The sequence below is a fragment of the Corythoichthys intestinalis genome, chromosome 4, assembly GCF_030265065.1.
Source record: "Corythoichthys intestinalis isolate RoL2023-P3 chromosome 4, ASM3026506v1, whole genome shotgun sequence".
Taxonomy (NCBI): Eukaryota; Metazoa; Chordata; class Actinopteri; order Syngnathiformes; family Syngnathidae; genus Corythoichthys; species Corythoichthys intestinalis.
In genome coordinates this window covers 57,155,706-57,277,601 of record NC_080398.1, presented here as the reverse complement: position 1 = coordinate 57,277,601, position 121,896 = coordinate 57,155,706, and the positions used below count along the sequence as shown (strand labels likewise).

At 39.6% G+C, this 121,896-nt stretch overlaps 3 protein-coding genes across 4 annotated transcripts; 1 reads left to right on the top strand and 2 right to left on the bottom strand.

Moving 5' to 3' along the window:
• Positions 1 to 3,176: 3,176 nt before the first annotated feature.
• dync2i2 (dynein 2 intermediate chain 2) lies at positions 3,177 to 36,367 on the bottom strand. 2 transcript variants are annotated; one of them, XM_057833209.1, is made up of 9 exons: positions 36,273 to 36,367; positions 28,759 to 29,019; positions 26,844 to 26,953; positions 26,529 to 26,686; positions 26,356 to 26,465; positions 13,845 to 14,012; positions 8,872 to 9,104; positions 8,630 to 8,787; positions 3,177 to 3,864 (listed from the first exon to the last, which is right to left on the bottom strand). In XM_057833209.1, the coding sequence occupies exons 1-9, from the start codon at positions 36,285 to 36,287 to the stop codon at positions 3,626 to 3,628; spliced, it is 1,452 nt and encodes a 483-aa protein (XP_057689192.1). In that variant the 5' UTR covers positions 36,288 to 36,367; the 3' UTR covers positions 3,177 to 3,625. The 2 variants fall into 2 exon arrangements, with proteins under 2 accessions (XP_057689192.1, XP_057689191.1); XM_057833208.1 differs by having other exon boundaries at positions 36,140 to 36,335.
• LOC130914218 (coxsackievirus and adenovirus receptor homolog) lies at positions 19,307 to 21,836 on the bottom strand. Its single transcript, XM_057833211.1, has 2 exons — positions 20,795 to 21,836; positions 19,307 to 20,306 (listed from the first exon to the last, which is right to left on the bottom strand). Exon 2 carries the CDS (start codon positions 20,296 to 20,298, stop codon positions 19,444 to 19,446), a length of 855 nt encoding a protein of 284 aa, XP_057689194.1. The 5' UTR covers positions 20,299 to 20,306; positions 20,795 to 21,836; the 3' UTR covers positions 19,307 to 19,443.
• A 2,707-nt stretch (positions 36,368 to 39,074) lies between the features above and the next one.
• Positions 39,075 to 82,491, top strand: cep76 (centrosomal protein 76). Its single transcript, XM_057835381.1, has 13 exons — positions 39,075 to 39,267; positions 41,180 to 41,335; positions 57,510 to 57,594; positions 57,674 to 57,898; positions 58,007 to 58,192; positions 62,543 to 62,640; positions 62,723 to 62,851; positions 62,949 to 63,137; positions 72,023 to 72,189; positions 73,914 to 74,073; positions 74,197 to 74,370; positions 74,586 to 74,803; positions 82,173 to 82,491. Exons 1-13 carry the CDS (start codon positions 39,205 to 39,207, stop codon positions 82,309 to 82,311), a joined length of 1,989 nt encoding a protein of 662 aa, XP_057691364.1. The 5' UTR covers positions 39,075 to 39,204; the 3' UTR covers positions 82,312 to 82,491.
• The last annotated feature ends 39,405 nt before the right edge of the window (positions 82,492 to 121,896 follow it).

Below are 121,896 nucleotides of genomic sequence, written 5' to 3'. Positions count from 1 at the left end.
GACACACGTATTTCAGTGAAGAAATAGTCCAATTTCCACCTACCCTTGAAGCGCTGGCCCTCACTGTCAACTTTCCTTTTTTAGTTTATTGTCACCATTTTAGAAAATTGGAGGGAAAACGTCACGCAGAGTGCTGCTGCCCTCTAGTAGGTAAATGAGGAACAGCATTTAATGTAACCTACTTCATATGCTGCTCAATTTATTAAGTCTATGTGCAGACCAGACGTTATGGGTTTTATGGCAGAGGCTGCAGACGGGATGAAAGTTGACCACAGGCCGCATTTGGCCCCCGGGCCAGAGTTTGGACATGTCTGATTTTGAGTGTTCAATTAGCCTACCATGCATGTTTTTGGGATGTGGGTGGAAACCCATGCAGGCACGGGGAGCAAACACCACACAGGAAGGCCGAAGCCCAGGATTGAACCCTTGATCTCGGAACTGTGAGGCGGACGTGCTAACCACTCAGCCACCGTGCCGCCGATAATTGTTATGAACCCCAGTAAATTACAAATAAATTATTTTTTTAAAAGTCATACATTGTGATTTCTATAAGGTTTTTTTTTCAGATTATGTCTCTTCTATTGGAACTGCATCTACGATTAAAATTTCAGACCTCTGCTCCTATTTTCTAAGTGGGTGAACTTGCAGAATCACAAGGGGTGCAAATACTCCTGCTCCTCACTGTATATTTTTTCTCAGCACAACTTCATCTATATGAGCTGTTATTATTATACTGTACAATAGCCTATTCCATCACCATATTATGGCTATAAAATGACACAAAAATCGTCAATGACCCATTACCCGTCCAAAGAGCATGTGTGCCCTCTAGTGGAGAAAAACATTGTTACCTCTGAATGGTATAACGGAGTCATGTGTTTATTGTTATGACATCTTATTGGTGAAACTGTTAGAGCTACTGTTGACATCTCTGGCAAAAATAAAGTCAACATGTAGAAATGAAGAGGAAAAATGTCATGGTAGCCCAAAGTAGCAGAGTAAGAGTAGTGTTTCTTCACAAATCTACTCAAGTGGAAAGTATTTTGTGGTAAAACTACTCCAATAAGTAAATTTTCCTTAAAAAGTTACTCAAATATAACGCGAGTAAATGTAGCGCGTTCCGACGCACCTCTAGTCAGTGGCACTGCTTGGGTCTGTTGGGCTCCATTCCACCTGTGCACGCCGCACAAAATTTGTTTTTTTGCACACATAAATGCAAAATGAATGAGTAAACAATGTTTAAGGCCCCATCAAAAGACAATATATTTGTTAGAAATTATAAAAGGAAAACAATCATAACGCCAAATTAGTTAAACTGATACTTAAGTTTGACTTTTCACAAAATACAAAGGGTCCATTGACAGTGCCCAGTGCAGGTTGTTACAGCAGATGGAGAAGAGTCCCAAAAGGAGGGTTTGCTGCTAAAGTTGAAGCTCTCTCCTGAATCCTGATGTTGGAATGAGCGGGACACAAAGTTTGAATAAAAAACGGTTTATTCCGTTCTTGACTAGACATGTGCCGATTACCGGTTTCAAGGTATAGGCCTACCGTGGTATGAAAACGTCAAGGTTTTAAAATGGGGAAAATTTTCTGTCATACCGTCCCTAAGGTATTAGCTATTTTTTATGTCCTAAAAATGCATGGAGAAATCCCTTGCTTGAAGCTGTAAGGCTCAACCCTCCCTCACCGGTTGTTTCTCAGTGTCAGTTTTACACGATGGCTGGAGGAGGTGAAACTCCTGAACTTTTTCCCCCATCGAAGAAAACTAAATCGCTGGTATGGGAATACTTCAGCTACAGAAAAGTTACAGATGGCCGCAGCTTATAGGAGGAGGGCCAACAGACTTTAAAACATGTTTGCGGAGGGTGGCTGCCGAGGAGGCAATATCTCCAATATGATTTCGCATTTATACAAAATTAAAGGTTCGTAAACACTGTCATGAACATTTCCCACCAGCTGCGAGAGTAAACTCCAGCGTGTTTAGTGTGTCTAGCGGTGGTAAAACGTGTGTTTTTTTCTCTGGCAATGGTCTGTGTTGAGAAAGACAGTGTGTGTATAATGTACACGATACGGGTCAAACACACATGCTTTTTATGGAAAATAATTCAATATTTTTGTTCTGATGGTAATAATGTTGAGCTGTGGGGACTGCATTTATTTAATTTTTTTTTTTTTTTACAATATTGTTATTTTTAAAATTTTAACATTACACGTTATGTTCCAATTTTCTAATATCTTTTGAAAAATAAAAATCCTGTTCAATGGAAAAGTTTTTTTTTTTTAGCCCAGATATCTCAAAGCAACACATTTTAGAACTTCGATACCTTGAAACTGTGATATTTTGGCTTAAGGTTATCATACCGTCAGAATTATGCCTACTCTTGACAACCCGTGAGAAGTGATTTTTCTGGCATTAATCGCACTGTCTGGGAATTTAACACCTACTGCAATTTTCCGTAAAGTTTAAGACAATTTAAGACCTTGATTATCCGGATTTTAAATTAGACTTTTTAAGGACCTGCGGGAACACTGGTTTATTCGTTGTTTTGTAGAATAACCTACAACAGTGGTTCTTAACCTTGCTAAAGGTATCAAACCCCACAAGTTTTACATGTGGATTCATTGAACCCTTTGGAATGAGATAATGAAGCCATTTGTTTTTTTCAAATTCAAAACCAATATATCTAAGCTAGCAAGATAATAATTTAACAAATTTCTGTTCAAAATTCTTCTAATTTTGACAGCATGTTTTATACACAGTTCAAAATTTGAGACCACACTGCCCATCGGTATGTTGTATTCGCTCATACCAAGTGTGAGTCAACGTTCCACTGAGCAAACCAGTTCCTCCTCCCATCAGACTGAGGAGTAGCAGTTTTAAAAAATGGATTAAGCCGCAAATTGGGAGCAAACAAGTCCAAAACCTGGTCCAAAAAGCCACTTTTGGGCTCTGCGTTTCTTTACCTTTGCCGAACCGCTTACTCACTGAACCCAGGTTAACAATTACTGTCCTAGAATGATTTCCTGACCCATGAAATTGTTGTATTGCGTATCGCATTGTGAGGTACATAGAGATACCCACTCTTAGTATACAGTACAACATGCATGACAATGGACCTGAAAATGTCACACATACAAATGAAAAGGCTGGAGCTACTAAACAAAAAATGGTCAGGGATTTTAATTTTGTGTTTATCTGTACAGTATTTAAAAAAAAAAAAAAAAAAAAAACTTAAACAAATTAGCAGTACATTCATATAAATTGAGATATTTGTAATGCCACTACCACAAATGAAAGCATAAACATTGAGATTGTCATACATCCCTGTGGAATCAACAATCATGAAATGTAAGCATCAGTATTTTTGTTGTATCATAAAAATTGAAGCAAATTTGTAAAAAATTCCCTATTAATATATTCATTCTGTTTTGTTGCAGTTTTTGCACATAATAGCGCAAGGTCCACAAGTTTCTCAAACTTGTGATGACAGTGAAACTGTTTTTGCAAGACCAAGCACAGAAATGACATTAGCATCATTATTCTCTCCTCATTGGAAGAAAAGGAACTCAGTAAAGTTCAAATTCAGATGACCGAGTCCAATGCAGCAGTCTCCATCCATCGGTGTCATTCTGTGACTTGATTGGTTATCTGCTCCAGGAGTTGGCTTTCTGTGGGGAACTGCTCTGTCAAGTCAGTGCTAAGCTTCCAAACACCAACTGTCCCATCGGTTTTCCCAACTGCAAGAAGGCCAGGGTTTTTACAGTTGAAGGCCAAACAGGTCGCAGCCTGGCCGACGCCTCCTGGGTCGATGGTGGCCGCTGGTCTCGGGGACCTGCGGCTCAGATCAAATATTTGCACCTCACCTGGTGAAAGAAAGAGTACTTTTGGAATGCTTAATATTAAGAGTGTAATTTGCCCCAGTGGGTCCTGGTCTTTGTTACAGATCCAGCACAGGCAGTTTAACCAATGAGATTTCTGCTAAAACAAGCAGCACCGGACTGCAATCAACTGATTACACTTGAAATCCAGCAACTGTGGCCCTTTGATGACCGGTTTTACACCCCTGATCTATAGGGTGGTAGAGGTAATGTTACTAAACCAAATACCGACATTATAAGGAAAAAGTAGGGATCTCCCAATCGGATCACGTGATTGGAAATGGGGCCGATCGCGCCATTTTTAAGAAGATCTGAATCGGGTGAAAAGGATCTGGTTTTCAATTTAAAAAATACAGTAGGGCAAATAAGTATTTAGTCAACCACCAATTGTGCAAGTTCTCCCACCTGAAAATATTAGAGAGGCCTGTAATTGTCAACATGGGTAAACCTCAACCGAGACAGAATGTGGAAAAAAAAAAACAGAAAATCACATTGTTTGATTTTTAAAGAATTGATTTGCAAATCATGGTGGAAAATAAGTATTTGGTCAATGCCAAAAGTTCATCTCATATTTTGTTATGTACCATTTGTTGGCAATAACGGAGGCCAAACGTTTTCTGTAACTCTTCACAAGCTTTTCACACACTGTTGCTGGTATTTTGGCCCATTCCTCCATGCAGATCGCCTCAAGAGCAGTGATGTTTTGGGTCTTTCGTTGGGCAACACGGACTTTCAACTCCCTCAACAGATTTTTTTATGGGGTTGAGATCTGGAGACTGGCTAGGCCACTTCAGGACCTTGAAATGCTTCTTACGAAGCCACTCCTTTGTTGCCCTGGCTGTGTGTTTGGGATCACTGTCATGCTGAAAGACCCAGCCACGTCTCATCTTCAATGCCCTTGCGGATGGAAGGAGATTTTCACTCAAAATCTCTCGATACATGGCCCCATTCATTATTTCCTTTATACAGATTAGTCGTCCTGGTCTCTTTGCAGAAAAACAGTCCCAAAGCATGATTTTTCCACCCCCATGCTTCACAGTGGGTATGGTGTTCTTCGGATGCAATTCAGTATTCTTTCTCCTCCAAACACGAGAACCTGTGTTTCAACCCAAAAAGTTCTATTTTGGTTTCATATGACCATAACACATTCTTCCAGTCCTCTTCTGGATCATTCAAATGCTCTCTAGTTAAGCGCAGACGGGCCTGGAGGTGTACTTTCTTCAGCACAGCCACACCTCTGGCAGTGCAGGATTCGAGTCCCTGGCGGCGCATTGTGTTAGTGATGGTAGCCTTTGTTACTGCGGTCCCAGCTCTCTGTAGGTCATTCACTAGGTCCCCCTGTGTGGTTCAAGGATTTTTGCTCACCGTTCTTGTTGTCAATTTGACGCCACGGGGTGAGATCTTGCATGGAGCCCCAGATCGAGGGAGATCATCAGTGGTCTTGTATGTCTTCCATTTTCTAATAATTGCTCCCACAGTATATTTCTTTTCACCAAGCGTTTTACCTATTGTAGATGCAGTCTTCCCAGCTTGGTGCAGGTCTACAATTTTGTCTCTGGTGTCCTTTGACAGCTCTTTGGTCTTGGCCATAGTGGAGTTTGGAGTGTGACTGACTGAGGTTATGGACAGGTGTCTTTAATACCGATAATGAGTTAAAACAGGTGCCATTAATACAGGTAACGAGTGGAGCCTCGTTAGAAGAAGTTAGACCTCTTTGACAGCCAAAAATCTTGCTTGTTTGTAGGCGACCAAATACTTATTTTCCACTCTAATTTGGAAATAAATTCTTTAAAAATCAAACAATGTGATTTTCTGTTTTTTTTTTTCCCACATTCTGTCTCTCATGGTTGAGGTTTACCCACATTGACAATTACAGGCCTCTCTAATCTTTTCAAATAGGAGAACTTGCACAATTGGTGGTTGACTAAATACTTATTTGCCCCACTGTGTGTGTCTGTATATATATATGTGTGTGTGTGTGTATATATATATATATATTAGGGCTGTCAAAAGTATCGCGTTAATGCGCGGTAATTAATTTTTTTAAATTAATCACGTTAAAATATTTGACGCAATTAACGCATATGTCCTGCTCAGAAAGTATTCTGCCTTTTGGTAAGTTTTACAGCAAGGCTTTTTGTGCTGTCCAACAGCGAACTCTTGTGGTCGCTTTGCGACATGGTTTATTGTTTTCAGTCCAGTTCAATATGGCTGCACGACGTCTCGGGCTGATAATGTTGTGCTTTTATGATCCTTGGACAAGATTTGTCCGTAAGTATGGTTGTTGTAAAGAATGTACATATTATGTTAGTAAGCGAAATGTTATATTTTTTGTATGAGACGCTTTTTGTTGAACCTGTATAGCGTGCTAAGCTAACGTTGTTGCTAATGCAATGCTTGTGTACTTTTTTTTGTAGTTTTACGACGGTCTAAAGAGGACAATTGTTTGAGGCCATTTTATTAATAAATCAGATGAAAAAGGAAGAAGTTTAATTATTAAGGCGTCGTTCACTAGCTGTCTAGCTTTGGAAAAAGTAGACTCTTCGGAGTGAGGACAGCATAGACAGATTTAAATGACAGTAGAGTGAAATGCCCACTACAGTCCTTATGTACCGTATGTTGAATGTATATATCCATCTTGTGTCTTATCTTTCCATTCCAAGAAATTATTTTACAGAATATATGTATATATATATATATATAATTTACAGAAAAATATGGCATATTTTATAGATGGTTTGAATTACGATTAATTGCGATTAATTACGATTAATTAATTTTTAAGCTGTAATTAACTCGATTAAAAATTTTAATCGTTTGACAGCCCTAATATATATATATATATATATATATATATATATATATATATTAGAAAGTACAACAGTAAAGAACGGCCGAAAATAGATTTTCAAACATTTTGAGAAACAGAACTGTTTTCATATGTCAATGCGAAAAAACCCAACGAAACAAACTAGGAAATACCACTTAGAACCTGGGAATGAAATATGTGTTGCAGTGCTGGCCAAAAGTATTGGCACCCCTGCAATTCTGTCAAATAATGCTCAATTTCTCCCAGAAAATGATTTCAATTACAAATGATTGTGTAGTAATTATTTATTTTGCTTGTAATAAAAAAAACACCAAAGAGATAAAAAAAAAAAAAAAAAAAAATCAGCATCATTTTACACAAAACTTCCAAAATGGGCCGGACAAAAGTATTGGCACTCTCAGCCTAATACTTGGTTGCACAACCTTCAGACAAAATAACTGAACAACCGCTGCCGTTATCCATCAATGAGTTTCTTACAATGCTCTGCTGGATTTTTAGACCATTCTCCTTTGGCCAACTGCTCCAAGTCTCTGAGATTCTCCAAACTGACATTTTCAGATCTCCACAGGTGTTCTATGGGATTCAGGTCTAGACTCATTGCTGGCCACTTTAGAAATCTCCAGTGCTTTCTCTAAAACCATTGTTCTAGTGCTTTTTGAAGTGTGTTTTGGGTCATTGTCCTGCTGGAAGACCCATGACCTCTGAGGGAGACCCAGCTCTCCCACACTTTATGCAGCAAAATTTGTTGGTAGTCTTCAGACTTCATAATGCCATGGCATGCACACGGTCAAGCAGTCCAGTGCCAGAGGCAGCAAAACAACCCCAAAACATCAGGGAACCGCCACCATGTTTGACTGTGGGGACTGTGTTCTTTTCTTTGAAGGCCTCACCCCCCCCCCGTAACCTCTGTGTTGATGCCTTTTCCCTTGTCTCATCTGACCAGAAAACATTCTTCCAAAACGTTTTTGGCTTTCTCGGGTAAGTTTTGGCAAACTCCAGCCTGGCTTTTTTATGTCTCTGGGTCAGAAGTGGGTATCCTGGGTATCCTACCATAGAGTCCCTTTTCATTCAGACGCCGACATATAGTACGGGTTGACACTGTTGTACCCTCAGACTGCCGGACAGCTTGAACTTGTTTGGATGTTAGTCGAGCTTCTTTACCCACCATCCGCACAATCTTTCATTGAAATCTCTCGTCAATTTTTCTTTTCCATCCACATCTAGGGAGGTTAGCCACTGTGCCATGGGCAATATACACTTATGGATGACACTGTGCACGGTAGACATAGGAACATTCAGGTCTTTGGAGATGGACTTGTAGCCTTGAGATTGCCCATGCTTCCTCACAATTTTGCTACTCAAGTCCTCAGACAGTTCTTTGGTCTTTTTTCTTTTCACCATGCTCAATGTGGTACACACAAGGACACAGGACAAAGATTCAACTTTAATCCATTTTAACTGGCTGCAAGTGTTATTTAGTTATTGCAACCATCTGTTATGTGCCACAGGTAAGTAAAAGGTGCTGTTAATTACACAATTCGAGAAGCATCACATGATTTTTCAAAGGGTGCCAATACTTTTGTCCGACCATTTTTGGAGTTTTGTGTAAAATGATAATGATTTAATTTTTTTCCCATTCTCTTTTGTGTTTTTTCATTGCAAGCAAAATAAATGAAGATATTACTACCAAAGCATTTGTAATTGCAATCAATTTCTGGGAGAAATTGAGCATTATCTGACAGAATTGCAGGGGTGGCTATACTTTTGGCCGGCAGTGTATGTCAATGCGACGAAACAAACTAAGAAATACCATTTAGATCCTGGAAACAAAACATGAGTTACATAGTGATTTATCTCTTATCTCTCTTTAAAAAAGTTATCCATATTAAGAGTGAGTTTTCTCTACTTTGGATACAGTACCTTGTCCTGTGGCTGTGGCAAAAAGCAATGGCCTGGTTGGAGACCATTGCACTTTAAAAACGTAAGTTTCCGACACTCGAAGGGAGCGCAGTGGGTTGGTCTGCAGCAAAGAATGGAGGTGAGCCAAGCCATCGGTTCCCGCACTCAAAAACAGGTTCCTATAAATAACATATCAGTCATTTATGAGTCATCAGTTATACTTAGACCTTGATTTACTCACTGATACGATTTTGAACGCGTACCTGTGAAAAGGTGAGCAATGTATGGAGTGGACAGGGCCCCCACTAGGCCTAAAAGCAAAGACGGCCGGCGCTCGCAGTGGCACACTCAGACATTCAGACGGGACCGCAGCTAGTGTATGTGAGGAGAGAGAGCATCTAAGCAGAAGACCGCCCTCGGAGCCCACTAAAAACGTGTCTGGGTCCCATGGAGACAGATCCAAGGAGGTGACACCCACAGTGCTGCTGCCTTCACCCTAAAATAAAAAATACAATAAAACTAACTATCACGACACATTCTATAGTGGTATGAAAAACTATCTGAAACTTTTGGAATTTCTCACATTTCGGCATAAAATCATCAAATGTGATCTTATCTTTGTCAAAATCACACAGATGAAAAAAACTCTGCTTTAACTAGAACCACCCAAACATTTATAGGTTTTCATATTTTAATGAGGATAGTATGCAAACAATGACAGAAATGGGGAAATAAGTAAGTGAACAATTACATTTAGTATTTTGTGGACCCCCTCTTTGGCAGCAGTAACTTCTACCAGACACTTCCTGTAGCTGCAGATCAGTCTGGCACACCGATCAGGACTAATCTTGGCCCATTCTTTTCTACAAAACTGCTGTAGTTCAGTCAGATTCCTGGGATGTCTGGCATGAATGGCTGTCTTTAGGTCATGCCACAGCATCTCAATGAGGTTCAAATCTGGACTTTCACTTGGCCACTCTAGAACGTGTATTTTGTTCTTCTGAAACCATTCTGAAGTTGATTTACTTCTGTTTTGTATCACTGTCTTGTCGCAGCATCTATCCTCTTTTTAGCTTCAACCGTCTGACAAACGGCCTCAGGTTTTCCTGCAAAACATCCTGATGAACCTTTGAATTCAATCTTCCATTAATGATTGCAAGTTGTCCAGGCCCTGAGGCAGCTAAACAGCCCCATATCATGATGCTCCCTCCACCACACTTCACGGTGGGGATGAAGTGTTGATGTTGGTGAGTTGTTCCATTTTTCCTCCACACATGACGTGGTGTGTTACTCCCAAACAATTCAACTTTGGTTCAGCAGTCCAGAAAATATTTTGCCAAAACATCTGTGGAGTGTACAAGTGCCTTTTTGCGAACATTAAACTAGCAACACTGTTTTTTTTTTTTTTTTAGAAAGCAGTGGCTTCCTCCGTGGAGTCCTCCCATGAACACCATTCTTGGCCATGGTTTTACTTATAGCTGATATGTGCACATAGATATTAGACTGTGCCGGTGATTTCTTGAAGTCTATAGCAGACACTCTAGGTTTTTTTTTTTTTTACCCCCCTGAGTATTCTGCGCTGAACTCTTGGCGTCATCTTTGGTGGACAGCCACTCCTTGGGAGAGAAGCAACAATGCCAAACTCTCTCCATTTGTAGACAACTTCTCTGACTGTCGATTGATGAACACCCAGACTTTTAGAGATGGTTTTGTATCCTTTCCCAGCTTTATACAAATTAACAATCCTTGATCGCAGGTCAAAGTCAAAGTTCAACTTTATTGTCAAGTATGCATGTATGTAGAACATACAGCACAGATGAAATTGCTTTCTCCTCTCCCCACGTGCAAACATGCAGTATCAAAACACAGAGCATAAAAAATAAAAATAGATAAAGATAATAATAGATAAAAGTAAAATAGCAAGTGGACTATGTACAAACAAAAATCAATATAAAAATGTATTATGGTGCAAAAGATATGTACAAAAGTGACGAAGTGAGGTAGGGCATTTTTAAGAGAGAAAGAAAAAGCAGCTGAGTATAACAGTCCTGAGTGAATATTAAAGTGGTGTAGTGCATTGGACTGCAGGGGTTCATGGAAGGGGGGTTGCCTTATTTGGTAAAATGTAGAGGGGTGGGAAGGGGTAGTGCCAGAAAAGAGTTCAGAGCCCTGCCTGGTGGAAGAAGCTGTCCTTGAGCCTGCTGGTTCTGGCCCGGAGACTCCGCAGTATTCTCCCCGACGGCAGCAAGCTGAGGAGGCTGTGGGATGGGTGGGTGGGGTCACCCACGATCCTGGTGGCTTTGTGGATGAGGCGGGAGTTGTAAATGTCCAGGAGGGGCGTGAGGGGGGCACCGATGACCTTCTCAGCTGCTCTCACAACGAGCTGCAGGGTCTAGCGGCAGGCCACGGTAGAGGCGCCGTACCACACGGTGATGCAGCTGGTCATGATGCTCACGATGGTGCCCCTGTAGAATGAGAGCATGATGGGGGCCGGGGCTCTTGCTCTCCTGAGTTTCCAGAGAAAGTACAGGCGCTGATGGACTTCTTTGGCCAGTGATGCGATGTTCTGACTCCAGGAGAGGTCCTCACTGATGTGCACGCCTAGGAACTTGGTGCTGCTCACCATCTCCACTGCAGCACCGTTGATCGTAAGAGGGACGTGCTGGGTGTAGTCGACAACAATCTCCTTGGTCTTCTCCACGTTCAGGTGGAGATTGTTGTCCTTGCACTACAAGGCCAGCCTGCTCACCTCACTCCTGTAGGCTGTCTCATCGCCGTTATTGATGAGACCCACCACAGTTGTGTTGTCCGCAAACTTTATGAAGAGGTTGGAGCTGGATGACGGGGTGCAGTTGTGGGTTGGCAGAGAGGAGAGGAGGGGACTCAGCACACATTCTTGGGGGACCCCCGTGTTCATTGTGATGGGGCTGGAGGTGTTACTGCCAACCCGGACTGCCTGTGGTCTCTCTGTCAGGAAGTCTAACAGCCAGTTACACAGGGAGGTGTTGAGGCCTATCTGGTCTAGTTTGTGGATGAGCTGCTGGGGGATTATTGTGTTAAATGCTATATGCTATATAAACAGCATTCTGACGTGGGGGTCTTTGGTCTCTAGATGGGTGAGGGCTGAGTGGAGGGCAATTGAGATGGCGTCGTCGGTTGAGCGATATGCAAACTGGAAGGGGTCCAGGGCGGGGGGGGAGGGCGGATTTGATGTGCCTCATGACTAGCCGATCAAAGCACTTCATGATGAGTGGAAAGAGTGCCACCGGGCGGTAGTCATTGTAGCTGGAGGGAGACGACTTCTTCGGAACTGGGATGATGGCGGTGGCTTTGAGGCATGAGGGGACAATGGCCTGGCTCATAGAGGTGTTGAAGATGTCGGTGAAAACATTTGTGAGCTCCACAGCACAGCCTCTCAGGACACGACCAGGGATGTTATCGGGACCTGAGGCTTTCCGGACATTGGTCCCTCTGAGGGATTGCCTCACGCTCTCTGGGGGTAATGTCAACACCTGGTCGTCGGGAGACAACAATACTGTTATTGTAAGTAGCTGCTTGTCTGAATACACTCCAGTCAGTGGTGGAAAAGCAGTCCTGGAGTGCCTCTGATGACCCCTCTGGCCACACCTGTACCTGCTTAGTAGATGGCTTGGAGACTTTAACCACTGGCCTGTATGCTGGCATTAGCATGACAGTGGTGTGGTCCGAGGCCCCAAGGTGGGGGAGAGGGAAGGCTTTACAGGCTCCTCTGTGAGCAGTGTAAACATTGTCCAGTGTGTTGGAGCCTCTTGTGGGGAAGTTAACTCACTCCTGATGTTGGTGGAGCCAGGGGAGATGTACACTGCCACCAGCAGTAGGGCACTAAATTCTCTCGGCAGATAGAAAGGCCGGCATTTAATAACTATGAGCTCCACTAGCGGTAAGCAGTGTTTAGAAACCACCACGGCGTCACGGTACCAGGCATCGCGGATGTAAACGCACAGTCCCCCGCAGTGGGTCTTCCCCCCCTCGACGAGTGCTCTGTCGGCCATGTAGCACGTTAGCCCTGCTAGCTGGATAGCACAGTCCGGGACGTTGTCGTTCAGCCAGGTTTCCACAAAAACAAGGATACAGCACTCACTTGTAGTCTTTGAGGTTGTGCGGAGTAGGCGGATGTAGTCCAGTTTATTATCCAGCGATCGTACGTTGGCTAGGATGATGGTCGGGATAGCCTGCCTGTGGGGGCTAGCCGCTAGCCTAGCCCGGATACCTCCGCGCTTCCCCCTCTTCTGCTTCCTCATGTTCCGTCTGTGGTGCCTCCACTGTGGGCTGGCTGCAGGAGTGGGGGGCGGTGACGGAGCAGGCCTTCGGAGCAGAACGCAGCCGCATAGCTCTTCCGCGAACGCTGGATTAAAGTCCGTAAATATGTGGCTGCCGGTGGCAATCAGGAACTCACGGAAGTATGTGCGCCTTGGGCTTTCTAGACGCGATGAGGACGGACAAATGCACGTAAGTGCACGACACAAAAAAAAACCAAAACCGCAGGAATGCAGGGAGAAAGAGGAGCCGCTGCGTGTGTACGCTCCACCATATTATATCATTAGCATAAGCAGGTCTTCAGACAGCTATTTTGACCGAGCCATGATTTACTGTTTTATAGTGGGCAGGGCAGCTTTAAACCACTCAACAGTGATTGTGCACACACCTGACTTAAGATGTTTGGTAAAAATTGGTTTCAGTTGCTCTTTAAGTCTCCTTAGGCAGGGGTTTCACTTACTTATTTCCCCCCTTCTGTAATTGTTTCCACGCTATCCTCATTAAAATATGAAAACCTTTAAATGTTTGGGTGGTTTGAGTTAAAGCAGACACTGTATTTTCATCTGTGTGATTTTGACAAAGACCAGATCACATTTGATGGTGACTTTATGCAGAAATGTGACAAATTCCAAAGAGTTCAGATACTTTTTCATACCACTGTATGTGGTCTGAGCTGGTAGTGAATGAGTTAAGCTAATGATAACTAACTGAATAGATGCCTACTGTAGTGAACCCTTTCCTTAAAATATTGTAATATTTAAAATTATGCTCTATACTATATAATTTACTTATTGTTCTACAATTGCAATGTCAATCAGAATGACATGTTTTGGCCTGAACCAGCACACACAATGGATGAAAAAAAAAAGTGATCAGTTCCCCTCTAAAGACAAAATAATAACTCCAAAGTTTTCTCAGTCTTGGCACTCTGAGCCCCTACCTTGAAGCTGATGCTACTGGAAAGAAGTTGCTGTTGCACGAGTGCAAAGGCAGCTTTCAGGGAAATTTTTCCTTGGTCCACACTAACGGTCCACAGTAGAATCCTTCCTCCAGAACATGCACTTAACACATCATACTCTCCTTTATTCTGCAGGGGTACCCAGGTAACCTATGTTCACACAAAAAAGTATTATTCTTTATTCAGCAAAAACAATTAAAAGACACTTTTTGAGGTTCAGATGGAACTCTCGTGTAGCCCTACTTTAACTTAATGTCTCTCAGAGGTGGGTAGTAATGTGTTACATTTACTCCGTGACATTTACTTGAGTAACTTTTTTAGAAAAATGTACTTGTAAGAGTAGTTTTACGAAGCCTTACTTTTTAGTTGAGTAGATTTGTGAAGAAGAAACGCTACTCTTACTCCGCTACTTTGGGCTAAACCAGTCTTTACATTTTTTATCTTTGTTCTACATAGTACATTTTACGTTTTTTTTTTTTTTTTTGCCAGAGATGCCAAGAGTGGTGCTACCAGTTTCACCAACGAGACCTCGCAACAATAACCACATGACTCCATTACCAATCAGACTCAAGCTTGCCGTTCTATGATCACTCCGGCCTGTTCAATCACGTAGCGTCTTTAAAGCACTGTAAAAAAAATTAAGTACCATATTTTGTGCAATAAAAGGCACACCTTATAGGCTATAGATAAGATAGACAATATTGGCTAATCCTGGCATGATATTCCTAACAGCTCATTCTACTAAATGCATAAGGGAACCCAAACCACTACTACTACTGCCCCTTAATAATGCGGCGCACCCTTTACACTGCTGGCCAAAAGTATTGGCACCCCTGCAATTCTGTCAGATCATGATTAAGTTCTCCCAGAAAATGATTGGAATTACAAATGCTTTGGTAGTAATAGCTTCAAAATATCTTGCAATGAAAAAACATAAAAGACAATGGGGAAAAAAATGAAATTATGATCATTTTACACAAAACACCAAAAATGGGCCAGACAAAATTATTGGCACCCTCAGCCTAATACTTGGTAGCACAACCTTTCGACAAAATAACTGAAAACAACCACTTCCGATATCCATCAATGAGTTTTTTACAATGCTCTGGTGGAATTTTAGACCATTCTTCTTTGGCCAACTGCTCCAAGTCTCTGAGATTTGAAGGGTGCCTTCTCCAAACTCCCATTTTCAGATCGCTCCACAGGTGTTCTATGGGATTCAGATCTGGACTCATTGCTGGCCACTTTAGAAGTCTCCAGTGCTTTCCCTCAAACCACTTTTTCTTTTGTAACTCACATCTATGGAGGTTAGCCACAGTGCCATGGGCTTTACACCTATTGATGACACTGCACACAGTAGACACAGGAACATTCAGGTCTTTGGAGATGGACCTGCCTTGAGATTGGCTATGCTTCCTCACAATTTTGCTTCTCAAGTCCTAAGACAGTTCTTTGCTCTTCTTTCTTTTCTCCATGCTCAATGTGGTACACCAAAGCACACAGAACAGAGGTTGAGTCAACTTTAATCCATTTTAACTGGCTGCAAGTGTGATTTAGTAATTGCCACTACCTGTGCCACAGGTAAGTAATAGGTGCTGTTAATTACACAAATTAGAGAAGCATCTCATTAATCTTCAACGGGGCCAATACTTTTGTCCGGCCCATTTTTGGATTTTGTGTAAAATGATAACGATTTAAAAATAAAAATTCCATTCTCTTTTGTTTTTTGATTGCTAGCAAAATAGATGAAGATATTACTACCAAAGCATTTGTAATTGCAATCATTTTCTGGGGGAAATTGAGCATTATCTGACAAAATTGCAGGGGTGCCAATACTTTTGGCCAGTAGTGTATATAAAAACCGTTTTAAAATAGGCCATTCATTGAAGGTGCGCCTTCTAGTGTGGAAAATAGGGTACTTGACATTAGAGGTGTGCAAAATTTCCGATCCTTAGATTATTCGCGATTCGGCCGTGGAAGATTCGAGAACGATTCACAAACATCCAAATTCCGATTATTGAAATATGCCAAGTAAAGCAGAAGTACAACACACTCAGCGCGCCGCGCGGTCTTCGGGGCGCAATGAGGAAGAACGCAGCGAGAGTAGCTAAACATCATGCTTCTCATTACCCGGCCCCTCGGGTAATGCTCACCAACTCACGGCTCCAGCTCAACTCATGCCACGAGATAAAAAAACACAACAACATACCTGAATGCTACCGAAAAGCTGCTACAAAGTACGTCATCCACATAATGTTACGGTAGATATCATTTATATAGGACTAGATGCACCACAGATATGGTAGCGTTAGCAGCATATCTAGAAAAAGCTAGATGCCGTCGTTAGTAAACGGCCGCCATCTTAAAGCAGTACACTTCCCTGCAAGGCGTTTGTAGCGAACCTTCCAAGCAAACCTAATTAACTTTTTATCTAAAATACTCCTAAATCGGTAAAATATTGGCTTGAATCTATCTTTAAAATAGTTTTGAAACTTTCACATGTCGAAAGTAGACAAAAGGGAAATTATGGAATAACGGGAGCAATTTTAACAACTTAAACGATTGATTCACAACATTAAATTAATTGAATGTAGTTTAAAGCTGCTGTTACAGAATGGGGACTGGAGTTTTTTATTTACTGTTGTTTTTGTATATTTGTTTACTGCTATATGTTAACTTGATAGTGAAATAGTAGTTTGGTTTAGCTTGAGAGTATTTTTGAACAATTTTGGAACTAATGTACAAAACATTTAATTAAAAAAAAAAAAAAAAAAAAAAGGGGGGGGGTGCATCAATAATCGTTTTATAATCGAATCGGAGCCTCTGAATCGTAATCGTAATCGAATCATTAGGTGCCCAAAGATTCCCAGCTCTACTTGACATAGAGCGCTGCCCTTAACATGACTCAAAAGCGCGGATCTCAACACTGCTCCTCGTCTTTATTTGGCACCGAATGACCAGGAAAATCGGCGATATGATCCTTTTGGTTTCATCCATCCACCCATCCATCCATCATCTGCCGCTTAATCCGTGGTCGTGTCGCAGGGGCAGTACCTTTAGCAAAGAAGCCCAGACTTCCCTCTCCCAGCCACTTCAACCAGCTCCTCCAGAGGGATCCCAAGGCGTTCCCAGGCCAGTCAAGAGACATGGTCTCTCCAGCGTGTCCTGGGTCGTCGGGGCCTCCCGTCGGTGGGAAATGCCCGGAACACCTCTCCAGGGACACAACCGAACCAGATGCCCGGGCCACCTCAAGTGGCTCCTCTCAACGCGGAGGAGTAGCTGCTCAACACAGAGTCGCTCCCGGATGACCGAGCTTCTCACCCTATCTCTAAGGGATAGCCCGGACACCCTGCGAAGGAGACCCACAGCTCATAACCATAGGTGAGGGTGGGAACGTAGATTGACTGGTAAATCGAAAGCTTCGCCTTTCGGCTCAGCTCCTTCACCACTATGAACCAGTGCACAGTCCGCATCACTGCAGACGCTGCTCTGATCCGCCTGTCGATCTCCTGCTCTCTCCTACCCTCACTTGTGAACAAGACCCCAAGATACCCGAATTCCTCCACTTGGGGCAGGATCTCATCCCAGACCTAGAGAAGGCACGCCACCCTATTCTGGCTGAGGACCACGGTCTTAGATTTGGAGGTGCTAATGTTCATTCCAACCGCTTCATTGTGTCATAAATTATTGCAATATGCGATATTATTGCCCGATTTTTTTAACCTATTCAACCACGAATATAGTGACAATACATCCTAATAAATCACCTATTGAAATGCAAAAAATTGTTTTTCTTAAATAAACCAGAAACTATATTAAAAGTTATAAAAACAATGCATTAGGAGTCATTTTAAAGCTAGTTAGGTGCAACCCTCTGTCATTTTTGTTGTCTGCCAGTTAGAGCCCATTAAAAGTGTTAATATGATCAAAATAACTGTCATCTTGTCCTGCAAAGTGTGCATGCAAAATTTGAAGCCAAATTATTATCATTTATTACATCATATTATCATTGCCAATCACATTTTTCATAATGGGTGTCATTTTAAATTTATTCTTAGTATAGAGTCTGAAGTATATACGATTGCCTCCAGAAATCTGAACATGACATGCTTTTATTTTGAAATGTTTACCGGAAGTATGTTTGCTAAACCACTAACTGTAGGCTTTACACTCAGTAAAAACAAAAACAAAATGTACTTCTCTTTCGTCATGCATGTTGTATCAGTAATAATTTTTTTTTTCTTTAGTTCGCATCGCTTGCAAATTCTTTAATCCAGCGAGTTTTCATGTTTGATGTTTCACCTTTTAACCGCAATTTTGCATTGTGGAGAAGACTGTCAATGTTTTATAGCATACTAAAGTGGTTAAAACATTGTCTTTTTTCAAGAGCCTCAATGTAGCAATGCTAACGTTTTACAATGTTTACTATAGAAGTATTTCCTTATTTTGTATGTCTGGACTTTAATTCCACGGCGTGTTGATGGCCAATAAACATCTTCGAAAGCTACTGGAGTCTCATACAGTATGTAATCAACAGGCACTTGTGCGAGTGCACGCAGCACACACACGCACATATGTATGCACGCACGCGATAAATCGCAGGCAGGAAAATTACTGCCCTCGTTTTTAATTTGCCGTGTGATAATTTGACTTATTGCATATAGTGACAGGCTTATTAACTAGCGCACGTTGTTGTTATGCATAGAAAAGAAGGCAAAAATAAAAACTGTCCCTCTGTCCAATGACACTGTCATTTTTGTTCTATTAATTTTTGTTTTTTCGGTCAAATTGTTTGGCATATTGTCCTAATGAGTTAATGTTGCTAATTGATTTGAATTTATTTTTATTCATTGATTTTATTAAATCTTATTTTCAGTATCATATGGTCAAAAATGTACCTTGAGTGTATTTTTACAGTTTGGATTTCACTTATTTTTTATTCAGGAAAATTTAAGCAATTTAAGTCTTTTCTGTTACAAACAACAACGTTAATAAAGTTGTACTTTATTTTAAATAATATTACTTTATGATTATTATTTAATGATGCGATTATTTAAGTTGATCGATATAACCTTTTTTTCTTTAATATTAAAAAAGACGCAACCTTTTGCAGAGGTGTGCTTATAATAATAACCATTTAATAAACAAATGATACTGTTTAGTATCACCTGTCTGTCTTGTTTGTTGACTTTGTCACTTTGTAAATATTCTTTATTCGAAGGTGAACCCCTTCATAAATTCTGCTGCTAGCGAGTTTATTTTTTTAATGTATTTATTTTACAGTAACTCAAGATCAAGATCAGTTTTCTGTTAGGTGTTAAAATGAAATTGATGTTTTACTTTACAAAATGTGCTTTTTTCCCCCAAGTGTAACCTTTCAGTTTTCTGTCAATTTCAACATTTACATGTGTATAAAAAAGACAACCGACATACTAGAAATTACATAGAACTTGTTTAATAGATTCAACACACGAGTAAAGTGAGATTAAAATCAAAATGCCTTTGTGGTAAAAGACTTAACATAACAAACAATGTCAACAATTGTGTTATCACTTATCGAACATAAATTAACAAAAACTAATTATTTTTGTATTTCAATTTCCTGGGATTGATCTTTTTGTTTGCGGTAGCGGAAAACGGCAAGGACAACTGTGACAATGAAGAGTATGGTGATAGTGACGACGATGGCAGCGACTGCAGTGGTTGTCCGTAATCGTGGACTGCTCACATTGGTGTCCTGGGGGAGTGAACAGTCCAGGTGAAGGTCACAGTGTTTGCTACCCACCAAACTTTCCACTGTGCAGCGATAGCTTCCACACTCCCGCTCGGTGATGTTGAAATGCAAGGTGGCTCCTGTGGGGTCCACAATGGCCTGTGTAGGCAAGACCTTATTTCCACTGGTCTTGGACCAGATGTAATGCAAAGGTGGGGTGCCATACAGAGATCTGCATTTGAGCGTCATCCTGTTGTCTTCTTTATCCACACTGCACAGAGGCTGACTTGGTGGCTCCATGACTGTCAGCTCTAACATCTTCTGGTCCAGCTCTGGTAACTTCCTCACCTTACAGCGGTACTTCTCCATGTCTGACAGACGTACATCTTTGATGCTGATAGATGCGTCTCCATTTTGGGGATCCGCTGATATGAATTGGACCCTCCCCTCCATTGGTTTGTACAAATCGGAATACAAGCGGCCGCCTGTAAACCAAATGATGGGCTGCTCGTCTCGGTCTGCAGACACGATACTCCACAAGACCTCCGTGTACTGCTGAGAGTCCACAGTGTGAGTGTACGCACAGGGTAGCTGGACACTTGAACCCCGGGCGACGTAGTAGTGGTTCCTTTGCTTCTGGATTTCCAGAGGGCATGTTGGGCAAATGTTGAAAAACATTCCCAGGAGGACAGAAGGCCAAAGGAGGTGCCACATCATCACCATGTACACACCTGCAAGTAAACACCAAAAACATACTGGAATTAATAAAATGTATTTTATGTTTTTTTTTCTTTCTATCACTATAAAGCATGGACTTGACATCAGTAATTATTTTGTCATTACAAGTGTAAAAAACAATGGAAACAGAATAACACCGACATCAGTTAGATGTATTTTGCTTCATTACAAGTTTAAATGCTTTCATTCAGTAATGTTTCCACTTTAAATAAAAAATATACAATTAATGACAGCATTTTTTTTCATTACAAGTGTAAAAAAAGATTATGTAAAAAAGAAAAACACTGCCATCAATAAGCATAAGCATTATTACAAGTGCAAAAGTTATCAGTCAGCAATGCTTAGAGACTATCAAATGAAATTAAAAGAAAACAACAACAACAAAAAAGATAACACTGCACTATTTAGCTCATGTGGAAACATGATCAATACACAACACCACAATTCTAATGTTTCTCAAAAAAAAGTTAGGATTTCTTACCTGCTTATCTTTAGGAAGGAATATGCACACCAACGACAGCAACACTTGTCTGCTTCTTTGGCATTTGGTGTAAAAATTCATAACGGAAAAACAACTTATATAGGAACGAAAAGATCAAAGCATCAAAGGGCTACTCTTGACGTCACGCTCTTTATTGACACGCCTCCGCCGCCATGTTAGACGGTTTCGTGTACCACTTCCGCTTTATTTCCGCACTTTGGCTCGCGACTTCCTTTTTACATGTTCGCTAACGACTAACTCATCTCACCATCAAGATGATTCTGAACAAGTTTCTAAGACCGTTGATCCACCTAAAATACCACAAGGCATGGAAACAACACGCAAGGAACCTACCTAAGTAGCAGAGACAGTTGGTTTTAAGTTTGATTTGCAATTTTGAAAAGTACAACTGTTAAGAAAAGAAGATTTATGACTACATTTTTCGAAACAAACAAACAAACAAAAATAATGACATATCTTCGTAGGAAGGAGAGGTTATGTATGTACCTGTTATTCAGTATTATACCACTAGGTGGTGTAAGTTGTACGTGTTCCTTATGCTGACAATACCAAGTCCAAAAGAAATAATAAATGGAAGTGAACCAGCCAAGTGTCTGCGCAGTTCTGTGTCAAGTTTAAAAGTGTTTACATTTCGACATAAAAGGGAGCAACATAACGAAAGTAAAAAATATATGGCAGAAAGATGTAAGGATAGATGAAAGAGGAGGAGGTCATCACCCATCTATCAGCCATGGTGGGCCAGAATACTGCAGAGGTGCCAGTATGACACATGGACACACTCAGGGATGCTGGCTGTCATGCTACTTCTCTGTATCCTACAGTGTAACGCACAGGCAAATGGGACTCAACGCTGGGATGCCATTGGGTCACAACCAGTGAAACACTATCTGAGTGTAGGGCCTTATTTTGACAAAGGATAGATGGTTACACATAAAGGGCGCACAGACAGCTGCAGGGGGACAAAGGGAGCACTACAGTAGAACAGCACAAACCTAATTCATACTTTATTAGGCAGCGCATATGCAGGGGTTAGGAAAGGTAAGGAAGACTACCTGGTATGAGGGGCTGGGGGGTAGGCCTGCCGCTATAACAATTTTTAGTGTGCGATAATTTATCTCATGAATTATTGCGATATGCAACATTATTGCGCCCCCCCCAATTTAAAAAAAAAATTCAAACCAATTTACAATTACACAGTGAGAATACAGTATATACAGGGGTGCACATATTTTTTTTGCCCAGGTTCTCAGAGGAGGACCTGGAGATGTGACTTGGTCCTCATTGAGCTTGAGAGACGACCCGCCTGATGCGATAAAATTATGACAAGCTTTACTTAGAGCCAATTACCTTTAATTAATTATATTAACAATTAATGCTTGATTATCAACTGGCACAACAAAATTGCCATTACTTCGAAGCTAAATGTAAAGAAATAAACAGGGGTGCGTGTATTTTTTTTGCCTCCCACATTAACTCCAAGCCTTTGTAAAAGTGGGATGTCCTCCTCATAAGAGCTCATTGAACGTGCATGTTTAGCTTTGTGAAATGCGAGCAAAAACACGATTTGTTAGTGCATGGCGCTGTTCTTCGTTAACTTTATTCCGCCACTTGTCCACAGGGCGAGTGGGGTCCTGTCTGACATCGATAGTTTGCTTAATTGCCACATGCTCTCTGTTTTTTTCGTGCTTTTCAAAGTTTGGATGGCTGAAATTCTTTGACCCTACATAAAATGCGCTGCTCTTATCAGCGACATTGGGATTCTCACGTACCACATTTCCGTGCGAGCATCATTTGCTTCTAGCCATGGTACCTCCTGCAGCCACTTTTCAACAAAAGTCCTTTTTTTCGGTAGCTCCGGTGACGTCTCTGTCGTCTGTCTGTCTTTTGACGGGGGTGGGGGAACACGGAAATAATTACTCAGGGGGCCTGCCTCTTTGACATTTCGAAAAGTGATTTTCTCGAGTCCCCCGCAAATACAGCGGTCAGCCATCGGTACGCAAAAGCGTATGGAAGCCGTTGAGGGCCAGCGCGTTTGTCTACGTCCAGTACGCATGCGCGCATGCGGACCACTTATGTGCACCCCTGAGTATATATTAATAGAGAGACACACAGCCTGCCGACTGCCAAGAGCCACAGGTTGAGGAAGTGTTCTTGGCGCCATGTGTTCATAAAAAAAAAAAAAACAAAGTTGTCAGCACATCGTGTGTTTGATATCATTGCCATTAAAACACGTAATAGGACACCATACAGCTTCCTTTTTAATGTTGCCCTTATAATGATGATCTGCTGCATCATCAATCACTTTGTGACTTTCCACCTCCATGATGGAGCGTTCTTCATCCATGTTCGCTGGTTAAACCGTGAATAAGCAACTGGGCTGTTCCCTCCAGGCCCGGCTCCGCCCATTTTGACGGATGCGTCTCCGGCAAAAATAAAAAATAGCCTAAACCCTAAACCATCCGGCGGGCTCCGGAACGGTGAAGTTGGTCCGCAGTCAATCTGGAGCACTGACGCAGCCGGTATACGTTGAACAATAGGATATAATGGGAACGGATTGGCTCCGGTGTTATGCCGAAAAATATCCGCCCCGCGTGAAAATATCCACTCTGCGTGAAATGTCCCTCCTAACAGGAGCGCCCACATGTAACTCGTACAAACAGCTTTTTCTTACCAATCGATGGACACGGAAATGACTTTCTTGTGTCTTGTGTGAATATGTATTATTTTACTCTGCTTGAACTAACAAGTCTTGTACTTTGAATATGTATTATTTTACTCTGCTTGAACTAATAAATTTCACAAAAAAAAAAAAAAACCTCAAGAAAACCTGTAGACTAATACATTTCTGTTCCAAGATGGTTATGTGGCCCAGTCCACGATTTGTTACTAAAATACAGTACTAGTATTTTGTGTAATTTATTTTTAAAACTTAAACTTAAAACTGTTTTCACTTCAATAAAGCGTTATAAATAAGCGCTCCCTTCAGGGGAGACAGTTCCTGCGGGGAGTGGGGGGCGCATATTTTTCGGCACAACACCGGCGCTATTTTTTGCCGGACCCAGAACGAAGATGCATTTTGCGTGGTTGGTAACAAGGAAGCCGAACTTTGAACAGCACGTCTGCCGCACGCGCACACAAGGCGATAAATCGCAGCGGAAAAATTACCGCCCTAATTTTTATTTACCGTGCAATAAATGGAAGTATTGCATGTTGCGACAGGCTTACTGCTCCTCCTGAATCCGAGATTCGACTTCCCGATGGGGAAGGCTGAGGAGTGTGATCCCTCTATAATTGGAACACACCCTTTTAGTTTCATAATAGGAACTATGCTTTCTCCACTAGAGAGCACTCATGCTGTTTGGACTAATGATGCTTCATTTCGGTATCTTTTTTTTCTCTCGCCGGAAGACAATGATTTTTTTTTTTTTTGTATTTCTTTGGCTTAATGTAATTATGTAGTAGGTTATAGTCTTCTTCTTCAAAGTACAATAATAACAGTTCCACAGACTTCATAATGTATTGACGGGACACGGGCTCAGGGCCGATTCACAGAGGGCCTATCTCCGTCAAAGCTGACCGAGTGGAAACAGACATTTTCCGTAGAAAATTCTTGTAAATAAATGCTTAAATCCCTGACTTCTTTATAGATATGGACGAAAAACAGTCTCGATTCTTGGTTAAAAGCAAAAAAAAAGTGCAGGTAGCATTTATTTTATGTAAATATTGCGAACTATGAGGCGAGTCAGTAAGGAAATTAACGGCCGCCATATGGAAACAAAGCTTTTTCCTTTGAAAATTCATGTGAAAAATGCTTAAATCCCTGAATTCTTTATAGATATGCACGTAAAACAGTCTTGATTCTTGGTTAAAAGCTAAAAAAAACGTGCAAGTGGCATTTATTTTGTGTAAATATTGCAAACTGTGAGGCTAGTCAGTAAGGAAATTAGCGGCCGCCATATGTAAACAAAGAGCTTTTTGCGTTGAAATGTCTTGTGAATAAATGCTTAAATCCCTGAATTCTTTATAGATATGGACATAAAACAGTCCCGATTCTTGGTTAAAAGCAAAAAAAAAAAAAAAAAACAGAAAAAAAACCCCTGCAGTTAGCATTTATTTTACGTTAATATTACAAACTGTGAGGCTAGTCAGTAAGGAAATTATCGTCCGCCATATGTAAACAAACAGATTTTTACACTGAAAATTCTTGTGAATCAATACTTAAATACATGAATTTTTTATAGATATGGACATAAAACAGCCTCAATTCTTGGTTAAAAGCAAAACACCAATGCATTTAGCAGTTATTTTACGTAAATATAGCGAAGTATAATGCCAATGCTGCAGCGTCTAATTTCTCCATTGATTTAAAAAAAAAAAAAACGTTTCAAAATGCATGCATGGTACGAAAAATATATTAATTACCTTGAATCCTTGAACAAATCACTCCTGAGATAATCCTTCCTGTTTGTATGTGGTACAGCTTTCGTACTTTTTCAACCTAAATCCGGTGTTGGCTCCCTGCATGTGTTGACTAACTGCGACCGACTGCGAATAACTGAAGCGGACTGTAGGACAGCCCCCTACTTGAAGGCGTTGCGCAGTGGCTGACGGATGTGACATGAAGTCTATGACAGTTCATATAAATTACTAGAGGTGTGCGAAATTCGCGATTCGGCCGTGGAAGTTTCGGGAACGATTCACAAACATTCAAATTCCGAAGACTGAAATGTGTCAAGTAAAGCGGAACTAAAACACAGTCAGCGCGTTCTTTGGGACGCAATGAGGAACGGACTGAGAGTAAACATCATGCTTGTCATTACCCTGGTAAAGACAATTGCAATTCAAACCATGATTCACAACATTAAATTAATTGAATGCAGTTTAAAGCTGCTTATACAGAATGGGGACTTGAGTATTTTATTTACTGTTTTGAACTGTTAACTTGATACTGAAATAGTCGTTTATTTAAGCCTGAGAGGATTTTTGTACAATTTTTGTAACTAATGTATGAAACATTAAAAGCAACTAATAGCTTGGGGGGTTGGTGGGTGTCATTAATAATCGATTTATAATCGAATCGGAGCCTCTGAATCGTAATCGAATTGTTAGGTGCCCAAAGATTCCTACCTCTGCAAATAACTGTGTTGAGAAAAAAAATACCACTGTTAAAAATAAATGAAACATCATAAGCAGTTACTCACAATGTTACTCATTACGTGAGTATTCTTTTCACTTAATACTTTTTTACTTGTACTTGAGTACATTTTTTGGATGATTACTTTTACTTCAGTAATATTATTTTAAGTAACGCTACTCTTATTGAGTACATTATTTGGCTACTCCACCCACCTCTGATGTCTCTTGATGAATTTTCCTTTACCACCATCACACTTGAGTAGCTACAGTACGTTAGTGTTTTTGTTAATAAATTGGCAGAAACTAAAATGTTCAGGAATGTATGATTAAAATGTTTTTTGAAAATGTACCCTTTACATCTTTTTACACTAGGTAACATTCTTGTTCATTTTTTTCTCACTCACCTGACATACAAGTTCTCTATGGCTGTCCGCAGACATGCCAGTTTGTGCCAGTACTGGATCTGTAGACTGTCTGGTGTCCCAAATCACCACTTCACCGGTGAACAAACCACCTGCAGCCATGGAATCACATTGTTCACACGTCGATCAACTTACTGTATGACAGCGTAACATACCTGCCATGAGAGCGGGGTGCTTCGGGTGACAACATAGAGATGTTACTGCAGTTGGAACGTCAATTACTAGATCAGCTTGTTTGGGCTTCAGACCGCTATGGTCTAGGTTCCACGTGCACACGTATGATTTGTCATTGCTCCAATCACCTTCTGCCATCCTGCCAACCACACAGACATAATTGCTTTCCTAGCCAAATGAATTATACAGCCTTGACAGCCTTTTAAAAAGGTTTGTGTTTTCAGAGTATAAAGGTAGTGATTAGTGAATGCCAAGCTTTTAAATCATTTCTAATCATGTCATTGGAAGAAACATACCGGCCGTATGCACAGGCTATTACGGCACCAGTACAACTCCAAGAAACGCTTGTTACATGAAGATCTCGCTCGAGGGCCCTGGGATGTTGAAGTTGGTGAAGGCACAAAACCTAATAAAATAAAAAATAATATAATAAATATATTATAATAAAAATAATAAAATAGCAGAAATGGAAATGAACACTAGTTATTATATTGACATGGCTAATACAGTGTATCACAAAAGTAAGTACACCCCTCGCATTTCTGCAGACATTTAAGTATATCTTTTCATGGGAAAACACTGACAAAATGACACTTTGACACAATGAAAAGTAGTCTGTGTGCAGCTTATATAATAGAATTAATTTATTTTTCCCTCAAAATAACTCGAAATATAGCCATTAAAATCTAAACCCCTGGCAACAAAAGTGAGTACACTGCATGGGAACTACTTATATCCCTAAATGTCCAAATTGAGTACTGCTTGTCATTTTCCGTCCAAAATGTCATGTGACTCGTTACAGGAGTGCTGTCAGCATTGCCGCAGACATTGAAGAGGTGTGTGTGTGTGTGTGTGTGGGGGGGGGGGGGGTCATTCCCACGGCCATGCTTGACTGTAAGCATGACACACTTATCTTTGTACTCCTCACCTGGTCGCCATCACACGAGACCATCGGAACCAAACAAATAAATCTTTGTCTCATGAGACCATAGGATTCCAGTAATCCATGTGCTTTGTTGACATGTCTTCAGTAAACTGTTTGCAGGCTTTCTTGTCTACCGTCTTCAGAAGAGACTTCCTCCTGGGGTGACAGCCATGCAAACCAATTTGATGTAGAGTACAGCGTATGTTCTAAGCACTAACAGGCTGACCCCCCACCTCTTCAATCTCTGTAGCAATGCTGACAGCACTCCTGTAACGAGTCACATGACATTTTGGAGGGAAAATGACAAGCAGTACTCAATTTGGACATTTGGGGATGTACGTAGTTCCCATGCGGTGTACAGGGTGACCCCAAAAAAAGTTTACACTGCCATAATACAACTTAAATGCCATGTTTATTCATCTTAGAATTAGAATTGAATCACAAATTATACATTATTGTAAAGAACATGTACCGTACACTTTATTTTTCAATGTGTCCTCCCTTAAGTGTCACAACAGCCTCCAGGCGCCTGCGGAACGCTTGACAGGTCTTCTTTATGTAGGATGCTGTCATCTTTTCCCAAGATCTAACAATGGACCTCTCCAAGGCTGCCACAGAAGTTTGTGGCTTCTTACAGGCACTGTCCTCCACAGTTGCCCATATGCTATAATCCGGGGGATTGAGATCTGGACTCTGGGGTGGCCACATATCACCTTGTCAATCAACTTTTTGGTCCGCACAGATCTTCACTTCCAGACCCAGGTTTTCGTGAGGCTGTTCCAGTATCTTTCAGCTTCTTTTTAACTTTGTAGACTGCACATCTGGATATTCTCAGATTTGCTGCAATCTCAGTAGGTGTCAGACCGGCACGCAGCAATTCAGGTACAGCTAAAGTTTTCAGCAGAAGCACAGGAATTGTAGAGACGAGAGATTACCAGCGGCATTGTGTGACCTTAATGTATCACTTAACCATGACAACCTATTTAGATATGTTTCAATGGCTTTTAAACAAGCAGTCAACTGAGTGTAAACTTTTTTTTGGGTCACCCTGTACTCACTTTTTTTGCCAGGAGTTTGATATTAATGCTAAATTTTGAGTTATTTTGTGGAGAAAATAAATTAAATCTATTATATAAGCTGCACACGGACTACTTTTCATTGTGTCAAAGTGTCATTTTGTCAGTGTTGTCCCATGAAAAGATATACTTAAATATCTGCAGAAATGCGAGGGGTGTACTATCTTTTGTGATACACTGTATTTTATGACTGATAGAGTACCTGCTTACCTTCTGATTGTGTTCTTCCCAGTTCACATGAAAGCCATCAAAAGCATGACTTTTGGAGTTTCTGACCAACTCACGGATGACTGGGCCTTCAACCTTCTGTAGGAACTCCCGCAAGCGAGGACAATTGAGCGCATTTTGGGGGTTTTGAAGGTATTCTGTTGTCACATGATCTTGGGGCTCTGTCTGAGTACTGCTGATGACACTAGAACGAGTCTGTACACCTGCTTCAGCACTTTGAATGGATCTGGTTTGGCAGCCTCTCTGTCGAAAGAAGGACAAAAATTCTTCATGCAAAATCAAATTCAACAAACTTCCTTTCGCTTATGCTCTCATGGTGACTTATAAGTGTTTTGTTGCAGTAATGTTTTCGTCAACAAAGACGACAGTCCGTTGATAAAACAATTTTTTCATGATGATGACGTCACGATGTCGATGACGTGCTAAAAATATGGCTTGGGGGACAAGAACATAACTAGACGAATGCCAGTTTGGTTCTGACGAGACGAAAATGCAACATCGTTTGTGTCTCATGTTCACAATGCGTGACATTTTCATATTGTACGTGGAGTACGTCAGCTTGCATCGTGGCAGTGTTTGGGTCGTGTCAACAGGGGTGAAAGTGGGACGGAACGAGCCGGATCGGCATTCCACCATGAACTACGGAGGCGGAAATCAAAATCTGTTGCCCTCTGCCCGAAAAGCTGAAGATGGGTCGTCACTGGGTCTTTCAGCAAGACAATGACCCTAAACATATGGCCAAATCTACACAGAAATGGTTCACCAGACACAAAATCAAGCTCCTCCCATGGCCATCTCAGTCCCCAGACCTTGTTTTGTTGGCAAAAGGGGGTTGTAAAAAGTATTAACACCAGGGGTGCTAATAATTGTGACACACATTATTTGATGTCAAATTTTTTTTTTTTTATGTGGGATTTTTTCCCCACTGAATGAATGCACTTGTATCGAAGGTTGGATTTTTCTCTTTTTTTCCATTAAGGTCCCATATTATTTGAATTAAAAAAAATATATATATATTAGAAGCTAAAAAACACATCTTTTTCAGGGGTGCCTTACAGGTAGACTTCACTTTGATGGTTAATGCAATTATTGTTGTTTTATCACAATAGATTGGTTTATTTAACTTTCAAAAACCAGAAGCCATTCATTTACGAATGTGATTGCACTCTAGTTTACATATTTAAATGTTCAGATATTAAGATTTGAATGTAGGCAAAATAACATGCTTTTTCTCTCAAATATATAGTTATAATCATTTGTTTCGGATGTACTGTAATTATTTTCTGTATAAAAATTAATTTGGTGTTCAAAAGGTCTTTTTTCAAACTTGAGTCTTGAAAAAGAGGGGGTCGTCTTATAATCAGGGCCGTCTTATATTTGGGCCAATACAGTATTTACAGCCACTACTTTTTTTCATTGTGCGTTTCTTTTTTTTTTATTCTATATGCTGCATTGTTAAAAAAAAAAAAAAAAAAAAAAAAAAAAAAAAAAAAAAAAAAAGCTAGCATTTTATAGCATTTAGGCTAGCGGACTTTTGCTGTGCAGGTTAGCCAATTGTTCTTTTGTTGTTCTTTGATCCTCATTTATTATTTTTTTTATACGTTTTGAGGCTAAACTCAAGTGTTTTAATGTATTTTTCAATGCATTTATTGTTCTTGTGAAATGAAAGAGCAAATCTGCATAGTTTGATAAAACACTCAGGAATTTTATTTTGGATTTGTATTTATTTATTGCTCTTTGAAAGTGCTTAGCAAGCCTTTGTTTTACATCTACTAAAAATTTATTTAGCTATGAATTAAACGATCCTAATCCGATTACTCAATTATTAACTAATTGATAAATCCATTACTTAAATAATTGATAGCTGAAGCCCTACTTTTAACCAATACAGGATCCCAAGTGACTGAAACTAATGAATTGGATGAAATGTATTTTAATCATTTTAATTACAGTGGTACCTCTACTTAAGAACATCTCTACTTACAGAATTTTCAGGTTAAGACATGCCTCAACGGGAAAATATTGCCTCTTCTAAATCTGAAAGGTGGAAGGGGCGATCTGGGACAGAAGAGCATCTTCTTAAGTGTGAGGAACAGTTTATCATACTGTACTAAGTACTGGCACTGGTCAACATGAAGGATTTGGAGATGAAATGCCGAGAAGACAGACGGATTCAATAAACTGAGGTCTCTTATGAAGTTACAAGCAGACTCCAAGCCTTCTAGCCTCTCCACATGTAGCCATGTGGTTACTTGTGCAGATCAGGTGATCGGTGAATTTATCAGTAAACACGCATTGGAAATAGAGCGGACGCGTAAGTGGAATAGACATATGCTGATTACCAGTTTCAAGGTATACTATGGTATGAAAATGTCAAGGTTTCAAAACCGCGAAAATTTTCCGTCATACCCTCCCTAAGGTATTAGCTATTTTTTATGTCCCAAAAATGGATGGAGAAATCCTTCACTTGCAACTGTAAGGCTCAAGCCTTCCCCACCGGTTGTTTCTCAGTGTCAGTTTTACACGATGGCTGGAGAAACTCTTGAACTTTTTCCCTGGAGAAGCCCAAATCACTGGTATGGGAATACTTCGGTTAAAGAAAAGTTACAGACGGCCACAGCTTAGAGGAGGAGGGCCAACCGACATGCAGAGGATGGCTGCCGAGGAGGCAATACCTCCAATATGATTTCGGATTTATACAAAATTAAACGTTAGTAAATAGTACAGGGAATCTTTGGGCACCTAACGATTCGATTATGATTCAGAGGCTACGATTCGATTATAAATCATGTATTGATGACACCAACCCCAAGTTATTAGCTGCTTTTAATGTTTCATACATTAGTTACAAAAATTGTACAAAAAAGCCTCTCAGGCTTATAGTGGGGTAAATAAGTATTTAGTCAACCACTAATTGTGCAAGTTCTCCCACTTGAAAATATTAGAGAGACCTGTAATAGTCAACATAGGTAAACCTCAACCATGAGAGACAGAATGTGGAAAAAAAACCCAGAAAATCACATTGTTTGATTTTTAAAGAATTTATTTGCAAATCATGGTGGAAAATAAGTATTTGGTCAATACCAAAAGTTCATCTTAATAGTTGCTTAACATTGTAGTTACATCTTGTTATGTACCCTTTGTTGGCAATAACGGAGGCCAAACGTTTTCTGTAACTCTTCACAAGCTTTTCACACTCTGTTGCTGGTATTTTGGCCAATTCCTCTATGCAGATCTCCTCTAGAGCAGTGATGTTTTGGGGCTGTCGTTGGGCAACACGGACTTTCAACTCCTTCCGCAGATTTTTTATGGGGTTGAGACCTGGAGACTGGCTAGGCCACTCTAGGACCTTGAAATGCTTCTTACGAAGCCACTCCTTTGTTGCCCTGGCTGTGTGTTTGGGATCATTGCCATGTTGAAAGACCCAGCAACGTCTCACCTTCAATGCCCTTGCTGATGGAAGGAGATTTTCACTCAAAATCTCTCAATGCATGGCCCCATTCATGCTTTCCTTCACACAGATCAGTCGTCCTGGTCCCTTTGCAGAAAAACAGCCCCAAAGCATGATGTTTCCACCCCTATGCTTCACAGTGGGTATGGTGCAATTCAGTATTCTTTTTCCTCCAAACAAGAGAACCTGTGTTTCAACCCAAAAAGTTCTATTTTGGTTTTATCTGACTGTAACACATTCTCCCAGTCCTCTTCTGGATCATCCAAATGCTCCCTAGCGAACCTCAGACGGGCCTGGACGTGTACTTTCTTCAGCAGGGGGACACGTCTGGCAGTGCAGGATTTGAGTCCCTGGCGGCGTGTTGTGTTACTGTGTTACTGTGGTCCCAGCTCTCTGTTGGTTATTCACTAGGTCCCCCCGTGTGGTTCTGGGATTTTTGCTCCCCGTTCTTGTTATCATTTTGACACCACGGGGTGGGGAGGGAGTGGAAAGTCCGTGTTGCCCAACGACTAGGGATGGGAATCGAAATCCGATTCCAATTCGGAACCGGTTCCGAGTGTTTCGAGGCCTCGACATCACAATGAAAAAGCCTTAACGATCCCTTTAACGATTCCTAAAGACGCGTATTGCGTCGTGACGTTTCTTGTTGTCCAGACGCATCAAACTAGCATGGCGCCAAGAACCACTCGCTCCAAAGTTTGACTACACTTCACCAGGAAAGAGTGTGAAAATGAAAGGTTACGACAGGTAAGCACGAGCATTGCAGCCATAAACATAACAATGACAGCATGTAGGTTCAAACGCTCGAAAGTGTGTCTTCACTTCACGAGGAAAAATCACAACAAAGTGACTTGCAGTCATTGCAAGGTGGAGGTAACTGCATCGGGAGGGAATACGACTGCGCTGTCCTCACAGAGAGGCTAAAGCTCAGTTCTGGCTCTACAGCTAGCTAAACTCCCAAATGACGATGTAGAAGACGTTGGTATAATTTGCTGACTTTATTCAACCATCACTTGAAGAGTGAAACTAAGAATAGAAATGAAACAAATCAATTTCGTCCCCAATAACAAACAGGTTTGCATCAACGTAAATCAGTGATGATTAGCTGCTAATAACAGTATGGTTAGCATTCGTTCGCTAGCATTAGCACATCGTTCAAACAACTACACAACTGGATTTAAGTGTCCGATCGCAAGTGGAAACACAACAACAACAACACAAAAGATGATACATACAGGCGTTGCCTCTGTAGATATTAACATTAACAAAGAACGTAGGCTCGTAGAAGTGTTTCCCTCTCTCACTTCGCTCGCTCACTCGCTTGGATGCGGCATTTCTTCGGGTGCCCAAACTGCGGCCCGCGGCCCAAATACGGCCCGCCTCCACATTTGGTCCGGCCATTTTGAATTTTATTTTTTTTTCTCAATCGTGTTATTTCCTGGCCTTTTTCCTTGAAGAATTCAGAGAGGGTTATTTGGTTATTATCTATTTAATTAATAGTGTTTTTATTATTAATTATTATTATTATATTTTTATTTTTATTTTATTTACTTTCATTCCGTGAAGAATCCAGAAAGGGTTATTTGATTGTGGCTTTCTGAAAAACAATAATTTTTTACATTTATGCACTTCTGCAATCGTCACACTTTTTCTGTTACAAACTGACCCCGGCCCCTCATCAGAGAAGGGAAAAGTTATGTGGCTCTCACAGGAAAAAGTTTGGGGACCCCTGCTTTAACACATATTGCCAAAGGCAGAACAACAACCTATCTGCCAATATATACCAATATTTTTTATTTCTATTAGATAAATGTTTCAGTAAAATGTTACACATTCTTGTGTATTTGCCACTTATTGCCACAGTTAACATTGAGGCTTTGGGCCTCTTTTGATTTCGTTGTGAGTTTGTAAGGTTGTGACTTCTGATTAAACAAACTCGATGCCAATCAAAACGTTTGTTCTTTTTCCCCAAATTAGAATAGATAAGAGAATTGATAAAGAATCGAATCGTTAAGCAATATCGATAATGGAATCGGAATCGTAAAAATCCTATCAATTCCCATCCCTACCAACGACAACCCCAAAACATCACTGCTCTAGAGGAGATCTGCATGGAGGAATGGGCCAAACTACAAGCAACAGTGTGTGAAAAGCTTGTGAAGTGTTACAGAAAACGTTTAGCCTCTGTTATTGCCATTTACCCGTGTTGACAATTACAAGCCTCTCTAATATTTTCAAGTGGGAGAACTTGAACAATTTGTGGTTGACTAAATACTTACTAGCCCCACTGTATAAACGACTATTTCAGTATCAAGTTAACAGTTCAAAACAGTAAATAAAATACTCAAGTCCCCATTCTGTATCAGCAGCTTTAAACTACATTCAACTAATTTAACGTTGTGAATCAACTGTTAAAGTTGTTAAAATTGCTCCCGTTATTCCATAATTTCCCTTCTGTCTACTTTCGACAAGTGAAAGTAAAAGATAGATTAAAGTCAAGATTTTGCAGAATTTGTAGTATTTTAGATAAAAACTTAATTAGGTTCGCTTCACTTGGAAGGTTTGCTACAACAGCCTTCTAGGGAAGTCTACTGCTTTAAGATGGCGGCTGTTTACTAACGCCAGCAAGTCTGTCATTTCGCATCTAGTTCCACGTACATATGATATCTATTATCTACCGTAGCATTATGTGGACGTAGTTTGTGGCGGCTGTCGGCAGCAGTAAAGTATTATTGTTTTTTTGTTTTTTTTATCAAGCGGCATTAGTTGAGCCAAAGCCGTGAGTTGAGCATTGCCATTACCCGGGTAATGACAAGCATGAGGTTTACTCTCAGTCCGTTCCTTATTGCGTCCCGAAGACCGCGCTGACTGTGTTTTTAGTCCTACTTTACTTGACATATTTCAATAATCAGAATTTGTATGTCGGTGAATCGTTCCCGAATCTTCCACGGGCGAATCACGAATAATCAAAGAATCGGAAATTTCGCACACCTCTTGTAAACACTGTCATGAACATTTCCCACCAGATGCGAGAGTTAACTCCAGCGTGTTCAGTGTGTCTAGTGGTGGTAAAACCTGTTTTTTTTTTCCTCTGGCAAGTCTGTATTGAGAGAGTGTGTGTACAATGTAAACATGATACGAGTCCTACACACATGCTTTTAATTGAAAATAATTCAATTATTTTTGTTCTGATGGTAATAATGTTGAGCTGTGGGTTTAGGCCAGGGGTGGGCAAACCGGTCCTCGAGGGCCGCAGTGGGTCCTGGTCTTTGTTCCAACTGAGCCAACACAGATAGTTTAACCAATGAGGTTTCAGCAGAAATGAGAAGCACCTGACTGCAATCGACTGATTGCACTTGTAAAACAGCAGATTGGTGAAAAGGTGTCAACAAAAACCCGCACCCACTGTGGCCCTTTGTGGAATAGTTTGCCCACCCCTGGTTTAGGCTCACCTAAAGGACTGCATTTATTTTAATTTTATTTAGAATATTTTGTTATTTTTCTAAACCTATTCTAACTTAACATTATACTTATGATCCAATTTGCTAATAAAAATCATGTTCAATGGAAAAAGATTTTTTTTTCTTCTTTTCTTTAAACTTAGTTATCTCAAAGTAACACATTTTAGAGCTGTAATTGCAATACCGTGATACCGTGACATTTTGACTTAAGGTTATCATATATCAGATCATATATATCATATATCATAATATTATACCGGCACATGCCTAGAGTGGAGCAGAATGATGGAGATGTTTCATGGTTATGATGAGGAAATCATGCGCTCTGCTTATATTTGCAGACTAAGGATATACAGTAACACTGTGCTTTGTTTTAAATGCCTGCGTTTCCCAATAATTGATGTTTTTACATCTAAATGAAAACTGCATCATCTATTCACTTCTAACGTACCGACTCTTGCGCCGCCTGCTGAGATTTTCTCCAGGATGACGGGATATTCACTGACACTTGGGCTTCGTCCGTAAACATATCAATAAAAATGATAATGAAATGATGAAATAGAATACTACTGTCGATTACTAACCATACAATTCAACATCCGTCAACAAAAGCCAATTTCTTCTTCGTCGCCAGTGTGATCCTTCTTCCAGTCAAATTCGCGCTCGGCAAGCATTAATTTGAGGCATTACCGCCATCCTCTGGTCATTCATTCGGCAGTTCACCGAGCTGGCTTTCAATTTGCCACTGAGTGAGTACAGTCCTCGAGCTGCAGTTCTGGGGTGGTTTACGTTCCCAAACCACTTTGTAATATTGAAGAAAGAAAACTCGCAAGAACTTACTCAACTGTACACCCCACATGAATGAGTCAAATTAAAATAGAAATTATCCAAAAAGTAAAAAGTTCAATGGATGTAAGAATTGAAAAGCTGCTATCAAATAAGGGATCCTATGTGAAAATGTAACTTGACCTATTAAGATGTTTTGGACTGAAATAGCTTTCAGGAAATATGACCTCTTAATTCTGATGTACAGAATACATATATTTTTTAATTTATATATTTTATATCTCTTATCATTGCGGGGTATGTTGAATAACACTCAATTTATACTCTGATGACTAATGACTTTTGAAGTGAATGGTACCTTTTCTCATATTTACTGTTTGACTTTTTGTATTAGTCTAATTCACCCAATATAAAATGAATAGCATTTATATCACAGTTTAAGAAAAATAAGCAGAACATAATTGATATTATGGACTTAGAATGATTGGAAATTGCAGTGCCAAGACAACAGGCAGATAAGGGCATAAGAGGTACAGGACACCTTCTGACCACGGAAGCCCAACGCGTGCGTCATGCAGATGATTGGGCGAGATTGACGCTGACAATCAGGTGATAGCCATGACATCTACAAGCCCATGTCTTCAACACCAAATCCCGCAATCAGCTCTTCAGGACAGTCCAGAACAAATGGCGGGACCTCCCACTCCTCTTGCCTTAGTAACGGGGACTCAGCAACTGTGACGCGAAATCTATACAGCCCAACCTGCAATAGATGATTACCCTAAACAACACCCGAATACACTCTTCTCACTGCTCACAGCCCGCCCTGTGAGAGCCTTCAAAAAGACTGAATGTTTAACTAATCGTGGTCATTTTTCTCGGGAATCTTTTGTTGAATGATGATATGATATGGTGACCCTGGATCCAATTTGCCTCCTGGCCTGGGTCTCTCTGTGTGTATGCTTGCTGTCGACTCGGAATAAATTGTTAACTTGTGTTTCGAAGCCTTTTTGTAGCTTTTAAAATGGAGTCAATACAAGGGGTTAAGACTAAGGTGAAGGCGCAGAGTTTGGCCTTTTGGCTGGGTTGTCGGGTTTCTGCTGGCTCGGGTTGTTGGAATTGCGCTAGTGAGGTTTCGACGGTTCGGCTGGCGTTTTTGGGCAATCTGGCTAAAAGATCAGATTCCTTCAATTTGGTGACCCAGCGTGTTTTTTTTGGCTTGTTTGATGGGACCCAGACAAGGGCGATGTGGACAAGCAACGGCAGATGAGTCAACTGGATACTGATTGACATTTGCATCGACTGTTAGAAAAACATAGATAAATGTCATTTGCATAGCATTGGATGAATGCGTTACTCATTTGCTATACAGTAGAGCTTTGATTCCTCCTTAATTTACGGAGGAGGAGGAATTTTAATTCCGCAAGAAATTAATGTAATAAATCAGCCCTAAGACTAAATAAATAAATAAATAAAAATGACAGATCTGGCCCCAAGTGTATACATGCCTGACATATAGAATGGAAAAGAATAGATAGAATAGAATAGAAAGACTTTGTCATTTTACAGAATACAACAAGATTTAATGCTTTGCCAAAATGTGTGCCACATAAAACAAAAGCAAAAGTATGATAATGTTTATATAAAAATACAGTATACAGATTGGGAATAAAGTGAATAAGTGACTTGCAGCAAGTGGTGAGGTAGTAGTTATATAACAGTGCTTATATGACAATTTACAGTACTCAGACTAGGAGGTAGATGGCTGTCTTGATATGAGTATGATATGATGATATGAATGCAAATGACAGTTTGTGATAGATATTGATGGAGCAGTGCAAAAACGCTATAATGTAACAGTGCAAATACTGCATGTTCAGCACCCAGATTATGCGGTATCCAGATTGAGCCGAATATCTAAAAACGTATTACTTAGTGAGATGCATGTGACAATGCTATGGCATTAGCAGTGCAATGACAGTGACATTTCACTGCAAACGTGAGTTGAGTATTATGACAGCTCTTGGAAAGGAAGTTCCTCTCAGTCTGTTTCGGCTGTTATGGCGCCTGCCAGAGGACAGCAGGTTGAAGAGGTGGAAGATGGGTGTGTATAGTCTTTTATGATGCTCCTTGCCCTTTCCAGGCAAGGTACCATACCTACCAAATTCCATTCTGATACGTGCGCGAATAACCGAGGGGCAGCAATTTAATAGTGTCCTCGCCAAGAAGAACAGAAAAGAAATGAACATAGTATCAAGCGACAATGAATGGTCTACAACGACTACTCTACCACATTCAAGATGGCGATAACATAACCGTACACTTATGTGCTAAAGATGGCGTCCACTCTCTTTTCTATAATTTGGACTGACGCTGAAGGGTCTTTTTAAAATTTGCGTCGCAGATTATGACGTACCGAACAACGTTCTATTTTCCCTTTTGGAATTTAACAAATAAATTTGCAAAAAAGATGTATTGGTCGATATTGTATTTACATTTGTGCGTCGTGTCGTTAAAATTGGAGTTATGTGTTATTAAAATGATTCAATTTATAATGTGGTGTCATCAGGCATATGCAAAGACACTTTCCCGCCTGCTTACCGCTACAGTCAGAGCACTTGTTGTGAGTGTTGTTTACATTGATCCTAAATGTGGTCAAGCTGAAATAGACTTAACAACTTGACCTCAACGTGGATCGCTGTCAAAGCTTCTCGGAGTCCAATTGTTGTAATGGCTCTTCGTCCAGAGCAGGCTGCTGAGATGAAGCAAAAAATTCAAGACCATCTGAATAAGGTGAAGACTCTGAAAGTGTGATTGTCAATGAACGCATGGGTTGAGTGGTGAACGTGTGTGTTTTATCACATGCATATGGGTTTTAGCTAACGTTGACACAAACTGTCGCCAGGGTTCCCAAGTTACGAAAATTGTTTAAAGTGAGACTGCGCGTGCGTGCGTATACAGTGTTTCCTCTATGATTTTTTTTTCCCAGCAACGGCGGCATATACATCTTATCAAACAAAACTGATGAGATCACGTATTACTCAAGTCCGGAAAACGTCTACTTGAACATCTCCATAATACTACAAACTGCTGGGTCTTTGCTGTGTGGAGATACAGATCTTAGCCCCACCCAGGGCTATCAATAGAATGGACAAACATGCCTGTCAATGGCATTAAATAAAGTAATTGCCATTAGAAATAAATGGGAAATTTGAACGTCCGCGGGCGTCAATGGCAGCACCCTCCATAAGCGCCAATGGAATCGGGGAAGTTTGGGGGACACGTCCTATTGATATCTGGTCATTTCCTGTTGATTTGGGGACATTGTATACTGGTCTCTCACTTTTAGGGTTGACAACTCCCTTGAAAAGAAAAAAAAAATGGTACACCTGATTGGTAAAGCCGGCCTGCCCAATAACTTCACCCTTTAATTATTTGTTTGTATGTGAAAAGTGATTAAAAAAAAAGAATTATAATAATTTTACTCATAACTGAATTAATTAGGTTCATATCTGCGTATAAGCGCATGAAAAACAATGATTATCAGAAATATATTTTTAACACAAAAATACTAGAATAAAATTAGCATATGTCATGCTAAATGTAAAACTATAATTTAACCCTTCTTTAACCCTAAACCCTTTCACAAATGATAACTCCAAATATAATGTGGAAATACAAACAAAATTGACAGAGCACAGTAATATAATACAAATAGTGAAAATAAAATACACAGAGAAGAACAAGAAAACAAATTATAATTTTGAAAATGCTTTTTACTTGCGCTTCACTCAAACCTCTTCTCTCCCACACTCTTATGCTTAGGAGTGGCTAAAGTTAACCAGTTATCACCCTCCTTACAACTTTCAGCTTGTCCCATAAGTACAGTAGCTGAGAAGGTTCAGGCGAGATGCAAAATCCAACAAATGCAATTGCCCCAATTCAAACACCAATTACAAACAAAAAACAAAAAACGCACGAATGTAAACTACCACAACATGATTCCCAATTGCCAAAGCACAACTGCAAATTGGTAAAAGCACAAACCCCAATTGCCACAACACGAATGCAAAATGGCTCACAATACGACCGCAAGAGGCCACAGCACAGATGCAATAGGACGACCCAGTAGTACTTTCACGGAAATTGACATGAGGACTACAACTCCTGCTGCAGAGCTTGAAAATGGAAGTTACAGAAAGCAGGGCGGGCGTTGTAGTCTTCATGTCTATTTCCGTGGAATTTACTCTACCTCTGGGTCATCCTTTTGCATTCATACTGAGGCTTTTTTGCAGTTCTGTTGCGATCGTGTTGCGGCAATTGGGGTTTGTGTCGTGGCTATTAGCATTTGTGCTGTGACTATTTGCAATCATGCTTTGGCCACTTTGCGTTTGTGCTTTTTTTCTTTTGCTAAGTATTTCCAATTGGCATTTGTGTTGTGGCAATTTGCAATAATGCTCTTTTTCTTTTTGCAGAGTGTATGGACTTTGCATTTCGCCTGACACTTCTCGGCCACCGTACATAATGGCACAACCAAACATAATCAACCAGAAATTCTTCATTATCCTTATATAGGAATGACTTCCAGTCTTTTAGACTTTAATTTATAGACTCAAAAGTGAAAAAGATGCATTTCATTTATTCATTTTATTTCTCTAGGCTAGGATAATCTTCATTCCCATTTTTCCCGTTGTCTCTGTATTAGATGGATATTCGCGGGAGAATCCGGGAGGTGTTGTCTGAGACTTTGAGGGATGATCAAGGTGCAGCACGTCAAGTGTTATCTGAGGCAGACTTCCTCCATGCTCTTCAGCGTAGAGGCATCATCGACGACGTGATGAAGGACCTCTACTTTTCTCAGGTTTTTTTTGTACTAAATGAAGAATTTTATTATTATACTAATATATATATTAGGGCTGTCAAACGATTAAAAATTTTCATCGAGTTAATTACAGCTTAAAAATTAATTAATCGTAATTAATCGCAATTCAAACCATCTCTAAAATATGCCATATTTTTCTGTAAATTATTGTTGGAATGGAAAGATAAGACACAAGATGGATATATACATTCAAAATACAGTACATAAGGACTATTTGTTTATTATAACAATAAATCAACAAGATGGCATTAACAATATTAACATTCTGTTAAAGCGATCCATGGATAGAAAGACTTGTAGTTCTTAAAAGAAAAATGTTAGTACAAGTTATAGAAATGTTATATTAAAACCCCTCTTAATGTTTTCGTTTTAATAAAATTTGTAAAATTTTCAATCAAAAAATAAACTAGTAGCCCGCCATTGTTGATGTCAATAATTACTTACACAATGCTCATGGGTGCTGAAACCTATAAAATCAGTCGCACCCAAGCGCCAGCAGAGGGCGGCAAAACTCCATAAAACACAATTAACAAGCAGTTCACTGTACTGTCATTTAAATCTATCTGAGCGGGGGGAGTGTGTTAACCCTTTAACACCTAAGCCTATTTTGGCCGAATTTGCATACATTTGATGTTGCCTCTATATTTCAAAGAAAAAATTGTTTACAATGGCCAAGTTGGGTCCCGTTTTTCAGGACACCTTGAACTTCATGTCCAAGCTGTTGTTTTCTTCACTGACCAATTATAATCCACATTTTGGACCCAAAAAGACAAAATAATCCCAAAATCTTTTTTCAAAATTTGTAATGTTGACGTCCCACTGACAACTAAACATGCTCGACCAACCGTTTTGAAGCTTGACCATATTTATTCAACTTGTTAGGATAAACATTCAATAGAAAAAAATAAGATTGAATAGTTTTATGTTTGACAATTCAACACAAACATCAGGTATGGTCATAGGCGTTTTTGGCCTTTACACATACTATGGTCAAAACAGGTTATATACAGTGCAAAATAGTGAGGGAAAAAAAATTATATATATCATCTAACACAAAAAGGGTTTGGAGGATATCTCTTTGTGAAGTTAGGTGTTGTACCCATCACCTTATCAAAAGTATATACTTACATGCAATCAAGCTTCTCGAACACACATCTACATGAAAATTGAAAAGATTATAGTAATGAAAAAAATATATATAACATTGAAAAAAAGTATTTTAAAAAATATTGACAAGTAGTTCAGTTCAATTCAAAATTTTCAGGCATGCGACCCAATAAAGTTTTTTTTTTTTTTTTTTTTGCGCACTCAATAAAGCTGCTTCTTGAACAGATCACGGAGCTGCGTCAAACACAACGTCACACAGCTTACTCTTTCGCCGTTTGCGCACTGCTGTCACTTCTATTCGCCGAGACGCCGACTCATGCAAAGAAAACAACGACAAATACGGCTCATCTTCTTCCTTGAGTTAATGAAATAATGCATTAGCTTGCGCTAAATGTAGTTTTATATTTATTCTGCATGTTTCAAAGTCGCTCGCTCAAACCAACCGGTCGTTGCTTGCGTCGCATGCCTCCCTTTCATTACTTGGCGCCTCGTTCTGAAATTTATTAAAAATGATCACATTCGGTTCGTCCTTCTTGACATCACAACGGCTCTTGGGATACGTAATCTTTTGTGCTGCTTTCGGTTTTGAAAAAGGACAAGAAATGATGGAAATATGGAGATAGATAGATGGTCCATGCAGCGTTTTAATGCATATTTATGAGTGCAATAAAACTATAAAACTCAAATGACATTATCTCCCGTTTTTCTTGGTCAATTGACTTCAAATAAAAACTGGTGTGGACATCAACTTCTGCACTTTCAAATGAGACCAACCAGCGGCACTTGGGTGACGTAATTACAGCGTGACGAAGCTTCAAAGACGATATGCGTAACGCGTCGCTGCCGACACGTTCGGTGTTAAAGGGTTAATTGCGTCAGATATTTGAACGTGATTAATTAAAAAAATTAATTAACGCCTGTTTACGCGATAATTTTGACAGCCTTAAAAAAAAAATTAAAAAAAAAAAAAAAAAAAATATATATATATATATATATATATATATATATATACAGTGGGGAGAACAAGTATTTGATACACTGCCAATGGGTTTGTGGTTCGGTTTCGGTTTGCTTTTTGCATTTTTTTTTTAAACTGCCTTTATTTTGCTTTTAAGAAAATGAAATAAACACTTAAAATTAGTGATGCACGATAATACATTTTTCGACCGATACTGATAACCGATAATTTCCTCCTCATTCCAACCGATAACCGATAATGTCAAGCTGATAATTCTATTAAAAGATTTATGTAAAATTTTATAGTCTTCACAAAAGAAAATATTACTGTGCAAAAATATAATTTATTGCTCTTTTTTTCAACATAAAATATGAACAAATATTCAATTCCAACATCTAAATAACGACAGATTGTCTGACATTGTGTAATGGTAAACTTTAAGGTGAATACCTAAGTTGCACAAAAATGCCTTTAAAAGTAAGCCATTCCTGACATATATAACATTAATACACTGCAAAACACACCTCCTTAAAACTAGTCAGTTTTAAGTGTAAATCTATTGGAAATAAGTGAAATTATCTGCCAGCGCTTCAAGTGTATTTCTCTCAGATTTCTTGGAAGAAAAATAGCGAGCTGAAAATAATCTTAACAGCCCTATTTTAAGCAATACATTACTATACTTAATCCTAAAAAAAACTTGGACGAAGGAAAGATTTTGAATAATATTTGTGGCTACAGAATAATATTGTTATTTCATTACAACAGGAATGTACATATTCAAATTGATAAGTGTTAATAAGTGCCAATAAGTTTTGATTATCTACTGTGACTGTAATTGAGAAGACAAATAAGTTAAATTAATTTGAAAAGTGATTGCTAATGTTATATGCTTTGTTGCACACTGGGAAAATGATAAACTCAAAAGACCGAGATGTCATGTACCCATTCTGCAGCGCTTTGTTTACATTTGCGGCACTCGCGACATTTGCTTTACAGCAGCTGAACTGACACACATACTCGAACACAGGGCCTTACAAAGAAATATTAACTTTCTCAAACAATGAAACCAAATTGAGAGCTTTTTGCTGCTTGATCAATTTCAGAGATCTATACCATATATGAAACTCATTCATCCAATGTTTAAAACAAGGTCTTGTTTTAAAATACCTGCATTTGTGAATGAAGAATTTTCCAACTAATAAAATCACATTAACAACAAAAACCAAATCCTTATTTTTGCCAGACACACCAAACTTAATGGACTCTACCGTCCACGTTGAAAGATCAATTTGTTTGGACTGAAGCCAGCGCCGCATATCCTTCCAGAACAATTGCACTAGGTCACAATGAAAAAACAAACAAACAACAAAACAAAAAAACATAGTAACCTTTGCTATGTTTGGAAGGTCATTTAATGTTCTGAATCAACCATTAAAGTTGATAAAATTGCTCCCGTTTTTGCATTAGTTCCCTTCTGTCTACTTTTGACATGTAAAAATTTTAAAACTGTTTCATCATTTCAAGATAGATTCAAGTCAAGATTTTGCCGATTTAGGAGTATTTTAGATAAAAAGTTACTTAGGTTCACTAGGAAGGTTCACTACAAGAGCCTTTCTGAGAAGTTTACTGCTCTAAAATGGCGGCTGTTTACTAACGCGACCGAGTCTTTGATTTCTCATGTACTTCTATATGCATGAGATATCTAGGCGTAGGTTGTAGGCTGTCGGCTACAGTCAGGAAATATTGGAGCCACCTAGCCTAGCATCGCGTTTGCTACAGCGTCACAACAAACACTCTTCCCTCTCCGTGCCTCTGACTTTTCTCGCGTCATTCAACCAACGTATTAACGAACGGAGGGAAAAAAAACAAATGCACGAAAAATGTACAGAATTTGAACGTAACCTACGACGTACACATTTAAAAATCAGTGCTCACTTGTACAAATTACGCCAAGACTGTACAACTTGACAGGTATGAATTATAGTGGACCGTCACAGTTAGGTAGTAGCACTCTGTAGCACGGGTCGTCCAACTATCAGTGGTCACGGCGAAACTATTTGCATTAGCGAAGTCATTTTCGATGGCTTTGCGTGCCATTTCATAAATGTCGGGGAATACGTTGTTGGAGAAATATGTCCTGGAGGGAACAATGTAACGCAGGTCAAGCGTTGCAAATAAATTAACGAAGCCCACCGTGTGTATTCACTGGTGTCATCTCCGGGGTTGTCCTGCTCTAAGATAGTGATATCTGTGGGTAGAGCTGGGAATCTTTGGGTACCTAACGATTCGATTACGATTACGATTCAGATATCATTATAAAACGATTATTGGTGCAACCCCCTCCTTTTTAAAAATTTTTTAAAATTTTTTAAATTTATTTATTTATTTATTTTATCCTTTGTACATTAGTTCCAAAATTAATGTTGTGAATCAACTGTTAAAGTTGTTAAAATTGCTCCCGTTATTCCATAATTTCCCTTTTGTCTACTTTCGACATGTGAAAGTTTGAAAACTATTTTAAAGATAGATTCAAGTCAATATTTTACCGATTTAGGAGTATTTTAGATAAAAAGTTAATTAGGTTTGCTTGGAAGGTTCGCTACAACAGCCTTGCAGGGAAGTGTACTGCTTTAAGATGGCGGCCGTTTACTACGATCGCATCCAGCTTTTTGTAGATGTGCTGCTAACACTTCGGAATCTATAATGCATCTAGCCCTATATTAATGATATCTACTGTAACATTATGTGGATGTACTTTGTAGCAGCTTTTCGGCAGCAGTCAGGTATGTTGTTGTGTTTTTTTATCTCGTGGCATGAGTTGAGCTAGAGCCGTGAGTTGAGCATTGGCATTACCTAAGGGGCCGGGTAATGAGAAGCATGATGTTTAGCTACTCTCGCTCCGTTCCTCATTGTCCCGAAGACCGCGCGGCGCGCTGAGTGTGTTGTACTTCCGCTTCACTTGGGATATTTCAATAATCGGAATTTGGATGTTTGTGAATCGTTCTCGAATCTTTCACGGCCGAATCGCGAATAATCTAAGAATCGGAAATTTTGCACACCTCTATTTGTGGGTGATACCGACTGAGGTGCCGGAGTCATGTTATAAGTGTTGCCATTAGCATAGGGAACAAGCGATGAGCAATGCTTGCAAATGTTTTTTTTTTCCTCCAATATTTTCTCTCCCTCCTATTTTCTCTCCCACCGCATTGTAGTCCACGGGGAAACCGAAATGTTGCCACACCGCAGATTTGAAAGAAGCCATTGCTTCCTCAAAATTCGGTCTCTCCACTCCTCCGCTCGCCATAGCTTTGTGTTTTCTTTCTTGTTTCACTTTCACTTCGCTCGTAAGCGAGAGAGGGCGTTACTCGGCTTCTATTACACAGGTGCTTGACAGCAATCGGACATTTACTTGCGGCGGGACGGGAATTTCTCCACAGCTGTCCTTCACGTCGCACACAGAGCTCGACAAATTCATTCCACAAGCGTTCGGAATAAATTAATTGCAAAACCGAAAAGGCGCGGTTCATAAAGGCGTATTGAACTGTACAGGGCGAACCGTATGGTTCGGCTTTGAAACGCAAACCGTTGCACTCCTAATATATATGGCAGAAAACACTCAGGTGAGTTGAAGTTCCGCTCTGAGACCCCCAATTTGGCCAACTTTCAAAATTGTCCGATATGCATGTGTGATATATCATTGAAAAGCTTAAAATCTCAATTTTCTGTGGGAAGAAAAATTTTGACCAGGAGGGCATTTTTAAACAAACAAAAAAAATTAAACAGCGAAACCTATCTGGAGGTGAGAGCATGAAAGAGCAGAATTAAAGACGCCATGACTTTAACGAGATATTATCGCGTACTTAACTTGTTTCGATCCAAAAACTTATACTATATCAAATACTATAGCATGTATCACTGAGTGTCAAGGCACAGCTGTGAATGGCCACAGCTGGATTTTTTGGGGGATTTTATGGGTGAAACATGGTAATATAACAAGGGTCGCGATGCAGAAATCGCAGACATCAAGGAATGGTCGAGATTTTCTTTTCATATATTTATCCTTTTAAATGTTTTTTTTTTTTTTTTTCAGTTTTTCTTTGTTTGGATTGATTATTCATCATCTAACATATCAGAGAAAATGCGACAGTAACAAAAAAAGTACAATAAAGCGATGTTTATGAGGAAGATATCCGTGACTATTTTGCAGACGCCATTTTTTTCATTGTGACGAAATTTGTTTATAAGTTTAGAATATGCAAGTGAATAATTGTATAAAGTCTGTTTTTTTAAACCAAATTTTAGACATCAATTAATGATTCTAAGCTAAAAATGACAAACATTTTGAATAATAAATATAATTAATTATTTTTGTTTTATGCCTGGGTTGAAACAAAAGCAGTTGCGTGACGTCTGTAAGCGGGGGTTTCCAGGGTAAAACGAACAAATTAAAAATAATTCGGGGGCTTAATGCGCAGTGAATCTGCTATGGCAGCATATAGACATATTGTTCTAGCAAACACAACAGTTCTTTTGGCTTAAAATACAGCAGTTACTTTTAAAGAGGAGTGCAAGAGCAGAAACTGCTTTTTCAGTCTTGTCTGTGTACCCCCAATTTGGCCAAATTTCAAAATTGTTCTATATGCATGTGTGAATCATTATTGGAAAGCTCTCTTTGAACATTTTGAACAGGAGGCCATTATTTGACACCTTGAAAGTAGGCTAAATCAGGTGAGGGAAAAATAGAAATGTTCGAGACCTTTGAAATTTTCTTTAAGTTTCTCATTCAGTCTCTCACCCATCCTGGTACATAATAAATAACGAACACTTCAACATGATCCCCCTTTGTCTACTCAAGTCTTTGACAATCAATATGCGTGCACAAAGACATGTGGGTGGATGTTCAAAAATAAATAAAACTGGTGTGTGAGTAAATGTAGATTTAATTTAACCCTGTGTTTTATTTTGTAAATAAAGATGGCTAAACAGGGAGTTGATAACTTTACTGCATACAGTTTTTGATTTGGCTTGATTTTAATCTGTGCAAAGAAAAAAAATTCCAGGGTAATTTTAGGGGTTAAATTGCATTACCATAATATTTTAATTTTTGCTGTGGGCTTTTAAAGTATTTTTTTCAATTCACATTAAAGAATAGGAATGCATGACTGCTTTGACTGACAATAAAAGGCTCCATATGCTTAAAGGGAACATATAAATGTGAGTTTATAACATTATCTATTTATTATATTTAGCCTTGAAGCCTAGGACTTATGCTTTATGATTTAAAAATCCAATGAAAAAACACTCGGGAATTTTATTTTGTATTCGAATTTAATAATCTTTTGAAAGTGCAATCTCAGCAACCGTTTATTTACATCTTGCAATGCATTAAATATTCCTAATTCGATTACTCAAATTTTGGAACTACTGGTAAGTTATTGATGGATTAATCAATTACTTAAATAATCGATAGCTGCAGCCCTACACTCATATAAAATGTTTTTTGACCACGTTTTCGATCATTTTTAGTTTTACATCGCGAAAGAAACACATGTTGGCAGCCTGAGTAGAACACCAATGACAGCATGCTGACGGGCAACAAACCAAAATGTCTGGCATGTTTTTTTTTGCTCTATGATAACAAAAGCACATGAACAGGAGTACACGACACACTCATAATTACCATCTAGCAAGTGGTAAGGATACTGTAATTTTCCCCGAGCCCGAGAAACCAGCATTACTGCTGTGTCTGACATTATCATGTTGAAAAACTCAAGGTCTTCTCTGAAAGAGACAATGGTTGGATGGGAGCATATGTTGTTCTACAACCTGAATCTACAGTTTTTCACAAAAGTGAGTACACCCCTCGCATTTCTGCAGATATTTAAGTACTGTATTGGCCCAACGGCCCTGATTATAAGACGACCCCCTCTTTTTCAAGACTCAAGTTTGAAAAAAGACTTTTTGAACACCAAATTAATTTTTATACAGAAAATAATTACAGTACATCTGAAACAAATGATTATAACAATATATTTGAGAGAAAAAGCATGTTATTTTGCCTCATTCAAATCTTAGTATCTGAACATTTAAATATGTCAACTAAAGAGCAAACACATTCGTAAATAAATGGCTTCTGGTTTTTGAAATGTAAATAAACCAGTCTATTGTAATAAAACAACAAAATTGCAATAAATGCATTAAACATCAAAGTGAGGTCTAACTGTAACTGTAGTCTTGAAACAAATCTGAATAAGGAAAAACATTGCAATAAAATAATGCAAACTGGCTAAACTTGAGAGTAGCTGAGATCTGTCATGACAGACCATTACTCCTCAAGTTCAGCATTCGCTTCAGTGATATTTGGCGCCATCTATCGTCGTGAATGGGTATAATTTCTAGACCCCGAATATAAGACGACTCCCACTTTTTCATTCATTCATTCATTCATTTTCCATGCCGCTTATTCCTCACGAGGGTCGCGGAGGTGCTGGAGCCTATCCCAGCTAACTTCGGGCAGTAGGCAGGGGACACCCTGAATTGGTTGCCAGCCAATCGCAGGGCACAAGGAGACACACAACCATTCACGCACACACTCACACCTATGGACAATTTAGAGTGTTCAATCAGCCTACCATGCATGTTTTTGGGATGTGGGAGGAAACCGGAGTTCCCGGAGGAAACCCACGCAGGCACGGGGAGAACATGCAAACTCCACACAGGAAGGCCGAAGCCCGGGATTGAACCCTTGATCTCAGAACTGTGAGGCAGACGTGCTAACCACTCAGCCACCGTGCCGCCCCCACTTTTTCAGTCTTATTTCAATGCAACAAACACCTTCTTATATTCGGGCCAATACGGTATATCTTTTCATGGGACAACACTGACAAAATGACACTGTAACGCAATGAAAAGTAGTCTGTGTGCAGCTTATATAAAAGAGTTAATTTATTTTTCCCTCAAAATAACTCAAAATATAGCCATTAATATCAAAACTCCTGGCAACAAAAGTGAGTACACCACATGGGAATTACGTATAGTACATCCCTAAATGTCCAAATTGAGTACTGCTTGTCATTTTCCCTCCAAAATGTCATGTGACTCGTTACAGGAGTGCTGTCAGCAATGCTGCAGAGATTGAAGAGGTAGGGGGTTAGCCTGTTAGTGCTCAGACCATACGCCGTACTCTACATCAAATTGGTGTACATGGCTGTCACCCCAGGAGGAAGCCTCTTCTGAAGACGGTACTCTATTACAGTGTTTTTCAACCGCTGTACACTAGTGTGCCGTGAGAGATCGTTAGGTGTGCCGCGAGAAATTATCTAATGTTGCATTTATTTATATATATATATATATATATATATATATTAAGGGTGTCAACAATAATCGATGCAGCGATGCATCCCGATGAGGGGCAGGGACGATTCAATTCGATGCGGGCAACACGCTGAATCGATTCAGCGCATTTTAAAATATATAAGTACGTTCAAAAATCTTCCCTGCGCAATTACGGTGATGCAATGGATTTGGTTTCCCCATTTGTATTGTTATTCTCATGTTTACCTGTAGAGAGAGCTACTTTACATTCACAGCAAGCCCATAGAGGTTAGATCTGGCCTAAAAAATTCCAGCCCAACCCGACACGGCCCGCTGGTATTGAAGCCCAACCGGCCAGATCAATTAACTATAGATTTGCATGCCCGAGCAGAGTGATGCGGAAAAAAAAAACGCAGCAGCAGCAGCAATTTATTTTCATTTCTTCAAGTTTTCTTACTGTTTAAATAGTCTACATATTTTTATAAGAGTTATAAAAGCCTTTACACAACGAAATAACGCTGGGAAAGTTTAATTATCAAAAAACACGGTTTTGCAGACACACAGAGGAGAAGATTCGAAAGGATCACATTTGCCTTTGTGTGCATAAATAAAAGTGTCTTTCCTAACAAATTCTCAGTTGGCAGACAAAAAAACGCAAGTTCACTCAATATTTAAATAATCTACATATTTTTAAGAGATTTATAAAAGCATTTACTCAACGAAATAACGCTGGGAAAGTTTAATGTTTAAAAAAAAACACAGTTTTACAGACACACAGAGGAGAAGATTCGAAAGGATCACATTTGCCTTTGTGTGCATAAATAAAAGTGTCTTTCGTAACGAATTCTCAGTTGGCAGAAAAAAAACGCAAGTTTACTCAATATTTAAATAGTCTACATATTTTTAAGAGATTTATAAAAGCATTTACTCAACAAAATAACGCAGGGAAAGTTTAATTAAAAAAAAAAAAAAAACGGTTTTACAGACACACAGAGGAGAAGATTCAAAAGGATCACATTTGCCTTTGTGTGCATAAATAAAAGTGTCTTTCGTAACGAATTCTCAGTTGGCAGGAAAAAAAACGCAAGTTTACTCAATATTTAAATAGTCTACATATTTTTATGAGAATTATAAAAGCATTCACACAATGAAATAACGGGAGGAGAAGAAGAAAAAGAGGGCTGCGCCACAGCCCTCTGCGCATTTTTTTTTTAATTTAAAAAAAATAATTTATTAGTCCGGCGCGGCGGCCGGACCCGACCCACCGAAACGTGAATGCTTAACATTTCGGGTCGGGTCGGGTTCGGGCACAAGATCTAACCTCTATGCAGGGGGGACGAGGAACCCAAATCCGCTTCCTTACCGGAGTAACGTCACAGACAAGCGCAGTTGTAATCGAGAGAACAGAGAGATAGGACATAACATAACAATGGCTGAAACGGAGAAAGAGGGAGCAAGAAATATTATAGATATAAGATAGGCTAGGCCTACATTTTACTTTTGTTCTCCATTGCAATTTAGTTGATGTTTTGTTTGCAAGTGAACTGATCCCTGGATTGATATTGCGATAAAGATGCTGCTGCACTACAATATTTTCTTTGTCGTTTTCTTTAATATTTACTTGAATATTTTTATTGATGGGTCGTTGTGACTAAAATACAGTGACTGTTATTACTGATTTTGCACAGGAGTTCAGGTGTTGCACTGTGTGAAAGGCTGCTACTGTTTGTAAAAAAAAAAAAGAGAAAGCCCTGGTCTCATTCAAAGCACTAATTAAATGCTGTGATCTGATTTTTTTTTAAAAAGATATATATGAAAGTATACTATTTTCATTTGACTTCAACCAGGAGTGACACAAGAGCCAATAAAAAGTTGTTTAATGTCTGTCCGCTTGTGTTGGCTCATGATTCACGAAAAATATGCTTTGCTTTAGAATTTTAATGCATCCCAGGCTTTAATGCATCGCAATGCTTTGCCGAATCGAACCAAATCGAATCGTGACCCTCTGAATCGAATCGAATCGAATCGTGGCCTTCCGAATCGTAATCGAATCGAATCGTGAGGGCAGTGTCGATGCACACCTCTAATATATATATATATATATATATATATATATATACACACACACACACACACAGGGGTGCACATAAGTGGTCCGCATGCGTACTCGTACCGATGGCTGACCACTGTATTTGCGGAGGACACGAGAAAATAACTTCTCAAAATGTCGAAGAGGCAGGTCACACTGAGTAATTACTTCCGTGTTCCCCCACCCCCGTCAAAAGACAGACAGACGACAGAGACGTCACCGGAGCTACCGAAAAAAAGGACTTTTGCTGGCAAGAAGCAAATGATGCTCGCACGGAAATGCGGTACAAAATGTGCCATGAGAATCCCAATGTCGCCGATAAGAGCAGCGCATTTTATGTAGGGTCAAAGAATTTCAGCCATCCAAACTTTGAAAACCCACGGAAAAAACAGAGAGCATGTGGCAATTAAGCAAACTATCGATGTCAAACAGGACCCCACTCGCCCTATGGACAAGTGGCGGAATAAAGGTAATGAACAACGACATGCACTGACAAACGTGTTTTTGCTCGCATTTTACAAAGCTAAACATGCACGTTCAATGAGGTCTTATGAGGAGGACATCCCACTTTTAAAAAGGCTTGGAGTTAATGTGGGAGCCGCATAATGCCCTTTATTTTGAATTGGTGCTTTTTATTTCTTTACATTTCACTTCAAAATAATGGCAATTTTGTTGTGCCATTTGATGTTAATCAAGCATTAATTGTTAATATAATTAATTAAAGTTAATTGGCTCTAAGTAAAGCTTGTCATAAATTTATCGCATCAGGCGGGTTGGCTCTCAAGCTCAATGAGGACCAAGTCACATCTCCAGGTCCTCCTCTGAGGACCTGGGCAAAAAAATTATGTGCACCCCTGTGTATATATATATATATATATATATATATGTATATATATATATATGTATATATATTGTAATGTCCGTAACTGTGCAGGCCCTTGAAGGGGCCATCAGACTGCAGAGTGATGACGTAGCCAAGCAAGGAAGGAGGGAGAACTGCGTGAGAGCAAGTTAGCGGTCGCATGTTGCGGATGCCGCTGTTATTTTGTATATTATTTTCCATTGTTGCCACAATAAAGTGTGAAAATCATCACCGACTCCTCTCCTTTCTATTTCCCCATTTGGGGCTATTACAATATTTTTTAACGTCGTAGGGCGGAGTTGCAGTAGGAACGAAGGAAGGAGTAGGTAGAAAGTTCTCGGTCGTGTGCAGATGAGCGAAGTTTTCTCGTGTTGCGTTAAAAAACTGCTCGGATTTCTAGCCATCAATGACCTTGCTGTCCGTGACAATGTGGACCCCAACACATTTACTGCACATTTATCCATATGTGACGACCGTCAATCCTCCCCCTGTGTTATATTACAACACATTGTTGAGAACAGCAAGGTGGCTAATGGCTAAAAATCCGAGCAGTTCTTGAATGTGACATGAGCAGCACAGCGCCATGGTGCCAAGCAAGTTTAAACGTCATCTCCAAACGAAACGCCCGTTGCTTCAAAACAATTTGATGGACTATTTTGTTCGTCTTTGTGAAAACACAGAGAAACAGGCAACTTTTTTTTGCAATATAAAAACTACGAAGAACAATGAGAAAGCCCTAAAAGCTAGTTACCTTGTTGGTAAATCCAAAAAGTCCGACACCGTGACAGAGACATTAATACTACCTGCCTACAAAGCCATTGTCTGCGAGATGCTCGGCCCTGATGTGGTTAAAGACATTGCTCAAGTCCCCCTGTCTGATAATTCTGAGCTTTTTCCAGCTTAACTGCTATTAAAAAAATAAAAAAATAAATAAAAACAAAAAACTTTGTGTTCATCTAAACAGGCTCAAGTTTCACACTGAGTATACACACTGAGAATTTATTTTATAATTGAATATACTGTACAGAAAATAATTTTGGAACATTTTTGGTTTGTGGTGTGCCGCGAGATTTTTTCCCATGTAAAAACGTTCAGTGAGTCAAAAAAGGTTGAAAAAAACTGCTCTATTAGATAAGCTGCGCACAGACTACGTTTCATTGTGTCAATATGTCATTTTGTCAGTGTTGGCCCATGAAAAGATATACTGTACTTAAATATCAGCAGAAATGCGAGGGGTGTACTCACTTTTGTGATACACTGTACCTGTCTGAATTGATGGCATCTTTCCAAATGTGCAAACTGCCCATGCTGCATTGCAACCTTTCCAAATGTGCAAACTGCCCATGCTGCATTGCAACACCATATCACAGATGCAGGCTTCTGAACTTAGTGCTGATAACAACTTTGGTTGTCCTTAGTATCTCAGTTTTCCATAAAGAACATAACATTTTAAATCTTCATATTTGTATGAATATTGATCTATTAATTCATGTTTGTGGACTAGTGGCGTGCCATCTAATGCACCCCACAATTCGATTAGATTACGATTTAGGGTGCTACGATTGGATTATTGAATGATGATCAAGGTATTGAAGAGGATCACGATTGTCGATGCATCATACATTATTAATTAATAAAGTCGCCAAACAAATTTTTGTCCATTATTTATTTAAAATATCCTAATGATTCAACAGGAATGATGGAAACATGCCCATACGTTTTTTTTTTTTTTTTGGAACAAGAGTGCAAAAACATTAACCATTTTAAAGGCAGTACTTATTTCTCAACATGCCTATACAACACACAGCTGACCTTGAGATGCTCTTATTCTCAAGAAGGTGTAAAAAAAAAATTAGCTGTTTCAAAGGCAGTACTTACTTCTCTCAACAATACAATAAAATTCACACTGGTTTCACATTTTCTGGAAACAAACAAAGTGTCTTTAGAAATAAGACTTCCTTTAACAGATATACTTTTCACAGATTTCTGTACTATTTCGCATGTTTGTAGTGTTACCTCTGAACTTAATCCCGGTTTTACATGTTCTGCATCTGGAGTATCTTTTGTACACCACCAAACAACGCACAAATGGACATGGAAATACACGTTAGCGGATTCGCTTATTAGCATAGTGTTCGGTGCTAACTAGTAACATCTCAAAACAACAACAATAAAGGCTAAACAGTACAAGAGGGTTCGTTTACTCACCTCTTATAGACGCACATGGGACTTGGCAACACACTAGGGACATTTTCCAATTAACACGACTTGAACCTACTGCTGGACACCTGAAAGGCAAGGAGCAACTGACTATCTCTATTCCCCTCTCGCTTTAAAAAATAACTTGCGCACAGAAGAGGACCCAAAGCGTGACCGCCGGGTCCCTGCCTGTCTCATACACTTATTTATTTTCGAATCTTTTGAACAGGAGTAGGCATGTGCCGGTTACCGGTTTCACGGTTTACCGTGGTGTGAAAACGTCGCGGTTTCAAAACCACTAAAATTTTCTGCCAGACCGTAGTACGGTATTCGCTATTTTTCATGTGTCAAAAATGCAGCCAGAAGTGGCTTGGCGCGGCAGCGCTCACCCCCTCCCGTTTGTTGCTGTGTGTGAAAGTGACACTATTGGCTAAACAGCCAGTGAACCCAAAAACAAATACTCCAAACATAAGGCGTACTTTTCTTCAATTTATTGAGCTCTCAAATCGTGGTAAGTGGAATATACAAAATGAATACATTTAAAACGTTGTACAATTGCATTTTTCCATGTGTGAGTAGCTTCAACAGATTAGCACCATGAAAAAGTTCGCCAAAAACAAAAACACACATTTTCCTTTCAAATTCAATATACAAACTAACTAAAAGCTTACAAAGACGAATGTTAGCCTAGGTTTAGCTGGGAGAGCAACTTCGTTGAGTGTTACAGCCGCAGAGTGAGAAAACAAGCTTGATTCGCTTGAATGAAGGGGAAAAGGGATAGCATCAAAGATCGCTAATTGCGAAAGATGCTCTTGCCCTAAGCACAAATTCATGTTCGCTGGAATAAGGAGCGATCTCACTCCCAATGTTTTTTTTTGTTTGTTTGTTTGTTTAGATGAAACCTTTCCACTACAATATTTACACTTTAAACTAACTTATACATTTTTAACTAACCTATTAACTTATGAATTCTTTGTTTTTTAACACATAGGCATGACATCATGTAGACAAGAGCTGACACAGTGGGTGAAAATGGCGAAACTTCACTTGAGCTTTTCCACCCTCAAAAAAAAGTCATGCAGTAGAATTAAAAAAAAAAAAATCCAGAAGTGTTTTTACTTTTTTATAGAAATTATTTTGTTCTTGCTCTGATCTTGAGCAACTTGAGCTGTGACTGTGGGTATAGTCTATAAGTTGTATTTATTTTAATTTTATTTAAAATATTAGTTTTTTAAAATTGATAATTTGTTTTAACAATATATTCATGTTTAAATTTGCAACTATATTCTGAAAAAAAAGAAAAAAAATCCTGTTCAATGGAAAAAAAAATTTTTTTTCAACCCATACATCTCAAAATAACACATTTTGGAGCTATAATTGCAATACCGGTATTTTTGCCCACGGTTATCGTACCGTCAAAATCTCATACCGGCACATGCCTAAACAGGAGTAAATCTATGGCCCATTAACTTCAGCTGCAGCCATCACAACCTTTCTGAATTTCTGAAAGTATTCCTTAGCCCATTTAGTGACACCCCCCCCCCCCCCCCCCCCCCGAATATTGTTTGTAGCATATGAATTGAGAAAAAGTCGAATTGACTTTGTTTACATTTTTCTTTCTTAGGTAATACCCACATGTATGGAAGAAAGCGCTCCGCCAAAATCCGCCCGTCGTTTGATTGAAGAAGAAAATGTTCGGCTAACAAAACGTATAGAATATTATTAACAAATTGGTTAAACAACTGAGAGCTTACTATTAAATACTTTGTCTGTTTTTTGACATTGCAGCCCATATTAACCCATACAGACGTCACCTTTATTTGCAAGTGCTTGGTGGTAAGGCCTTTTTGGAGCACCTTCAGGAGCCAGAACCTCTACCTGGTCAGGTTTGCTCCACGTTTAAGTTATTTCTGCATTTCCGAAATCAAAGGTTTCATTCGAAACCGGTGCCCTGTGCCTGTGACCCTGACCTGCAGGAGGGCTTCCTCTTCGAGATCCATACAGATAGCACAGGTGAAAGAAAATAATAATGACTTCAATTGTCCATGTCGAAGTCTGCTCTTTTCCAACGTACGACTTTACATCCTACAATTAATCCTGTATATTTTTTTGGTTCTGCAGGAGAGGGAAGTAAGATAGTAGATGCTACCACTATGCTGTCCATTTGTGATCCAGTTCACTTGGTGTTGATCAAGACTGACACCTCCAGTGAGACGACTTTGGTGTCATCCCATTTCCTAGACTGGAGGCCAGTCCTCAGTTCACCCAGTGGGAAGACATGCTTGGCTCTAGAACTTATGGGAGTAGGTGAGATAACAATTAATCTGGGCTTTTTTGCTTTTAAAAATCTGTAGAGAATAACTACAACACCTGGCAAAAATCATGGCATCATCAGTCTCAGAGAGCGTTCACTCAGTTGTTTAATTGTGTCGGGAAAAAAAAGCAGATGATTGTCCAGTGGCAACTTTGTCTTTGTAAAAACTAAGATAAATCTAGGTAGGAGCTGGGGGGAATAACTAATAACTAATTTTCAGACCAAGCAGAGGGAAACAATATTAATATTAAACAGTATTAAGTAAGGGTGCAACAATACTCGATTTTATATTGAACCGTTCAATACGGCCTATTCGATTCATTACGCAAAAACATTCGATCCAATTGAAAAAGCTCCCAAAATGTATTTTCCGAACATTTTTTGTGGTTTCTTTTGCTTCAATGTCTGGCGCATCTTTGCCTTGTGTAAAAAAAAAAAAAAAAAAAAAAAAAAAAGGCTATGAGAAGGCTCCTCCCCGCTAGCAGCCCCCCCCTCCACTCCTCCCCCAAACTACCTGAAGTGCGGGAGCTGTGGCGCATGAGGATCATTGCTCGTGAGGAAAGACAGAAGCTTAAGGAGGCGGCTTGCTGGCTTCAACGTCGTACAAAGCCGTTGTATAGCAGCATTTTGGGTTTACGCTATATCCACTCGTACATGTTTAACAAAGACTGTCTTTACGGATATGTACAGCAATGCCCGCAAATATATTGTTGCCGATTTGGTCGCTATGAATAACCTCGCTTTGACAACAGACAGGTTAGGACCGTGGGTCACAGAGACCTAACTCACAATGATGAACAATGAGTGGCAAATTAAGAGCGCTCTACTTCAAACTCGTCCTGTTTATGAAAGTTGGTTGTCATGTGCTGCTGTTGTGCAGTAATGAGCAGATGTGACTTTTGTTAACTTTTTTAATACCCCACAACACTCGCGCACACACTAGATATCATCAAATAGCAACCTAGTTGTGCTACGTTAGATCCCATGCCATTGGCTGCGTGAGCCCAGAGTGATCATATACTACATCTATGAATTAAAAACTGTCATGACTGAATGGAAGTTAAGCAGGCCAAATCAGTCCGTACTAGTGACTATTGATAATGCTGCAAATATTGTTAATTCAGTACGTAACAGAGATGGCCTCGGACCACAAATAGACCCTACCCATGTGACGTCACAACTCCTTCCTCCTGACTGGTGCCGCCCAATTGTCCGTCAACACATCATGTTTCCCTGATACGGCTACGTACATTCCTCCTATTTACGACGTGTTTTTCTGCTCGTTAACATTAATAATCAAAATGGTGAAGGCGTGTGTGGCGGTCGGTTGCAATAACAGAGAAGATAGACGGAGAAGACGGCGAGACTTGAAGTTCTACCGGATTCCGAGAGACCCGGAGAGAAGAGAGCGAGATGGGCTGCTGCAATTCGACAAGAAAACCGGGCTCCAAACGATTACCACAGATTATGTAGTAGTCATTTTATATCTGGTGAGATGCATTTAATATATATTTAGAGGGTTTTGGGCTGACAACCACAATTAAGATCATTGCTAGGCTAATCGCCGACAACATACACGTATGTATGTAGTGAGAGTGCTATCGCTAAACCATATAAACATTAAAAGCCCTAACTCCATTGACAAACGACATGAAATACATTAGACTTGACAGTGGATGTTAGCAATAACAAAAGATTTTGAATTGAAAATTTCGTAACTCACCTTTCCAAGCACAAGATAGATTCCTGCGGAATTTTCGTGGACGAGGACCTGTTTCACCCAACCAGCAGCGAAGTATTTATAAGCCTCCAAGCTCTTAAAGTTTTTCAAACCTTCGTGAGAATAGGCTGATTTTGTGTGGACAAGATAGTTGTACATATCAGGGTAGCTAGCAGATGTCAGGCAAATACGGCGGAGACAGCGGGTCGATTTTAGGCATCAAATATGGATCTGGCGAATGGATAAACTGAAGCTTTTCCACATACCACCTTTTATGCAACGCATCAAGTGAGTTTACAGCATCCGAAAGCACCGGGTCTTCCATGAAATGCATTATAAATTGCTCGATCAATTGAGACCATTGATAATACAGACACAAAATGACGGACAAGGGGGCGGAACCATACAGCGAGCACGTGATTTTGTGACGTCGGTGGGTAGGGTCTATAGGATGTTTTGCTCATGTGGTAAACTTAGCTGCTAAGAGAGCTGTAGCAATCAACAGTGTCACTCAGGTTCGCCTCACTTTACAAACAGTAAAGATTGTTCTTAGCACTTTTATACAAAATTTCTTCAGATCAGTAAGTAGTAGGCACACAAATATCATGCACTAAAATGTATGTTTATATGATGGCTCTGTTATTTTTGCCTGTTAGCAAAATAAAAAAAAATTAAATTAAAAAAACACTTTTATTTTTTGTTTCGGAGCATTAAATGTATTGAATCGAATCGATAATCGTGTCCCACTATCGCAAATCTTACTGAACCGTGACTTAACTGTATCGTTGCATCCCTAGTATTAAGGAAAAAATTTAGGAATTACCCAGTAAAATTGATTCCCCAAACTAATGCATGCATCATGTCTGATCAGCTCATTAGTCTACATTTAAAAATGACTTTGTGTGTTGAGAGAGGGTTGGTGTGTGTGTGTGTATATATGTGTATAATGTGTAATTAACGATATGAGTCATACACACGCGCTCTGTCTCTTGCGCTCGCTCTCCATCAATATTCAACTAATAAATATTAATAGTAGTTAGAGGTGTGCAAAATTTCCGATTCTTAGATTATCCGCGATTCGGCCGTGGAAGATTCGAGAACGATTCACAAACATTCAAATTCCGATTATTGAAATATGCCAAGTAAAGCAGAAGTACGACACACTCAGCGCGCCGCGCGGTCTTTGGTACGCAATTAGGGACGGAGCGAGAGTAGCTAAACATCATGCTTCTCATTACCCGGCCCCTCGGGTAACGCCAATGCTCAACTCACGGCTCTAGCTCAACTCATGCCACGAGATATAAAAAAAGACAAAAACATACCTGACTGCTGCCGAAAAGCTGCTACAAGCCACATTATGTTACGGTAGATATCATTTATATAGGACTAGATGCATTATAGCTTCGGTATCGTTACCAGCACATCTACAAAAAACTAGATGCGGGCGTTAGTAACGGCCGCCATCTTAAAGCAGTACACTTCCCTGCAAGGCTGTTGTAGCGAACCTTCCAAGCAAACCTAATTAACTTTTTATCTAAAATACTCCTAAATCGGTAAAATATTGACTTGAATCTATCTTTAAAATAGTTTTAAAACTTTTACATGTTGAAAGTAGACAAAAGAGAAATTATGGAATAACAGGAGCAATTTTAACAACTTTAACGGTTGATTCACAACATTAAATTAATTGAAAGTAGTTTAAAGCTGCTGATATAGAATGGGGACTGGAGCTTTTTATTTACTGTTATTTTTGTATATTTGTTTACTGCTATATGTTAACTTGATACCGAAATAGTAGTTTGGTTTAGCCTGAGAGGATTTTTGAACAATTTTGGAACTAATGTACAAAACAAATTAAAAAAAAAAAAAAAAAAAAAAAAAAAAGGAGTGGGGTGCATCAATAATCGTTTTATAATCGAATCGGAGCCTCTGAATCGTAATCGTAATCGAATCGTTAGGTGCCCAAAGATTCCCAGCTCTAATAGTAGTAGTGGTATGTGTTTTACATAAAATCAATTTGATCATATCTTGTTTAAGTCAAGTTCTTGTTCTAATGTTGAGCAACGTGAGCTGTAGCTGTGGGTACAGTCTATACGTTCTAGTTATTTCAATTTTATTTAAAATATTTCAGGTATTTTTCGTTATTTTATGTATTTATTTTAACATTACACTTGTGTTGATGTTCCAATTTGCAAATATGTTGTAAAAAATAAGAAAAATCCTGTCCAATGGAAATTTTATTTTATTTTATGAACCCATACATCTCAAAACAACACATTTTTAGAGCTATAATTGCAACACCGTGAAACTGTGATATTTTTGCTTAAGGTTATCATACTGTCAAAATCTCATACCAGCACATGCCTAGTTGGCACTACGTTAAAACGAGGTTATCAATACATTAAAATGAGATGTTAATACGTTCATACGAGGTTATCAATAGGTTGAAACGACTTTTCAATAGGTTTGAACGAGTTGTCAATGCATTCAAATGAGCTGGCAGTGCATTAAAACAAGACAGCCTTGGTAGAAATGTTTCACCAACACTGGTGGCTCGGTGCTTCCGTAAAATGTATACTTTATGGTTTTCAATGAACTTACAGTGTTACTGTTGTGTTACCAGGAAGTGAATGCAAGTTGTCCGCTGGTGTTTTGACAGTCAGTCTTGAGCTCTATCCGCCACTTACAGAGACGCTAAATGCTGACATCATCAGTACACAGGTAAAATATACCTGCACTCATGTTGACATTCTTAGAATGAGTATACCTAAGCATTTAACCACATTTTATATTTATTATTCAGCAATCTCTAGAAAGGCAGAGGAAAGCAGAGAGGGAGCGAATCTTTTTGGTTTATGCCAAGCAGTGGTGGAGGGAGTTTCTTGAAATCCGCTCATCGAACCAGTCCAAAATGGTCAAAATATTTGCGCAGGTTTGTATATGCTCACACTTTAATAATGTTTTATTTTAGTAACATTTGTGGGGAGATTCTATTTCACTGCTTTGCTAGGTTTCTGTCTAATCCGCAGGATGAAAATGGTATCAACAGGCCGGTGTGTTCCTATGTGCATATCCTCCGTGCTGGCCGACTCCTAGAGAGTCCTCGACGGGCGGCTCGCTTTGTCAGCCTTCTGGCGCATGAAAAGGCTCCGGTAGTGGGAGGAGGAGAGAAACATGAGCAGTGGTGCACATTGTTGGCTTTCCTGTGTAGAGGAAAGGTAAGAATGATGTCTCATTTGTTAGAAGTGAATTAGAGCCACTGCAACACATCAACCTTAATATTTATTAAATTTTAACCTGGTGATATTTGATGCAAAAGCTTTGAAAAACAAACCGTAAGATTTTCTTTTTCAATAAGATAATTTGAGAAGGAATTATATGTTTTTACATGAATATATGATTTATTTCTAGACTGATCAAAAAATATTTTTTTGGCTCATGTTTAAATCCTTTTATTTAATATTATTTTACATTTTGGCTATTAATGTGCATTGAAACCTGAAGCTATTCCCTCAGAAAAGTTTGAACAATAAATGCACACTACCATTCAAATGTTTGGGGTCATCTACGCAATTTTACTTCCATAAAAAGTCAAATAAGTTGCAAAATGAATTAAAAATATAGTCAAGATTAGAAATGATTTTTGTTCGAATTTTTTTTTTTTTTCCTTCCAACTTTGCATTTGTCAAACAATGCTCCTTTCGCAGCTGTCAAACAATGCTCCTTTCGCAGCAATTACAGCATTGCAGACCTTTGTCATTCCAGTATTTAATTTGTAGAGGTAATCTGGAGAGATTTCACCCCATGCTTCCAGAAGTCACTTTTTAAAGCAAAAGCAGATACAGTGGTACCTCTACATACAAATTTATTTGTTCCAGGACCTGATTTGTAAGTCGAAATGGTCGTATGTGGAGCGGGATTTTCCCTTACGAATACATTATATACGAATACATTATAATTTGATTAATTTGTTCGACAACCCAAAAACCTACGTTAAATCCTTAATACTGCTGATATAATTATAAATAGCAATTACCGTAATTTTCTCACTATAAGGCGCACCTGACTATAAGCCGCCACCCACCAAATTTGACACGAAAACTATATTTGTTCATAGATAAGCCGCACAGGACTATAAACCGCAGCTGTCCTCACTGTATTATGGGATATTTACACCAAAAGATATTAACCGCAAGTATTTTATTTGACAACGGCATCATACGACTGTCATAAGACAAAATGAACCACCATGAAGCTTTGAGCCAATTGGCTGCAAAACTTTATTGCTTCAAGAAGCTTCATTTAGCCATCACTGCTCCCTTGACAGTCAACCTCTGTTGTCAACACTGTTGCCGTCCAACATGTCGCCTAGCATGCATTGCAGCGCTACAGATGTAAATAACAATCAAAATTCATCTTCTGTGCTGATTATTCAGTTACTATTCCAGTTGTTTCATTAATTGCTATTTATGGTGTTTGGTAACACTTTATTTGACAGTGGCGCCATAAGACAAGATAATTATAGCATGGCACGGTCATGAGCATTCATGAACAGATGTAATTTAGTGTTATCTGGCAAATGATCTCACTTATGAATGGATGTAAAAGATATATATACATAGCAAAACAAATAAATTATAAATATAGATCAGAATAATATGATGATAATTATTATGTAAGGTTCTAATTTGGCAGTTGTGTTTTGCATGCTGTTCCTGAATGCACCATGTGACTGACGACAATGTGGGAGAGGTGCAGAAGAGTTTTTACTTTTTTTCATGTTGTTGGCTACAGCGAACAGTAGCCGTGTTGTGTTGCACAAGTGCTGTAATAAATGATCAACTCTTTATTTGTATTTTCTTTCTTTTTTCTCTCTTCTTCTCTTTCTCTTTTCTTTTTCTAAATGATTGAAAACCTGATGAAGCTGGCAATTTCCTTGCTTATGTTACAACAATAATAATTGTCACATTAAAGCAACACTAGGTAACTTTTTACTCTGTATAAACTATTTTCATAACGTGATTATATATTGACTGGCAACTAGTTGAATGACACCTCTTTTCTATGTTGAGGGGGTCAATATCGCTTTCACCGGCACTGATTAGCTTTGAGGAGGAGAGTGGCAGGAACCTTGCCTGATGAAAAAAAAAATTACAATGTGCTGACTGCATTACGGCATGCGTCACTTCCCACTCTACTCTCAATGCGAACGCTTTTGCGTGAACTCAACAAAGATGGCAGACCAGCAAAAGAGACAAGAATTTGTGTCCGAGGAGACAAAAAAGGGAGGCTACTAGGATAAAAGGACACTCAAGGATAAATATGGCTGGCTTCCATTCACTGGCGTAACCCTGTCCACCTCAGGAGGAGTGTTGGGGGTCATAGGGCTGGTGGGGAAATACGGTACAAAATCAAATGTTTCTTAGCTGCGACATCGTCATATGCTATTGGTAAGCCACAACTGGATTCATTACCTAATTGCTATTTATCCTTCACACAGCCGCTGGAAACAGAAATGTCGTTCAATCCATCTGCAGGCGACTGGTTGATCAATATTTTACGACACTGTTCACTGGCCCTCATGGGAAAAGCAATCTTCCTCATGGGCAAAACACTACCGCTTTTGTCCACCTGCGTCGCCAAAATCGTTCAAAACTGAAAAGTTAACGAGTGTCGCTTTAAGAGATCATAGAAATTTTCCGGCTGTATTGTCGAGCCAGTTCACTGACGTGCACACAACGCTCATATTTTTGTATCATTTCTATCTTGATTTCAATGCTAAGCGTCACCTTTCTCCATTTTTCACCACCTGGACTAACCGTCTTGTGACACAGTAGATTTCTCTCACAATAAAATCCGCTGTGTGTTCGTCTTGCGGGAAAACAATGAAATTGCAACGCTGTCATAAGATATCAAGACAAATGACCCCCTGAGTCCCCCTGGTCTGTCTCCGGCCCTGTTTGCCTTTCCCGACCGCGGCGGCTGCCGCTGCCCTCCTATCGGCGGGTTCGTTGGCAGGGCCTCTCGGGGCCCATGGGGCCTTGGATGGGGCTTGTTGTCCCCTGCCGGTGGGGTGGATATCCCCTGGTCTCCGGCACTTGGCGTAGCGCCTGCTGGGGGTGCGGGGTGAGTGCTCAGGCGGCAGGGGGAGGAGTGGGCGGATGGGAGGGGGTGCCGGGGGTGATGTGGGCGGGGGTTGATCCAAGCCCTGGCGCTTCCCCCGCCCTGCGGTCGGTGGTTCTGGCGGATGGGGCCTTGCCTGCTGGAGCCTGCCTCTTGATTCACTCACTCCTCACTTTGCACTGGCACCTACATACTCATTCATTCCTCCGGGAAGAGTCGGGACGGGGCCATACAGTCCCGGCCCGGCTCCCTCTTGATTTTAATGCATCGCACACCAAGGTTGTGGTATGGATGGGACCCATGGGGGGGTTACATCATGGTTGCCTCCTCATGGTAGGCCCCGCCATTCCTGCGCCTTTTTTAACGCACCACACACATCATACTCCACAGGGGAGCTTCAGCAAAGGGCGGTAGGACAGGCGGCTGGGTAGAAATTTCATGCTACCCTCCCATTTCCCCCAAGTTGAGCTGTCCTATTTTAATGCATACATTGCACTACCCTCCCCACAAAATCCCATCATGGTGCTGGGTAATGGCTGCCAGCCGGGGACCCGGCAGCCACAGTAATAGGGTGGTAGGTGGGTCCCACACTTTTTCTGTATAGCGTGGCTCCCGGGGCGTGACCTCTTCTCTGCCTGGGCTGCCAGCCGCGGGAGTATGGGGAGGTCGAGGCTCCGATCTCGTGTCCCCCCACGACGGCTCCTTGGGATTCCCCTGCTTCCGCCTTCCCCTTTCTTCTCTGCCTGTTTTTTCCCCCTGTGCCCCGTCATGGGTCGCTGGCTGGACGCCGGTGTGTCACCCACCATGCCCTACCATGGGCTTGATGGGCTGTTGGGGGTCCCGTAGCATGCCGTGTCGGTTGGGGGGGCTGCGGCTCGTGGGCCGGGTGGGCAGACGGGGGTGGCTGTGGACGGGAGTTTGGGGATGCGTCCCCTCTTCCCATCCCTGAAGGCCGGTAGATGGGGCCGGTAGATGGGGGGGAACCCTGGGGGGGTGACGATGGCTTCTTGTGTTTCTTTTCTTTTCTTCTGTTCCGCCATAACCCCTTTTTGTTCGCTGCTTTGTCTTAATAAACGAGGTATGTTGAATGATCACAATGGGAGTATGTCATACACCAAAGTAAAACATTAAAACTGTTCAGACCAACCGGACATTGAGACTTCCTTTATCCGTGTCAAACAGCTGAACAGGATCAGGTTTAAAAAAAAACTAACAAAAACACACAAAAAAAAAAAAAAAAAACAAACAAAAAAAACAAATGATGAGTCAGATTTTTCATTGGATGTTGAAAGAATCGTTTACCGAGGTACCACTATATTTGTAAATACAGTATCTTATTTTGAATAACTACAGTATATATGTGTAATTATACCATCAGTGTGCTTCCATCGAAGACGACAAATTTGAAAATGTTTTCTGTTAAGAGGCGTGAAGAAGAGGATTTGAGCAAGTGTTAATAGCAATATTTGATGGAATTTTGGAGCGGGACGTTGTTGTGCAGTTACGCATCTTCTTGTATTTCCCAGACCACCACAGGATAAATGTTCCCCGTTGCTCTGCTGTTTGTGCCTGGCAAGACAGACCCAACACAGCTCTCACAAAGTGGCGCTTGTCAGCCATGATTTATGAGTTTCATTCCAAGGAAAATTAATTTAGCCCCGTCTGTCCCCAGCCTGTTCAGATGTTGCTGTTCACATTAGCACTACTGGAGAACATCTATCATTCTGAGTTGTCCTGAGCTCAAGCCAGCATATTGTAGCAGCAGTCACACCTCTTTACTGGAAAATATGTTGCAGGATTAAGAGAGTTGCTTGCTAGCGCCGTCACAAAGCATATTGAACACACTAAAATGCAGCAGCTGCATATTTAATACTGTAATAGTGAAAAACAAATGTGAGCCCCCACATTTTTAAATTCATTTAGTCCTGGAAACAACTTGGAGTCATGTTGAACTGAGTTGAGGAGTTACATTTGTACAAAATGATTGCTTTACCATGATTTTAGGCAATTACGATCATATTAGGTGTAATCATAGTTACGCAAAGCCTTTCAATACTCAAACAAGGCTCAGACCCTCTTGCTACAACAACAAAACGAATTTTGAACACAAATCATTCCTACCTCCCTTGAAATATTTTCCACACAATTTTGTTTTGTATCAAATGGTATTAAAATTAGGGCTGGGCAATGATTACAAATTCTAATCGGGATTAATAGCATAAAATCCTTGCGATTAACTGTGATTAATCACATTGTCATACACACAAACCAATAGTAAATTTAAAAGTAGTACAGTGATCCATCGTTTTTCGTGATTAATGGAGCCCAGAACGCGCCGCGATAAGTGTAAAAAGTAGCGCACCCCCCCCCCCCCTTTTTTTTTTTTTGTGTGTACAATGTATTTATTCAGATTTAGCACTGGAAAGAGATGCACGTATAAGATACATATACATGCACATATAAGACATGTTTTTTTCACTTTTTTCAAAAGTAGTATTTTAAAATTATATTTATTTATATATACTGTCTTGTAATAAATGTTTTTTTGTATACACACGCACATTCATTCCAGTGCCCACCCCACCCCATCCCCCCAGAATGCGCACACAGAGCCTCGCACCAAATCCTCTCACATACACACTGTTACCTCCCTTGATGTGACTTGAGATCACAAACTGCTCTCGATCGCTGTGTACCTTGTGGACAATCACGCCGGGCCAGCTGCCTCTAACCCCGCCATGCACACACATTACAGCGCGCGCTTCCCTATCTCTCACCACCCGCGTATGCACACAGAGATCAAACTTGTTAACATTTATTGGCAGTTAAACGATGATTGACATGTGCGGCGCAATCATCTGTCACCATCGTTAACTTCAATAAGCAACTCCAATGCACGCAGTCTTGCCTGGGGAATCAGAGAGCAAAGAGAGAGGGAGGGCCTGACAGTGACACGGATCCGCGATAGACTGAGGGCGCGAAGTTTGAAGTGCGAAGTAGCGAGGGATCACTGTATACCTTAGGGCTAGGCAATATAGACCATAAATGATAGCCTGATATATTTAGGCTGAATTTCGATATACGATATACAGTATACTTACAAACGTCGCTACATACATAATTTACAGGTTAAGACAAACATCAACGGGAAAATATTGCCTCTTGATGCGAAAGAAATGGAAAGAACTCAGTTGGCTAAGAGGGACCTCTACTGTATGTGTGTATCCCAGCGTCCTCTTCATTTGCCCCTCGTGTTCCGACAGCTTTACATGAGTGTACTAACTTTTATTCTTTATTCTTGTTTTTTTTTCCCATTATGCACAACTGTGATTTTATGTTTATTGTGCAATAATCTAATTGTAACATGTATCATGCTTTGATACATTTATATGCATTCTAAAATATTTATGTCTGAATTTTGAGGGGCTTGGAACAGATTAGGGCATTTACATGGAAAACGCGTCTTTGCCTACAGAATTGACAAGTTACAAAACTACTTCCAGAACCAATTTCCTAAGTAGAAGTACCACTGTATATACTGTATATCCTGATGTTTTCCTTCCAAAGTGAGAAATATAACAAATATGACGTCACAAGTAATTTTATTGAAACCGGTTATTTCGGTGAACAGTGGCATTTTCTGCTTCATTTTTTTCACCTGTTTCATGAATGCTCAGTTATGGAAATATATTAACATAAATACTACATAACAACAGGTGTACCTTATTTGAAATTTAAGCTTTGTAAGGTGCACACTTGAATCATATTGATATATGCAATATAGTCTAATTCCATATCACATTAAGAAATATATCAATAGTAGTTTTTAGATCGATATATTGCCCAGCCCAATGCTGATTATTAGTAGTTAGAGGGGCCGATAACCAATTTCAGAAGCCGATATTCATTTGCAGTAAGTGTAAAAATTGGTGTAAACAAAATTGAATAATACAAAACTTCATTGAATTGCCTAAAGCATGTTTATAAGCATGTAAATCACACATTATGCTAATTATCTTTAGCATGTAGAATAATAGCTCCAGAAGTGCCTGAATTTCCTAGACTAAGAATCAATAACTTACAGAAATGCCTTTCTTTATTAAATGCTTCATTGAATGAGTCCACTTAAATCCACTCATTGCTGAGAACTGCCACGCGTGCACACACACTCAATGAGTTGCCACAGCACACAACTGTTTAACAAGCTAAACGATAATTGACAAATTTGGTGTCTTTGAAAGTAGCACTGCTAAGCTTCTCTGGCAAGATCAAAGTTTCAACGCCAGTCAATCATCGTTAACTTTAACAAGCAAAACTTGCAGTGCACTGCTGACCACGAACGCAGCGGGAGGGAGCGGGAGGCTGTACGAGCATGAAGCAGACAAACAAATATATTTTTAAAAATTTAAAAACCCAATCCTTTTCACCCGATTCTGATCCTGTGAAAATGGCGCAATCCCTAGTCCCTATCTCTAGTTTTAAATGGACTGGATATCCGCCGGTCGGATTATTTGAGGGAAAAAAAAAAAGGCCATACCGTTATAGAGTTCGTCAAATTTTCAAATATTGGCCAATATATCATTCTATCTCTATAATAAGCTTACCTCGACATGCGATCCTTTGACATCCGATGTAAAATTTGACTCATCATTTGTCTCGACATATGACGACATGCTCGAAATACAACGATTTCTAACAGCGTCGCAATTTCATTGTTTTCCCGCAAGACGGGCGTACGGTGAATTTTCTTGTGCGAGAAATCAACACAAGTCCCAAGAAGGTTAGTGCAGGTGGTGAAAAAAAGCAAAAAGGTGACGTTGTGGAGACGTTCGAGACAGAAAATAAACTCCAGAAGTGATTATGAGGATTTTGTAATATCTACATGTCACTCCAAGAGTTACAGCCTTGTTAGGTAAACAGAAGCATTTAATAAAGCCAAGCATGTTTCTACTACAGTACTATATTCTTCTTTAAAAATGATTCGGTGGGACAGTTATGTTTAAAGCTGATCACAATTATTACATTTGAAGTGCCTAAATTTATATATATATATATATATATATATATATATATATATATATATATATATATATATATATATATATATATATATATATATATATGGTATGCTCGTCAGTGAACTGGCGAACTGGCTTGACAGTACGGCCGGAATATGTCTATGATCTTGACGATCCTTCGACGACCTCGTTCGCCAGACTTTATAAGTTAAGATGACAATTCTTATTATTATTGTAACATCGACAAAGAAGTCGCCAGCTTCATCAGGTTTTTAATAAGTTATTTCAGAACTTGTGCAACACAACATGGCTACTCTCCGCCATAGCCGACGCCAACAACAATATGAAAAGAAAAATATTCCGCATCTCTGTCATCAGTCACATGGTGCGTCCAGGAACAGCATGCAAAACATAACCACCACATAAGAACCCAATTCTTTACATTATTATTATCATAATTCACATTTGTATTTATAATTTATTTGTTTTAGTATGTGTGATTGCTATTTGTAATTGTACCAGCAGTATTTATCAAGAGGTTAGCGTAGTTTTCTGGGCTGTGGAACGAATTAATCGAATTATAATGTATTCTCATGGAAAAGTCCAATTCGACATACGACCATTTCGTCGTACAAACCAAGTCCTGGAACGGATTAAATTTGTATGTAGAGGTCCCACTGTATTGTAGTATATACAGTGGTTGTATACACCACACTCTGAATGAGCCCACAGGTTTGTCCACAACTCTAATGGACAGTTCTCAATACAGACACACATGAAGCAGACAACATTTTCTCTGTTGGTTCTGATGGTAATATACGATTAAAAATTTGTGAGTTACCTAGTTAACGTAATTAATTAAAATGTATACTTAGTTGGGATAGCAATACTGTCAAGAGACTACCACAATGTTCGTACACATTTATCATTGATCATTTTAACCTCACTGGTGTTATCCACAGGGGGACTGTGAAGATCATTCGACCCTGTTGTGCAGCCTCCTCTTGGGCTTCGGCCTTGACGCCTATGTTTGTGTGGGCACCAAAGCCAAGGGCATACCTCATACCTGGGTCCTGACCCGAGGAACTGATGGAAGTATCACTTTCTGGGAAAGCCTGACCGCACACAGGTTTGTTTCTGCTTGTCTGCTTCCCACTCGTGTCCGAGTATTTGTCTCATTCGTTTATCAGCCTATCTTCGTGGGAGGTGTTTATGTCTCATATGACTTGAAAGGCCTAGTCTATGGTGGAATAATCGCTAGCATGGTCCACAAGAGAGGGTAGGTGGAGGACGGGGTTGTTTTTGTCTCACTTGTCTTCTCCTCTGTTTTGCCTCTTCGTTTTCCATTCGTTTTTCTTCAAAACTCCCAATGCTTTGCCGAATAGTTCTCCTCCATGTTTCACAGTCCATGGCCGCTTGCTCCAATGAGTAGGGGTCGATGTTGGTTAGTGCCAGAGTGCGCTTAAGCTGGTCTTTGTTGCTCATCGTTGGGGCCCATCGTAGTCTAGTGCCGTTTGTGAGCTCGCCGTAGAGCATTATTTTGTGGTGCCGGGATGGATCCATTCTCTGGACTTGGCCTGCCCTCCAGAGACTGTGGTAAATAAGGCTGCAACAACTAATGGATTAAATCGATGAATAAATTAGTTGCCAATTTGATAATTGATTTTTGCCGGCAGCTATGAGCCGTTTGGGTCTTTGTTTGTGTGTAATGTGAGGCTGTGCACGCGCCAGTGATTAGATGGTAAAGAGAGTTCACTGCTACACTAAGGATCGGTTGTTGAATCAAAAATATTGGTGTCGAAAGTTAGATTGTCTTTTGTGTTGTTAGCTCCAGTGTGCCTCTGTTAGAGGTGCGTAAATGAAGCCAGTTGTATTGTTTGTTGATGAGACGTTACTACTTAACACAGGGCGCTAAGCTAGATAGCGATTATGCTAATCAGTGTCTTAAGTGTCTTTTTTTATTGTTTATTGGAGAAGCATATGAGCACTTCAGTTATTGTTGGATAATAAAATTGTCTCATTTTTTTATGGTGGTGTGGCTCTACCACCATATTTTTAAAATGTCTCAGCCTGTAATGCTGGAAGTACTCTAGGCCTTTAGTGTCACTCCGGTAGATGGTCCACAGTTCCCATTTATACAAAAGTGTGGGAGTAGAAGTAAGAATGCTCCTTATGTAGGTATGGAAATTGGTCCACTTCCTCTAGGAGATGTCCATTAATTGTAGTGTTCGTGTTTGGGATTGCCCGACCAGGTGGATGTTGAATCATTGTAACTTGCTTGCCAAAACGTTTGTAAAAATTTGTTTCCGCTCACATACTAGCAAAATGCCTCATGGCTCCTGTTAAGTGCTGTAAAAAAATGACTGGGCCTGGTAAAAATGAAGGTCGCGAGAGCCGGTTGTAGAAAAAAAGACATTTATTACAAACAAAAATCAAAATGTGCAAAATTACTTGATTACATAAAAAATGGTAACATAGATAGTAGAGGTGGGAATCTTTGGGCACCTAACGATTTGATTACGATTCAGAGGCTACGATTCGATTATAAATCAAGTGATCAGCTTTCAGCAGGTAGGACCCACTGGTCATCATCAGGCTGGCTGGTCTTTTATACTAGTCTGATGATGATTAGGCTCAGCTGGGCAATCTGGGAGGAGAAAATGAGTGAATGAATTAATGAAAACAAAAATAAAAAAACTACGGCCTTGTGCCGTAACAGTCCCGCTTCCACTTCCCGCCAGAGGTGGACATTGTGTAGTGATCATTTTGTCTTGTACCAGTAATTTGTGGTGTCCAAAAAAATCTTCTTTATTACATTGTAACCAAAATGAGCATGCTTTTCGCTTTGCTCAGGTACCTTCATCAAGCCATAGACCCAGATGCCCCACCTCTGGCCCCCCAACCAAAACCCTCATACCCCTACCGCACTGTGGGCTGCATTTTCAACCACCAGAGCTTCTTTGCAAACTGTCAGCCTTCTGACGCTGTGGAGCTTTGTGTCTTTGATCTCCAGGTAAAAACAATTGTTTAAATGTATTTTATTATGTAATACAAATTATCGGCTTGGCTAAAAAAAACTAAACATATGGAAACCGCTGTTTGACGTGAAAGAATTGTACCATTACCCTCATTTTAGAATCAATCTCGTTGGAAAGCAATGAGTGAAGAGGCTCTGAAGTCAGTGTGTGTCTCTGGTGCCACCAGCTCTCTGCCCCCTCTCCCTCCACTCAGCTCATCATCTCTTGATGCGGCTGCTGTCAGCAATCAGCTGGAGCTTGAGATGAGGCACTTGATCTTTGAGCACAGGAAGGTATGATGTAAATCTGCAGTGGACAGAGTCCACTTCCATTCAAGTTCGGACTCATTTTTCTCAGTTCTGTTTTCTGCACTGAAGTGCAAGTTAAACTCAAGCCGCACAACCTTCATTGGAGATCATTTACAAACATTTAACGTTATTTACGCATCCAAGTTAATATTAGCTGATCACAAACAAGCCTAATGTCTACTATTTCATCTCTCTTTCAGGACATGAGCTTGACAACAATCTGGGATGACCATTTGTCCTACCTGCTGTCCTCAGCCTTGTCAGCCTATGAGATGGAGCGCTGCACTGGTGTCTCATGTGGAAATGAGGAATTTCAGGATGCAGTAAGGAGGGCTGTCCCGGACGGGCACACATTTAAAGGCTTCCCCATCCACTTCCTTCACCGCAATGCCCGTAGAGCTTTTTCCACATGCCTCAAGTAAGCTCGGAACTCCTTTTAATACAGCCGTCTTGTTTCTTTTACATTTATGGCACGGCCATTTTTTTTTTTTTCTAGGGCTGCAGTTATCGATTATTTAAGTAATCGATTACTCTGAACTAGTTAGTTCCAATAATTGATTAATTGGATTAGAAACATTTAATGCTTTACAGAATAAATGTTAGATGTAAAACAAAGGGTTGCTAAGATTGCACGCTCAATAGGGCAAAAATAAAATAACAAAATAAAATTCCTGACTGGCAAACTAACAAACTAGCAGAATTGCACTTTAAATTCACAAGAGCAATAAATTTATTTAAAGTTAAAGTACCTGATCTTAGCCTCAAATGGTATAAAAAAATGAATAAATGAGAATCTAAGTAAACAAAAAAACAATTGGCTAACTTGCATAGCAAAAGTCTAGCTTAAATGCTATAAAATAGTAACTTTTTTTTTATACAAAGCTCTTAACAAATCATTCAAACACTTATTCTCACAAAAGAAAAACCGCAAAATATACTTCTAAACTAAATAATGAATGCATAAACAAAATTATTAGCTCAAACAAAAACATACTTAATGTTGGTCTAAACAGGGAGCGGCTGGATTCAGCCATGTTAGATGAGTTATGGCATATTCACTGTTTATACTAGAGGGCAGTGTATCCACGCAAATCAATAAAACTAAATGCAACACTTTCAAAACAAACCATTACGCCACTCTAATTTAACAAATCCTTGAAGCAGCAAAATTTCATTTGGAAGCTTTTTTCTATTCAAATTATTCGAGTCAATCGATTAATCGTTGCTGCTCTATATTTTTATTGTAATATTTACTGTATTACTACTGTGGTAAGTTTATGTTAGTAATAGATTTACAGTGGGGCAAATAAGTATTTAGTCTACCACTAATTGTGCAAGTTCTCCCACTTGAAAATATTAGAGAGGGCTGTAATTGTCAACATGAGTAAACCTCAACCATGAGAGACAGAATGGGAACCCCCCCCCAGAAAATCACATTGTTTGATTTTTAAAGAATATATGTGCAAATCATGGTGGAAAATAAGTATTTGGTCAATACCAAAAGTTCATCTCAATACTTTGTTATGTGCCCTTTGTTGGCAATGACGGAGGCCAAATGTTTTCTTTAACTTTTCACAAGCTTTTCACACACTATTGCTGGTGTTTTGGCCCATTCCTCCATGCAGATCTCCTCTAGAGCAGTGATGTTTTGGGGCTGTCAGTGGGCAACACGGACTTTCAACTCCCTCCACAGATTTTCTATGGGGTTGAGATCTGGAGATCTCATTCTTTCCTTTACACAGATCAGTCGTCCTGATCCCTTTGCAGAAAAACAGCCCCAAAGCATGAGGTTTCCACCCCCATGCTTCACAGTGGGTATGGTGTTCTTCGGATGCAATTCAGTTTTCTTTCTCTTCCAAACACGAGAACCTGTGTTTCTACCAAAAAGTTGTATTTTGGTTTCATCTGACCATAACACATTTTTCCAGTCCTCTTCTGGATCATCCAAATGCTCTCTAGCGAACCGCAGACGGGCCTGGACGTGTACTTTCTTCAGCAGGGGGACACGTCTGGCAGTGCAGGATTTGAGTCCCTGGCGGCGCATTGTGTTACTAACAGTAGCCTTTGTTACTGTGGTCCCAGCTCTCTGTAGGTCATTCACTAGGTCCCCCCGTGTGGCTCTGGGATTTTTGCTCACCGTTCTTGTTATCATTTTGACTCCACGGGGTGAGATCTTGCATGGAGCCCCAGATCAAGGGAGATTATCAGTGGTCTTGTATGTCTTCCATTTTCTAATAATTGCTCCCACAGTTGACTTCCTTACACCAAGCATTTTACCTATTGCAGATTCAGTCTTCCCAGCCTGGTGCAGGTCTACAATTTTGTCTCTGGTGTCCTTCGACAGTTCTTTTGTCTTGGCCATAGTGGAGTCGGAGTGTGACTGACTTACAGTGCCTTGCAAAAGTATTCGGCCCCCTTGAATCTTGCAACCTTTCGCCACATTTCAGGCTTCAAACATAAAGATATGAAATTAAATTTTTTGTCAAGAATCAACAACAAGTGGGACACAATCGTGAAGTGGAACAACATTTATTGGATAATTTAAACTTTTTTAACAAATAAAAAACTGAAAAGTGGGGCGTGTAATATTATTCGGCCCCTTTACTTTCAGTGCAGCAAACTCACTCCAGAAGTTCAGTGAGGATCTCTGATTGATCCAATGTTGTCCTAAATGACCAATGATGATAAATAGAATCCACCTGTGTGTAATCAAGTCTCCGTATAAATGCACCTGCTCTGTGATAGTCTCAGGGTTCTGGTTAAAGTGCAGAGAGCATTATGAAAACCAAGGAACACACCAGGCAGGTCCGAGATACTGTTGTGGAGAAGTTTAAAGCCGGATTTGGATACAAAAAGATTTCCCAAGCTTTAAACATATCAAGGAGCACTGTGCAAGCCATCATATTGAAATGGAAGGAGCATCAGACCACTGCAAATCTACCAAGACCCGGCCGTCCTTCCAAACTTTCTTCTCAAACAAGGAGAAAACTGATCAGAGATGCAGCCAAGAGGCCCATGATCACTCTGGATGAACTGCAGAGATCTACAGCTGAGGTGGGAGAGTCTGTCCATAGGACAACAATCAGTCGTACACTGCACAAATCTGGCCTTTATGGAAGAGTGGCAAGAAGAAAGCCATTTCTCAAAGATATCCATAAAAAGTCTCGTTTAAAGTTTGCCACAAGCCACCTGGGAGACACGCCAAACATGTGGAAGAAGGTGCTCTGGTCAGATGAAACCAAAATTGAACTTTTTGGCCACAATGCAAAACGATATGTTTGGTGTAAAAGCAACACAGCTCATCACCCTGAACACACCATCCCCACTGTCAAACATGGTGGTGGCAGCATCATGGTTTGGGCCTGCTTTTCTTCAGCAGGGACAGGGAAGATGGTTAAAATTGACGGGAAGATGGATGCAGCCAAATACAGGAACATTCTGGAAGAAAACCTGTTGGTATCTGCACAAGACCTGAGACTGGGACGGAGATTTATCTTCCAACAGGACAATGATCCAAAACATAAAGCCAAATCTACAATGGAATGGTTAAAAAATAAACGTATCCAGGTGTTAGAATGGCCAAGTCAAAGTCCAGACCTGAATCCAATGGAGAATCTGTGGAAAGAGCTGAAGACTGCTGTTCACAAACACGCTCCATCCAACCTCACTGAGCTCGAGTGTTTTGCAAGGAAGAATGGGCAAGAATGTCAGTCTCTCGATGTGCAAAACTGATAGAAACATACCCCAAGCGACTTGCAGCTGTAATTGGAGCAAAAGGTGGCGCTACAAATTATTAACGCAAGGGGGCCGAATAATATTGCACGCCTCACTTTTCAGTTTTTTATTTGTTAAAAAAGTTTAAATTATCCAATAAATTTTGTTCCACTTCACGGTTGTGTCCCACTTGTTGTTGATTCTTGCCAAAAAATTAAAATTTTATATCTTTATGTTTGAAGCCTGAAATGTGGCGAAAGGTTGCAAGGTTCAAGGGGGCCGAATACTTTTGCAAGGCACTGTAGGTTCTGGACAGGTGTCTTTTATACCGATAATGAGTTAATACAGGTGCCATTAATACAGGTAACGAGTGGAGCCTCGTTAGACCTTTTTAAAAGAAGTTAAACCTCTTTGACAGCCAGAAATCTTGCTTGTTTGTGGGTGACCAAATACTTATTTTCCACTCTAATTTGGAAAAAAAATCTTTAAAAATCAAACAATGTGATTTTCATTTTTTTTTTTTTTTCACATTCTGTTTCTCATGGTTGAGGTTTACCCATGTTGACAATTACAGGCCTCTCTCATCTTTTTAAGTAGGAGAATTTGCACAATTGGTGGTTGACTAAATACTTATCTGCCCCACTGTATTTACAAATCTGTAGGATCGGAACTGAACTCGACTGTAATTAAAGAGGCTAAGTTTACTCTATTCCAAATAGCCACTGCAACTACAGTATGCAAACGACTGGGATGGGCAAATATTATAAAATGTGACGGACATGGATTAGTGCTATACGATTATGACCAAAATGATAACCATGATTACTTTGATCAATACTGTAATCACGATTATTTTACATTGTACAGATAACATATGAATTGTATTCTACTTTTTGACTTATAATATGGAAGCAGTTTTTCGTGTAAAATGAATCTTTAAAGTGCCTGTGACACCATAAAAAAAATCTTAAATAGCATTATTATGTTAATTAAAATAATTTTGAGACGATTCAACTATATACAACAATTTGGCAAAGCGCAGATGATGAGAAATGAGGCTTTCAATCTGCCGATTAGCTACTCCTGTCATTATAGTGCTCTGGCGCCGCCATCTGGGTGATGATGTCGACAGAGTAATGATTTCAGCTGATTTAGAATTCAGCCCAATGGAGAAGGAGGAAAATGCGACAGAGAGCAGCAAATGGTTGTTATTGTTTTTATCTTTCTATTCCAATATTTTTACAGGTTATTCTTTTTATCTAAGCCTTTTTTCCCCAATTGCTAAATAAATTGTATGGTCATGACAAATAACAGTGTTGTGCTAAATGGAATATGAAATATTAAAATGCATTTATTCACCTCCCGAACTGTATTTTATGCCACCGGAGTTAGTCTGGCTTTTGTCATTTCCCTGCCCCGGCTTTGGAGTGGAGAGTGTAAACAAAACAGGAGGTGTGGAAGCTAGGCGACATGCTAACCCGAACCGAGCGGCTGTTCCAAGCCTCTTCCTCGCCTTTCGAAAATGAAAAAGAACACAAAACTGCCCCGACTCATGTCACACATGGCGGCGGGGGTGATTGTCTTCACCGATCAGCCAGTTCCCGGCGGTGAGCAAGTTTCAGCTCGTCGTTCTGCTGCGGCCCCAGCAGTCAGGCAGTGCTCGTCGTCGGGGACGCAGAGGGGGATGAACGCCGAAAATGGCGCATTCCCGGTGGACAAACCGGCCGAAGTCGGAGCGCGTGGCTGCCCGAGCCCAAGCTGAGTATAGCGCTCTCTAAGCGGGCACGAGAAGAGGGCGCAAAGGGTGGTGGAAGTCTCGACAATCGAAAACTGGAGACGAGAGCGGGGGGCTCCCCGGGCCCAAGCTGAGGATAACGCTCTTTAGGCGGGCACGCCTTTATTGGCCGGCAACCATGGCATGCGACAAGCGGACAGTCGTTGGCTGAGTGGCCTTCTCGGTGGACAGGGAGCATTGTCACCCACAAAATGCAAGCCAACTCCTTATTAAAACGTTTGACATGATCCCAGTATTTAACATAACATAAAACGCGTAGCTTACTCACTTTGTCATCCGTCTAATGGTCTCTAGATGGTCGGACTTGTTTTGCCCATTCTTCGCGGTGAACATGATCTTTTGGAAATCCAAAAAGCCTTACACCACTCTCCCTGGTGTAGCAACAGAAACCTGCAGCACATTGGGCTGGCGTGATGCGAAAAATAAATTAATCCGCAAAATACTGTAATCACGATTATTTTACATTATACAGATAATCAGCTGAATCCCCAGTCCTTCTGCATACTATATTAAAGGCTGTATTGTGAAGCTGATTAGTCCGCTGACGTCACATTCGCCTTCTTCCTCAATCCAGTCTCTAGCCGGAAGTCACTCATTTTCATGGCGCGGGATTCGAATTATAATATCGATCACTAGGACTGCAGCTATCGAATATTTTAGTAATCGAGTAATCGACTGAAAATTCTATCGATTAATCGAGTAATCGGATAAAAGATATATATTTTTAGGTCAAGAGCAATTATACATGAAAAAACAAGACATTTCATCTAATATTGAACCATTTCCAGTGAATCAATGGCTTTATTTTCGATGTACATTGTTGAAAACAGCCGAGAATTGCATCTTAGATGTAAGTATAATAAAAAAAAGACTAATTCACTGCTTTCACTCACTCAAAAAACTTTTAGATCTTAAAAAATATATATATTTCTTACCTAAAAATGCCATTACACGTATTAACACACATCTCTTAAACGTTAGGTTGTTTCCCACGTGTTTCAATTGAATTTCTATTTGTGTCAAGCTATTTTTTAAGTTCTAGTTACATTTTAAGTCTAAACTGTACGTCCTGATAGGATTTTGAGTTTTTGCACTGTTCAAAATAAATGTATGATACCTGCTGTATTGGAGCACATTAGGGATCAGTGCTACAGTACTTGGTGTTTTATCCAACAATGACTACTGAGCTAAAATTAACAGTTAGCATTATTAAGTTTTTATTTTACACCCTCATCACTCTACAGCGCTATGTTTTCACAGATTAAATAAAGCCTGTATGTAAGACACGTTAGCCACGCATCGACAGTGGTCATAATTAATAGAAACCTAGCCCTATGTAGGGCTAACGTTACGTGAGCGATTGATACTAACGTGAATCTTATGTATTAGCGCTTAGAAGTCTACTGCTTTAAGATGGTTGCTGTTTACTAACGCCGCTGACTCTGTCATTTCGCATCTAGTTCAACATACATGTGATCTCTAAGAGACACATCAGACGCTAACTGCTACCACCGTAGCATCATGCGGGGCTAATTTTTAGCAACGTCGGTGTCGTTTATAGCGGTTGTTGGCTGCAGTTTTTTTTTTTTTTTTTTTTTTTTTTTTTTTTTGTAATTGCTTCTTCCTCTATGCACATGACATCAGTGCGTTGTCCCGCATTAAAAGTAGTCCGGGCAAAACGTAATGCTTAGAGCTGTCAAAATTAAACGATTACTCGAGGTGAATAAAATTACTCGGATCAGTTTTTGAACTCGACTTGCTCGAGTATTCGTTTCAGCTCTACATCCACACACTTCCAAGCGGTCAATTTCATTCAGGAGCATAAAATATTGCATGTCATATGAAATAAACATGCTTTTTTGTTTCACAGGCACTTTATTAAAGCTAATGAATTATCATTCAGGAGCAAATCATTAAAAAAAAAAAACAAATACATTAATTTACCCAAGAATTTAAGCTTCTGTAATGGCTAACTGAATATATATGCCATTACGTTGTTTAACATCACTTCCCAGTCATCTGAAACAAGTCTGAATGTTGATCCCTTTCAAGCCACCCATTTGATGATTTGTTTAGGTCAAAATCCTGCAGCCCATCAATGCTTAGCCAAATAATAACATTTAAAGAATGAAACTTTCCCCAAATTTTTGAAATAGCCAACATTTTTAAAGGAGCGTAGCCATTTTCTGTCTATTTGGGCTTCTTTAATGTCGACTCATACCATACATAATGCAGTATCAGTTATACATAATCATTTCTGTTTTATATTGCTGTGCAGGTCGCGATTCTGCGAGGAGATAGTGTGTTGCCGTGGTGACCATGTGAGGATGGCCCTGCGTGTTCGAGTCTTTATTTATCCAGAAAATGTTTGTGCCGTGTGGTTCATGTTTGCGTGTAAATATCGCTCTGTGCTCTGACATGTTTAGGTGGATGTCTGTCTAGAGATACTATATTATGAGCAAAAAAGTCACAGGTACATTAGTGACTGTGTGATCATCATGCTTTTGTTGCATTAAAGTCTCTGAAACTTGCACATTTTTACCGTATTCACAGTATATAATTTTGTTGACTTGTAAATAAAACTTTTTAAACGTTAATGTACTTGTGTGAATTTTTAAAAAAAATTTACGATGACTTACCACAATAAACATACAATGTGTTGTATTTTATATTTGTGAAAGATATTCACGCACATAATTGATGTTTTGCAGATAAAATGCCTATCTTGTTAATGCTTGGTTCGCAAATTGAGTAGTATATTAAAATATTTACTGAATGTAAAAATGCAAAGGCTCGCAGCAATGGCACATATGTATACTGCTGCATTGCTATATTTTGAAATTAATACTAGACAGATGATTAATAACCTGTTATTGATTTATTGAGGAAAATAATGTGCATCAGTTAAAGTGATTTTGTCTTCCGTCTGCCTTTTATAAACCTACCCACCAAACCACACTTGTGAATTTTGCACAGAGCTAGCTATGTGTAAAGGTTTCATTGAGAGTTTTGGTGTGTCTATTTGTAACACATAACTCATGCGCTAGATGGCGTGTTAGGACAAACTTGATTTTGTCTATAAACGATGTGACACTGCAGAGAGATACTGAGCGTTGGGGCTCAAATTTTCCTGTAAAAGGTTGACCGCAACCCATTCAAATATTGTCATCTTCCTGAAATATTGCCTTAAAACTACATAGTTTTAATTTACCACATTTCCCCCCCTAAATTGTACTATACTTATTTCACCCCCTACTGATAGTGGCCACTTCGGGTAAAATCTTCCACGTTCTCATACAGATCATGCAAGTCTACATACACAGTATGTGCACCATTTGTTTTTTTTTTTTTTTTTTTTTTTTTTTTCTGAAAAATAAAGACTATAAATAGAGACCTGGACCATTTTTTTATTTTTTTTGCAAGTGGGTCAGAATTATAATTTGTGTTGACTTTTATTACGTTCATATTCAGTAATGAAATTAAATCTTTAAAAGTAAAAAAAAAAAAAAAAAAAACTAAGAAAATTGGGTGAATGGGTAAATTGACTCACAAACATTTAACATTTCATTAATAATTATTATTATCATTGTACTGAGCACAGTGCGTTATGCTTGCATACATTTTCACTACACGCAGGGGTGCTGGAGCCTATATGCAATTAGAAATACAGCTGGCTACAAGTTATATATGGCGGGAAACAGACAAGGCTGAAAAAGCAATTTAAGCTCTTGCACCCCTCTTTAAAATAAACGGATTTATTTTAATCCAAAAGAAGTGTTGTATATGATAGAACAATATGTCTATATGCTGCTATAGCAGATTTATGGCGCAATAAGCCCTCGAACTATTTTTAATTTGTCCGTTTTACCCTGGAAACCCCCATTTACAGACGTCACGCAACTACTTTTGTTTTAACCCAGCCATAAAAAGAAGGTAAGTAATTATATTTATTGTTCAAAATGTCATTTTTAGCTTTGAATCATTAATTGATGTCTAATATTTATTTTTTTATCTTTAAAAACGACTTAAATATTCACTCGCATATTTTAAACTTTTAAACAAATTACGTCGCAATGAAGGAAATGATGTCTGTAAATAAGTCACGGATATCTACCTCATAACTATCGCTTAATTGTATTTATTTTGTTACTCTTGCATTTTCCCCAATATTTTAGTTGATAAATAATTGATCCAAATGGAGAAGAAGAAAAAAAAACGTTTAAAAGGGTAAATATATGAAAAAGAAAATCTCGACCACTCCTTGATGTCTGTGATTTCTGCATCGCGACCCTTGTTATATTACCATGTTTCACACATAAAATCCCCCCCCAAAAATGCCTCTGGCCATTCACAGCTGTGTCTTGACACTCGGTTTTTGGATCGAAAATAGGTAAGTAGGCGATAATATCTCGTTAAAATTGTGGCGTCTATAATTCTGCTCTCTCCTGCTTTCACCTCCAGTTAGGGTTTTGCTGTTAAAAAAAAAAAAAAAAAAAAGAATGCCATCCTGTTCAAAAATTTTCATCCCCCAGAAAATTGAGATTTATAGCTTTCCAATGATGTATCACACATGCATATAGGACTATTTTGAAATTTGGCCAAATTGGGGGTCTCAGAGCGGAACTTCAAGTCACCTGAGTGTTTTCTGCCATATAGCTGTTATAGAGCTATAAGTGCACTGTGCATATTGTAAGTACAGTATACTGTGATCTCCTGGTCAGTGGATCGAAGGCTCATTGATTCCCGTGGACCCACGCACGTAAACCTAGGAATGTATTATTAGTCCAAGTCAAAGCTTATGTGCATTTTGATTGGTTTGTGTCTCGTCATATCCTGCATAGTGCCTATTACACAAGACTTCACTTGGGTGTGGCAACACAGCCTCTCCCATGGCCCATGTGGCCCTCCTTTAAAAGACTAAATATGTTGCAGCCCAATAGATGGCACTCGCGGGCTAAAAATCACGGAGCGCTGTACACTCCACATTTGTACCGTTTTAATAAGGTTATTTTTCTTAAATCTAGTCAAATAATTTACTTCGCCTTGTTTTGAGTGTTAACGACTAGTTAACAGATTAATGTGTAAGATTATTCCACTTACTCTAAGTAAATATTATGCTATTCTTATTAAGCTCATACTGTCGATCTGTAAATTGGTAATTTCCCCACCAAAATCAAGAAAAAAATGCTTTTCAAATAAATGTTTTGAGTCATATCTGTTCATTCTTAAATCAAGAATATTTCTGACACATTTACTCAACCCCTTAAAATTAGAAACTCCATTATAATTCGAAAAAAAATCACTTATTGACTGTCCCAAATTTCTGAACAGAATATGATTTAAAAAAAATGTTACAATAAATAATAAATGAGACATTATATTCTCAGAAAACCAGTGTTTCAAGTTTATTTCACAATATAACTGAACTGTTCTGTTGCTTAAAATGGGTTTAATTTCCTCCTGGACTTGTTGCTGAGAATTTTTTTTTTTTGGCGTGTTGATGCTATTTTTTTTCTTCTTTTTTTTTTTTTCTTTAAAGATTGACTATAGTGAATTGTTGCTTCATATATGTCATTTAAAATAAGTGATTATTGCTTAGCATACACAAAATGTTACTTAAAATGGGTGGTTAAAGCTTTTTTTTTTTTTTTTTTTTTTTTTTTTTTTTTTCCCCAAAAGCTTAAATCTACGAATTTATTGTTTGAAATAAGTCTGTTAAGCTTATTTTCAGTTCAATGAAAGCCTAGCTATTTTTCTTCTATTTCAAGAAATCTAAGTGAGTAAAATTTACTTGAAGTACTGGCAGATAATTTCACTTATTTCTAGCAGACTTTCACTGAAAACAAGGGAATTTAACTAGTTTTAAGGAGGTTTTCTGCAGTGTACGTACCGGTACTTATGATATTATAGTAGCTACTTTTACCAATCCAGACCACTTTGTCACATTATCCGAGCATGGCATACAGCAAAATTGTATCATATAGACAAATATCTAATATGCTGGCATTCTGTCCTGTGCTATTCCCACCTTCCACCACTCTTTAACTGAATGAACAGAGTATATTTATTATCCTCCTTCATTTATTTACTTCATTTTTAAGTTTTTATTTTAAATGGTATTTTCTTTTAAAATTTCCAAATGAATGTCAATATTATTCCTATTTGAATTATTATTGATTAATAAATCGTGTCAAAGCTAGTGGTGGAATGTAATGAAGTAAAAGGACTTCGTTACTGTACTTAAGTACATTTTTGTGTATCTTTACTTTCCCTGAGAGCAAATATGAAGTGGTACTTTTACTTCACTACATTTTACTAGGGCTGACAAAATCATTAACTTAATTAATTAATTAAAAACGTTAACGGGCGGTAATTAATTTTTAAAATTAATCACGTTAAAATATTTGACGCAATTAATGCACATGCCCCGCTCAGATTAAAATGACAGCAGTGTAATGTCCGCTTGTTACTTGTTACTTGTTTTTTGTTATTTGGCGCCCTCTGCTGGCGCTTGGGTCCAAATGATTTTATGGGTTTGGGGAGTGAGCATGGTGTAATGACATCAACAATGGCGAGCTACTAGTTCATTTTTTTGATTGAAAATTTTACAAATTTTAATAAAACAAAAACATTAAGAGGTTTTTAATATAAAATTTCTATAACTTGTACTAACATTTATCTTTTAAAAACTACACGTTTTTCTATCCATGGCTCGCATTAAGAGAATGTTAATAATGTTAATGCCATCTTGTTGATTTATTGTTATAATAAACAAATACAGTACTAATGTACCGTATGTTGAATGTATATATCCGTCTTGTGTCTTATCTTCTCATTCCAACAATAATTTACAGAAAAATATGGCATATTTTATAGATGGTTTGAATTGTGATTAATTACGATTAATTAATTTTTAAGCTGTAATTAACTCGATTAAAAATTTTAATCGTTTCACAGCCCTACATTTTACATCAGGTATCTACTTTTTACCTCAGTACTTTTCAAACTTTCGCCTAGGTTACACTTTACTTTTGTTTGTTTCCTTTTTTTCTCATTGTGTAGTGATAGTTTCGTTTCCATTCCTCCGGCCTCAGCCCTTTGCAGCTATGCCGTAATTGAGTACCAGAGGCAGCAACATGAGTACAATCAAGATTAAGCAGGTGAACAAGATATTGACCAATAAAAACACCACATTCTTGTACAGTAGGTGGCAGTATGCACCTGATAGTTGCTTGAAATCCGCCATTAAACTATGTTTTGGAGTTTTGAGATTCTGAAACTGTTAAACTTCTGTTTAGAGTGCAGTCATTTTTATTGCTTGTTTTTTTTTTTTTTTTTTTTTTTTTTTTTTTTAATTCTGCACAGTTTAAAAAAAAAAAAAAAAATTATATATATATGGCGGAAAACACAGACGACTGAAAAAGCAGTTTCTGCTCTTGCAACCCTCTATAAAATAAACTGCTTTATTTTAAGCCAAAAGAACTGTTGTGTTTGATTGAACAGTATGTCATTATGCTGCCATAGCAGATTCATGGCCCATTAAGTCCCCGAACTATTTTAAATTTGTCCCTTTTACACTGGAAACCTCCGTTTACAGACGTCGCGCAACCGCTTTTGTTTCAACCCAGCCATAAAAAGAAGTTAAGTAATTATATTTATTATTAAAAAATCTGTCATTTTTAGCTTAGAATCCTTAGTCGATGTCCAATATTTCGTTTAAAAAAATGACTTTAAAAAATTATTCACTCGCATATTTTAAACTTTTAAACAACTTTCGACAGAATGAAAAAATCTGTGTCTGTAAAAAAGTCACGGATATCGGCCTCATAACTATCGCTTAATTTCATTTATTTTTGTTATTTTTGCATTTTCGCCAATATGTTAAATGATAAATACTTGATCCAAAAAAAAAAAAAAAACGTTTAAATGGGTAAATATATGAAAAACAACATCTCGGCCACTCCTTGATGTCTGCAATTTCTGCATCGCGACCATTGTTATATTACCACGTTTCACCCGTAAAATTAAAAAAAAAAATCCAGCTGTGGCCATTCACAGCTGTGTCTTGACACTCATTGATACATGGTGTTTTTGGATCGAAACAAGGTAAGTACGCAATAATAATTCATTAAAGTCATGGCGTCTGTAATTCTGCTCTTGCGTGCTCTCACCTCCAGATAGGGTTTTGCTGTTTAAAAAACATAAAAAAAAAAAAAAAAAAGCCCTCCTGTACAAAATTTTTCTTCCCCCAGAAAATTGAGATTTTAAGCTTTCCAATGATGTATCACACGTGCATATCGGACAATTTTGAAATCTCGCCAAAATTTGGCGTCTCAGAGCGGAACTTCAAGTCACCTGAGTGTTTTCCGCTATATGTACAGTATATTTATAAAATTGTTCTTGAATAAACTTGAGATTTTTTTCTTGAAAATAATATATAGCAAGAAAAAAACATGCACATTATTGTAGTAAGAATTTGGTAGTAAATGAAGTCTGGCCTTCAACTAAGTACTTTATGTTCTGGCATTCAATTATAAAGAAAGAGATTATGTTGTTGCTGGTTTGCTGCATGCGTGGTTTCCTATTCTTTTATGGTGCTGTTCTGTTTGATGTTCAGGGGGAGTTCCTGGCAAGGTGGCTAATTATTTTCCAATTTCTATTTTCAAATTTGCAAATCTGCCTTTGCCCCTGAGTTGTTTAAGCACATGCATCAGTTGGGAGAGAGAAAAACAGAGCTAATTAATAATTTGACTTCTCCTGAATTAGTCACGAACACACCTTCCACAGGAAGAATATATAGCTCCGGAAGTGTTTGATGCTGGGACCGCAGATTTGTTTTCAGCTTGTATAAATCAGCCGTGCTGAGGTGTAATTGACTAATGGGACCTGTGGGATAGCAGCTAAAACGGGAAGTAGGGGGAACGCAGGTTCCTGTCATATCCATCACTCACACCTTGCATCCCAACAGCGCTACTGGCATGCAATGCTGGCATTCCTGTGAGACGACTTCGTGTTAGAACCACCTTTAGTACCGATGCACATTAGTTATGATTCCATTTTCCTGGGACAGTTGATTAAAACTTTAGAAGGTACAATTTCTCAAGTTGAGTGGCGGAACATCCTAATGTATGTACAGCCTCCATTGTAATTTGTTTATAGACTAGTTTCCTGAGCGAAACATGGGCGGCGCCATCTTGAAAAATTTCTGCTTCGAACTTCCGGTTTAGAAAAAACCTCATGAGTTGCGGTCAAAGTTAGCAGTGTGTTCACGAAGTTAAAATTTCAAAATCAAACCAGAGGACCCCACCCCAGATAGCAGACCGACGTTGAAAAGATGTTGGATCAACATTTGTTTCAACGTTGAAATCCTTACAAAACCTAAACGTCATTTCAATTAATAATAATATTGGAACAACGCTTAATCAATGTTATGTTTTCGACCAAAACGCCTGCTCATCTAGAATTCAATGACTTTTCGATCATATTTCCCGGTCAATCATAAATCAACTATTTGTCAACATTAGTTCATCAACTATAAACCTCCTAAAACTACTGAAATGCAAAGAAAACTGTTTTGGCACAGTTATTTCTATAACACATACAAAAAATGATTTTCATTCAAGATTGTATTTTTCACTGATTTGCAAAAAAAAAAAAAGGTTAACAAAAACAACAATAACCCCAACCTCCATTTCCTAATTTTTATTTTCCCTCATTTTCTCACATACTAAATGACAAATCTCAATTTTAACTACTTAAGAACATAGGATGTACAGTATATTAAAATTGAAGTTAATGTAAACATTTACTTTTTGTTTTTTTAATAAGATATAACATACATTCAGAAAAATAAGTACAAATGACATATATTATGCAGAGTGAAATGGAATATATTTTGAAGATCGCGCAAACATTGACTTTTTAAAATCATAAGGACATGAATAAGTAGCCTAACATAAATGAATAACATAAATGAACAAATATAAGTCCAAAGAGCACATTGGCAGCTAAGATGTTATGAACCTTCCCATCAGAGCAAATAAAACTAAATATGATAGATAAACCTCCTCAACTCTTTCCTTGCTTTTAAAGATTTCATCCATTTTATGTTGCATTGCCCTTTTTCTGTCGCATTAATTCAACAACCATTTTTTTTTGGCTGTTCCAGAAAACATCCACATCTGAACCAATCAGAGCTAACTATCTCCGCTGATCACGTGTCAGTATGTCAGCAAATTGAACAGATAAATGAGTCCAGTCGTTTTGCTTTGCTGCGTGCATTCGCACATTGACGTGACTCATCATCGTCAGACTCAGATAACTGCAGCAGCTGGGGAAACCTCCATGCCGTCCGTGGAACAAAATAAATATTGGTGGAAACGGATTACGCTACACAAGCACCTTATTATGCTTGTTGTTAACACTTGTGTATGTAAATCTGATGTTGGTAGATTGTTTTCTTCTTTGAGATGAAATGCATGTGTGGCAGCTTAGCATTATTATTTTTTTTAACATGGCGTTTTGACAGTTGCCGTCATGTTTTCGGAATCAAAGCACTGTGTATCGGAACAGCATTCCGGCCCTGAATCTTATACCGGAACTGCGTTCCTGACCGTTCTGGCCCACTTTCACCCCTGCATATAAAAAAAAAAATAGTATGTCATTATCTCTTGCAGATATTAATCGCAATAAAACATTTGGACAACATGATTCCATTTCTTGTTTTATTTAAAACAATTGGTGCATGTGCAAAACAGGTCAATAAATCACAAATTAATAAAATTATGAGAAAAATAGCATTCGACAATGTGATATCAGACAGTACAGCTCCTGAGGCTCGCCAAACTTTCACCAGACATTACGAAGACCATCGGCGACCTCCTGACGGGTTTTCTCCTGCTGTCCTTGGTAATTCCAGCTCCAATAGCGTCTCTTAAAGTTGCTACAGTTAACTCATTCATTCCCAGCCATTTTCACCGGAGCAACCCCTTCGCTCTTGGCCGTTATACTGGATTTTGACTCATTTTGCAAGGCACACAGAAAATTCTGTTCTATTGCTATATAAACATGGAACCCACCAAAAGAAAGATTAGACTCTCTTCTTTCAGCAGGAAAAAAAGTTAATTCATATCTTTTTCCATTCTTTAGAAATCAGCATTAGAAAATAGCTTAGTTTGAGCAATTTTACAATTTCTGATTAAAAAACAGAGAAATTGAGCTTTTTGTAAAAGGATACATTTCAAAGATAACTATGACTTTAACACAGCTATTTTTTGCTTTTGTGACATCCCAAACATCTGAATAATGTTTTCCTTCTACAAAATAACATAAACAACAAGACAAATAGAGCTTTTGATAGCAAAGTAACAATTTATTTACACATAACTAAACTATTGAACTGAGAGATGACGCTGTTGTGCGCGTTTCCGGCTGAGTCACGAGACACTAGAGAGTCACGAGAGACACAAGCGGCCGAACACAGCAAAGCGAATTCTACTCAACGAGCAACACAGACTCAACAACATCATCCGCTACACTGGTGATCCCGATCATTCTGCTTGGTCGTCCACCGCCTGGCATCCCAGATGTCCTCCCGATTGTTCTGCTCGGTCGTCCGCCGCCTGGCGTCCTGGACGTCCTCCTGGTCGTCCTGCTAGGACATCTCACACCTGGCATCCCTGACGTCCTCCTGGTTGTTCGTTTGGTCGTCTTCCACCAGCGCCCCCGACTGTTCGTTCCGTTAAATCGGGTTGCGCCTGGTGTCCTGTGTAGGTGGATTCTGGCGGGGACCTGTGTGGTGACCGCTGCCTCATGGCAGAGTTCTCCTGGGGAGCTTATTTGGGGCATGTTGTGTTCCTGGGGGGGAACTGGTTTGGCGGTGCACGTTTCTGGCTGGGTTGTTCTCCACATTTTTCTCACGCTTCTTCCGACTTCCATTTCCTGTCATATGACTTCTTACCAAATGCGCTACTGCCCTCCAATGGCCAGTTTTATTGCTTTAAAATTAATTTTGACCATTGTGCTTTGGCGCGAAGTTGCATCAGAACCTAGAGATGTCTCTTGTGAAAAACGTAACGAAAAACGTTTTTGGGACACTGAAACAAAAATTGAACATATCTATACATGTTAGTTATAGTTGGCGCCATGTTTTGCGGGCTCGCAGTGATGACGTAAAGGGGATCTTTGCAAATGTGTAGCGCATACAACAATTGCATATTACTGCCTAAACACGCGAGGTAAAAATGTCACGATGTGCCGCTTTTGAATGCAATTTCCAGTCAAATTGAAACAAGGGGAGTGACGTGAGTGGTCAAGGTGGAATTATTATTTTTTTGTAAACAAATGTGCATAAGTGGAAGCTTCTCCCCTTTTGGTCCCTGTATGCACGTATCCTACCTACCATGCGTTGCAACTGGCACACGAACATTTTTCCTGGATCCTTAGTCAAGTAAGGGTTCTGTCTATTTTCTGGATCCGATGGTCCCACCTCGGCTGCAATATTGGTTTCGGATCTGTCTATTTATTTTCTGGATTCGACGGTCCCACAGCGCTTTTCGGATACGTCTGTTTTGTGGATTCGACGGCCTGATCGCGGCTGCAACGTTATCATGGGATTGGTCTAATTCCTGGATCTTCGAGTGAGTGAAAAAAACGTGGATTTGGATTACTATTGTTATCTTTTTTGTTGTCTATTCTTCGTGGGAGTTCTCCCCAAATCATACCAAATAATTAAAGCACTATGGCACGCTACAGTGACGACAGTGACTCTGACATGGACATTACTTTTATGTTGGCGTTCGTCTGGGAACGCATGAGTGTGTACCGCTGAGCTCCTGAGTGACGAGTGGTCAAGGTGGAAATTTATTTTTTTTCTGAATAAACGTGCATAAATGGAAGCTTCTCCCCCTTTTGGTACTCACGTATCCTATCTACCACGCGTTACAACGTACAAGACATGGATTACACTCGATTCCAGGATTTGTTCCCGTCAGATGACAAATTTAATGAGGACAGTTTGCACACGACAGCTCTGGATGCTAAAAATCTACATAATTATACTGGGATAAGTTTGAAAACGCAATAGCTTACCTTGAGGAACATAAACCGGTGTTCTCAACAGCATACACTCTCTAGCTCTATTGTCATTGAGACGCACTTGCCGCGAGTACATCACCAGTTTTTCCCAACTCGTCTTATCAGGTACTGTATTTCCTGCTCTCATTTAGCCTTTGCTACTCGTCTTGTGAACGACCGACAGTGCTGTCCTGCTCTTCACTTTTCCGATCTGGTTCAAATTGGAAGGGCAGAACCGACGACATGTTGGGGTAGCTAAGAGTGACATGCGGAAATTTCGGCAACGGGCCAAGTGACGTCACGCACTGCGACGTAACAAGAATGACGACCTATCACTTAAAATAATTTTACAAACTTTGTTAAAACAAAAACATTTAGAGGGGTTTTAATATCAAATTATTATAACTCATACTAACATTTATCTTTAAGAATTACTTGTCTTAAAGATTGAGGATCACTTTAAAAAGCGCGTAGTTGGATCTCGGGATCGAGCTGACAGTCCGCCGCGAGGCGAGCCACCGCCTCCAGCCCCGGCCTCTTGGCCGCCCCCTGGTAGAACGACGTAGTCGCGATATATGTCCATCAACGTACATACGCTGTGAGGCACATCATCTTATCTTCCCTTGCCTAACAGCGTTTTCCACCTGCAAACAAACAAAAAACTTGTAACACTTGCATTTAAGGCCCAAGTACCCTAGATGCATGATCGTTGCGGTTCTGGTCTGGTCCAGTGTTGACTGCGTGCCACGCAGTACGTCAAAAATAGGCAAATCATACCGGCTGCGCACGGCTGCGGTCCGCCAACTCCGTCGCCTCGTGAGCTCTTGCGTGATCGCGCGCGATAATGTGGCATTTAAAACAACGACAAACACACGGAATCTGTACTCATCAGAGAAACATTCTCTTTCTATTCTCTTTCGTACTTTTCCCCCTCGACTCTGTATACAAACCGACATTGTGTGTGCACCGGGCACGAGAATTTCTGCAGTGGAACCACTTCCAGACACGCTGCTGCTTTTTTTTTTTCGCTCACAGTTGTCAGCACTTTGTGTGTTTGATATCATTGCCAGAAAAACACCTTGCAGCTACGCTTTTAATGCTGTCCTTATAATAACGATCTGCTGCATCGTATTTTTGTGACTTTCCACCTCCATGATGAAACGTTCTTCGTCCATGTTCGCTGGTGTTTAAACCGTGAATAAGCAACCGGGCTGTTACGTCCAGGCCCAGTTCCGCCCATTTTGTCGGATGCGTGTCCGGCAAAAATAGAAAATAGCCTAAACCATCCGGCGGGCTACGGCACGCCGGAGACTGACGCGGCCGGTATACGTTGAACAATAGGATATAATGGGAACGGATTGGCTCGGCGCTATTTTTTACCGGAGTCGTACCGGAACCGCAACGATCATGCATCTGGTGTATCTGGGCCCTTATGCGTTGACATAATTGTGCCATCTACACATACTGATTAGCAACAGGCTAGCAGCAGAAACAGTCGTCGTATTAAATAACATTAAAAAATTATCATAATTACAATCATCATCATAATAACAATATCAAAGGCAACAAGTCGTTTCATGCCCAAAATTTTAGCTTTAGTATTTTTTGAGCACTGGACACATACAAATGCAGGGATTGGAAGAACATACCTTCCATAACACAGAGGCAAAATGGCTACAAAAACACTCGGTCTTTGTGGTAGGACGAGCTTGGTTCCACATCTGCCTTCATGAACATGTTGTCCCTCCCCTGTCGTGATGATGGCAGTTGAATGCGGAAATTCCAAATTGTCTTTTTAAGGGATTTTGATGAGTAATGTTACTCCAGCTCCACTGTTGGTTTGGATGGAGAAATTCCTAAACGGAAGTTACTCGCAGACACGCGAAAGTAAAGCGGAAGTACCTCGGAAATTTGTCTATTAATTAATTAATCTTGCTTTTATTTTCACGAGGGCCACGGGGGTGCTTGGGCCTATCATGGGCATTGCCAGACATATTTCACTGGGGCACATGCCCTAGTACAAATTCCACCACTAAAAAACAACAACTTTGGACTTTAAAGTCTACATAGCATAATCTACACTGCAGAATGTGAATGTGTGAATGTGAACAGAATTTAATATGGCGACATTACTCTATTCACTCCATGTAGACTGCACATGGCTCCTTAATACAGTGCCTTGCAAAAGTATTCGGCCCCCTTGAATCTTGCAACCTTTCGCCACATTTCAGGCTTCAAACATAAAGATATGAAATTTAATCTTTTTGTCGAGAATCAACAACAAGTGGGACACAATCGTGAAGTGGAACAACATTTATTGGATAATTTAAACTTTTTTAACAAATAAAAAACTGAAAAGTGGGGCGTGCAATATTATTTACTTTCAGTGCAGCAAACTCACTCCAGAAGTTCAGTGAGGATCTCTGAAAGATCCAGTGTTGTCCTAAATGACCGATGATGATAAATAGAATCCACCTGTGTGTAATCAAGTCTCCATATAAATGCACCTGCTCTGTGATAGTCTCAGGGTTCTGTTTAAAGTGCAGAGAGCATTATGAAAACCAAGGAACACACCAGGCAGGTCCGAGATACTGTTGTGGAGAAGTTTAAAGCCGGATTTGGATACAAAAAGATTTCCCAAGCTTTAAACATCTCAAGGAGCACTGTGCAAGCCATCATATTGAAATGGAAGGAGCATCAGACCACTGCAAATCTACCAAGACCCGGCCGTCCTTCCAAACTTTCTTCTCAAACAAGGAGAAAACTGATCAGAGATGCAGCCAAGAGGCCCATGATCACTCTGGATGAACTGCAGAGATCTACAGCTGAGGTGGGAGAGTCTGTCCATAGGACAACAATCAGTCGTACACTGCACAAATCTGGCCTTTATGGAAGAGTGGCAAGAAGAAAGCCATTTCTCAAAGATATCCATAAAAAGTCTCGTTTAAAGTTTGCCACAAGCCACCTGGGAGACACACCAAACATGTGGAAGAAGGTGCTCTGGTCAGATGAAACCAAAATTGAACTTTTTGGCCACAATACAAAGCGATATGTTTGGCGTAAAAGCAACACAGCTCATCACCCTGAACACACCATCCCCACTGTCAAACATGGTGGTGGCAGCATCATGGTTTGGGCCTGCTTTTCTTCAGCAGGGACAGGGAAGATGGTTAAAATTGACGGGAAGATGGATGCAGCCAAATACAGGAACATTCTGGAAGAAAACCTGTTGGTAACTGCACAAGACCTGAGACTGGGACGGAGATTTATCTTTCAACAGGACAATGATCCAAAACATAAAGCCAAATCTACAATGGAATGGTTAAAAAATAAACGTATCCAGGTGTTAGAATGGCCAAGTCAAAGTCCAGACCTGAATCCAATGGAGAATCTGTGGAAAGAGCTGAAGACTGCTGTTCACAAACACTCTCCATCCAACCTCACTGAGCTCGAGCTGTTTTGCAAGGAAGAATGGGCAAGAATGTCAGTCTCTCGATGTGCAAAACTGATAGAAACATACCCCAAGCGACTTGCAGCTGTAATTGGAGCAAAAGGTGGCGCTACAAAGTATTAACGCAAGGGGGCCGAATAATATTGCACGCCCCACTTTTCAGTTTTTTATTTGTTAAAAAAGTTTAAATTATCCAATAAATTTTGTTCCACTTCACGATTGTGTCCCACTTGTTGTTGATTCTTGACAAAAAATTAAAATTTTATATCTTTATGCTTGAAGCCTGAAATGTGGCGAAAGGTTGCAAGGTTCAAGGGGGCCGAATACTTTTGCAAGGCACTGTATATTATGCACGTCACTTTGGCTGTGTTATGCACGAGTTTCGGAAGATATGCTGCGTTCACGCATGCTCATGTATGAAAATAAAGTATTTCAAAAGCAAACAGTCAAAAACAACACACACGCATAAGCCTCAGGACCTTAAGTGTTGAATTACACAATTTTAAATTTAGCAGGACAGATTTAATTCTATTACATTTTGAATTAATAATGCATTGCTGATAATTATTGTTTTTCCAATGCTTATAAAACTCAAATATGTACCCAATTAATTCCGTTTTGAGTAAAATTATTATATTATAATTGTAATAAAACAAAAAAATCAATTTTCGGGTACAAAAAAATTGATAAAAAGGTGACGGTTCACCGGGTGGCCAGCTCTCCCAGTGAGGTGTCCCTTATTTTTTTTTTTTCAGCGTGTTGGCAACCCTAATAGCAAACCAAAACTAAACTTGATGAATACTCTTAGGAGTAGAATATGACTGCGCATGACATAAAAAGGACAGAAAGACAATGTGAGAAGAAAATGAGCAACACCTGGGCACTTTAACCTTCCACATCTGTTCCAGCTATTTTTACAACTCTTAGTACTTTTCGATCTTTTCTTTCTGATGTTGGCCTCGGCTGGTATTGCCACATCTGCCTTCACTGCCTTCTGCCCTTTTTCTGGTTGACGAAACTATGTCTGGCTTTTTGTCAGTCTCGAATCTGAAGTCCCAAAGAATCTTGCATGGGGCGAACTTTACCTTCTGTATTACGACGTATTTGAATTTGGGTACTTACATTTCATACTGGGCAGAAATGTACACTATTTTAGCCACTTGCTTGTGCCTCTATGTATGCTGACTGGGCTGGCATTATACACCCTGCCACTAAGAGATGACTGCCTCAGGGGCATCTTTGTACAGTGTTCACCTTGGGTTTGATTTACTCTGGTAAATCTTGGCCACTATTACTCTTGTACCCAAGGCTTCTTCCTGTGCTGCCATGATTACCGCCAAAGGCATAGGTTTGCATTGGGACGGTAGAGACAAAACACTACCAACTTTTTAGGATGCTCAAATTTTGCCCACCAACTTGTAAGCAACCTTATTTGCATTATATAATTACGGTACTTCAGTTATATAAGTAATTTAGATTGTCTTCCTATATGTTGTAAGAATAGAATTGAATGTGCTGGTCCATTTTTTTCCCCCTTAAACGCATGCTGATAACTTGACCCCCCCGCACTCCTCAACAACACACGCTCATGCACACAGCCCTGACACAGACAACAAGTCGACAACATGCCGCCTACTCCGCCACCCTTCGAAGAGGAGGGATATTAGAAGTTTTTTCAGCCAGCAGCAGCCACTGTAAGTAATGTAAAAAGACGCCATCGTTGTGGAACTGGGGAACACACCACTAATTTTGTTACTGAAAGTCCGACCTGCATCAGAGTTAGTATAACATTAAACTGTGTGAACTTGCTGACCAGCAAAACATGATTAAGAAGCTGCTTAGAGAGAAGGGTCCTTCCTCACCAATGTGTTTTCTACAGATTAACATTAATTAAACTGAGAAATGTAGTGAACCGAGATTTACCCCCTCACCTCCAATTTTTATTTTATTTGTGGGGTCTTAAAGCAGCCCAAAGGAGCTTTTATTTCTTTGTTAAGTTTGGCTGTGGTTCTGGACAAAAGCAGTCGTGTTTTACCTGAAGGAGGGCTCCATTTTAAATTTTTGTTATTCCCTGACTAAGAGGTTTTTCAGTTTTATTTCATTTTATTTATGTATTTAGACAGATAATTTTGAGTGGTCTTAAGACAAATGTTTATTTTTTTGGATTCCTTTATAGTTAAGAGATTATTAACAAGTTTGTCTTTATTGTGTATATTAATATAAATTATGTCCAAATTTTGCAATTTAAATTTACTAATAAAATCCAGACATTTATTCTACTATGTTTTAGTAGTTTTTGAAAACAAAGGTTTGAATCGAGCAGTGTATCACCCTAACCACTCCACATGGAAGTTAGTATAAGTCAATACATTGCACTGATCATTTAGTCTAGCAATTATTTAAGTTCATATTCATGAGAAATGTAGCCGTTGGTAGCTGTTTGGTCTTACTAATGTCCTGTCCCCAGCAAAAAGTGTAGATGCAGGTTATGCTGTTATATCGTCCCTACTAATGTTGAGACCAAACATACGTCCTTAGCCTTTGTGATATCTGGAAGTCCATGCCTTTCCAGCTCCTGTTAGGTTGCACGATAAGAGCCACTTCTTAAATTCATACTCACAATAAAAAAAAAATCGTATTAAAAATATTTATCAGGCTCAAGTATTGACAGTATAATACAAATATGAGTGGCTAGACATGCAGAAGTCATTCTGACTCAAATCTTAACCCACAGACATGAATTTGTAGTCAAGGAAATTAGCGTTCCGTTCACAAGACTTTGCCTCGCAGCTTTATGGTTTGTACTCACATTAAAACTATTTACACACAGACAAAAGTCACATTAAAAACAGTCTCTCATACAAAAACTAACTCAAAAATATCTTGTCTACTTCTTTTAAACTGTACAGAATGGAAAAAACAAGCAATAAAATTGATTTCACTGTAAACAGAAGCTGAACAAGCTGAAAAAACTCCAAAATTTATGATGCAAGCAACTATCAGGCGCAGGGCACAATGAGACATACAACCATTCACGCACACACTCATACTAGTGACGACATTTGTCGTTCACTTGAGTAAACGAATCCATTCCGGTTCGTTCAGTAAAAAGATTCGTTCAAACAAATCGTTCAACAAATCGTTCGCCCCCCTCATCTCCCTCCCCGCCCAAACGAATCGTTCGGTTACTGAACGGGAAGTGACGTTGCCGAACGAATCACCAAAGACCGCTTCGCAGTATAACTGAACGGGAAGTGACATTGCTTGGTCCCTCCCTCTCTTCCACATTGACCACTCGTCGTAGTTTCAGAAATGAGTGACAGGCGGTATCATTCTGCTTTCACAGACAGCCTCGTCTCCCTCCTGCTGCTGCAAAAGCGAGGGAGAACTTCCGCGTCGTCTGTCCTAGTTCTGTGGGCTCAAAGTCATGGCTCGTGCTTGCATTTCGATTTAGGACACGGTTAAACATTTTCCTTTTGTGAGGGGAGTAGGGGGCGGGGGCGCACGGACTTTCTTTAGCAGGTTCTTGATCACACATACAATCACATATACAGCATGTTTGCTGTCACGAAAATAAAAATACATCGAAAGTTTAATTTCTGAATATGGAACGACCAACACATCATATTTACATTTCGCTCTGTTGTATTTTTGTTTTTTAGTATTAAGATGATCGTGTTGAATTTTTGCACTGGTATTAATAAATAAAATATTCCGGTCAGCTCCCCTGTCATCCCCGCATCTCAGATCGTCAAATGCTGACGAGAAATAATTGTTTGCTCTTTACGATGTCGCCTTTCTACTCTCATTAGTCTGTTAAGAAAAATGTAGACATATTGCGACATCTCCCGTGTCCGCGTGCTTTGTTTTTGGGCGCTTGAGTAGCACATGATGGACGGATTGACATAATTTGTCAAACCAACCAACACCTGACACGAAAAAAAAAAAAAAAAACACTCGGAAAAAAATTACATGTATATACAGTTTCATTGCAAATCAGTATTATGGTGATCATATTGTTTTTTTGCACTGGTATTAATAAATAAAATAATCCGGTCTGCTCCCCTGTCGTCCCCGCATCTCAGATCGTCAAATGCTGACGAGAAATAATTGTTAGCTCTTTACGATGTCGCCTTTCTACTCTCATTAGTCTGTTAAGAAAAATGTAGACATATTGCGACATCTCCCGTGTCTGCGTGCGTTGTTTTGGGCGCTTGAGTAGCACATGATGGACGGATTGACATAATTTGTCAAACCAACCAACACCCGACACGCTGACACGAAAAAAAAAAATAAAACACTCGGGAAAAAATTGACATGTATATACAGTTTCATTGCAGATCAGTATTATGGTGATCATACTAAATATTTTTTTCTGTGCACATATGAGGTAAATATCGCTGCCATGAAGCCTCCATATAGTGACAGTTCTCTGCCCGCTTCACTGCCGTCACGCGACCGCAGCTCAGCTTTTGCTTGCCTCGTAGCTACCCGTGTTTTAAATTACTGTAAATTTGATAGTATGTCGTCATAGGCAGTCACGAGTTTGTTGAGAAAAGTACTACTCTAAACAATGCTCGCTAGATTTGTGTGGTGTTTTTGTCTGTTTGAGCAGCATTTGATAGGCTCCACGTTAACAAATATGTGACAAAGTCATTTCCTTTCATTTTCTGATTCATTCACCGCATAGTCATTACTGGAAAATCAAGTTAGCAGCAAGCTAGGTCAGGAACCGGAGGACCGAGTCACTGAACGGGAAGTGACAAAACTCAGTCTTGCCCCCCTGCCTGCACGCTGGCTGCTTATTGGCCACACGTGGACGTGAGTGACAAACGCCCTGATTCTGTTTCCGCTCCCTCCCCTGCCCGCGATGAGGCTGGCGTCTGATTGGTCGTGTGCGATGTCAGAAGACGCTGCCGCTTGCTCAACGCCCTCCCACGCAGCGAACAAGCACCACCTTCATAGAACGAATCAGTGCAGATGATGATTAGTTCGGTCTCGTTCACCAAAACAATTCGTTCAAAAAGAACGAATCGTTCGCGACCGATACAACACTAACTCATACCTACGGACAATATAGGGTGTTCAATCAGCCTACCATGCATGTTTTTGGGATGTGGGAGGAAACTGGAGTTCCCGGTGGAAACCCACGCAGGCACGGGAAGAACATGCAAACTCCACACAGGAAGGCCGGAGCCCAGGATAGTTGATGTATGCACAAAGATATTGGACTGTGCCAATGATTTATATAAGTCTTTAGCAGACACTCTAGGGTTATTTTTTACCTCTCTGAGTATTCTGCGCTGAACTCTTGGCGTCATCTTTGGTGGACGGCCACTCCTTGGGAGAGAAGCAGCAGAGCCAAACTCTCTCCATTTGTAGACAACTTCTCTGACTGTCGATTGATGAACATCCAAACTTTTAGAGATGGTTTAGTATCCTTTTCCAGCTTTATACAAATCAACAATGCTCGATCACAGGTCTTCAGGCAGCTCTTTTGATTGAGCCGTGATGCACATCAGACATGCTTCTCATCAAAACATTTCTTACCAGTTGTGTGTTTTATAGTGGGCAGGGCAGCTTTAAACCACTCATCAGTGATTGGGCACACACGACTTAAAGGGCAACTGAAGACCTTTCCGGATTTTGGTGTAATTTTACTAATAAAAACTTTGGACGAGTTCGTCAAAACAACCATGACATTATAAACACCTAATTGCAAGGATAATTTGTGTTTTTTTTTTAGTTTTTTTGCACTCCGTTAATGGTCCCTTCGCAAACCCGGAAGTGTGACGTTGATTCCCCGACGCAACAGAGAAGACTATCCACAGCTAGCATAGCAGCAACAGCGATGTCAGTGATATTTCCACCAAAGGTAACCATTCGGGATCGCTCTTTCGTGACACTACCGATGGCAAAGGGTCCCAGGAAAGATGAACTACAATTAATCCCTACATGTTTGAATCTGAGGCGTCAGATGACGGCGATTTACTTGATACAGCAGATGTCGTCATGACGCCAATTGACAGCTCGACACTTCACGAACGGGAGAGTGAGTGGTAAGCCTAAGTCCAGCATTGTGATTTTTTTATTTGAGAGAATGCGATTACATGGTTGTATATTTTTCCATGCTCTCCACATAGCTAAAACTGGATATTAAGTAATGGGACAGCTCCTACCGATCTAAGCCCAAATGTGGCTAAATGAATGATATGTTATTGATTTTTCAAAATAAATGAAAAAAAAGATTTTATTTTCCAGGTGTTGCTTTAAACCGTCACGTAATTACCCTTCCAAGAGTATGCCGGTGTCGTCAGGAGATCCCAGACGTGAGAGCCAAACTTGAGGAGGCTGAAGCACTGACAGGGGCATGAATTACATAAAAAAAATAAAACCGTAAATTGTGAACAACATTGACACATTTTGTTGACTGTTTAATGTATTCTATTGGTATATAATATATTGTAATTATATTACATTCTGAAAAAATATTCAGTGGGCCACAAGAATAAATGATACCAGATTTATGTTGAATCAGCATCAGCTTTCGCTGTCAGATTGTGACACAACATAGAAAGTTATACCAAGCACACAATGGCACACATCAAATAACATAAATTTAGTAAGCAGTACTAAGTTAGTAAGCAATACAAAGTTGGGATAGCAACGGACTAGCGCAACATTGAAAAATGATCATGGCAGTGGGAAATATGTATTTACTCTTTTCTGTAGCATTAAGTGTTCTCTATACAAATAAATCATTAGCATTAAAATATGAAGGTAACTACATTTTTCTTTTAGAAAATGTGTACTGTATATATGACTAGTATATGATTTCATGTCATCAAAATTTGCTACATTTATTTCTCCTAAGTCATCGTCATCTGATGTCGCAGACGGAAGAAATTCAGCATCTGGCAGGCCTCATAGGATCTCTTCAGTCGTCATCGCTAGACACCGCATCACTTGGGTCATCATATGACTCCACCCACTCTCTGTTGATTTTGGGAAACTGGGTGGCGACTGAACTTGCTACACTTTTTTCATCGTGTTGAGGGTTTCTGCCACTTAATTTTTTATGTTTGGCTTCCTGGAGAAAAAAAAGTCACAGTAGCATGAAAATATTGGATGAATCCTAATTTTAATTCAATAATTAAATAATTTTTTAAACTATTTAACTAATAATAATTTCTTGGTGATCAAATAATAATGCCCCAGTCAAAGCAGCATCTATTTGATGCTATTGTTCCCTCTTCAAATAGGCAGACCTTGATTTGATTCTGTAGTACAATACTTATTGTTTTATTGAGATGTATTTGATACATTAGGGCCTGGCAGGTGGATTTTTTTATATATAGGTTTTATATTTACCCTGTGACAGGCAGAAAAAACAACAAGCCAAGGACTTATTTGGTGCTGGGGACATTTGAATTTACATAATACCTATTGATATAGTAATAAAATCACATGAGTAGACCTGTCAGCAAACCTATTTATTTATGACAGGGCAACAGCAAAAAAAAAAAAATGCCGCGCTTCAACAAACAGGCAGTAGGAGTCCCCCTCGTTTATCAACAGAAGTGCATCAAATTTTAGAATTAGAGGGTCTACTTACGTCTTTGTAAAACCAAGGTTGCATTGTTGTAGGTTTTCAAAGCTGTCGTCGCTGAAATGATGAAAAACAATGAGCCGATTGGGGACCGGTATGCATGCTCACAAAAACGGTCCAAACCTTTGCAGGATAAGTTTTCTTGGACCACTCATAGAGTCTCAAGTCTTCCTGTGAGCAATTCATCGCTACACATCGAGATGGCATGAGAAATCTCGCGAGTAAAACCCAGAAAATATGTGGCGAGGATAGCGTGGTGCTATATTTCCGTGTTCAGAATGGTGGCGAGGCTCCCTGGAAGTTACGTCATCAGGTAGCGGTCGGCAGGGCGGCGCGTCCCTCGTTGCTATGGTGTTGCTATGGCCATAACTCAAAGACTACGCGTCAATTATTATTATTTTTTTTAAATGTGACTTTTTGAGACAGCAAATGATGCATTTAATACAATTCAACTGAGTAAAACACTCAAGAGCGAAATCTGAAAAGCTCTTCAGTTGCCCTTGAATTTGTTTAGAAAAAAATTGGTTTCATTTGCTTTTTAAGTCTCCTTAAGCAGAGGGTTCACTTACTTATTTCCCCCCCTTCTGTCATTGTTTGCATGCTATCCTCATTAAAATATGAAAAACCAATACATGTTTGGGTGGTTTTTGTTAAAGCAGACACTGTTTTTACATCTGTGTGATTTTGACAAAGATCAGATCACATTTGATGTTAATTTTATGCACAAATGTGGGAAATTCCAAAAGGTTCAGATACTTTTTTATATCACTGTACATGCTGTAAAATGTAGTGAAGTATAAAGTATCATTTCATATTTGTACTCAAGTAAAGTACAGATACACAAAAATGTATTTTTACTTCGTTACATTCACCACTGCCTGCACATGTGCCATAACATGTTTTAACCTACAGTGATAAAATCTTAGTCTGAAAGGGGGTTGTCCAAGTTGCTTGACCATCTCATTATTTTTGACAAAAGACTAATTATTCCTTATCATTACAGTATTAAGTGATGTTTAACTCACAAGCCTTTAACTAGATCAAACAATCTTCAACCGCCATCCCACCATAAGCTCCTACACAGTAAATGAAATAATTAATTTCAGGCTGCATAATGGACACAGACGTTTCACTATCAAGTTCATTTGAAATATTGTTTCCCCAAGTTTTACTAGATCAATCCTCCTTCAAAAACACATTTTAATATAATGTACTTATGAATGCATTTATCCCATGATGACTGGTTTACAATGTCTTCTGGTCATGGTGACTTTAGGCGTGTATATTATAATATTCTTTTTATTTAAGACCATCTGAATGAATGATGTACACGTACTATTGTGTCAATATATTCAGTATATTACCTCCAGATAGTGTGATTTCACGATTATTAAAATCAATTATCACCTTTTCTTAGGAAACGCCCCCACAAGCTGTATACCACTTGGAACTAATTGTCAAAGTCATAATTAGGCTGTACCTGTAGCTCCATATCAGATCCTTTATTATATTTCTTCCTATCTTCCTGCCACCCGCCAGGAAGCCTACTATTCACTGTCTATTTTTGTAATGAGAAAATTCCTGCAGGGGGTAAAGGAAGGAGTTGGTGAGAGACTAAGAGAGGAACAGTGGGCACAAGAGAGAAAGGCATTGCATGGCCTGGAGCCTAACTAGTAATAAAGTCATTAATTCAGCTGATTAAGTTGGCCTTTGGGTTAAGGAAAAATCATATCCATCTCCCTTAGAGATGTGACTGAGGAAGCACAGAATAAGGAGAAGCCAGCTAATTAATGCTGAAAAACAGAGGGAGGTGGTGGGGGGGGGGGGGGGGTCGGGGAGATGAGAGATAAGAGGGAGGGACAAATGTAATGAGAAAGACCCTGAATGTGTGCGATGGAGGTTTTGGGAGGGCGGTGGGGTGCAGGTAGGTGTTTGGAATGAACTACTAATGAGGCATGTTTGGGGTGAGGGAGTGACAAGCTCATCAAAACACTCGCCTGCCAGGCGTAGCATCACCCTCAAAGAGTGAGCCTGCTTACCTTTGAATCTGATGCTGCCACTTAATGATGTGAAACAAGAGCGTGAGGGAGAAGTCAGGTTGAAATGTCAGTTTTCAGGCAGTCTAATGAGCTTGTTGGTAGATGCAAGAGAAAAACAGGAACATGGTGAATAGGCAATGTGGCACGGATTCAAAACTAACACGCCCATTCCGAGTGACAACAGCAAACAATAGTTTTTAGTTTTCAGTATTGTAACGTACTATACTTAGAGGTTAACTGGTATAATAGTACCTCACGTTTGATTTATTTCAGTTTGTTAAACGTAAACAACTCATCGATTTTCTTGCTTAAGCTATGAGTTTATCATTCGACCAATGGTTCTTAACCTGGGTTCTATCGAACTCCTAGGGTTCACCAAAGATTAAGAAATGCAGCCCTATTTTCCTACTCTAGATAGAGGCTTATTCCATTTTTTTTAAACCTGCTAGTCCTCAATCTGATGGGAGCAGAAACTGATTTGCTCAGTGGAAGGTTGCTTCGCATTTGGTATGAGAAAATATAACAGGTCTATGGGCAATGTGGTGTCAAATTTTGGCCTACCTTTAAAACATGTTGTCAGAATGAGAATAATTTTGAAAGGAAATTTGCTAAAATAGTAGCTTGCTAGCTTAGATTTATCGCTTTTGAATTAAAAAAAAAAAAAAATATATATATTTTATCTAATTCCGAAGGGTTTGGTGAATGCACATGTAAAACTCGTGGTGTTACAATAGAACAAGGTTAAGAACCACTTTTGTAGACTGTAGTTTTGCACACATTGTGCTCTAAAGGGAGGTTTTAGTACCATGGTTATATATACAATGTGAGAGTAGCCTCCAGCACCACAGTTAAAAACCTAGGAGTTCTATTTGACCCAGGCCTATCATTTAAAGCTCATATTAAACAAACCTGCAGAACAGCCTTTTTTCACCTGCACAACATAGCCAAAATTGGAAATATTCTGTGTAAAAACGATGCAGAAAAATTAATTCACTCGTTCGTTACATCTAGATTGGATTACTGTAACTCCTTACTCGCAGCTTGTCCTAAAAGTTCCCTGAAAGGTCTTCAGCTAGTCCAGAACACAGCAGCACGACTTTCAACAGGAACTGATAGAAGAGAGCATATCACCCCTGTGCTTCAAGCCATTCACTGGCTTCCAGTCGAGTTTAGAATTAAATTTAAAATCCTCCTTCTAACATTTAAGACCATAAATGGTTTGGGGCCATCTTCTCTCACAGATGCTCTGGTTCCATACCGCCCCAACAGAACACTTTGTTCTCAATCGTATCGCTCGGCCTTAAAAATGTATCGTTTTTTTAATCGAATAGTAACCTGTGTATCTAGATACATATCGAATCGGCTTCATCCCAGACATTCCCAACCCTAATTTTCACCGGTGCAACCCCCTTCGCTCCCGGCCGCTTTACTGGATTTTGACTGATTTTGCAAGGCCCACAGATAATTCTGTTCTATTGCTATATAAACATGGAACCCACCAAAAGAAAGATTACACTCTTTTCTTTCGGCAGGAAAAAAAAACGTTAGTTCATATCTTTTTCCATTCTTTAGAAATGAGCATTAGAAAATAGCTTAGTTTGGGCAATTTTCCAATTTCTGATGAAAAAACAGATAAATTGAGCTTTTTGTAAAAGCATACATTTCAGACATAACTTTGACTTTCGCACAGCTATTTATGCTTTTGTGACATCCCAAACATCTGAATGTTTTCCTTCTACAAAATAGCATAAACAAGAAGACAAATACAGCTTTTGATAGCAAAGTAACAATTTATTTACACATAACTAAACTATTGAACTGAGACATGACGCTGTTGTGGCCGCGACAACCAGGGTAAACTTTTCCCTCATCGCTGCCTGTCTCATAAGATGGATTTTTTTTTGGTCTTTCTTTTGTGGTGACCACTGCCTCGTGGCGGAGTTCGCCTGGGGTACTTGTGTTCCTATGGGGGAACTAGTTTGGCCGTGCGCGTTTCCGGCTGAGTCGCGGGACACTGGAGTGTGCGGGGGACGCGAGCGGCCGAGCACGGCGGCGCGGGCTCTGCTCGGTGAGCAGCACGGACTTAATGGCATCGTCCGCTGCACTGGTGGTCCCGTTCGTTCTGCTCGGTCGTCCAGCGCATGTCATCCGGGGCATCCTCCCAGTTGTTCTGCTCGGTCGTCCGCAGCCTGGCATCCTGGACGTCCATTTGGTCGTCTTCTGCCGGTACCCCGGCTGTACGGCCCGGCCGGGCAGCCTGGCCATTCGTTCCGTTGAGTCGGGTTGCGGATCTTACCAAATGCGCTACGGCCCTCCAGTGGCCAGTTTTATTGCTTTAGAATGGATTTTCAGCATTGTGCTTTGGAGCTAAGTTGCATCAGAACCTAGAGATGTCTCTTGTGGAAAAAAAAAAAAACGTAAAAGAAGTACTAATACTGTGTTTGGGACACTGAAACAATTAAAAATAGAACATATTTATACGTTTTTGGGAGCGAATGAGTTCATCTTTGTCTCATCAGACCATGGGACATGGTTCCAGTAATCCATGTTCTTAGTTGACATGTCTTCAGCAAACTGTTTGCGGGCTTTCATGTGTACCGTCTTCAGAAGAGGCTTCCTCCTGGGGTGACAGCCATGCACACCAATTTGATGTCAAATACGGCGTATGGTCTGAGGATTAACAGGCTGACACCCCACCATTTCAATCTCCGCAGCAATGCTGACAACACTCCTCTAACGAGTCACATGACATTTTGGAGGGAAAATGACAAGCAGTACTCAATTTGGACATTTACGTAGTTTCTAAGGGGTGTACTGACTTTTGTTGCCAGGGGTTTAGATATTAATGGCTACATTTTGAGTTATTGTGAGGGGAAAATAAATTAACTCTATTATATAAGCTGCAAACAGACTAATTTTCATTGTATCAAAGTGTCATTTTGTCAGTGTTGTCCCATTAAAACATATACTTAAATATCTGCAGAAATACAAGGGCTGAACTCACTTTTGTGATACACTGCATGTGTAACCTCACAAATGGCTTCTGGAAGAATTGGTCAAACAATTCGAATGAGCAAGCTCCTAAACTTTGTAGAAAGCTTTTTTTGGAAGACCTTGCTGTAATAACTATGAAGGACTGGCTAAAAGTGAAATTGAAACCCAATGGTGTAAAGGACTTCAGAGCCTTCTCTGTGGCCTAAACCTAAAAATTTCACTAACCTGCATTTAAAACTTAGTGCATTTCCAACTGTCTTTTGTCTTCCTTTCATAGTGTGTAGGTACTTTTTTTGTCCAATCAGAATTCTTCTATGTGTTGTCATGTCAATGTAATAATCACTGGGCCTTCAGACTCAGGATTGACGGCCGGTGTAATGGGAAGGTTTTGTCAGGATCTGCAAACGCGGAAACAAAGTTGGACCTCACAACAGACAACAAGCAATTGAGGGATGCGTACAAGGGTTTTATTAAATACCAAACAAAACCACACACGATTGCGGAAAAAGGGGAAATAACAAAACGTGTCTGTGACAGATCGACGGGGATCAATATCTAAACGTGAGGGTAAATCTAGGTGATTGTCAGAAAGCCAATAAAACACCTAAAAATACACTCACATACCTGCACTAGGTAGAGGAATACAAAACTAAGGTGGCAGACGGCCAAAACCCAAGGCTGGGGCGACATTACAAAATACAAGGCTACTTGAAAGTTCGAGATGTCGAATGGCGACCAGCAAGGAAATATCTCGGCATCCTTCTCGCAGATCGCCTGCGTCTTTATACCATTGTTGATGAACAGTAATTAGCTGCAGGTACGATGTCGGGAACACCCCCACAGCCAGCTCTGTAACAACACAAAATCTGAACAGCAGCAGAATGTGACAGGTTGATAAGACACGTAGAGACTGTGCTACTTGTGAGAGAATTTTATTCATGCTTAAAACACAACCATTATACATTATATTTTGTATGCTTTTGTTATGCTTGCATGAGAACATTGTAGCATACAGCGTCATTGTTATATTAATCTGTTTGAGTGTGCCTCCCCGTGGCTTTGACGATTGTAGACTGTATCACAATATGCCCAAATATGGACTGTTATGTTCTTGTGTTTTTCAATATGCCCTGAATGAATACAAGGGAAGACTGTGGTTTCTTATCATCGTTTTAGCCAGAGCCGGTGTTCAAGGTCTCAGCTCAAAGATGCTTTTGTATGGAAAAATACCCAGGTTTGTGAGATGATGAGTTTCGTTTCTTAGTAAGTTTCGTTTCACGGTGGGCTTCGGCACCGCCCTTTCAATATAAATGTCCAGCCTCTATTGTACTTCTTGGTACTTCTGGGTCATTACAGCTACTGGCTGGGTCACATCATTTTGTACTCGAGAACTCTTGTTCATAAAGCCTTCGAAGCAAAGCAATCCATGGTTGGGGTCGTATTCATTTCTCTTATTGAGCTATCGAAGTAACACTTGTCTTGGAGTTCAAAATTGAATTTCCCTGACACTACTGAAGTGACAAAAGAAGATGAGCTGGAGGTGATGGAAACAAAGGGGTTTTAAAAGTTTGCATTTGAAGTGACTAGGTTTGTTTAGATTGGGATAATGAAAAATAATCTATCGAGATGGGGAACAGAGACATATAAGCAACATATATCTAAAAACACCTGTAGTGTTTCAAATTTTATAATTGTGGCTTCGGCAACAATCTAGGGCTGCAAGCTATCGATGATTTTAGCTGTCGCTTAATCTATCGACTAGTAAGCTCAAATAATCGAGAAATCGGATTAGGAACATTTAATGCGTTGCAGAATGAATTTTAGGAGATGTAGAACAAAGGTTTGCTAAGATTGAACTTTCAAAAGAGCATTAAATGCGAATACAAAATAAAATTCCTGAGGGTTTCTTTAAACTACAGAATTGCACATTTATTTAAAAATAAGATAGCTTAGAATCAAATGGTATAAAAAAATTAGTAAATGATAATCTAAGTACATACCGAGAATAATTGGCTAATTTGCATAGCGACAGTCCGCTAGCTTAAATGGTATAAATTGCTAACTTGTTTTAAAAATGCTTTCAATACGTCGTTCAGCTCAAACAAAAACTTACCTTAAGTTGGTCTTAACAGGAAGCAGCTGGTTTCAGCCATGTTAAATGAGTTATGTCACATTCGCCGTTGCCCTTTTCATCGTTGCAGTGTATCCACCCACATTTTTCGAACTGGCCTACAGCTACTCAACTGGTTCCTGGGTTGATTATGTGCTCCCACAAATGAAGTTTTCAACCCCTTCTGTCTATACTGTACGTATATACGTGGTATCATCATGATTACATTTACTTGTCTAATTTTTCCACAGCAAAAATAGAAGGAATTCAAAGCGTGGCCGAAAAACTTAAGTTTACAATTGTTTAACAAAGTTGCTGTTTAACCACTTGCATTTAATTTATTGTTTCTACTATATACAGTATATATATATATATATATATATATATATAATACAGGCTGCAGAACACTAATTAACTGCATAGCAAGGTTTCTACTGGTTGGTTGCAGATGCAAGAACACATAGCGCCTAGAAAATATTCACCACTCTTGTTTCCATCTTGCGGGCAAAGATAATGATTACATGGCACAAGGAAAACTCTTGAACATTAATACATTTTACACCAAGGAAGGAAGACTGCATGATAATCTATTACTAAGGACAAATATGCTTTAGATGGAAAAATGACATTATGACACACTTCATAAGGTCTGTTTGTTATTCAAATAGTGTTGAAAATATGCAAAAATAGTAAAATAAAATAAATAATTAAATAAAAAGCATCCAGAAAATAAACACTGCTTCGCATTAGTTGCATTAGTATTGCTGCAGCATGTGTTGCAAATCATTTTTAGTCCCATTTAGAGCTTCCAATTTATTTGAATATGTAAGCGCTTTTGAGAGGGAACCATCTTGTCTTCTTCCGGGGTGAATCTGCATGGCAACTACACAGAGGGACCTTTTCAACATTTACAAAAGCAGAAAATAAAAGAGTGAAGAGAGACTCTGTTAGCTGTATTTTACACCAATTCAAAAGACTCTTTCGGGGTCCATTAGATTCCCACTGACAAACAAATACGCATTGTGGCATTAGCCAGATAACCTTGGCCGCTGCTATTGAAATGTTGGTCAGTCAAAAGGAAGAAAACCGTCAAAAAAAAAAACAGTCAATAGAAATGTTTTGCAACATTCTTCTCCTCCCAATTTCGAAATCATTCAAAAACTCTCTGTTTCTGTTTCTCTCATGCCTTCCCAGAGCAATATACAGTCCTCTTCCTCGAGTGAACGAGTGAAGGATCCCCCTGCTGGCAATCAAAGTGGCAAAGGCAACAACATTGTCCTGAGTTTGAGGAGACATGCCTGCCAATAATTAATTTTAAGAGAGGACCAAAACATGTCAGTCAAGTTACAAGGAAACTGGGAAGACCTTGTACAGTGCTTTTGAACAGTTCCCAGAAATATTTATTGAAGTTTTGTATTTATTGTAAGGAATTCGTCAGAGGGGAAAACATACAGTGGTATGAAAAGTATCTGAATCTTTTGGAATTCCTCACATTTCTGCATAAAATCACTATCAAATGTGATCTGATATTTGTCAAAATCACACAGATGAAAATACAGTGTCTGCTTTAACTAAAACCACCCAAACATTTATAGGTGTTATATTTTAATGAAGATAGTATGCAAACAATGACAGATGGGGGAAAAATAAGTAAGTGAACCATCACATTTAATTTTTTGTGCCCCCCCTTTGGCAGCAATAACTTCAACCAGACACTTTCTGTAGCTGCTGATCAGTGTGGCACATCGATCAGGACTAATCTTGGCCCATTTTTCTCTACAAAACTGCTGTAATTCAGTCAGATTCCTGGGATGTCTAGCATGAATCGCTGTCTTTAGGTTATGCCACAGCAGCATAATGGGGCTCAAGTCTGGACTTTGACTTGGCCACTCCACAACGCGTATTTTGATCTTCCGAAACCATTCTGAAGTTGATTTACTTCTGTGTTTCGGATCATTGACTTGTTGCAGCATCCATCCTCTTTTTACAGTGCCTTGCAAAAGTATTCGGCCCCCTTGAACCTTGCAACCTTTCACCACATTTCAAGCTTCAAACATAAAGATATAAAATTTTAAGTTTTTGTCAAGAATCAACAACAAGTGGGACACAATCGTGAAGTGGAACAAAATTTATTGGATAATTTAAACTTTTTTAACAAATAAAAAACTGAAAAGTGGGGCGTGCAATATTATTCGGCCCCCTTGCGTTAATACTTTGTAGCGCCACCTTTTGCTCCAATTACAGCTGCAAGTCGCTTGGGGTATGTTTCGATCAGTTTTGCACATCGTGAGACTGACATTCTTGCCCATTCTTCCTTGCAAAACAGCTCGAGCTCAGTGAGGTTGGATGGAGAGTGTTTGTGAACAGCAGTCTTCAGCTCTTTCCACAGATTCCCGATTGGATTCAGGTCTGGACTTTGAATTGGCCATTCTAACACCTGGATACGTTTATTTTTTAACCATTCCATTGTAGATTTGGCTTTATGTTTTGGATCATTGTCCTGTTGGAAGATAAATCTCCGTCCCAGTCTCAGGTCTTGTGCAGGTACCAACAGGTTTTCTTCCAGAATGTTCCTGTATTTGGCTGCATCCATCTTCCCGTCAATTTTAACCATCTTCCCTGTCCCTGCTGAAGAAAAGCAGGCCCAAACCATGATGCTGCCACCACCATGTTTGACAGTGGGGATGGTGTGTTCAGGGTGATGAGCTGTGTTGCTTTTACGCCAAACATATCGTTTTGCATTGTTGCCAAAAAGTTAAATTTTGGTTTCATCTGACCAGAGCACCTTCTTCCACATGTTTGGTGTGTCTCCCAGGTGGCTTGTGGCAAACTTTAAACGAGACTTTTTATGGATATCTTTGAGAAATGGCTTTCTTCTTGCCACTCTTCCATAAAGGCCAGATTTGTGCAGTGTACGACTGATTGTTGTCCGTTGGACAGACTCTCCCACCTCAGCTGTAGATCTCTGCAGTTCATCCAGAGTGATCATGGGCCTCTTGGCTGCATCTCTGATCAGTTTTCTCCTTGTTTGAGAAGAAAGTTTGGAAGGACGGCCGGGTCTTGGTAGATTTGCAGTGGTCTGATGCTCCTTCCATTCCAATATGATGGCTTGCACAGTGCTCCTTGAGATGTTTAAAGCTTGGGAAATCTTTTTGTACCCAAATCCGGCTTTAAACTTCTCCACAACAGTATCTCGGACCTGCCTGGTGTGTTCCTTGGTTTTCATAATGCTCTCTGCACTTTAAACAGAACCCTGAGACTATCACAGAGCAGGTGCATTTATACGGAGACTTGATTACACACAGGTGGATTCTATTTATCATCATCGGTCATTTAGGACAACATTGGATCATTCAGAGATCCTCACTGAACTTCTGGAGTGAGTTTGCTGCACTGAAAGTAAAGGGGCCGAATAATATTGCACGCCCCACTTTTCAGTTTTTTATTTGTTAAAAAAGTTTAAATTATCCAATAAATGTTGTTCCACTTCACGATTGTGTCCCACTTGTTGTTGATTCTTGACAAAAAAATTAAATTTCATATCTTTATGTTTGAAGCCTGAAATGTGGCGAAAGTTTGCAAGATTCAAGGGGGCCAAATACTTTTGCAAGGCACTGTAGCTTTAACTTTCTGACAGATGGCCTCAGGTTCTCCTGCAAAACAAATCTGATAAACTTTTGAATTCATTCTTCCATTAATGATTGCAAGTTGTCCAGGCAAAACAGCGCCAAATCATGTTGCTCCCTCCACCATGCTTCATAGTTGGGATGAGGTGTTGCTGTTGGTGAGCTTTTCCATTTTTCTTCCACACATAACATGGTGTGTTACTCCCAAACAATTCAACTTTGGTTTCATCAGTCTACAATATATTTTGCCAAAACGTCTGTGGAGTGTCCAAGTGCCTTTTTGCGAGCATTAAACGAGTAACAATGTTTTTTTTTTTTTTTTTTAAAGACAGCAGTGGCTTCCTCCGTGGTGTCCTCCCATGACAACATTCTTGGCTATAGTTTTACATATAGTTGACATGTGCATAGAGATATTGGACTGTGCCAGTGATTTCTGTAAGTCTTTAGTGGACACTCTAGGGTTCTTTTTTACCTCTCTGAGTATTCTGTGCTGAACTCTTGGCGTCATCTTTGGTGGACGGCCATTCTGTGGAGAGAAGCAACAGTGCCAAACTCTCTCCATTTGTAGACAACTTCTCTGACTGTCGATTGATGAACAGCCAGACTTTTAGAGATGGTTTTGTATCTTTTCCTAGCTTTATACAAATCAACAATTTGATCGCAGGTCTTCAGACATGTCTTTGGACCGAGCCATGATGCACATCAGACAGTGCTTCTCATCAGACATTTCTTACCAGGTGTGTGTTTTATAGTGGGCAGGGCAGCTTTAAACCACTCATCAGTGATTGGGCATACGCCTGACTTAAAATGTTTGGTAAAAATTGGTTTTAATTGCTCTTTAAGTCTCATTGGCCAGAGGGTTCACTTACTTATTTTTCCCCATTCTGTCATTGTTTGTGTGCTATCCTCATTAAAATATAAAAAACCTATAAATGTTTGTGTGGTTTTAGTGAAAGAAAACACTGTATTTTCAACTGTGTGATTTTGACAAAGATCAGATCACATTTGATGCTGGTTTTATGCAGAAATTTGAGAAATTCCAAAAGGTTCAGATACTTTTTCATACCGCTATGCCACTTGCATTCAAGTAATTTTTTTGAATGATTACTTTCAGTTTTATTTGAGTAATATTATCCTGAAGTAACTCTACTCTTACTTGAGTAAAATTTGTGGCTACTCCACCCACCTCTTCTTACATGCCAGGAATGCTATAAGTTCTAAGCATGGAAAATCCAACTGGACAGCTAGTGGACTGTGATGCTAACAAAAGCAGAGATGTGAGGGAGCCATAGAAAGAAACTTGTTGTTGTCCAATTGGCTGAGATAGTGAGGTGTTGAGAGAGAACACAAGAGAGAGGAAAAGGATCTCAGCTCAAATAGATCAATACCATGAAAGAAACCAGCATAGCTTTTTGGTGCAAAGAAAAAAACATCAAGGACTTCTAAGAAAAAAAAAGGACTTATGCAAGCGACATAATCCATTTCACTTATTTGCTTCTCTGCCCCAAAGCAAGCGATGGGGGGAAAAAAAAAAACAGATGGAAGATTTCCAAAAGAAATTGTTCCAGCAAAATTATTTTGCCCGGCCTGGTTTATATCTTCCTTACCACCCGTGTAAAGAGTTTACGCTGGCAATTAAAGATACGTATTTTCAGGGGATTTTTAAAAATGCAATTTCAAAGGGAGAATTAATTTGCAGTCAAGCTTTAGTATTTTTAATTTTCAACAATTTCACACACCTCCTACAACAGTAATTGCTTCAGAGTTATGAGAAATCCTCCTATTTGGTATTCAAGCATGCGACAATGTCTGGCAGTTGCCTGGTCTGTTGTAATTGATGTAGCCTATACACTGTTTTCTCTGACAGTGGGAAAACAATGTTAGCATCTTTCTTTTAAGTAAATCTCTGAAGAAGTATAAAAAGGATTAGATCAGCTCATGTCAAGCATCCAGTGTGGACATAAAAATGATCATATTAAATAAGGAACTAAAACCAATATGTCACAACTTTCATGTACAGTATCTTCTTTATTTTGGTTATTAACTTTATATACTCTTTTTATACTCTAGAAAATATATACAGTGGGGCAAATAAGTATTTAGTCAACCACGAATTGTGCAAGTTGTCCCACTTGAAAATATTAGAGAGGCCTGTAATTGTCAACATGGGTAAACCTCAACCATGAGAGACAGAATGTGGGAAAAAAAAAACTGAAAATCACATTGTTTGATTTTTAAAGAATTTATTTGCAAATCATGGTGGAAAATAAGTATTTGGTCAATACCAAAAGTTCATCTCAATACGTTGTTATGTACCCTTTGTTGGCAATAACAGAGGCCAAACGTTTTCTGTAACTCTTCACAAGCTTTTCAAACACTGTTGCTGGTATTTTGGCCCATTCGTCCATGCACATCTCCTCTAGAGCAGTGATGTTTTGGGCCTGCCGTTGGGCAACACGGACTTTCAACTTCCTCCACAGATTTTCTATGGGGTTGAGATCTGGAAACTGGCTAGGCCACTCCAGGATCTTGAAATGCTTCTTACGAAGCCACTCCTTTGTTGCCCTGGCTGTGTGTTTGGGATCATTGTCATGCTGAAAGACCCAGCCACGTCTCATCTTCAATGCCCTTGCTGAAGGAAGGAGATTTTCCCTCAAAATCTCTCGATACATGGCCCCATTCATTCTTTCCTTTACACAGATCAGTCGTCCTGGTCCCTTTGCAGAAAAACAGCCCCAAAGCATGATGTTTCCACCCCCATGCTTCACAGTGGGTATGGTGTTTTTCGGATGCAATTCAGTATTCTTTCTCCTCCAAACACGAGAACCTGTGTTTCTACCAAAAAGTTCTATTTTGGTTTCATCTAACCATAACACATTCTCCCAGTCCCTTTCTGGATCAAGCAAATGCTCTTTAGCGAACCTCAGACGGGCCTGGACGTGTACTTTCTTCAGCAGGGGGACACGTCTGGCAGTGTAGGATTGTAGTCCCTGGCGGCGCATTGTGTTACTGATAGTAGCCTTTGTTACTGTGGTCCCAGCTCTCTGTAGGTCATTCACTTGGTCCCCCCGTGTGGTTCTGCTGGGATTTTTGCTCACCGTTCATGTTATAATTTTGACGACACTGGGTGAGATCTTGCATGGAGCCCCAGATCGAGGGAGATCATCAGTGGTCTTGTATGTCTTCCATTTCTAATAATTGCTCCCACAGTTGATTTCTTTACACCAAGCGTTTTACCTATTGCAGATTCAGTCTTCCCAGCCGGGTGCAGGTCTACATTTTTGTCTCTGGTGTCCTTCGACAGCTCTTTGGTCTTGGCCATAGTGGAGTTTGGAGTGTGACTGACTGAGGTTGTGGACAGGTGTCTTTTATACCGATAATGAGTTAAAACAGGTACCGTTAATACAGGTAACGAGTGGAGCCTCGTTAGACATCGTTAGAAGAAGTTAGATCTCTTTGACAGCCAGAAATCTTGCTTGTTTGTAGGTGACCAAATACTTATTTTCCACCCTAATTTGGAAATAAATTCTTTAAAAATCAAACAATGTGATTTTCTATTTTTTTTTCCACATTCTGTCTCTCATGGTTGAGGTTTACCCATGTTGACAATTACAGACCTCTCTAATCTTTTCAAGTAGGAGAACTTGCACAATTGGTCGTTGACTAAATACTAATTCACCCCACTGTACATTATAAAAGCAAAAACAAACAAACAAACAAACAAACAAACAAACAAACAAACAAACAAACAAACATTTAAAAGCATCTACTCACCTATGGAGGCTGTCATTATGTATCAATATTATGATGTGCAATGTGATGAGATAAATAAATGTCAATTCAATGTCAATTATTTCTTGCCCACTTCATTTACTAAGAAAACCATAGTTATTGAATATGCATCAATAACCAGCTTTGCTGTCAAGTGAAATCTCAGGCCATTTTTGCCATGGTTGATATCCTACCATAAATTAAGCTTTCTCTCATTAGCAACCCGTCAACCCTGAAAGATTATATGGACACCCGAAGAGAACACATTCCTTCTATTGGAAAACTCGGAAGGTACAGGCAACAATAAGTCCGCAATTAATTATGCAGTCCTGAGACAAACAAATATAAAATCGGGCTCCGAGCACTGATATGTATAGACAAGATTCCTGAGTGAAACATGGGCGGCGCCATCTTTGATCATTTCTGCTCCGAACCTCTGGTTTAGACAGAACAACATACATTGAAGTAAGCAGTGTGTTGACAAAGTTAAAACTGCAAAATCAAACCAGAGGAACCCACAGAATCTCCAAAAATGGATTCAGCATGACATAGATGAGACTCCGAGACTTTCTGTGCTGTGTGTGAACTCCTGGCAGCGCCAGTGTATATGGTTGGAAGTGGAATGTTTTGAACAGCGTCCAGCTTCAGAGCACCAGTGTGGATCTACCTCGCCATATGCCTTAAATCGACACCAGCTGCAGACAATAGATTAAGGCCTGCCCATCTCATCAGACAATAGGACATGGTTCCAGTTATCCATGTGCTTTGATGACATGTCTTCAGCAAACTGTTTGCGGGCTTTCTTGTGTACCGTCTTCAGAAGAGGCTTCCTCCTGGGGTGACAGCCATGCACACCATTTTGATGTAGAGTGCGGCGTATGGTCTGAGCACTAACAGGCTGACACCCCACCTTTTCAATCTCTGCAGCAATGCTGACAGCATTCCTCTAACGAGTCACATGACATTTTGGAGGGAAAAGGACAAGCAATACTCAATTTGGACATTTAGGGATGTACGTAGTTTCTATGGGGTGTACTCACTTTTGTTGCCAGGGTTTTAGATGTTAATGGCTATATTTTGAGTTATCTTGAGAGGAAAATAAATTTACTCTATTATATAAGCTGCACACAGACTACTTTTCATTGTGTCAAAGTGTCATTTTGTCAGTGTTGTCCCATGAAAAGATATACTTAAATATCTGTAGAAACGCGAGGGTTGTACTCACTTTTGTGATACACTGTATACCCACACATTCCAGACTTCTTCCACGCACATACACATACGTCAACATCTTTCCACGCATGCTCTCATCTGCTCATTGAGTGATTGTCATATCAAGTGCCATTGCCTGTATATAGCTGTGCCTGTTTCCAAGTTGGATTGAAAGTACCAAAGACCAATGCGAATGAACCATAAAACATATTGAACCCAGAACCTCATACAGTCCATTAGTCCAAATTAGAATCGATAAGGGAATCGATAAAGATTCGAATCGTTAAGCAATATCGATAATAGAATTGGAATTGTAAAAATCCTATCAATTCCCATCCCTATCGTTGGTGATGGTGGATTTTTTTCACTCTGCTCATCGCATGCGGCCAGTTTTGGTAAACAATCTCTCGCCGCTGGCCATCCAAGCCTTCCATTCAACTCGGAGTGCCACTTTAAAAGCACAATTCACACTAATGTCAAGTTGCAAGTACATTTCTTCTACCATTTTCCATGAAGTGGGTCTGTTAATTTAACTCATGCACAAAGATGAGGGTCTGCTATTTTTATTCATGCAAAAAGCACAAAGTTAAATTACCGGTAATAGCACAAACTCGCGTCTTCCTCGACACATATATTCCACGCGTCTCACTCTCAGATTTTATACTCGAGCGCCCCTGGCGGCCATTAGAAAAATCGATAAATTGTCCGCATCATTGCACACGGCGCAGGATTCAAAATGAGGGAAAAAGTAGCTGTAAAGTGGCTTGTAGTCCGGAAATTACAGTATGCAGCCCTGAGACAAAAAAAATGTAAAATCAGACTCCGAGCACGGATACGTATAGGCAAGTTTCCTGAGTGAAACATGGGCGGCGCCATCTTTGATCATTTCTGCTCCGAACTTCCGGTTTAGACAGAATAACATAAAGTGCGGTTTAAGTAAGCAGTGTGTTGACAAAGTTAAAAATGCAAAATCAAACCAGAGGAACCCACGGAATCGTCAAAAATTGATTCAGCAAGACGTAGATGAGACTCCGAGACTTTCTGTACTGTACGCGAACTCCTGGCAGCGTCTATGTATGTGGTTGGAAGTGGAATGTTTTGAACAACGTCCAGCTTCAGAACACCAGTGTGGATCTACCTCGCTATACGCCTTAAATCGAAACCAGCTGCAGACAATAAGTTAAGGCTGTGATTTAAACCTAAGGATCTAACTAAAATATTGTATGTTTGTTCTTACCACATCGTTTGTCATTCGTGGACAAAATTATAACAAGCTGTCAGCCAGTGTTGATGTGAGGTGTTCATTGATATGCCGGCCACTTGAGTGATCAAAATGAGTTGAAATGACAAATAATACTACAGTTACCGAATGCAGAAGGGCTGGGCTGACACGGATTTTGTTGTTCCAAGGAAATACTACAAGCTATGTACATACTGTATAAATACAAATAGTATGTCATTCTTTTTGATTGCAGATATTGATCACAATAAACATTTGGACAACATGATTCCATTTCTTGTTTTATCTAAAACAATTGGCGCATGTGCAAAACACGTCAATAAATCAAAATTGATAAATTTATTAGAAAAATAAAAACCTAAAAACAAAGGTAAGTCAAGCCTTCCATCATCAAAACAGAACGCACGTAGTCTAGTCTCGATATATGTCCACTAGCCAGGTTTACATGCTGACTTTTATTCATACCGATTCAAATCATTCCGAATGGAAATTTCAGATCAGCTGTTTACATGTCACTTCATCTATTCCGATCCAGCATTTACATGTGACTGCCTTTATTCCGAAAGGACGTTTGACAACTGCCGTCTGACATGCGCAGATTAATCAAAACAAAGCGTCACGTTGCAAAACATGGAGATTGATCGTCGGAGTGCTGCTGTTTTAACTTTAACCCACTTGTTGTGTTTGTGGGGTCGTATCCGCTTCAGCTGTTTTGCTCTTTTGCCTTGTAGTAGCCGGTTTTCCACCGGTTTCTAATTTGGTCAACGCTCCGGTCTATTCCGGCTTCGTGTAACCTCTCGTGAACTTTTTTAAATAGTTCACTGTTCCTCGTTTTACGCCCGTCTAAGCGAGCAATTATATTAAATTCTTTAAAAG

Excerpts from the sequence above, each read along its gene's own strand:
- cep76 (XM_057835381.1), top strand. The coding sequence starts at position 39,205 with ATGGCTCTTCGTCCAGAGCAGGCTGCTGAGATGAAGCAAAAAATTCAA. Across the intron at positions 62,852-62,948 it reads TGGTCAAAATATTTGCGCAG|GATGAAAATGGTATCAACAG; the intron begins GTTTGTATATGC and ends TCTAATCCGCAG. Across the intron at positions 74,371-74,585 it reads TGATCTTTGAGCACAGGAAG|GACATGAGCTTGACAACAAT; the intron begins GTATGATGTAAA and ends TCTCTCTTTCAG.
- LOC130914218 (XM_057833211.1), bottom strand. The coding sequence starts at position 20,298 with ATGGTGATGATGTGGCACCTCCTTTGGCCTTCTGTCCTCCTGGGAATG.
- dync2i2 (XM_057833208.1), bottom strand. The coding sequence starts at position 36,217 with ATGTTTACGGACGAAGCCCAAGTGTCAGTGAATATCCCGTCATCCTGG. Across the intron at positions 26,954-28,758 it reads GGGAAGAACACAATCAGAAG|GTTTTGTGCCTTCACCAACT; the intron begins GTAAGCAGGTAC and ends TTATTTTATTAG. Across the intron at positions 26,687-26,843 it reads ATAGCCTGTGCATACGGCCG|GATGGCAGAAGGTGATTGGA; the intron begins GTATGTTTCTTC and ends TGTGGTTGGCAG.